The sequence below is a fragment of the Marmota monax genome, unplaced genomic scaffold (assembly GCF_021218885.2).
Source record: "Marmota monax isolate L192 unplaced genomic scaffold, Marmota_monax_Labrador192_F-V1.1 WCK01_AAM20220418_F8-fsc00321, whole genome shotgun sequence".
Lineage (NCBI taxonomy): Eukaryota > Metazoa > Chordata > Mammalia > Rodentia > Sciuridae > Marmota > Marmota monax.
The window spans coordinates 618,595-740,888 of NW_026694856.1; the positions used below are offsets into that span (position 1 = coordinate 618,595).

The 122,294-nt window shown below is 35.9% G+C and overlaps 2 protein-coding genes across 9 annotated transcripts; one reads left to right on the forward strand and one right to left on the reverse strand.

Moving 5' to 3' along the window:
* Positions 1 to 12,365: 12,365 nt before the first annotated feature.
* Positions 12,366 to 25,564, reverse strand: Peg10 (paternally expressed 10). Its single transcript, XM_046426386.2, is given in 3 exon segments — positions 12,366 to 17,246; positions 17,249 to 18,414; positions 25,317 to 25,564. Coding segments are annotated over 3 exon segments (2,346 nt in total). The 5' UTR covers positions 25,322 to 25,564; the 3' UTR covers positions 12,366 to 16,071.
* Positions 25,565 to 25,752: 188 nt separating this feature from the next.
* Positions 25,753 to 95,874, forward strand: Sgce (sarcoglycan epsilon). Of its 8 annotated transcripts, XM_058573236.1 has the most exons (13): positions 25,754 to 25,929; positions 41,755 to 41,862; positions 51,522 to 51,644; positions 53,355 to 53,512; positions 56,815 to 56,887; positions 61,259 to 61,457; positions 78,026 to 78,188; positions 80,712 to 80,923; positions 81,855 to 81,881; positions 82,594 to 82,782; positions 92,743 to 92,786; positions 93,665 to 93,699; positions 95,584 to 95,874. In XM_058573236.1, exons 1-13 carry the CDS (start codon positions 25,821 to 25,823, stop codon positions 95,632 to 95,634), a joined length of 1,491 nt encoding a protein of 496 aa, XP_058429219.1. In that variant the 5' UTR covers positions 25,754 to 25,820; the 3' UTR covers positions 95,635 to 95,874. The 8 variants fall into 8 exon arrangements, with proteins under 8 accessions (XP_058429220.1, XP_046282346.1, XP_058429219.1 ...); XM_058573237.1 differs by lacking the exon at positions 81,855 to 81,881 and having other exon boundaries at positions 25,753 to 25,929; XM_046426387.2 differs by lacking the exon at positions 93,665 to 93,699 and having other exon boundaries at positions 25,755 to 25,929.
* Positions 95,875 to 122,294: the final 26,420 nt, after the last annotated feature.

Consider the following 122,294-nt stretch of genomic DNA (forward strand, 5'->3'; position numbering starts at 1 on the left):
TGCTCAGCAAATGACAGAAAAGTGGATTAACAATGTAAAATAAATATCCCTAATGTGACATATTTTTAAAAGGTTAGATGTCAATATTATTAACATTGCAAAACAAAAAATATATTGAAATGTATTTTTGTTAGTTGACTTTTGACAGAGTTTTTTTTTAAGCTTGCTAAATAGCCAGAGATTATCAAGGAACTGATAAAATGTATTTGACCACATGATTGTCTGGTGAAGAAGAAAAACAAAAGGCCAATAAGAGAAGAAGCTCAACTCTCCAATGATCAAATAAATAAATAAATAACAATTAGATTATATTTTTGTTTATTCAATTGGTAAAAATAAATACCAATACTACCCAGCATTTTTGAAAGTACAGGAATCTGCCACTTTCTCATACTATTGTTGGGACTATAAACTTGTATAATATTTTGACAGTGGGAGGAATTAGGGATAATCATCATAAATTTTAAACGTTGTTGATAGACCTTGATTTTGTTTATTTGTATGTGGTGCTGAGAATCAAACCCAGTGCATCACACATGCCAGGCGAGTGCACTACTGCTGAGCCCCAGCCCCACCAGTATTACTACTTTTGTTCATGAATGGAAATCCACTAAAGTTAAAAGAAGAAGAAAAAAAAAAAAGAAAAGAAAAACAAGGAAAGAAGTAAGAAAGCAGGAGAATGAAAAAAGGAAGACTATTAGTATGCCATGATTCAAATCAGTGTGGTTATAAACTATCAGTCTAAATTTTCTTCAGCAACAAAACACGATCAAATAATTAAAGAGAAAATATTTTCCAATAAGACTGACAGGGCCAAATGGAGACCCAGAGGAAATGAGGGTATAAGATATGCTGGAGAACCAGATAGGTTCAGTTGGCTTTCATGCAATGTTGTAAGAGAAAATTACTAATGAGTGGAGAGCTAGGAGAGAAGCCCACTCTACACCCATTACAGTCCATCCCTTCACTACTCAGATCCATTTCTTTATATACACTTTGGCAGGCAACTCTTCCAGGATTCCAATAGGCCTATCTTCCTGGAGGAAACAGAAAGGAGGGATGTCAGTAGAATGAATTGTAGACCCTGCCACTGGAAATTTTCTCAGTGGATATGAATTTCTTCTGTCATCATGGTAAAGGGAATGTCATTTACAAAAATAATCTCCTGATTTGTGAGCGCTTACCAGTAAAATTTTTTTTTTCCTGACTAACATCTGCTATTTAGGTAAAGTTCTGAAACTAGGGTTGGGGAAGAAGGAAGATGTAAGGAATGACAGGGAATAGAAGTAAAGTTGAATTTGCCTCTTTCTGGCCCTTTTCTGTCTACTTGTGAGGAGAGCAAGTGTTGAGATGTTCTGCCATAGTGGGACACAAAGAAGAAATACATGAATAATCGACATAGAATAGTATGCAGCTATTAAAATAGGTGGAGTGTAGATATATTTATATATTACCAAAATATTGACACAAAAATGCAAGCTGTGAAATTATCCAAACATAAAATAGTATTTGAAACTATGTAAAAATAAATCACATATTAATACATTATCTGTACATGTGTAATAATTCTATAGAAACAGGCATGGAAATGATAAAATATGAAATTAAAAGAGCTGGCATCTATGGACACAAAATCTGAGACTGAATTTAGAGTGCTTGATGCTAATTAGGGAGTCTCTTGGCATCAACACCCATGGAAAGGAGGAGAAACAAGTAGGATTGGGAAAAGGTAGAATTCTAACTCTGATGCAGGCTTGACAGCTTTTGCTGAAGTTGAACTTTTCATGTAAAGTTGCAATCTACCACTTTGTTTCCTGGGTCGCTTACTGACTTTTCTATGGTGAATACTTTCTGGTAAGCACTAATAACTAATTAAAAGACCTTTCCCCCTTGCACTCCATCTCTTCCATGGTTCAATACCATGCCCAGCTGGAGACTTCTCCTTTGTGGTCCAACACATTGCCCTTGCACTTTCTTACTGAGGCCTGATCAAAACACAATATGGTCCATTTCTTCAACTTAGCTCTTGAATTTCAGAAGACAATGTCTGTCAGGGTCATGAGCAAGGCTGCAGAGCTATAGGGGTCTGTAAGGTCTATGGTGAAGCCACTACAGATATTCCACTGTCTTTGATCTAGAACTGTAAGAAGCAGCCACAGGGAAGCTGTTCAGTTACTTACATTGACTTACTGATAATATGTACCAAATAGTATATGTACATATTTATACTTATTACACCTTTATTTATTATATATTATGCTGTGTTATGCTTACATTTATTATTATGTACTATATTTATAATATACAGCATATCAAATGACTATAGAATATTATATATAACACTAATATTTAGTATACTATATTATACACATGTTTATTATACTATTGTATATTATAATAAGTATAAAATTTATAGAATATAACAACAGTGTTGTGTTGGTCTGCAAGGGCTATCATAACAAAATACCTAAGGCTTGATAGGTTTAACAACAGGAATTTATTCCTTCCTGTTTCTGGAGTCTGGAAGTCCCAGATGAAGGTGCTACCATGCTTGGTGTCTAAAGAGGACCCTTTCTTTGGCTTGCAGATATCTACTTCCTTGCTGTGACCTTACACGGCCCTCCTCTGTGTGGTGTTCCTGGTGTCTTCCTTTTCTTAGAAGGATAACTGTCCTATTGGATGAAGACCCCACTCTTCTGGTCTCATTTAACCCAAGTTACCTCCTGATAAATCCACTCTCTAAATAAATGATATCGGGGGGTTAGGGCTTCAACATACAGATTTAGGAAGCATGGGGAACAATATTATCTAAAATAAATATATTAGATACATTAATTAAATAGGTTGACTATGTGGGATATATAAGTACAAAAAAACCTATCTAATCCATATAACCTACATTTTTTTTCTATCAGCAAATATACAATGTGCTACACACATTCTTTGGGGTAGAAGTAGAAGGCTACATTTCAACTTTTAGGTGGGTGTCTATGACAGTCCATCAGTCATCTTATAGGTAGAAATGCTCTCTTCAAAGCAGCTATCTAGGCCATCACAGAATTATTATGAGGGACATTGTTACAGTGAATCCCAGAATCACCGGTTCAGACACATTATCTTCCAGTGTTAGGGAACAAAGGGACAATAGGTACTCTGCAGCAGAGTGACTTTCATCAAGCTCTGAATGACCACGACTTTTATACATAGAGAACCCAAATAGGTTGAGTGAACATGTGTTTTGGCTACCCTTAGACATCTGGTTGTAAATTTTGCATGTATGAAAATAAGTACAATCTAGTATGAATAGAGCCTACTATTCATGATGATAAGTATGAATAGAGCCTACTCTTTTATATTGGTGTTGACAATGTCTTGAGGACAGACTGGAGCTTAAGTTCCATACTCTGCTCATATGCAATCTGCATAGGATTTGTCTTAGAAAGGTCAACTCCTATGCACATCTGTCTTGCTTTTGCCCTGACAGGCATGAAGTAATTCATGTGCCTCTCCCAGGGGGCTATGTAGGTGTAAACTCTGTTCATTTCTCATTTTCAGAACCAAAATTGGTATGGAGAAAAGGAAAAGGAAGGCTAATTTTAACACAAGGCCCAAGTTGCATTCTACAACATAGCCGACTTTAATAAAGATGCATTTTAATTCACACCTAACTTCCTGTGTTCTTCAAAAGAGGTTAAAGGTTATTAGTCAAAATCAAACCTGATTTTGATGAGGTTGAGATGGTTGCAACAAGGTTTTCAGAATTGGGCATTATTTCAATTTTGGACTGACAGGGTACTTTGAGGTGCCAATCATGTGACCCTATAGCTAGTAAAATGTCCCTTACCCTACTCTGATTAACCTTAAGAACGTCAGGCATTGAGAGACTTGGGATGGTACCTACGTGATTCAAAGTTCTGAATAATGCACCATCTTGAAATCAACCTAGGTCTAGAAGGTAAGATGTTGTGCTATTTTATTAGGCTCATTCTAATTCAGGTTGATGTAAATGAGGTTTAAATAATGCTAAACTGCTTAGAAATAGTATTAAAAATATGTTCTTGTTTACAGAAACAATTTTACCTATAATGAATTTATGAGAGGTAGCCTCTGAATATAACTTCCACCTATTTCTTTCTTGGTTTTCTACATGGACAACTTAAGAAAATTAGCCAGTGTTATGAATTTATGTAAATTATAATTAATTTTTATTCAGGGATTTTTCTCATCTGAGGACTATAAGACTATGTATAAAACAGTAATTAATGATCTTCCCTAGGTTCACTTGCTGTCTCTTTAGAAGTGTGTTCTTGAGTCAAAATGTTATTCTATAAATTGTTATGAATTACTAGGGACCTAAGATTCTAAATATACAAGTATCAACTCTTTCTAGGGATTATCTGAGAACAGAACTAAGGAATTTCATGTGTTAAAAGGGTTGCTTGAGAGGATAATTTGGGAGGAAAAAGCCACCCAAACTTTCTAATCCTCAGTTGAAAAGCACTAGTAAAAATGAATAAATGTTTATGAACTTTAGTGTATCCCCCCAAAAATAACTCAAATGTCAAATATTATGCAATACCTGTTAGACTAAATTAAAAAGTGCGTGATCACAAATGATTTGGGTAACTATCTTGCCTAAAAGCAATTATAGTAGTGCTTCTAGGGGTACTAGATAATCTTGGGATGCTTACTCTTAACTGCATTAGGTATCTCTCTCTCTCTCTCTCTCTCTCTCTCTCTCTCTCTCTCTCTTTTTTGTGGTACTGGGGATTGAACCCAGAGCCTGGTGCATGCAGAGTCATAGAGGCACTCTACCAATTGAGCTATATCCCTAGCCCTGCATTAGGTATCTCAGTTCAAGAGCTGTGCCCAGAACTGTTTCCTCCCAAACCTAGCCTAATATCTTGCACATCAAAATAAATCAATACATTATACTGAACACATCCATCCATCCATCCATCCATCCATCCATCCATCCATCCATTCAATTCTTCCCCACATAATATTCAAAGAAGTGAGAAAAGGAGTAAAATATAGGGACTGTTACTTAATCTCTGCAGGAAAATATTAGGTACTGTGGGTGGTAAGTTAGTACTATGTTTGAATGTGTTTTGTTCCCATCAAAACTCATATTGAAGCTTAATTTCTTAATATAACAGTATTAAAGTGGTGGAGCCTTTAAGTGAGCTAACTAGGTCCAAGGCCACCACTCTCAGAGGGGAATAATGTCTATCTTGAGGAAGTGAGTTAGGTCAAAAAGGACTGGATTAGTTACCCAAAGACTGGGTTGTTATAATACATGGCCACCCCAATGTTTGGTCTCTTTTGTACATAACCACTTCCCATTTTGATTCTTTGCCATGTTGGCCATGTTATGATATACCCAGGAGTCTCTCACCAGATGGCAGTGCCATGCCATTTGGACTCTGAAGAGTCAGAATCATGACCAAATAAAATTCTTTTCTTTAGAAAGTATCCAGCCTCATGTATTTTGTGTTAGCAACACAAAACAGACTATGATAGTTCTAAAATATTTTATAGGTACATACTGAGTATTTTTCATTCAGTTGTGTGTTCATTATTTTTATTAATTCAAAACCATTCATCTAAGTTGTTATTGTTATTGTTATTTTGTTTACCTTCTTCATACTGATAAGTTCTTCCTTTTCATAGTTCTTGATTTATCTGAAATTTGTTAGTGTACTTGTTGAGATGTGGATCAAAAGTGATTAATCTCAACAAATTTTTAATTGTTTCTTATGTTTTTTAAAAAGTTATTTTTCCATATTGTGTTGCTTCTACGTTATGCTGTTAATATAATTTATTCAAAAAAGCAACTGAGTGCTCTAATCTGTGAAATAGGCCTCTAACAAGGTTGACAAATGAATGTACATTTATGTGTTTAAATTTAACAGTGTGAATCTCACATAAAAAATTATTTTGATTAATTAGTGGCATTCACTATACTAGATAAGAGGGATTTCTTTCATAAAATGTTTTTTTTTTTTTAATTCCATTGCTGTGTAACATAAGTTTAATGTTAGGAACTAGCCCGTGATCCAGCTACATAGCCTAATTTTATACAATTTTGAGGCTCAGCACCTATTTTGTGGTAGTTGTTTAAGTTTAATTTTGTCAATTATGAAGAGGGGTGGGAGTACAGATGGCAAGTACTATAGGTGTAACAAAACACGAATGAATATGATATCTCAATTTTCTTTCCAAGTGATTTTTAAAAATATTTATTTTTTTAGTTACAGTTGAACATAATACCTTTATTTTATTTATTTATTTTTTAATTTGGTGCTGAGGATTGAACCCAGGGCCTCATAGGTGTTGGGCAAGCACTCTACCGCTGAGCCACAATCTCAGCCCTTTCCAAGTGATTTTTGCTAATCATTTTACACAGAATTATTTCAATTATCAGTAACACATCAAGAAAACATTTGATAGCTAAGTGGTTCTTGGCCAACTCCCAATTTCTCCACCCACCACCGTGCATACCATGGAAATCTGAGGATGCTGGGCTGGATAGACATCTCTTCAGAGCATTCTTCTGAGAGGACACAGCTTTTAGTTGTAAAATTTTTGTCATTAGTCTCAATTTTTCCTTTTAATCACCATCTTCCTGATAAGCCACCATGTTTATGTGACTCCCATGTCATATGAAGCCATCAATACTTTGAAAATGGTAAAATAAGATTTTCTCTTCAGATTAACTCAGACTGATGTCATTATGTTTGAAAATCTAATGAAATGAGTATCTTGTGACTCCGTTTGCCACTTTTTAATTAGATGAAAATCACTCATGCTAATTTTTTTTTTAGTGTTCATTGGTATAAAACTAAATCTGCATGTTACTTTTTAACTCATCTCTACTGCATTTAGTGTATATTATGTTCTCACTAATGTTTTATAACTTTCTATTAATTTGGCACTAAAAATAAAGTTTACTTTATCACTAGAGTTGTTACTAATTGGTGGCTACTCAAGATCTTGAAGTTTTGCTGCTGAAATAGACCAGTTGATTTTTGGGTGTATTCTGGGTATATCATTGATACAGGATTCTGACTGATATGTTCATTATACACTACTCCCACCCCCAAATCACCCTCTCTTCCTTACCTCCCATCCTCTCTATTTTCCCGCATTTCCCAGTCTTCTTTTTTCCTACCCCTGAACTCCTCAATCCTTTAATAAATCTCAAATACTCAAACCACATTGGTATTTAATGGACTTTGTCTTATTTTATCATTGGACTATTAACAGGTGGCTTTATTTTATATGTTGATGTTTTGCAGCTGGAATAAATTAATTGATTTCCTGGATATTCTAGGTTATAATTGACATTGGGTTATATGATTGATATGCTCTTTATACACCACCCATATCCAAACTCATTCCACTGCCAACCTCCTCACTCTTCTTCCCATCCTCACTCTCTGCATCCCACTCCTTTCTACCTTCCACTCTTCTGTGGCCCCTCCTTCCCTAATCCAATTAATAAATCTCAAGTATTCCAAGAAATACTGATATAGAATAAGGTTTATGTCACTGGAATTGCTGTAATTGGTGATTTTTTATATGTTAACCTGTTGTAACAGTTATGTATTAGTTGATTCTGTATATCATTGATTCTGGCCTGTGTGGTTGATAGGTTCTTTATATACCACCCCCACCCCACTCACACCATCCCATTCTTCCCCCTCTTTTCTCCCATTTGTCCTTCTTATGATTCCATTTCCCCTCAACTCTCTCCACACTCCCTCCCTTCCTACTTAAATTAATAATTGTCAACTATTTCAAGTAATATTTATAATAAAATTTATTATGTCACTGGAGTCACAATCACTTGGTTATTTTATTATTATACATATTTTTGATCTTCCAGTGCAGCTGGAATAAGTCAGTTGATTTCTTGGGGTATTCTGGGGATGTAATTGATGCTGGGTTGTGTAATTGATGTGTTCTTTATAAGTCACCTCCATCCCAAACATGCCACCCTCTCTTTCCACCCCCACCCTCTCCATTCTACCCATTCTTCCTACCTGCACTCTCCAACTGTCCCATCAGCCCCATTCAAATTAATAAATCTTAAATATTCCAATAATATTGATAATAAAAATAAAGTTGTTTTATGTCACTGCACTACAGTCCCTAGTAGTTGGTGGCTTTATTTTAGATGTTAATGTTTTACAGCTGGAATATATTAATTTCCTGGAGCATTCTTGGTATATGCCATTGACACTGAGCTGTGTGACTGATGTGTTCTTTGTACTCCACCCCCATCCCAAACTCACTCCTACTCCCATCATTCCTACCACCTCTACCCATTCTTCCAACCTTTCTTGGGATCCGTCCACTATCCCCCAACTCTTTCACCCTCCCAACTCCAACTGACAATTGTCAAGAAGTCTAAGTAATATTGATATTAAATACAAAGTTTGTTTTGTCACTGCAGATTCTATTGATGACTTTGTTATTGTATATGCTAACATTTAACAACTGGAACAAATTTATTTCCTGTGTATTCTAGGTATGTCATTGATACTGGGTTGTGTGATTGATTTGTTCTTTATACACCACGCCAACCCCTTCCACTTACCCATCCTCTTTCCATCACTTGCCCTCCCCACTTTCCCTCAAAATCTCCCCAATGTCCTCCCTCCCCTCTTTTTAATAAATCTAAAGTATTCCAGTAATATTAATATTGAAATGTTATGTCACCAGAGTTGTCATTAAAGTCTTGCTTTACTACTGTATATGTTAATGTTTTATAGCTGGAATAAACTGGTTGATTTCCTGAGGTATTCTGGGTATAAAATTGTCTTGGTTTGGGTGATATGTTCTTTACACACCATCCCCATCCCAAACTCACCTACTCCCACCTTCCTGACCCCTCTGTCCATGCCCACATCCCCTCATCCCCTCTTGTGTCCATTTGCCTTCACTCTCCCCCCATTTCCTGTCCCCAGTCTAATTAAAAAATCTTGATTTTTCTAAGCGATGTTGATATTAATAAAGAAGTTTGTTATCTCACTAGAGTTGTTATTAATTGATGACTTTATTATTATATATGTTAATGTTTTACAACTGGAATAAATTGATTTCCTGGAGTATTCCAAGTCTGTCATTTGATACAACGTTGTGAAATTGGATGTGTGATTTATACACCATGCCCATCCCAAAGTTGCCCCCTCCCACCTTTATGACCCCTCTGCCCATTCTCACATCCCCCTTGTGATCCATCTGCCTCCATTGTCCTCCATTTTACCCTCCCCATTCCAATTAATAAATCTCAGTTATTCTAAGTGATATTGATATTAATAATAAAGTTTGTTATGGTCATTGGAGCTGCTATTGCTTGCTTTACTATTATATGTTAATGAGCTGCTGGTGGAATGAACTAATTGATGCCCTAGAGGTGTCTGGGGTAGATAAGTGATCCTGGGTTGTGTGATGTGTGCTTTATGCACCACCCCCATCCCAACCTCACCCACTCCCACCTTTCTGACCCCTCAGCCCATCCCCATACCCCCTTGTCCCCTCTTGTGTCCATTTACCTCCACTCTCCCCCCATTTACCCTCCCCATTCTGGAGGTATATAAGTATATATATTGATTATATAAGTGACCCTGGGTAGTGTGATGTGTTCTTTATGCACTACCCCCATCTGGAATTCACTCACTCCCACCTTTCTGACCCCTCTGCCCATCCCCACATCCCTTTAACCCTTCTTGTGATCCACTCGACTCCATTCTCCCCCATTTTCCCTCCCCACTCTAATCAATAAATCTTGATTACTTCAGGTAATATTGATATCAATAATGAAGTTTGTTTTGTCACTGGAGTTGCTATTGGTTGCTTTATTATGTTAATGAGCTACTGGTGGAATAAATTAATTGATTCCCTGGAGGTGTTTTGGGTACATAAGTGACCCTGGGTTGTATGATGTGTGCTTTATTCACCACCCTCATCCCAACCTCACCCACTCCCACCTTCCTGACCCCTCAGCCCATCCCCACATCCCCCTACCCTCTCTTGTGATGCATTTGCCTCCACTCTCCCCCTTTCCCCCTACCCACTCTAATTAAGAAATCTTAATTATTCTAAGTAATATTTATATTAATAATGAATTTTGTTATGTCACTGGGGTTTTCCAGATTTGTCATTGATATTGAGTTGGTTGTGTGATAGATGTGTGCCTTATACACCATGCCCATCCCAAAGTCACCCCCTCCCACCTTGCTTACCCCTCTTCCCATCCCCACATTCCCTCTTGTGATCCATTTTCCTCCATTGTCCTCCATTTTACCCTCCCCATTCCAATTAATAAATCTCAGTTATTCTAAGTAATATTGATATTAATAATAGTTTGTTATGGTCATTGGAACTGTTATTGCTTGCTTTACTATTATATGTTAATGAGCTGCTGGTGGAATGAACTAATTGATGCCCTAGAGGTGTTTTGGGTACATAAGTGACCCTGGGTTGTATGATGTGTGCTTTATGCACCACCCCCATCCCAACCTCACCCACTCCCACCTTTCTGACCCCTCAGCCCATCCCCACACCCCCTTGTCCCCTCTAGTGTCCATTTACCTCCACTCTCCTCCCATTTACCCTCCCCATTCTGGAGGTATATAAGTATATATATTGATTATATAAGTGACCCTGGGTAGTGTGATGTGTGCTTTATGCACCACCCTCATCCGGAATTCACCCACTCCCACCTTTCTGACCCCTCTGCCCATCCCCACATCCCTTTAACCCTTCTTGTGATCCGCTTGACTCCATTCTCCCCCATTCTCCCTCCCCACTCTAATCAATAAATCTTGATTACTTCAGGTAATATTGATATTAATAATGAAGTTTGTTTTGTCACTGGAGTTGCTATTGGTTGCTTTATTATGTTAATGAGCTACTGGTGGAATAAATTAATTGATTCCCTGGAGGTGTTTTGGGTACATAAGTGACCCTGGGTTGTGTGAAGTGTGCTTGATACACCACCCCCATCCCAACCTCACCCACTCCCACCTTCCTGACCCCTCTGTCCATCCCCCCACCCCCTTGTCCCCTCTTGTGTCCATTTACCTCCACTCTCCCCCCATTTTACCCTCCCCATTCCAATTAATAAGTCTCAGTTATTCTAAGTGATATTGATATTAATAATAAAGTTTGTTATGGTCACTGGAGCTGCTATTGCTTGCTTTATATTATATGTTAATAAGCTGCTGGTGGAAGGAACTAATTGATGTCCTGGAGGTGTATTGGGTATATAAGTGACCCCCTGGGTAGTGTGATGTATTCTTTATGCACCACCCCCATCCTGAATTCACCCACTCCCACCTTTCTGACCCCTCTGCCCATCCCCACATGCCCTTAACCCTTCTTGTGATCCACTTGATTCCATTCTCCGCCATTTTCCCTCCCCACTCTAATCAATAAGTCTTGATTACTTCAGGTAATATTGATATTAATAATGAAGTTTGTTATGTCACTGGAGTTGCTATTGATGATGTTGTTATTATATATGTTAATGTTTTACAACTGGAATAATATGACTTTCTGGGGTATTCCAGGTTTGTCACTGATATTAGGTTGTGTGATAGATGTGTGCTTTATACACCATGCCCATCCCAAAGTCGCCCCCTCCCACCTTTATGACCCCTCTGCCCATTCCCACATCCCCTCTTGTGATCCATCTGCCTCCCTCCCCCATTTTACCCTCCCCAGTGTAATTAATAAATCTCATTATTCTAAGTAATATTAGTAATAAAGTTTGTCATGTCACTAGAGTTGCTATTAATTGGTTGCTTTTTTATATGTTAATGAAGTGTTGGTGGGATAAATTAATTGATTCCCTGGAGGTGTTTTGGGTATATAAGTGACCCTGGGTTGTTTGATTGATGTGTTCTTTATACACCACCCTGATCCCAAATTCACTATCTCCCACGCCCCCATCCCCTCTTCCCACCCTCCTAGTGCTCCCTTAGTCCTTCCTCCCACTCTCCACCCTCCCCAGTGCCCACCCTCCCTATTATTAATAAATTTCAATTATTCCAAGTCATACTCGGATTAGAAGATAAATGTTGTTATTTTGTCACCAGAGTCACTGTTAATTGGTTGATTTATTTTATATGATGGCTTTTGCAGCTGGAATATATACTTGGTTTCCTGAAGTGTTCTTGATATGTCATTGATATTGAGTGGTGTTATTGACATGTTCTTCATACACCATCTCCCTCCCAAATGCACCCCACTCCCACCCTCTCACTCTCCCCCTGCCCACTGTGACCTTTTTCCCCCTCCCCATCTCCCCACCTCGTGCCCTGAAGGAAGACGCTGAAATGATCAGGACACAGTTTGCACTTAACCACTAAATCTTTATTGAATTTTTATTAGAACATCAATACAATATTAGTCAATACAGAGAAATATAGAGTAAAGAGAATACAATAATAGTTTGAAGGAAGGGTATGGGGTTGGGAGGTGGGGCAGGGTAAGGAGGAGGGGCAGGGTTAGGGTGAAGGGGTGGGGGTAAGGAGGAGGGCTACTGACAGGGGCAAAATCAAGGGTTTATTCATCACTTTCTTTCAAATTTCATGAATATTAACCACATCATCATCATCAATTTCATTTTAGCAACAAACTCTCAAGGGGCACCTATCTTTCCACAAATTGATCCCTTAAGTTAATACCCAGGGCCTTTATGAAATTAATCCAATCACATGTGAACTTTTACTAACATTTAATCCATGTCCAATTCATTCTGAATAGATTGATCTCCCTGCAGTTCCCTCTGAATTTATTTGAAATCATTAGGGGTAAGAGGTATGGGGTAAAGGGTCATAAGTAAGTACACGTGTCCACTTAGCAATATCTAATACATAATCTTATCCTAACTTATCCTAAATAGTCCCACCCACTTAAGATTTCTTAATAGTCCCTCCCATCCTAAAATACTATGATTATATATCCCCTACTACTTAAACTGATTACATAAAGAAATAAAAACAATGCAAAATTCCACAGACCAATTTAACAGCGTTCTACAATCTGAAACAACAAAGAACTTTCAGTCCCATCAGACACGTGATCTCTTAGATGAAAATGTCACATGGTTCTTCTTTTCCTCTGGTGGTCCTTCACTGCTGCTCAGGTCTTTCCAGCAGGATGTTCTCTGCTGCCATCTTGGAACGGGATCTGATGTGAGATGTCTGTGGTGGGTGATGACTGGATCAATTCAGGAGTCCAAGAGGTACCTACAAACTTAAACAAAATTCCAGACTGCACCATTTAGATGTGTCCATCTTATTTTGTGCACCTGCAAGTTCACTGTATGTCTTCCCATGATTGAATCAAATATATCATTGCTCAAACTGAATTGACCCTTTATAAATGTATGTAAACCTTCTCTATTTCAATATCCTAACATGATGACCATACTTACTTATCTTCAGGCTTGACTCGCAATGGGAGCTCTTAGATCTTCTTCCTTGATTTAATTAATGAAGAATGCAAATTCTGATGTTTTATTTATCTATCTCCTTCCTGTTTTTATTTTGCTCCCTTTCTAACTTCTTGTCTCTTCCTTATGAATAAAGGCATTTTTGTTGGAAATGCCAAAAGAAAGTTTTAAAGTATCCAATTAACATAAATTTGATCAACAGAAACAAAATAAATCAATTGAGAAAGGAAACTTATCAAACTGAAAAAGGAAACTTATCAAATTGAAAAAGGAAACTTACCAAATTAAGAAAGGAAACTTACCAAATTGAGAAAGGAAACTTACCAAAATGAGAAAGGAAACTTAACTAAATTTCAATACTATAGAGCAATAAATGTAAGATTACTTATCCTTAACACCTAAAAGATAGTATAGATAGGAGTAGAGCATAGTACACACTGCCAAAAAGTCAATCACAAGCTTTAGTAAACAGTCCGACGTGTCAGGGATTTTGTGAGTGGTGAACCCACGCCAGCATGCTCTCCCTGATCGTTTTGCTGTTGGCCAGGCTTCTGCTTGCAATGGTGGCAAATGTCCGTGTGCACATGCCAGGGCTGCAGAAAATGACCCATTTCTAGGCACTCTGCAGCTTGAAGATCAATTGAAAACTGTAAATTTGACACACAGCAATTTGAATTCAAATGTATGGAAGATGGATTGAGATTTGAGGTAAACGGAAGTAACGCTTCACAATAGTCCAGAAGCACAAATGCACCATTTTAAAAATACTCTAAAACACACAAGTGATTGACAAGCTTTCTGATTCCATTGAAGAAAATACGGAAAAGTTGTTTTAGACTAAATAGCCAATTAGGTTTTTCTTTTGTGCAATTTAAAAAGTCCAATAAATTGAAGATTTGTTATAAATACTCCAGTTCTGAGGAGCCTCTCATTCACAGTATTGTAAGAAGTTCACAGTAAAGAGATATCTTACACTATGTTTTTTAAAATTTGTACTTAATTTAACAATAAGAATTGAATAGTACTTTGTCATTCAATGGAAACTTTTGAAAGCATAGCCAACACTTTAAAACACTGTTAAAGAACACTACTATAGATAGAAGTTTTAAGTATTTAAACATGCAAGGATAAGGGGTGGGGGATAATAATGAATATATGAAAGATGAGGCTGATGAAAAGGAAACTTCACCATTAAGACTCCTCTTCAGGCAATTTGGAATATAAATCCTGTAGCAGGGTTAATGGCAGTAGTAGAGAATTAAACAGAAAGAGAGGTTAGACAAGTGGTTCAAGGTAGTAGCAAGGGACTAGGTTAAAGAAGTCAGGCAGTCCTAGGTTAGCACAAAGAGTCCAGGAGACACCAGAGGTGTCACTGGATTGAAGACAACTCTTGTGTTGTCAGTTGCTTTGTGAGGCCTTTCATCCATTGGCAGCTTGATTCTTTCGAGGTGATTACCCTCAGGTCATCTTCTCATTAAAGAAGTCCATATCCTCAAGACAGTGCCCAGTGCTCTAATTCCTCTTCCCTCCCATACACAGGAGTGTGGGTCTGGGTGCAAAATCATTTCCCCTCTCCAATCATCCTAATGCTACAGTCTAATGAGGGGACTGATGATGGAATGCCCAGATGCAAATGGAGGCAGAGACGTAGACAGATGCTTCCCAAACTTCAACTGGTGTTTTTCCAGCCAATTAACAACATTCGTGAGAATTCTTTCTGAAGTCCCAGCACAAGTTGGTAACAATTAACTCAGAGCCTCTTTTAAGAGTTGGGTACGGGATTTAGGAGTCCTTTGATTTGCTGATCTTTAGCCCTCACACATGATTGAGAGGTGGTCACAACATTTCACAGACACCTAACACTCCTGGAGCCATTACTGGCATGATGATGGTAAGATGTTGTGTCAAAGCCAGAGTTCTTGGGTACACATGATTTGCACCAGGATATGAAGGCACACTCTTAACATGCAAGAGTCTGTCTGAGAGCACTTTCTTTTCAGGCCTGAGGTGTTACATGTCGCAGGGGTGTTTGCCTGCTTCTGGGAGAACCAGTCGACTTGCTGCTCCTTGAGAATTAACGGAACCATGAAAGTGGAGTTTGAAGATGGTGAAGTTTCTAAGGGTGCAGCAAGAGGATCACGGAAGCCTTTCAACACTGCACCAAAAACTGTGGCTTCCTTTATAAGGCTTCGGTCCTCCAGTGAGTCCCGAAGCTGCAAGAAGGGTCATGTCCTCCTCCTCCTTGTCTCCCCCTCCCTTAAGAAATCAGCATTTCCTGTGTTTGCATCAGCTTCTCTGTAAAGAAATTTGGCAGCCATTAATTTAGATGGTGACAGAGGTTTCAGACTTCTTTGGAAAGTAAACTTTTTAATTGGCAGTCAAGGTAAAAAACTGAGATAATTTCTTGGTAAATATTATTTTGAAGGTCTTCTGGTGCTTTAAGATGTGTGCCAGTTCAGGGTGGCCCTGACCTTCTGTAGCCTTTCAGAGAGGATGTGGCTTGAAGATACAGTAGCTCAATTTAGCACACAGTCACTGATTGAGAAGCTACACAGGAATAATCTTTGAGGGAAGAGATCTTGAAGGGACATGACAGGAATTCACATGGTACTGTAAGATGGAGGCGGCGGTGGTGGCGGTGGCGGCGGTGGCGGCTGCGGCGGCGGATACTGCGGCACCGGAGGCTGGCGGTACCAATGTGGATTCCAAGTGATCATAACAGGTACGTAGAGAGATCTTCCTTGACCATCTCGTCCCACTGGGTACCACGCAAATCCTACTGGGTAGGTCGGGTACGTGGTGTATGTGGGGTACGACTGGTATCCAGGTACTTGAGGAATATATTCGGTGTAGGTTGCCAGGTGCGCTTGGTCTTCCAAATTAGGAATAGATAGGCGAGGATACTGATTCTGGATGGTGAAATGGTTTGGAGCTCGGCAATCATAAGAAACTTGCAGTTTCCACCCCCTCTTGACTTGGAGAACTTGGGCTCCGTTTGGTGCAATGGTTGGGGTAATCAGGCCATCCTTCACATTTCTCGCCACGAAATCTCGGAGAGCTGCCATTTCAGGTTCAGACAGGGAGTACACGTGCCCACTGGGAATGCTGTGAGCTCCAGGTATCATCTCTATGTTGGGGTCAACCAGACGGTGATCTGGGTAGACGTGCTCATCAACTGGAGTGTACACATTCTGGACGTAGTAATACCTCACTGGTTGGTAAACTCTGTATCCGTCGACTGGGTAGTAGAGTGACGGGTGTGGTGCTGGTGGTGGGAGCGAGGGAGGTATTGGAGTGTACATCCGGCAGTGGTATCGGCAGTATTCAGAGTCGAAGACGATGGATCGAGTGCTCCAAGTGATGTTGGGGTCATGTGTGCTCAGCCAGCGAACCCCCAGGACGACAGGAAAGAACGGAGACTGAGTCACATCAAATGACAGCACCTCGCGGTGATCTCCCAGGTCAACAATCAGGTTGTGAGTTTCGTGGACAACTGGGCCCGATGCGATGGGGCGCCCATCAATTGCTTCCACGAGTATTGGCCAGTCCTTGACTCTTATAGGAATTCCATTTTGAGCAACGTATTCGTGATCAATGAAGTTTCCAGAAGCACCAGAATCGATCATGGCTCGGACGAACAGGGTGTGTCTGCCCGGAAGATGGATCTGGAGCATCACTTGCAGGTGTGGAGATGAAGCATCATCTGGTGGGGACCTTATTAATTCCGGCCCGGTCGCTGAAGGTCCCTCTACAGCGGGGCCGGGGAGTTTCCCGCCGGTGAAGACTTTGAGGCCTTGGCAGGACAGTTGTCGGCGTAGTGACCTCCGTTTCCACAGTAGAGGCAGAGGTTCAGCTTACGGCGTCTTTCCTTTTCTTCCTGGGTCAGGCGCATGCGGGCACCTCCCACGGGCTCGGTGGGATCTACCTGGTGGTGGCTTGACACGTGAGGCATCACCAGCGCCCGGGGTGGGGAGCGTGGCTTGCGAGCAGCAGCAGCTCTGGCCAGCCTTCTCTCAATGTGAATGCACTGGCCAATCAACGCCGACAGCGACTTGGGGGCCTCGAGGTGGGAGAGCTCTTCCTGAATGTGGTCGCTGAGACCCTCGTGGTACTGGTCAATCAGGGCAGGTTCATTCCAATCCAGGTCCTGGGCAATCATCTGGAAAGCGTTGGAATAGTCGATGACAGAGCCCATGCCCTGGCGCAGACGTCTGATCTTGCGTTTGGCGGCCTCTCGTCTCTGAGGGTCTTCAAAGACATGCTTCATTTCCATCATGAAGGCGGGGTAGTTGTGCATCAGGTAGTGGGATCGCTCCAGTTTGGCAGAGGCCCAACGGGCAGCACGGCCGGTCATCATGCTTGTCACGAAGCAAACACGGACACGATCAATTGAGAAATCTCTGGTGCTTTTTTCCATGAAGACTTGGCACTGGGACATGAAAGGAGCCAGCATGTCGGGGTTGCCATCAAACTTCTCTGGCAGGTCTTCTGGGCACTCTTCCTCAATTGGAGCGGGTGGGGCAGCAGCCGCTGCAGCACCTTGGAGCTCAATGTCGTCTTCATCATCCTCAGGGACTGGTTCCACTTGCTCACGGAGAGTGGTATTCTCCTCTGTGAGCTTCTGCACCTGGTTCTGCAGGTTGTTGTTTTCCTCGGACTGCCTGATGACCTTCTCTCTCAGGTTGTTGATCTCTTCGGAGAGCTCATCCCTCCTGCGTTCCGTCATGTTTGGGACGCAGGGGCTCTTGTGGCCGCTGGGCTTGTTGTTGTTGTTGTTGTTGGGGGGAGGGGGAGGGGGAGGCGGTGGGCAGTCGGGACCCAGGGTGACGGTTGGTGTGGGAGGAGACCTCCCAGGTGTTGCTTCACTTCTGTGGGGGTGGAGGCCTGGATCCTGGCCCCCTCTTGCACCCCTTCTTCTCTTTGTTTTCAAAACCCGCTTATTTCTGTAAATGAAGATAAGAGTATACATTCAACATATATATCTAAAGGGGCATAATGCAAAGAAGGTTTAGTATTTAATGCACCTCTCTGATCTACTTGCTCATATTAATAATTAGCCAACAAAGAAAACACATCCTCAAAAGAAAAGCAAATGAAGTCATCAATCAGGACAACAAATAATGAAAGCACTCTTCTTTCTCTGATGCTCAAATGACCTTTTCTTCCTCAAAAATCACCTTTTCATTTTGATTCATCAATATGCAAACTTTAACATCACTATGCTCACCTTTATAGGCTATAAAGAATGCTAAGACACAGAACATAAGTAATTTTGTATGGAGGGAATGAAGCAAGAAACTTTTAGGCAAAGATAGATACCAAATAAATTATGCAAAACAATTCCAAAATAACTTTTGCAATTAAAGAAATTAGGTGAAAACCAGCTAATATCCCAATTAAACAACAACAACTAAAAACAACCACACAACAAGAGAGATGCCTGCATTTATCAGCTCTGAAAAAGAACACATGCCAATTGTCATGACCTCTGTCCACTTCTACAGAGAACATAATTGATTATCAAATCAAACAACCACCACCACCACAAAAAACACAAGACTGTCTAATTACTTTTCTGACCATAATTTAACTTCCCAAAGAGAATTCTCTTTGGGTCAGAAATGGCACTTAACAGCAACATGTATATGTCAGTTTCCTTCCTCATTACGTAGTCATTCAACAAATATTAATTGATGCCTCCTAACAAGAACTAGGCTAGAAAATGAGACTTTTTTTCAAAGATGACCAATAATAGTTAATTATGACTTAATTATAATAATTAGTTATTTATTAAAATTCAATTTAATTATATCATGCAGATAACCACATAGCAAATGTTCAACAACTGTCTGTTGGCACTAATAAGGTTATTAATTAGAAAACAGAAAGGTAACTTTCTGTTTAAATAGGAGAGGCTGCAACTATAGTGACCTGGGCACCCATTTACATACTAAAGCTATTCTTTTGTTTGTCCCCCCCCCCCCCTTTAAATACTGTGTTGGTCAAACAACTCCAGGACTTTATTGATCCTTCAGGTCATCAGTTTGCAATTCCTGGTTCTTAATCAAGATTTGTCACCATAGCCCCACCCCAAAGGTTTGTAATATTCAGGTGAGACAAAGCTGTACTCAGGGCTGGGGGGTCTGGGGGTTGGGGTTGGTAGGTGGGGGTGTAGGAGTTAGAAGGTGGGGGGTAGGGAGTGGGGGGTAGGGAGTGGAAGGTGGGGGATAGGGGGTAGAAGGTAGGGGGTAGGGAGTGGGGGTTTGGGAGTAGAAGGTGGGGGATGGGGTAGAGAGTGGAAGGTGGGGGATAGAGGGTAGAAGGGGGAGGGGGAGGGGGTGAAAGGTGGGGGTAAGGGTGGAAGGTAGAGTTGGGTGGGTAGGGGGGTAGGGTGAATGGATGTGTCTGGAGGTGGTATAAGAGAATTAAATGTTCTAATTATGAGTGTGATGTTAATAAATCACACAATAAGTCATAATAAAGTGTCTTCCTGAAAAATAGTGTTAAGTGCATTTAGAGTGATTTAATCATTTAAAATTTCAATAATTTCAAATCCCAAATCTGGAAAATTTAAATACACAAGAAGTTTAAAACTTAATATATAGTATATGAAAGTTTAAAAAGTTTTTAAAACTTTAGAAAGTTTAATAAGTTTTTAAAAGTTTAACTTTTTTAACTTGAAAAGTTTACAACTTCGAGAAGTTCTGAAAGTTTTAAAAGTTCAAAACTTTAAAAAAGTTCAATTTTTAAAAAGGTTTTAAACTTTTTAAAGTTTAAGAAAAGTTTTAAACAGTATAAAAGTTTTCAAAAAATATTTAAATTTAGTTTAAAATGTTTAAAACACTTTGTAGTTTAAAAGTTCAAAACTTTTAAGTAAACAAAACTTTTAAACCATAACTTGTTTCTCTCTGACCTATCAAAGCAAAAGTGGTTATTAAATAAATTACATAACATTAAAAAATGTTAATTAAAGAAGTTAAGTGGAAAATAACTAATATTTCAACCTCTAGGGTATAAGATAAAAGGGGATATGGTAATAAATCACTCATGAGCCCCCCCCCCCCTTTCCTAATACCCCTCTTATCCCCTATACCACCTCATTTTCCCCTGCATTCTTTGCTGTTGATATGGCCTCTCCAAGATGTGGCAATAGAGCAAGCAAGGTCCTTAAGGGACAAGTGTTAGTGTGTAATTTTAATAATTTTAACTTAATTACTTTAGTAACTTAGGCTACAAACACAATGAATAATTGACATTCAAGATAATATATTATCAAGCTTACAAAAATTAGAAGACACAAACACATCATAACTTGTAATGTTCAGTCTCATTTCCAGCTCTTTAAAAACAATAGGATAGGTAACAATGGCAATGCAAAGCACAATATAATACAATTTTTATTTATTAAATTAAGAATTTTAATGTCTCATTAAAAAACAACTAATAAACAAAGGTCAGGTGACTAAGGTGTCACTTAGCTTGTGTGCACATTTTAATCAAAACAGACAAGGCTTCCTATAGGGCAGTCACAGCATGGCCTAGTGCAGCTTGACACAGGTCAGGAAGGTTAATCTACATGTCAATAACAGATACTGGGGTAGGCTATATTTAAGCTGAAGTTTGATGATTTTACCATCTATAAAAAAAATGATGGGACAGAAATTACATTGGGAAATCATCAAATAATTTACTGTTCAGGGAAACAAAATCAATAAGAATTAAAAATTCAAATGCCTTCATTATACAGAAAGGTAATTTACAAGTGAGGAGACTGGAGTTAAGATCACAGGGAGAGGCTACAATTATCTATTTGGGGAATGCATGCCCCTTCCTCTGCCCCCCTCCAGACATTACATTTTGTTTGTTTGAATAGCACTAATATATATACATATAAAATTGAGGCCTTATTTGGCTTGCAAAGTCACCAGTTTAAGACCTCTGACCTTTACCAGTGTTAGGACTCAAGCCCCCACTGGGGTTTGCAATTTTGGGGTGGGACTCTTAAGACCAAAGCAAAGTAGTTAACCCATTAAAAGTTAACAGAATAGTGGGCAGGCAGGTTAATACTAAATTTAAGTAAATTACAAAAATGTTTAACAGCACCAGGTACAGTGCAAGTTCACAGGATGCAAGGAGCATTTCAACTTGATTTGACTAATAAAACTCTGGCTCCTTAAAGGTCCCTCTTATAGGGACTGGATTGGAGAGGTGGGGTCAAGAGGTCCCATTCTTGAAAACTGAGAGGTCACACTGCAAAAAGCCAAGCTGCCTGGGACAGAAGTCATAATAAATACTTCAGTTTTAGTCTACTTAGTAATTAAGTACATTTGATTAATTATCAACTTTTCACAATGACTTCTAGAAACTTATTCCCCAAATCCACCAAAGAGCAAGAGTAGCCAAAAAACAACAACAACAACAAAAACCCCATACATATACATCCCATTAGTAAATGAAACACCATTAAGCAACTCTTAATTGTTTTAAATTTTCAAAATGTCCAATTTTTTAAAGTATTATGTGCATCAGTTGTAAAATTCAAGTTCTATTAATATGCACTTTTTTAAAACCAATGTTTTGAACCTCTTTAATATGCAGACACAGAATTCCCAAAGAAGCAACAGACTTAAAGCTGTAATTATATGCACATATTTTCCAGAGATTGTATATTTTTAAGGGGCCAGGGAATTGGGGGGGGGGCGGTGATAGACTTTTGGAAGCCAAAAAACTTCCATTTCTCCCCTTAAAAAAACTCCTGGCTCATAGTTTGTAATATAGAGAACCAGGTTTTTAATTTCTTCATTAATTAGAATATTTTTACATGGTACATTTGACTGGCAATAATACAGATGTTTAATTATGCCAGTTGAAACAGTCTATATTTTGTAACTATTTTATGTTTCATTACACAAATTTTAAATGTCAATGTATACCATTAATAACCTATTTGCCCAAAATTTAAATAATTAGTTTTTTATGAAAAAAACTAATTACTTAGGATAACAAATAATTGGCTTTTTATGAAAAAAGCCAATTACTTGGGATAACAAATAATTAGCTTTTTATGAAAAAAGCCAATTACTTGGGATAACAAATAATTAGCTTTTTATGAAAAAAGCCAATTACTTGGAATATTAAATAATTAGCTTTTTATGAAAAAAGCTAATTATTTGGAATAATTTAAATTAATTTAGTGTCTTTATAATTACAGCTTACATTATTAATGTTCAAAAATGCATTTTTTTTTTAAAGAAACTCTTAGATATGTGAAGGTACAACCCAGGACAACAAAGCACCAAAGCAGAATAAGAAAACAGAAAAGACCTGCAATACTAAGCAAGAAGACAAATAAACCAATTTACTCTGGTCATTTAACACATGTTAATGAATGCCTACCACGTGCCAGGCACAATTTATTGTATGTAGGCAGGTTAGCCAGGGCTAATCCCTTAGTTTCCAATGGGGAAAATAAACCCCAGTTTCATAGACACACACACACTTCATCCTTGCTCAAAGGCCAAACCAGCAGCACCAATGTGCCACTTAAAACTCCTATGAAACAAACACCGCCCAAATTGTTCCTTGTTTTGTATTCACCAAAGCATTCAATTCCAGTAGGTCCACTAGTGTCTTTTAAAAAAAAGGTAATGTGAAAATATTTTTTAATTTTATTTTTTTAATTTATAATAAAAACATTTGGCTAAATTGCCTTTAGAGTGTGCACAGCCAAGTCAGCTTAGACATTCCCATCATAAATATCAGTTTAAATTGTAAGATTGTTATTTAATATATGCAAAACACTTATAAAATTGTTTGCAAATGCCAGGTATAATTGTTGTTAATTGTTCTTATTTATTATTCTTGTACTTATTAGATACTAGTGGACAAAAAGCAAAACCGCGCAGCAGAGAAACCGCAGGGGGGCGGGTCTGTGCAGCCAGGCTCAGGCAATGAAGGCGCGCAGGCTCATAGGACAAGGCCTAATGGGAGGGACGGGGGCTCACACTGCGCAAGCGCAGGAAGGCTCTGCTGAAGGCGGGGCTGTAAGGCCAGCTCAGAGGAGGCAGTCTCAGGGTGGAGCCAAGCTTTGGAGAGGCGGGGTCTGGGCAGGCCACCTCAGAGGAGGGGCCTCAGGGAGAGGCGGGGTCTGGGCAGGCCACCTCAGAGGAGGGGCCTCAGAGAGAGGCGGGGTCTGGGCAGGCCACCTCAGAGGAGGGGCCTCAGGGAGGGGAGGGGTCTGGGCAGGCCACCTCAGAGGAGGGGCCTCAGTGAGGGGAGGGATCTGGGCTGCCACCTCAGAGGAGGGGTTCAGTGAGGGGCGGGGTCTGGGCAGGCCACCTCAGAGGAGGGGGCTCAGGGAGGGGCGGGGTCTGGGTAGGCTGGCTCCAAGAGTCAGCGCTGGAGAGGCGGGGCCTGGGGAGGCGCGCTCTGGGGAGGCGCGCTGCAGGGGAGGCGCGCTCTGAGTAGGCGCTGGGAGGGAGGAAGGGAGGCGCTAAGCGCGTTCTGAGCAGATACTGCAGAGAAGGCGCGTTAGGATGGGCGGGGCAGGCCAGAGACTGGCTGCTACAGGGCTGCAGAGTGTCTGCACGCCACTCCCAAGATCCCGCCCCCCAAACCCCTCCCACCAACCTCCAACAGCCAGATTCATTTCATGCAGCAAGAGCAATCACCCCAGATCCAGCCCCCCCCCCCCCAACTCAGCAAACAGACAGTTTCCACAAACTGTTGCTGGACACCGATTCGCGCCACCACGACAACTACACAGCCACTTCAATCAACATAACTAGGCAGCCTAATCTGCCATCCCCAAAAGTCAGCGCCCTTCCACTCCACTGCCATAGCAGGAATGGTGTGGGTAGAATGTTAAACACTAATTTTTTTGCCCAAGGCTCCATTTTGTCTAACAGAACCATCATGCACAGAGCCATCCTGCAAAGAAATACAGTGGGAGCCATTCGAAAAGGTGAAAGGGTGGGGTCCCCATCTAAGAAGCAGAGTAATTGTACTCTGCAGCCCTTTTCCCTCTATACCTGGTTTATCTGTAGCGCCAAACAGCCTGCAGCTCATGTACCTCTGGCAGCAGTTTCCACTTTGCAAGCCTTTTAGGTGTAAATTGTTCCGCAGTTCATGTGCCTCATAGCGCATTGAAGCGCTATTGTATAGCTAATATCATTTTTGTAGCGCTTTTGAAAAGCTAGTCTTCAGCTCAGAATTTGAAGCGCATTTAAAGCGCAAGCTAATCTTTAGTCTGCAGCTCAGATATCGCTGCAGTTTTTACAGGTCTGTAGCGCATGTAAGCGCCAGTCCGTAGCGCATGTAAGCACCAGTCCGTAGCGCGAGAAGCGCCCATCAGTTTCTAGCGCATGAAGTGCCAGTTTGTAGCGCATGAAGCGCCCATCAGTTTCTAGCGCATGAAGCGCCAGTCCTTAGCGCATGAAGCGCCCATCAGTTTCTAGCGCGTGAAGTGCCCCTCAGTTTGTAGCCCATGAAGCGCCAGTTTGTAGCGCATGAAGCGCAAGTTTGTAGCGCATGGAAGCGTCAATTAGTTTTAGCACATAGCACTTTGTAGCGCATTTGTAGAGCTATCTGCAAATTAGTCTGTAGCTCATGTGCGTCTGCAGCTCATTCCTGTCTGCAGCTCATGTCTGTCTACAGACCGTATCTGGACTTGGGTCCTGGAAACCAGAGCCCTGAAGGCTTGGTTTCCCCCAGTCAGTTTTGGGGTTCTGCCAGTGAAGGCGTGGCAAGGTTTGCGTGGAGACATTCTGGGGCGCTACTCCATCTCCCGCAGCTCCCGATAAAAACGGGGAATGAATGTGATCTTAAAAATAAAAAACATCCTCACCGCATACTCACCACGCGAGGACTCCTCTGCGAAGACAGGAAGGAAGGGGTCCCACACCTGGCCAGGCGTGGGCTCCACTGGGTGCTCCGCAGCCCGGAGTGGCTCCGGACGCGAGCCCGCTCAGCGGACCTCTCGAGAGGCTCAGTGGACCCTCTCCGATGTTCTCCTCAGGTCGCAGTCAGGTTTCTTCGACACACACCAACCGAAGTTGAAGCGCGTGTACCCGGAGCCCAGACCGCCTGCCTTATATAGGCTGAACAGAGGAGGGGGGCGCCAAATCCCAGCGTGCTCTGCGGGCTGGGGGGCGGAGGGGGGTGCGGGGGCGGGAGGGATGGGGGATGGGGGAGGGGGGGGCGATGGCCACGCTTCAGTGGCCCGCCGCTAGAGGGAGTAGGGGATTAGGGAGGGGGTGCTGGATGCTGAGGCTGAACTGGCCAAGCTGGGAGGAAAGAAGAAAGGGAGGGGAGGGGAGAATCGAGGACGGCCGGCCTAGCCAGGCCAAGAATGCTTTTGCCCCGGTGGTGGGAGCTGGGAGACCCCTGTGCTTGGACTGGACAGGGTCGGGGGACACGCAGGATGAGCCCCGCGACCACTGGCACATTCTTGCTGACAGGTTAGTGGCCTGCGCGCGATGTGGAGGTCCTGGGCCAAACAGGCCGCCGCCTCCCCCTCCCCCACTCGGGTTCGGGTACCCGGGCTCGCCCTTTGGGCTTCAGCCCCTCTTGATGCCCCCATTGTATCCCTCTTTCAGAATGCCCTGTACCCTACTTTTGGGGACTGTGGGTCCCTCTCCAGGATTGACCCCTGGCCTTTTCTTTTTCTCTGCACCCCCACTGGCCCCTCCCTGACCAGCGGGCGCAGAAATTTCAGCTCCAGTTTCCATTCCCAGCACCCTCTGACCCCCCACCCCAGCCCCCTAGTTGGACCTCTCTCGATCTTGTATCAAAGACCTGGGGGTCTCTGCCCATTTTGGGGGGATGTTACCCCGTTATTGGGGCCCCTTGGCCTAGATAGGAGCCAAAGGAAATAGGTGTCAAACCGCGTCCCCCTATACAAATAACATCTTTTCTCTTTTTCTTGAATCTGGGTGAGAGAGAACACTAAAACCCGACATTTAAAACACCTAATTCACCCTTCTTCCTAAACGCTTTTCTCAGAGGTGGAAATCCCATTTTTCTTAGGTTTTTACCGAGCAGGGAAGCGAAATCATGCGATACCGGGAGCCAAACAGGGCATTCAGGTCAGGGTTAACCCCGGTTTGGGGGCTAGAGATGCTGCAAACAGCACCGTTTGCCCCACCAAGTGCATTATTTTGAGAAAGCAAAAACAATTGAAAACAGCTGTGGATGCTTCCACTGTGCTTGGCGGGCTTTGGAGGCTCTCAGCTACGGAGGTTTACAGAGAGACCTCGCTTTCCCTACAAACATTACATTTTCTTAAATCTTTTAGGGTGAATGAATGCGTTTGCTTATGGTAACCGCACATCTAATCCTTTGAAGCGGGTTGCCGAGATTCGGCCCCAAATATTTGTGTGAATGTATACCAATAAACATTTTTTTTAAGTGGGGGAAAATTGCTGATGAGAAAGAATGCTAAATAAAAGCCTTAGTGCAGATTCCCATTTAAACCGCCCCAAAGTGTTATGCATTAGGAAAACTGACAATCTGTTGCTAATCTTAGTAAAAGAAGTTTAAGTGAGAAAATAAAATTGTTTACAATTGATATTTCTGAAACACAGATGAAACACATTAGTCTTTCGAGACTAAAATTGAACATACTTTAGTAACATTGATCCAACCTATTTTAGAGGATAAATGAGAATTTTACCCATTGTGCTTGACAAAGTGGTAGGGACTCCGTTTAAAAAGCGAACCTTTCTAGGAATGAAGTAAACTTAGTCCATTTATTGAGATTTTACATCTAATGTTCACCATTAGGAATTGTGAACAATTGAATGAATGAAGTGCAGATTTCCAATAATGAAAGGCATTTTTCTAGAAGTTGGGAGAACACAATACTTTTTAGAAGTGACTTTTAATTTAATCAAACCCTCTTCTGCAATACATAATAATTCTAGGATTTCTTATGTTTAGTAGAGCACTGTTCTGGTGACTGCCCGACTGTCAAATTCTTAGCAGTTTGTTTTTTAACCCAAGTTACTTCACCTAGTTGTTAACTGATAGACTTTGTTCTCCTAAAAAAAATGAATTAAAAAGTAGTGTAGTTGAAAAATGGGGAAAATTCAATTTTAAAAAAACCCATCCGAGACTTTCAAAGTTTAAATCAGTTTGATGTTTTAATTTCAAAATGTTAGCCAGGATTTATTTTTGTAAAATTTTTAAAAACTTAATTAGTATTTTTATCATAATAAAATGATTTCTACTCATCGTCCAAAATTCAGGGGAAGAACCCCAGAAAAGTATAAAGAAGAAAATCAAGATCACCTGTAACCTTTTCACCCTGCAATAATACCAGTAAATATTATAGAATCTGCTTTTTTATACTTTCTCTATGCTTATATAGGTATCTAAAGAATATATATTTTTCATGATTACATATATACTTTCTGGAAATTAAAAAATGGGATCAAGTTAATTTTCCTCAAGGGTTTTCCTTCCAAATAGCCTTTAAATATTAAATAATATTAAATTTTCAGAGTTTTCTTTAAATGAAATAATATTAATTTCTAATTAAATATTTTAATGAACAACCTTGGTATATAAATATTTAAAACCAGAAAACACTAGAATTTCTTCTGTTTTCACTATTCTAACATATACATAATTGTCATTTTGTTGTATTTCCTGTTTTTTTCCCTTCTACATTTGAAAAAAAAATCTTTTTCACTTTGCTTAGAAGTATATTTTTCTAAGGGAAAAGGCAATATCAATAGATAATTAGTTTAGATAAAACTTTCCTGCTATCTAAAACAACACAATATTAAAAATAACAAACATCAGTAGATACTTTAGATATTTTTGTGTTATTAAAAACACATTTAAAAACAAAAAAGCCCAATAAATATTAGTAGATAAGGACTTTAAAGACTTTTGATATTTAATATCTAAATGACTTTTAGATTTTCTCAGATATTTATTCCCGATGTTGATGGTTTCCTACCCATTTTTACAAGGTCAAATGTAGAGTGAACAAGGTGTTAGTTGTCATTATATACTTTACCAAATAATAACTGAACTTTGTATAAGGGCATTTTATCCATTTTTACAAGAATTTGCCCTGAATGTACCAAGCTGTTGATTAACCACCTATATTTAACTTCTAGTATGGTCGGAAAATTGCATTTGAAAACCTAGAGGGATTTTTCACTTGTCAAATAATAATCAGACTTCCTTTTTGGATATTTTACCTCTGTTATAACAATTTGCCATGTATCATGAAGCTGTTGATTTACCTCATGTATTTTAGTTCTAGTGGAGTGGGAAATTGCATTTCAAAAGAAACTAAAATTTTCCTATGTCAAATAATTACTGGACTTTCTATTTGGACATTTTATCCATTTTTAAAAGGGCAGTTTGTATGGATCTAAGAGCCTTGTGATTTGCCACCTGTATTTGTCTTAATTTCTAAGAAGGTAGGGAAAACTTATTTCTAAGCAAAGTAGAATTTTCATTTGGCAAATAGTAACTGGACTTTGTAATACTCATTTTATCAATTTTTATAACAGTTTGCCATAAATCTAACAGCTGTTGATTTATCTCATGTATTTAGCATAACTTCTAGTATGGTAGTCAAATTATATTTTTAAGCAGAGTAGAATTTTCACTTGTCTCACAGACATTGAAAATAGCAAGGAATAGTACCAGAAAAAACTGATTAGAGACAACCCCAAAGAGATAAAGATAACATGTTTCCAGTTTCTAACACTCGGGTTTTCCATTGATGAAAATCATCCTCTAAACAAAATACTGAAGCAATGAAGAATCCTGTCTTGTTAAAAATTCTCAAGTCAAATATCCAGATTGTTTGTGTTTCTGATAAGACCAGTGTTTACAGATCACATTTTCTCAAAAATAATCAGCCTGCCTCTTTCTCTGTGTGGTTGTTTCTTCCTTCTTTCTTCTTACTAATTGTCCACACATACTTACAATCAATTTCCTTTCTTAAAATTTACTTCCAAACTCTATAAACACCTAAATGAATATTCTATTATTTATCTTATTTCCTACTCTTAGTGTAAAAATAACTCTAGGTGAATAGATGATATGGATTTATGTGTCTGTTAGAGAGTCTTGGGCTGGAAAAGGAAATTTTTTCACTTTGCTGCATTTTAGTTCAGAGCTTCACAGAAATATAAACGTGATGACTCTTTTCTTTCCATACTTTCCTAACCTTTCCAAGAGACAGACAAATGGACACACACATCTAACATCCCAGTTTTCTAAATTTAGGATTCAGTTCTTCTGTCTGTCTCCCTAGAAACATTAAGTACTATATTTTTTTTAAATTAAAAAAAATTTTTTTTAAAGCCAGTGTTTCTAAGGATCAACAAGTCATTTCAAATGACTGTTTTCCTGCTCGGAGTTTTCAGGTTGATAGAAACAGATAGAGTCTCAATGCTCTCAAAACTATTTCACATAGATTGCTCCTAAGCTAAATTATCTCTACATAATTACCACATTTTGATTTTTCAAATAATGTAAAGTATTGAAGACAATATTGAATTTTAAAACAACATATAACATCCCCCCCCCCACCCGCAACACACAATCTCCACACCCTGACACTAGAATAAACATTTCCACTTATATTCCTTTTCTTCTGGTCTTTGGTCTGTGTGCATGCATATTTTGATACAACTATAATTTTAATATGTATAGATCTTTTACACTTGGTTTTTAAAGATACGCAATTCTTGCTTTCAGCAAAGTAATTGTCAAGGCTTCTGGCTGCTCTTGTGTGAGGACTAATTAGCAGAATTGCTGGGTGAATGGGAGGCAGGCTGAAAGCAGTACTAGCTAGGTGTGTGGGTTATTGGGTTTTGGTAAGGGAGTAACCCTAGTAGGGTCACAAACCTTTGCCCTGGGTCTTAGTCTTCTTCTTCTTCTTCTTTTTTCTTTTTTTCTTTTTCTTTTTTTTTTTTAGCATTTGCATGAATGATTTTGACAAAGATCTAGCAGGCTTGCTTTAAAATTTATGGATGACTGGAGAAGGGATAGCTGTTACAAACAGATAACAGAATTTAGAGTTAAACACCATTCAAATATGGTGCAATGCTATGCTGAAAGCAAAAAGATATTTTATAGCAGCAAATGCATGGTAATTCATTGGTGTGGAAGAAAGGAGATGACTTAGTATGTGGCAGTTCTTTAGGGGAAAAAAGGCTAATATGAACCAGTGTCATAATATAGTTAAAAAAATACACACACAGATATATATGTGTGTGTGTGTGTGTATATATATATATATATATATATATATATATATATATACACACATATATATGTATATATATATATATGTCAGAGTTAGGCTATGTTAATAGTATAGTGTCCATATGTCACAAAAATTAATAGTAAACCTTGCTCTAATCAACCACATCTGTAGTATTGTGTTCATTTTGGCTGTCACATTTAAAGAGAGACGTTGACAAATTAGACAACTTCCAGAGCAGTCTGTGGGGATGGTGAGGGGTCTGGCAATTCTGTCATAGGAGGTATTCTCAGAGGGTCTGGAAGTGTTTAGCTTGAGCGGAGTAAAAGTAGACATGAACTCCCTTCTGTTTGCTTGGAAAAGCAGAACCAGCATCAGTGGGTGAAAGGTACAGATAGATTTCAACTTGAGACCTTTCTAACAGTTTGTGCTGCTCAACAAGAAAATCAACTTTACTTGTTCTATTCTTTTACAATTGCAGAAGTAGTCACCTTTCTTGCAATGAATATTTTATTTGAAGGCCATGATAACATTTTAGTGTAGCTGACATAGATACTTGTGGTAGAAACATTTTATTTGATTTTTCTCATCAACTGTGTAAAAAGAATGGTCTTATGTGTTGCAAGTTGATCTCTTACAACCTGAAAATAGCGCCGACAGGGTAATTTAACACATTCTGTCCTCTCTCTTCTATTCCATTTTCAAACATGAAAATCTGAGAAGAAAATGAAAGATTCTTTTTCCCCTGCAAAATGCCCTGTTCTTAGCTTGCATCCTGGAGTCACTGCTTTCCTATTATTTCTTGCTGTCTGTTGGAGCAGAGCAGGCTTTTCAGGCAGAGTGGCTGCGGATGTTGGGGACACCCAGGGGTACAGGGGAGCAGGCAAGATGCTGGCTGCTCTCGTTTAGGACAGCTCAACCCTTGGCTGTGTCTTCCCCAGAGGAAAATGTGGGGCAATTCTCCCTTCAGTCATTGCCCCCCTCTCTTATGATATATTTCCTTGCAATACTTATGGCTACAGTTTTTTTGTTTTGTTTTGTTTTATCTTTTCAATAGCAAAATAACTTCACTCCATGTCAGATTAGCTGGTTTCTGATTACCTCAGGGGGCACATTCTTAGTGTTTCCAACATGTCTTGGAACAGATTTTTCTTTCATGTCTGCCCATCTGCCTATTGATTGCTTATTTTGATGATCTGATCTAACTTTGAAAATGTGATTGCTAAAACTTAATCTGCGGAGGATACAAGACTTCCTTCCAGGACCCCCTTTCCGAGTAGCACTGTGACTATAGAAACCATTTTTATGCCCGAGAGTCTTGTAAACTATGGAGGACTCTGATGAGAGATGTGAAGAAAGGAGAGACTAACTATTCTCATCTTTACTAACCAACTTTTATCTGCTGCTTTTACTCCTTCCTTATACCCAGAACTTTCTCCTCCACTTCAGTTGTTAGGTTAGAAATAACATGCTCACTGTCTGTGTGCAGTGTTTTTTTTTTTTTTAATGTTGAACAACTTTCTCCCCTTTTATTCCCTCTGTCTTTTGTGAAAGTGCCATGTACTTTTGTGGGGTTGTAGGGGTTGTAATAATGCAAACGGCAACTAGGGATGGCTTTATTCCCAGTTGTTGAAGATGCCACAGGCGTTCTTGGGCTGAGCTCATATTTCCAAGAAAGAAATGCTCAAAGGTGAGGTTCTGGCTTGTCAACATTCACCTGATCCACAGGCGGCTACTTGCAATTCCTTGAATGCAGGGCTGTTTCCTGCACCAGAGCTTGGGAAGTAATGATCCATAATGTTTAAGTTGTAAAAGTTATCGTGGGAAATAAATAAATAGTTTCAAAATATTCCTTGATGGCATAAATACTGTTAAATTCTCAGAAACATTAATATGTGGGTAAAACCTAAAACACTCTTTTCTTCTTGGATCCCTCTCTGGTAAAATTTTTTTTTAATCTTCATCTAAGAATTTTAATACAATATTTATGCAGTAGTGATTTAAATCCATTTTATTATTTAAAAATCACTCATCTTTAGCACATCTCACTTTCTATCTAATTACCTTAGGCTAATCAGATTTTTAGAATAGATCTTTGGCAGCCTGTGCCACGGGAATCGCCACGGCATCTGTTGTGACATAGAAGGACAGACTTTCTTTTCTGATAAATGAAGCCGCTCATTTCAAAAAATGTTTAGGGGTTAGGCAGCTTCAGTGTAAATTCTTTCCCATTCTTTAGCTTTTCACTCATTCATCTGGTCACCACTTTGATTATTATGGAGATTTGGGGTTCACTGTGAATTTGAAAGAAGAGATCACAGTTAATTTTCCGATAGCAGTTAAAGTGAAATAGTTTAGTTCCCTATTTTTTTAGCAGTAGGTATAGAAATATAGTTGCTCTTTTACCTCAGAATGGAAAAGAAAAGAAAAAAAATTAGCCCCATGTTTTTTTGTTTTTACTTCTTAGCAAATTAGCGTTTCTCCCTCTGTGGTAAGGTGACATCGGCTTTTCTCTCTTATGAAATAGTTAATCAATGTAGCACCTTTAACATCTTTCATTTTCTGTAGGTACATAGTTGATTCTAATCAAAAACCAGTACCGCAGGAGTGAAAACAGAGCAGGTTGCTACATGTTCATATCAGAAATCTGAAATGTACAGTATTTTGTGTTTAGCCATTTTTCTTCTAAAAGTTCAGCTTACAGATATATTGATGAAAGAGTTCAAAGATAGAGATAAGGAAAAACTGGGAAAAAAATCTTGGTTGTATTTTTGAATTAGTAATTCTTTTATTTATTATTTTTTGGAGGAGAGAGTGCTGAGTGTTTTTGAGACCCCGTGTTAGAAGCTGGGAAATACACAATTCCACCCATCACAGAGCTTCTTACACTAGTGGAATTGACAAAGATTAATCAAGTTGCTTTTTCAAATTAATCTTTGTGATGAATCATCAAATTATTACACAGGTAAACATGCTGTTAGAAGTATGATAAGTGCTATAAACATTATTAGAACATCTAAGTAGAAGATTCGGTTGCATTTGGTTGGGGAAGGGGAGAGTTAGGTTTTTCCAAGAAGTAGAGGAGTTGTGAAGGATGAATAAATGCTAGTGAGGTACAGTGGGGAAGGCAAAAAGAAGAGGTCTGCAAGAGGTCCTGGGGCAGGTAGAGCATGTCAAAAAGAAATTGCTGAAGAAAGTTTAGAGATGTTGGAGCAGAAAGAGGGGCGAGTGCCCTCTGAATGAGGCTAGAGCTGGGGTCAACAACAAGTCTTGTGGGACCTAGGAGACCATAAAGGGTTTCATCTTTATACTAAGGCCAACAGGGAAGTCTTCCAGAGGGCTGTAAGCAGGACAAGATCAGATTTGCATTTCAAAAGGAGTACTTCAGCTGCTTTGTGAAGAGGTTGGAGTAGCCCAAATAGATGCACTACCAGCCTAGACTACAGTAACCCAGGATAGAGACCATGACATTGTGGGTTCTAGTGGAAATAAGGAAATGAAGATAAGAGGGACATTTTGAAGTGTAAAAATGGATGAAAGAGGGTATTGGATTGAATTTGAGGAAGAGTGATGAGATGTCAGGGATGATTTCTAGATTTCTGTCATCTGCATAAGTGTAGATGTAATGTCATTCATGGGAAGAAGAATGCTGAGAGAGGGTCAGATTGTAAGGGAACAATCAGGGGTTCTTGTTTGGTCAGGATGAGTTCAAGGTTATGGTAAATAAATTGTGATTGGGACAATAGAAAGCTCTGTAACCTTAAAATGTGGTGTCATGTAAACAGGTTCAAGATATAGTCTAAGTGAAAAAAGTGTGAATCACATTATTTAAAGAAGAGCATGGTGTGTGTGTGTATTTATGTGTACAAATATATGTTGCATATGCATAGAATATGAAAATCTGTAGAGACTATTAAGAGCTTGTATTCTAGGTAGTGGCATTAGTAGGATGGCAATAAGGGTGTGAGAGGGCATTTTTATAGTTTATACCTTCCTGGTTATAACATTGAAATGTATTACAATTAGAATGTATGGCATCTATGATAAAGACAGGCAAGGACATTTAAAGCAAACACCCAAATTAAGAATATCTTTCTTTTAGAGGTATCTTAATCAGAAATATCACATAAGCATTATTGCATTTTTTTATTTTGAACAGGAAAATTTCCCTACAGCTTTACTTCCCTAGCCCAATAGCTCATTTTGCCTTTTAATCCCATTTCCACTAGAATGCACTATTACACTAGATTTCACATAGTAGAGCACATACTGTTTTATTTTCTGCTTTTCACTAATTTTATTACTTTAAAAAGAGTCTTACATTTTGCAAATGAGGGCATTAAATTGGAATGCTATATGTAACTACTGCATACATTATATATCCCTTTTATTGAAGATCCCACTAGTACTCCTTTATTAACTAGTATTTCTGCTATGGATATTACTGTGTCTAGGAAGGAAAACTCAAACTTTTCTCCTTAGGCTATTTGAGCAAAAAACAAAACAAAACAAAACAAAACAAAAAAAACCCACAAAAAAACAAACAAACAAAAAAGCTACCAAGAGAAATGAATAACCTTTTCTTCTCCATTAACTAGTCTATCAAACCAACAGCTCCTATACTGGACATTTAATTTTCCATCCTATTGTGGTATTATGTTTAGTGCAAAGTTGGAATCTTGTGCTTATGGCATTTTTTTCCTTTTCCTTTTTTTTTGCTTTTGTCGCATTATTTTCTCAGAATAAATACCAAAGAGTTTATGCGAGTCAAGGAGTATGGATATCAATATAATTCATTTCTGATTACATCTGGCTATCTTCAAAAGGGTTAAACTGCAGCATTCGACTAGTGTGTCTAAGCAGGGCAGGGAAGGAGGACTTGCTGAGAGGCTGGCTTCTCAGACTTGGGGGAAGCCACATGGTAGAATCTGGTCTGGTTGGAGCTCCTGGGCTGCTGGCCATGTTGCTGGGTAGTCTCTAGCATTTACTCTATTCTGCCTTGGAAATACTATCATTTTTTTTTTATGTACCATAATTTTGGGGAAAAAAAAACAAAGGATGCCATATAATGCTAGCTGTAATGATAATATTTTCTATTTGAAGAATATTTTTTAAAAAATCACATTTATAGAAGTCCACATCTTTCTTCAAATTATTTAAAACACAAATATAATAGTTCAATTTTTTGAGCACATCGTTATGTGCTAAGCATTCTTCTAAAGATTGTTAATGTGTCATCTCAGGTTATGGTCAATACCTGCATGATGCGGGTACTGCTCTATTCTTACCAGATAAGAAAATGAAGGCACAGAGATATGAAGTAGTTGCCTAACAGACAAAAACTGAGATTTGAATCCAGATACTCTACTCTGATAGCAAATGTTGCTTTTCTACACTCCAATTTTATGTCACTCTAAAATCTTTTATATTTTAATCAAGTTTTTAGTACAGGCTAAGAATTACAAAATTTCTAATGATTTTTAATTCTATGAAACAATTGCTTACATTCTCCTATGCCAGGCTTTTCTGTTTTAACAAAATTTGAAAGCCACTTCTTCTAGTATTTTTGGTTTAATGTCTTGCTATTATACTTCTTTTAGGAATATCTTTTCCTGATATCTTTCAGAGGTTATAGTGGACAGTTTTCCTCAGCAAAGCTTTGGCATTCCTCTTTCCTCCATAGGTTCTCATTAACATTTTAGCTTGCCTCTCTCAGTGAATTGTTTTGTGTTTTGTTTTTGTTTTGGTACACATAGTGCTTGGGATTAATTTCCACTGCATAGCAATAGCATTGCCTCCTTGCTAGCTGTTTCTAATCCAGGTTGTTTTTCTAAAGAGAATAATAAGTTGAATATGATAAATATATCAAATTACATAAAAATATATGGTTTACAAATTGCTTTTTTATTTAACTGTTTGGGGGTAGTATTGATGGGTGGATGACATAGACTTTGCAGCCAGCTATGAAAGGAGTTAAAAATCCAACTTTGCCACTTAATAAACATATGAATGGTGGTAAGTTACATAATTTCCTAAGACTTATTATCCTTATTGTAAAATGGTTTTGTTTGTTTGTTTGTGTTTTGTATGATGCTGGGGATCAAACACGGAGACTCACACATGCCAGGCAAGCACTCTATCACTGAGCTACATCTCCAATCCTGTAAGATGGAACTAATACTACCTATTTCATATAATTGATGTAATAATGAAATTAGTTAATATGTATAAAATCCTAAGTGTAGTATCTAACACTTTAGCAATCACAACATAGTATCTAATAAGAAGTAATAGTAAACTAACATTTTTGAAGAGAAAAATATGAACACGTTTTTAAATATAAGGAGCAACTTTAAAGTATTAAGCAGAGTTAGATAAACAAAGGGAAGAGAAAAGTGTAGGTTGTAAAAGCAAAATAGCCACTTGGGTAGGGGGTGGTGAGAGAAGAGAAGAGATGCAGGGTATGTGAGCTATGCAACCAACTTCTGAAAACAAGGACTTTGATTCTCTTAGAGTAGAATATGAAAAGAGATAAATGAAGAGTGGACAGAGAAAGATTTGACGGTTTGCTTCTAAGGTGAGTGTGTTAATCAGATTAATTTTCATTTGGCATGTCCTGCTGTTTACTTGGACAGTGATGTCTGAGTAAGTTATTATTTATTATTTCTGTCCCTTGACATTCTGATTAGCTCATCAGCAATCAGTCACTATTCATAGCTCTTCAATTGCTTTTATTAAATAGCAATCCCCTCCTCCCCCAGCCTGCAAATTATTCAGGTTTGGGAAAGAGTAATATCTCTGGAGAGAGTGCTTGCCCCAGGCCAGATGAAATGTAGTCATGCTGCTACACGACTCAGAATGAATCACAGAATCTTAAGACAAACTTTAAGTATTGTATAGTTTCTAGGGAACTTGAGGACATGGCAGCCACTTTTGGATTACTTCAGACTTTGATTATTTTGGAGGGGGAGCATTGAAGAGTTGGTTGAATTGCATGCAGGAATATCCAGGCTAGTTGTATAAAAGTTTCCTTAGTTTCGGCTGTGAAAAGGCAGAATGCAGGGCATTCTTGGCTGTTGTTTTTATGAATTAGAGCAAAACTCACACCCAGGTATAACTGTAGCAGAGATTATCATGAACCTGGTAAACACAGTGTAGTTCTCTCTTCCTTTTCAGGTTTCTGGGGATGGCCCATGATCTTTGGAGTTAGTCCAAGAACCAGTCTATACAAGTTGACATTTCTTTACACATTAGATTTAAACTTGAAAAGTTGTAAACAAGGTAAATATTTTAAAAACTGAGTCATATTTTCCCATCCTAAGAAAATTTGTTCTCACTGAAAAAAACAAACAACAACAAGAAAAGCAAAACCAAAAAACATTGGTCCTTTTCTAATGAAAATAAAACTACAAAATACCAGCCTTTTTCAGTGAGGACTCTCCACTTGTCAGTGTAGAGATTACAATAATTTCCCATATAAGAAGTTAGTCAGGTGCATCCATGATCTTGAACACACAATTAAAAACAAATAGTTATTTCCATATTATTGAGATTTCTCTAATAAGGAAAGGGACTTGAATGTTTAAGCAGTTCCGTTACCCTCGGCATTATGTTTTGCCTTTAATGACATTGCCTCATGAGTAGAACCACAAAAAATTGTCCTTTTATTTAGATTTATAGGGCTTCAGTCTTTTGTGGTTATAGTTGGACTTTGTTTGGATGGATGTGAAGTTTTAAAAAACGAATATACTCAAAGCAGTGCTGCCCTTAAAACAGAGCAACATCTTGAGACATGTTTAAACCACTATACCCTGCCTTAATTTTGAACAATTAAGACTTGATTTTTTTTTTTTTTGCATCCCATAAACACTAACTGGACTGTCCTTATACAGGACCTGGAAAGCATGAGTGATCATACATTAATTCAACAAGCAGTGATATTAAATCTTATGCTGGTTTAGTTAGGTTTTGAAAGCAAGAGTATAGGACAAAAATCCCAGACTTAGAGTTATCCTAGTAAATCCTTCAGATTGCTCATAAAGTATGGTATTTGTAGTTTCGTGTGTATAACAACATTTCTTATGTGCAGCATAGCCTGAGAATGGCTGTGCTAGAATAAAGGAAAGAATGAAAGAGGAGCTGCCTATACATTAGTCCCCAAAGAGGTGGGGAACATGAGAGTGTCTGCTTGCTTGCAGGCCTTATTCCATTTTGCCTTCCGATTAAGCCTCTACAATCTTCAGACACATTAATAGATTAATTTGGTTTTGTAAAAATTGAATTGGATAATATGTGTGAAAGCACTTTGTTCCAGATCTGGTGATGATTTAAATCTAAAGGTTGCTTTTCAGATCCACATATATGTTGAACTTGGGAAAGAGAGAAGAAGTTGGCCTCCTCCTTGCTCTCTATGAGTTGGGCTTCCTCAGTGTCCAGCAGTGACTTCCATGTTTTTGCAAGTTGGCCATACTGTGGTTGGAGGTAGAAGGGTAGGGTTTTCTAAGTTCTAAGGTCAGCCCTATTTTGGTACATTTAAGGGAATTACATGAATGTCTTATATTCCTTTGGTTCTCTAACTCATGTCTCAGTCTTTTTAGAATTGTATATGAGAAATCACCTGATGAAATTGTACAGCCCATCTACACCTCTCTCTATGGTGGAGTCATAAATATGTGCTTACATTTATTATGAATCTTTTGGGGTATGTGTGAATATGTATTTGGGGGAGCTTCCCAAGTGATTCCTATATAGCCAGCATGTTACTTTTGAGACTTAGTGATTGGAATCTTGGGAGAGGAGTATTGTGCTCCCAGACACTATAAACATTTCTGATCCTGTGTTAGCTTAAATTATTAGGAAATGCCTACTGTATTTTGATCCAGATTTCAAAGCATGTAATTTCAGTTATTATATTAATCCAGAATTTATTAGGCAAGTCATTCATAAGATTGGTTGCTTAATAGATGAAGTTAGTATAGGGAAATTTACATAGTCTAAAAATGAAATACCAGTTAAGTTTCTTATTTGTTGGAGTGCTAGGATCTTTGATTACCAGTCCCCATTATTACTGAAATGATCACCTGAGGTCTTGATTGTTTTTTATAACCTAAGTTTTAAATTGCATTCTTTTTTTCATTTTAGAAAATAATTTGCTATTTCTCATAATTTAGTTCAAGTTAAACATTTTTTACTGAAAATTCAGACTGAAAAGGAAATGTACATTCCTAATTTATTAAGGTGGGAAGCTCTATTTACACTAACTTTGTTGGATTTCACTGGATGTTTCTGTCTTCACTTTTCCTTACTTTCTCATTCCTGATGTATTGTCTTTATGTGTAGAGTAAATGCTTGGTCCTATCTTGTCAACTTTTTTTTTTAGGTCCCATCAATTATGCTCATTTTCTTTATCCTTAGTCTTTTTTATCTCCTCTTATATATTGTCCTCTGTGTGTGTACAAAATCTAACTTTCCTTGTACTAAAATAACCATCCCTCTTTCTACCTTGTTTCTTTTCAACGTTATCATTTGATCTCTTTGCTTCCCTGTTCTGGCTGGCACTCTTGAAAGATTAACTGTATTTCCAGCATCCTCATCTTGACCTTTGTAGTTTGGCTTCTGCTCTCATGACTTTATTGGAACTCCACTTTCAAGGAGTCACCAGTAACTTCTCACTTTTCCAATCTAGAAGTCTCTTCTAAGCTCTCGTTCCCTTTGGCCTTTTTGAAATAAGCAAGGAGGTTGATCACACTCTCCTCCTTGACATCTTTCTTCTTTTGGCACACATGACACTTTAGACTTTCTTGTCTAACCTCTCTAACTACCTCTCCCTTTGCTGAATCATTCCTTGCTTTCTCTATGCAAGTGTGTTTATTAACATGTTCTTCTCTCTGCCTTTCCTGTTCATTTTACTTTCTGTGCATTCTTTCTTACTACGTTTTAGTCTATGTGCTTGGACAAGTCTGTGGGGTAGACCCTATAGGATTGAGGGACTGTGTTGAACCTAGCCTTACCTGTACTGGCTAGAGGAAGGGAGAATAGGCTGAAAAGCTGATGTTATTGTCAGAAAAATGGTGTCCAGATATATCAAATCTGAAAAGTAAAGGTGGAAAATAGGGAGTAAGCCATAAGATTAGCAGTTTGGATGAAGAAAAACAGGATAGCAATGTGAACACATATTTTCTCCTGGTCACTCACACATAAGGCTTCATGTATATTACCTGGAGGCGTGGTATTGTTAAGAATTGTACTGGAAATTTGACTTCCATAGTGATTTCTGTGGAGAAGAACTTCTAATCTATATCAAAAGCCCAGTTGTATTCTCTTATGAACCAAAGCTCTATCCTCATCTTTTTAGATGGTTTCACTTGGATGTCCATCTAGTACCCTATATTTAATAACTCCCAAATTAAGCTAATCATTTTTTTCCTGAAGCTGACCTTTGCTTCCTAATGAATCTTAGTTCTGTGTCATTCTAGATCAAAAATTCAAACCCATCCCTGATTCTCCTTTAGCCCTATATCTATATCTAGCAACTTGAAAAAGTGTTGCCAATGTATCTTTTAAGTTTCTTGTAACTGATGCCACATTTTCTTTCCTTTGCTTCAACCTCACAGCTACCCTACACTCTTGTGATAGACCCCTATTTAGTATTCTTAACCCTAATCATATTTCTTACTACCAGTGTAGTTTCCAAACTCAATTGTGAATCTACTTAATGCAATATTCCTAGCCAGAGATCATTGTTTCTCCTTTAGTGTTCTTTTAGCACTTATGTTTTCCATCATTAGGTGTGTATATCACTTATATTACATAATACATTTAAATTTCTGTATATAAATTATCAATCTTTATAGATTGTAAGCTCCTTAGGGGCAGGAACTGTGTTTTGTTTACTGGCTATCCCCACACATCCCTTGTATTGGAATGCAACATTTGCTGATTGGAACTAAACAACTGCTTGGCTAGAAGTAATCTGGTTCCAGTTAATAGGTGATTTGTGATCCTCATTTTAATTTCATATTTTGTGCATTTGTTTTATTCTGAAAAGCTTTTTTATTAAGCTGGGCTGATGACATAAATGGAACAGTTAACTGGAAGACCAAACAGGCCAACAGTTTTATTATCAGCAGAAAAATGGCTGCTGGGAAGAAAGATGGTGAGTTTAGGTTGTAAATGTGAATCTGTTTGGGGGAGTCAATTAAATGTTTGCTTTCAGTATTCCTTTTGCATTTTTAGTCGTGTGTGTATATGTGTGTGTGTTTTTTTAAATGAGTCAGTTGAAAAAAATAAAATTTTGTTTTCCTACACTTCTAAAATTTATGATCCTCTATGTTCTTAACCAATTATTTCCCTTGCACTAGCTTTATATATTGTCCTCTGTGTAAGTTTTAAAAACTAAATCTAATTTTTAAAAACTAAAAGTCTTGCCCGTTTTTAACCTGTGTTGCCCCTTATTAAGTTACTAGCTCACCACTTTAAAAATTGTCCCAGTGTGGTTAATATAACAACTTATTTATAACATTTAAAAACATTTTAAAAGTATAATTAACATATATTATTTAAAACAGCATTTATATAAACTTAGAAAAATTATAAAATATTTTGTCTAGTTTGGGATTTTTGTTGCAAGACCAAGTTGATGTTTTGCTATTAAATAATTAGTTGATGATTGCTTTCTGTTGGAAAGGTGACTTGACCCTTGAATGATGACCTGATCCTTCTAAATTTTTCTTCTCTAGTCTACAAATATGTCCATTAGCAATATTCCATGACCTTTGAAATAATGCATTTTATTAGGGAGGAAAAGCCTCACTTAATATGAATATTGGTTGTTTTCAAAATACCAATTATCATTATGAACTTTCACTGAATATTTCTTGATTACTCATCCTTATGACCCTGACCTACAACATTGGATATATGTGGTCTTGAACATTACCTTCTAGTAGCCTGGTTTCTATAGCTTTGGGGCAAAGTGTCTATAAAAATAAAGATGACTCTTCTGGATTTCACAATATTTTGTACTCTAATACAGCCATCCTTTCCATTTCCTACTTTCTTTCTCTTTAACTTTGATACCTAGAACTTCTGTCCTCTCTGAGCATCTCACTCCTGTTGCTGTTCGATTTATGAAAAGGGTCCAGCTTAGTCATCTCTTTTGATGTTGTTCTTAGTGAAATCCATTCCAAGACCTTTACTAGCATTTTCTAGAATCTCCAAGAGTAGCAGTCTTTTCTTTCTTCAAACTTCAAGCTCCTATTGGACGTCAAACTAATTTTCTCCTTGGGACTTGAGAGAGAACTATAGTTCTCAAAATACAAATAGACAATCCATCTTTAATCTACTGAAGTAGCCTGTCAGATCATCATGATTTCTTATTTTCTGTTTCTCCTGATCTCATCTTTAGATTCTTTTCCTCCTCCTTTCCTAGTCACCTCCTCCTATTTAAGTCCCATCATTACCATTACAGTTTCTTTCTTTCTTTTTTCACCAGGGCCTCATGCATGCTAAGCTCACACTCTACCACTGAGCTCATCTTTAGTTACCTATCAATACAGATCTGAATTATAAAAATAACTTGTACAGACAGGTGTAAGTTTCATCAACTGTATGAAAAAATTAATCACTTTTAAAATTATATTAACAAATACTTGTAGCTTGTACAATAAAGCCAATTTAAATGTTGTATCAGAAACCCAGGGACTTGTACATGCTAGGCAAGCACTCTACCAAATGAGCTATATTCCCAACCCCTTCTCAATGTTCTTGACCATGAATTCCAATCAATTCCTTTTGGCAATTGCAAGAGAGTACAACATATTGTAAGAGTAAAAAAAAAAAAAAATAGTCAAATAAATTAACAACTTTTTTTGTAACTTACTTTCTAAACAATATTCTGATTCTTAACCAAAGCAGTAAGATAGTACCTCTTTTATAAATAGAAATTTTGAGGAATTTGCCTCAGATCAGCAAATTGAATATCATTCTACCTTGACACATATTAAGTAATAGTAGAAGTCATAAAGAGTACCCTAAGTATGGATTACCTTTTGCCACCTCTGGGATGAGAGTGAAAAACTTAAAATTTTTAAGTTTACTAGTGAAATAATTTAAACAAAAAGGACTAAGCCTTCACATTTATATTCCTTTATTTAAACATCTTTAAATTCTCCTTTTCTACTTAGAAAACTCATATTCTAAGATGGGTCAGTCTTAGAGGTTTACTGATAAACTTTCATTATGTTTTCTTAAGAAACTAAAGCTAAGTAAAATATGATTGTGCCCAGAATTAATAATTATTTTCAATTTAAATGTTATACTTTAACTGAATACTCATGGGAATGAAGCAATATGTACGTTAGATAAACTGACAGACTTCTTTTCCATCATCTTAAACAAAGGAGCCTCCTTCTTGGCTTATTGACCCTCAAAGGACTACTTGGCTTGAGGACAGGAGTCTTTCTCTAGATAATTTAATTTCCTCCATGGTTGGAGAGGATGCAGGAAGTGCCCCTAGGACTGAAAATACTCCTTTGCCTCTGAAGGGTGGCAGAGTCACGGGAAGGATCACAGAGTTCCAGGACTTGGAAAAAATTGTCTATCTACCAGAGATGGGAAGTTCTCCTGAGCTCTGGCCAGGGCTGAAATGTCTCTTCTTCTAACCTTCAGGAGTGTTTCTTTCTTTACAAATGTTTGTTTGAAACTTGATTGTCAACTCACTTTATAAAATAATAAAATAAACTCGGATTATCTTCATAATAACAAGGAGAGAAAATTAAGAAAATTAAGCTTTTAAGCACTATAATAAGCTTTTGTGTGGGAAAGAAATAGTAGAATGTATAACCACCAAATGTATTAGCTTGTGTTTTGAAGTTAATTAACTACATGACTATTCTGATTCAAGTCCTGACTCTTCTTGCTAGTTCTATATGCTTGAACCCTCTGAGTTCAGTATTATCCTCTGTGTAGTAAGGTGAAGGACTGACTCCTCCAGGAGAACAAATGCATGCTACCTCCAATTGGTGGTAACTGTCAGGAATCCTGGGTTGAGTGGGGGCTGAGGCCATATCCAGGTTGGAAGTAATGCTGTGATCTGTCTCTTAGTAGAGATATTTGGCATGCCCAGACAGACAATCTAAAACCCTTTTCAATTTTTTAGCGTTCTGTGAGAATAGTGTTCTATTGATCACCAACTAACAATGCTTTGCAACTCCTTTCCCATTGACATTTTAGAAACAAAAAGAAAAATACATGCAAAATAAAATGATCAAGATGTTTAATTCCAATTTGGAAAAATTAAGTAAGTTTTTTTTTTGGGGGGGCGGGGGTGGGGGGGGCGAATCTCATGAAGAAACTCTTCTGCTTTTTTTTGTAGAAAAAAAGATCCAAGCAATGGTTTCCCTTCTGCCTCATGTAAAGACAAGTGGCCGTATCTTTTAGAGAAATGAAGTTTACAAAGGCAATCTAATCAGGCCCTTGTGATGAATTCCGTAGTCTAGGTATGGACCCTGTGTGACTGAAACAAAAACAATAGCTGCCCACCTTCAGGTGAACTGCGGGCAGCACTTTGATGTTGAGTAAACTCAAAGGTGAATGGCAGGCTGCTGAGAAAAGCTTTTGATTCAAAGCCAAGAGTTAAAAAGTTGAATTGATAAAACACAAGATAAATCCTAGAAAAACAAAAACACAGGTTGTATACTTGGCTGGATATTGAAATCTCTTAAAATACTTTTCTGCAGCAATGTTCTGATATAATAATTACATTTCAATTTGTCTAAAGTAATAAAATATTAAAAAATAAATTAGTAAGGAACCTGTAAGTATTTAAGACTCTGGAAATCTGAAATGAGTTCTCTTAATGCAGTATAGATAGCAAATGGGATTCATCTCTTGTAATCGGTGCCGATGAATTGGTAGCTGCTTGGAGTACTGTGTATGAAGGGCTCTGAGATTTGAGCTCATAAAGAACTTTAACCTGTTAAAACTGTAGTATGAAACTTATTTTTCATATCAGTGCTTAAAATTTTTAATTATCAGGGTAATTGTGCCTAGGTGCTTAGATAACATTTTTATTTTAAAAGCTGTATAAGATAGGGAGCTATTTAATGCTTTTTAAAAATCTTAAAACATATTTGAAAATCATCATCATTCTCATTCAAATTTTTTTCCAGATAATACTTAACATTAAGACAGTGCTGCCAGGAGGAGGGAAAGGGGAAATACTGGAGAATTATATTAGCTAAATTATATTGTTTATTGTATGCATATACACATATAAAACAACAAATTTACCCTAGTACAATTATAATGCACCAATAAAAATATTTAAAAAATTGCAAACTGTAAAACAATGAATAGAAATAAAGGTACAATCTTACAGTTTTAAAAAGGCAATGCTATGAATTATTGAGAAATGTGCAGTATCTTATTTAAGTAATTTGGACTCAAATCACCTTTGTGATGCTTCCCAATGAATAACTTACATCCTGAGACTCTCTGAACATGAGAGGCAAATTAACAAAATTGAAATGCTTTTAGAAACAGACTTTAATTTCATATTAATTATTACAATCTACTACAATATTCTTAGGCTGCTTTAGATATTGCTAAGGATAATATATCATTTAATCCATAGATCTTTGTTTAAATTATCCACATATCAAACATGTACAAAATTATTTTATACAAAATATTACATCCATTTTGATTTGATATCTCATGTCTGTATAATCTATAGATTGAATTAAGTCTTTCAATTGTATACTTTTTTATTTCTCAATGTATTTAATACACATGCTGTTATTGCCTCAAGTAATGGCTGTATCCCAACTATGGTAAGATTATCTATTTAGAAGTATACTGCATTAGATAAGGACCAGAAAATATGCCACAAAAGGGTCTTTGGGCAGCTAAAATAGATACTGCAAATGCAGGCTCCCGTTTTTGTTTTTTCCATCTAGTAGAGCACTGCGTGTGTTCAAACAGCATGTATTTGTTCTTACTTTAACACACAATCCCATCTCATTTAGTAGTCTGGTTTCTAAACCTGCAGCAGATTAATAATAGCAAATTAGAGGGGACAGAGAAGCTGCTACAGGAAACATACTGATAGCAATGAGAAATGACAGCTGACAACTTGTCTACAGAGGAGAAAACAGAAAATCTATAAAACACACAACCTTAAAAAGCTTTAGCGGACTAGGACCCACTAGTGTGATCGGTAAATGACAAGGCAACCAAACAGTCCATAAGGGCATCACTGCATAATAGAGCAGAGTGCAATAATTGATGTGCAAGATGATGATCTTATACACATCGTGAAAAAGGTTCTACCGCTGAGTACATTAAAAAAAAAAAATCAGCTCTCTAAAACAATTCGTTCCGTGGGGTGCCTGGTAAAATGAGATTTTGCTATATCCTTGTAAGCCTTAAAAATTAGAAAATGATGATATAAATTGAACTTTTTAAAGTGATTAATTCATTGGTAAAGCATGTATAAGAGAGACATGAACATAATTGGTACCTAATAAATGCCACTTGGACATGAATATTGACAATAATTTATGACTTTCTTCTCAAAGATTTCAAAAGGGAGACAGCGTTAAGATTTAAGTCTAGTTGGAACTTTCAAGTCTCACACTCGGCAGCTATTTTATCTTTATGGCCACGTATTTGTTCTTGGTGACGTAGAAAAAGGTCTGGTAAGTGTCCTCTGGAGTTTTTGAAGAAAAGGGACTGCATGCATGTCTGCTCCTGTGCAGACGCCATTAATAATGATCACTGTGCTAACTGTGAAGTTATATGTCTTAGATTCATTAGCAGTGCACCACCATAGTACTTTCAAAATTTAATGTTTACCAAGTACACCCAAATTTGCTTTTGTTTTTAGGTAATTGTAAACACACAAATGTACATCCTTATATTTTTATTGTGGAGAGAAAATTTCCAACGGACTCTTAGTATGAGAAAACAGGATGCAATTTGGCTGGCATGAGGTCTCACTTTATTGCTACTGCTATCACAATCTGTTATTTGATTCTTGGCTCTGTGCTGTCACATAATATACAGTTGTTGAAATGGTCTGTAGTTTCTATACCCTATGACTAAAACATATCAAGAATAGTTCTGTGAACAAGATTTTGGTAGCACGGTTAGGAGAGAGATCAGAGCTCAGAGAGGATGAAATAATGATTCTGGCTACTTGCTGACGTACCCTTTTGGCTCTTTTCTACTCAGAGATGTGATTGTTGCCATAAAAACATTTCTATGACTTACATCAACTTGCCATCAGAAGTTTTTAATCTTTGCAAATCTAACCATCTTTGCTATTTGAAGATAATATTTTTGATCCTCTGCGGGTTGGACTTTTGGTTTAATTGTTTTTCCCATTAATGGTGATAGATTTACACGGATTTAGCCACACACTGGTTTCCAGTTTCATTTGTATCCAGTGGCATGTGTTTGCAGAGGTAATGGATTTGCAGCTGTAGAAGATTGCAAAACCATGCGATACACAGAGAAGCCAGACCCTGTGACCTCGGCTTGATTAGCATGGCACCATACACATGTATATTTCAGAGATTATTAGATCTTAGTGTTGAGGATTCTTAGGGTGTTTAAATTTGATTTTCAAGACTTGCTCTTAAGGAAAACAATATGTTTCGAGCTTATGGGTTGTGAGTACTGTCTAGGCATATATGATTGTAACATGTGTTAACTGTTAGTAACAGCCTCTGTGGGTGTTGCTGCAGAACCTATCCGCATTATTGATATGGCTCATATTTAGAACAAGAGCCTGGAGCTTCAAATTGTCTGTGTCATTTGTTGTTTTTGAAAGGAAGGATAGGTGTAAATACTGCCCAAATAGCCTCTGTTGAAGAGCTATTTGTTTTGCAAGTAACAAATGGGAAAGGGAAAAGGAGAAGGCTCTTCTCTAAAATGTTGTGTGGGTGCCCATAATTTAAACTGATGCTGCAGAAAGGAAGTATTATTTTCCCAAACAAAACATAGTGGCTTAGTCATTTTCCATTTCTGGATGATGAATGTGTCATACATCTGTATCATGTTTTTCTCGAAGTGAATGGCATACTATACTTAAAGTGAAGCACGCTTTACTGTGGAGTTGCCAAGGTAACTGACCAGCAAGTATGCAGTTCAGGAGATTGCAGAAAGGCAATTGAGTACACATGAATAAAGAAATGTGCATGTCATCTTAAAACCCAGGAGGGCTGTGGTAGATTGTGGCCTGACTCTGTAGATCGCAGAAATATATATATATATATATATATATATATATATATATATATATATATATATATATATATATATATATAAATGAAGGCAGAATCTGAGATGTTGAATGCTATTCCTTAGAAGTGAGGTGATATGGAGTGCAGGTACCCTTTAATGGTTCCACTTGAGGCCCTGTGGAGGGCTGTATACAAAACAGAATCCTTTTAATATTATTTAATAAGAACAATCTTTCTTTTGCTTTATAAGTTAGCTTTAACCACCGTATAGCAGCAAAAACTAAGAAACTTATTAGTAGTTGGTGATGTAAATGGAGGATAGTAATCTGTAAGATGCAATACCTTAAATTAAAAATTTAATATGCTTAGTCCACTAGCATGAGACCTGTGTTTGCCTCTTCAGTGCTTTGTATTAGAGTGTATTCATCCATTCCGTAGACACATGCTCAACACTCTTATCTGTTGAGAATATGACAAGGTAAACTGTCTCTGTACTTCATGGTGTTTTTAATCTCTAGAAAGAGTGAATTCGGTAAGTTCAGAAGAGATTCATTTCGATTACTCAAATATTCCTGTGCTTTGGATGTATGGTTGTGATCTGAAATTTAAACACCTTTAACATAAAGTGAAATAACTTCCCAGCAGGAGTCCAGAACTCTCCACAATTTGACTCTTCTTTCTTTCCCAGATTTCCTTCCCCTTAAAACAAAAAAACAAAAACAAAACAAAACAACAACAACAAAACCCAACCCAGGATCTAGCATAATTGACTTAATTTGCTTTCTTGAAAGGGCCCCATAGTATCCCACTATTGTGTCTTGAATGTGTGTTTTTTGCTGAATGTCTGAATTGCTCATCTCTAAGATTTGGAAACCAACTAGTGTTGTAAAAGCCATACTGAGTTCCACTTCTTCCAAAGAGATCTTTTTCAGAACTTTCCAACCTCAACTGCTCATCCCATCCTTCTAGGTATTGCCAGAGCAATTTATACCTCTGGAACAATAACGACATAGATATGTGTTGGTCTTCCAAACTGGATGGTGAACTCATGAAAGCAGGGACAGGGTCTCATTATCGAATTCCCTAAAGCACCGAGGATTTAGGTCACACTGCAGTATTGAAAAACAAAGTCAAATTTCCATCCTTACTATATTTTTGTGTTTCATTTATCTTCATTATTTGGGATTGGGATCACTTCTACAGGTGAGTAAACAATCTGTGGGTAGAAGTTGGGCACTCTAAACTTCCCAGGAAGACTGTTTATGAAGACTAGTTGGGAAAGAGAGTTTTCCTACATTCCAGTTAAACCTAATTTGTAGCTTCTTTTCTTCTTTTGCATAGCCCTTGAAGTCATGTTTTTCGTAGTCAAGTTATAGATATGGGAAGTTATAAGCCAAATATTTTAGTTGAGTTTGACTTTTTTGGTAGCCATCAACAGAATGGCAGGGACAATGTTTCAGATAAAGAAACATCTTGCAGGAGTTTCTGTTTTTACACTGAAAAATTTACTGTCAATGATCTTGCTATCCAGGGCTTTTAGTAAGTTGTGAGCTTGGTGTGAGCAGCCTTGGGGTTCTTAAGGTTAATTACCACATTTACAAATCCATCAGTGACTAAGAGAAAGAACTGGCTTGATAGGGTTTATCTGTCTAAAAATTGCAGCCACTAGCCAATCAGGAAGATAGAAAACCAAAAGAGATGGTAGAGGTGACAAGGGTAATGGCAATAATGTGTTGGTAGAAATGATGATATCAGAAGAAAAACAATAGGTGGAAACTACTCAAGCCAATTTGGCCATTTTAATGGATTCACATCTTATGTCTTAAGTAACAGTAAATCATGAAATTGTCCCCATTTTACTTCAAGAAATTATTTGCACTGCATTGTATTGTGTAATTGTTATTGCTTATTTAGGATGTGGAATAGTATGATAGATTATACTGTTTGAGTTATTAAATGTCAAGATGGGGGAAATGGAGTAAATTAATTATTTCTAAAAGAGAGATGAGGAATGTATACTCAGAAAAAGTACCCAATGCATTTTTATAAGTATATTCAAGTTTTTCTTATGTATTCTAATGATATTATATAGTCTGACATGCTTTTTCTAGAAAATAATTAGTATGGTATAGATTCTCATCATTTAAAAATTACTCTAGGTACTTGCTTTTAAAAAAAGTAAAGAGGAAAAAAAACAAACCATGGTTATTATGTAATTGATCAGTTCATGTGATGTATTTGTTGGTAAGAATTTCAAGTAAAAAAGAAATTACCAAAACAATATTATGGATCTCTTCATTTTTAAAATAACAGTTAAAATATTAAATGTATGTAATTTTATTAACAGTGTTTGGCAAGTTCTAAACCTAAGTAAAAGAGTTTGTCCATGTTTTATACTAAAATCATTTCCTTTTAAAAACAAACTGTTATTAACAGTGCTTTTTCATGTTGTTTCAGTTTTCTCAGAAATTTCTATAGAGTGAAACCCTGCTTTTCAGGCTATGTTGAATTATCAAGGGTGTATGTCATTATTTGTCTGTCTCTTATCTTTCCCCTTTATTTTCAGTGTACACTATCTTCTCGAAGGTGCACTCTGATCGGAATGTATACCCATCTGCAGGTGTCCTCTTTGTTCATGTTTTGGAAAGAGAATATTTTAAGGGGGAATTTCCACCTTACCCAAAACCTGGTATGTTCTTTGTGTAATCAAAGGTGGTTAATTACAGAATGTTCCTTTTTGTTTATTGTACATAATCTAAATGATCAAATATCATTAACATTATTTGAAATCATTTAGATATATAATAAATTGCTTGTTGTAGGTTATTTATAATTTTAAGATTATTAATTTAATTTCAGAAGGAAATAATTTATTTTTGAATTTTATTTTTTATTGTTGCATTGTAATTATACAGAATAGTGGGTTTTGTGGCATATTCAAATATGCATATAACATACTTTGATCAATTTTATTCCCCATATTTTTGAACTTTAAAGAAAACATATCTTTCAATTCTTAATTTGAAGTTTTATGCCTCTGACAAATGATCTACCTGTATTCACATAGAAATAATTATAACTGAACAGTTGTGATTTTCCATATTAAGAATTACATTCTTATATTGATTTTTGAAAAACTGTACATGTTATAGAAGAGAATAAAATACGATGTTAAGTAAGCATTCTCAAAAAGCCTTTGTAATATCAGATAATTTTATAAAAATTCATAGTAATATAATGAAGATTAATTTTTCCTTCAAAATAATACCAATTATGGAGTCTTATTTAATTCACTATTAGTTTAAATATGTTATTTTGAATTATCACAAATGCCATCACATTAATGAAGATATAGAGACACTAGCAAGAAAAAAAACACATTAAATTATAACTCTCAAGTAACAAAAATGACTTTTCTGAAAATTGTATTTTGCTAGAACACATTTTACGCATTAGAATTAATATAAATATTTCTTTGGAGGAGCGTATAATGAATAGAGTCTCTGAAAACATTCATAAAATAAAGGTAGACATGTTCTTAATAGTATTTGAGCAAAAAGGTAGTCTTTTCATCAATTATTTAAAAAATGTTTCCTTATGGGGCATCCAGTGTTTGCAAAATTATATGATTAAACCTTTAGAGAAGTAGCTCTAACACTTTGAGATGCAAACATGCAGTTAAGAGCAAAATTTCTGAATTCAGCCAGGATTAAGGTCTAGTTTTACCACTTAATATGACCAACCATGGAGAAGTTACATAATATAGAAAATTACGTATTATATCATATGTATGTTTTAAAAATCAGATGACACAGTGTTTATGAAGCATTTAACAAAGGGCCAGGCACATGCTAATAAATCATGCTGTCATTAATGTTTATTATTAGTAAATGTCATTACTACAGTTGTTTTGGATTTGTAACATCTTTTTCATCCGAATACCCCAAGTTTTAAAATTATGTTATTTTTATGTTGGTGTACCTTTTTAATTTTCTGGACATCTCTTAGCATTAATTTGATGATATTTGGAGTTTGATGAAAGGAATACTTCTCAAAAGAATGAATTTATCAGTATGGTTATGATGATGTAGAGCTATTCTATCATTGCTGTAACAGCCGTACTCTTAATTACTCCCTCCAAAAATTTTCCAAGAAAATTGTATGAATTTGCTTTTCCAGTTGGATCAGATTTCTAGACAAATTAAACAACCAAAATAATTTTTCATTACATGGAGCCCTACTCTAAATTCCCAGATGGATTTTTTTGTTTGTGTATTTAATTTTCTACAAATGTAAAAAAAAAAATTTTTTTTTTAGACAGAATGTTTTGATTGAAACTATCAAAGCAACATGTGTGAAAGTAACTGTCTTATGTCTTAATTTTGTGTTTCTTATCTAGGGGAGATTAGTAATGATCCCATAACGTTCAATACAAATTTAATGGGTTACCCAGATCGACCTGGATGGCTTCGATATATCCAAAGAACTCCATATAGTGATGGAGTCCTATATGGTTCTCCAACAGCTGAAAATGTGGGGAAACCAACTATCATTGAGGTAATTTATTTAAAAAGAATAAAATTGTGTGTGTGGGGGGGGGGAGAGAGAGAGAAAATTTTAAGCATTGAAATTAAAATTACATGGCAATCATTTTAATATTTTGTGCATGAAAACATCAGTTCACATTTCCATTCATCTATAAAGTTTGTTGTTTTAGCTTTTACATGAAAAGATAATTAAATTAATTAAAAATTAAATGAAATGTTTGAAGAAATATATTACTAGAATGTAAATTATTTTTAAGAAACTAAATGCAAACTTAAAATAATTATTTGCTCTGTATTTTATATTCAAATTTCTTGTTCACTGAAGTGTAGTCCTTCAGCTGACATCATATTTGACAAGGATTGTGCAGGTACTTAGGGCTAGAAAGATGAGTAATGGTTAAGTCCCTCCATATTGGTCCAGGGTTTGGGCACTGGGAAAGAAACAGATATTTAGCCAGCACTGTGATGACTGATATAAGAAGAAAGCTATCTTGGGCAGAGGAGACAGCACTTGGTAGAGCACTTGCCTAGCATGTGCAATACTCTGGATTCCATCTGCAGCACAAAAACAACCAACCAATAAAAAACAAAACGTCTTTTGAAAAACTCTTTTTAAGTATGAAAGAATTCTTTCTTGCTTTCCAGTACTGGGGATTGGACCCAGGGCCTTATACAGGTCAGGCAAGAAATCTACCAGTAAGCTATACCCACAGCTCAGGATGTATCCAGTAAGACCTAAATATTTTTAAATTAAGAGGAAGAAGATGGATCAATTTCCTTATATTTGTAAATTTTTTTCCTAAAAAAAATTATTTAAAAATAGCCACAAACTGGAAGAAAACATTTGTAATACATATAACTGATTAAGTGTGAGTATCTGAAATATAAAAACAAGTGCTACTCTTACTAGTAATGAGTAATAGTTAAATTAAAACCACAATGAGAATGTTACCATCATTAAATCCGCTGCATGTGGATGTGGGAATTAGCATAACTACTTTGAAAAACTACTGACTGTTTCACATATTTAAGTATCATTGTATCCTATGATCTAGCAGTCCTAATTCTTGGCTTAACCAGAAGAAATACTTTCAGATATTTACATGGAGGCATGCTCATTAAACAATATTTTTATAGCAAGATACTGGAAACCTACAAAATAATAGAGACCCAAAACTCTATCAGCAAGAGAATAGATTAATAAATCATGATATAGTGGTGCAATGAATGGTAAGCCTAACACTGAACTAATGCTTACCTGGCAAAACGAATAAATGGGTTTTAGATCTTGTTACTGAATATAATGTTATGAATATGTATCATATGATAGGCTGAAAAGATAATGGTGAAAATTTAGCATAGTTTTCAAAGAACACAAATAGCAATTTATCTGTGAATAGCTTATTTTTACATCCATGTGTTGGTATCAGTATGATATTTTAAGAACATCATTCTATTAGTTTAGGCAAAAGTTTTGCATATCTTCACCTATTATTTAATGTTATAAATATATAGATTAATTCATTCAGTAGATACTTATCTATAATATTTAGAATTTAAATATCTAAAATAGATCATGCATTGTATTAGAAGTAGAGGATCAGAAATAAACTGTACACACACCCCTCAGCTTTGAAGGGCTTTACTTCTTTGTAACATAAGTATAATTTGGCTAATGTTATTACAGTACTTAAATATCTTATTAGAAGTAGTAGGACTACATTCTGTTATAAATGTTGAAATTAAACATTAAATATAAATTCAGATAATAAAATTTTCCTCCTAATAAGGACTATTCTTCACTCCTTTCAGTAGCTTGTGATTTAAAAAAAAATACTTATTAGAGTTTATGAAAAAGTAATGAAATTTGTGAGAAATATGGGAAGGTTAGACATGAAAATATGGTTATTATAGCAAGACACTAGAAACCCATAAAATAATAGAGACCCCAAACTGTTGAAAGTACATTTTTTTTAGTTGAACCTATAAGGTATAACAAATAAGAGAAGATTGGTAATTTTTTTCTCACTAAAAATATTTTTTGTAGGGTAAACTCTGTAAGCCATGAAAATTCTCAAATAAAATCTACTATATGTATTTTTTTATTGGCTTTGTTTGAACAATAATTTCTACTTTTCTTTAGTGACTGGTCTTAATTTTAGTGTTCAGTATGAGCCTAGCAGCAAAGAAGTGTTTGATTCAATGGAAATTTCACCAACTGGAGACAGAAATCCTTTTAACTTTGTGGAATAATATGCCTTTCAGAATATAGACCTTTTAAATATTGTGTCCAGGTTTGGAACTATTTATTGCAAAATTCTGATTCTTAACTTTTCTCTCAATAACTCATGATTGCAGTTATTTCTTTTGAAGATCATATGTAATATATAGAAATCTTTGATATCTGTTTTTAAATGCACAAGATTTTTCTTCTTGGTTGGAGCCAGTTTTATCCTACCCTTTTGTCTCACTGTCAACTACAGCTGAAATTACTGCCAGAAGTCTAGTGCTGGGATTCTAAGACTTTGACACAATCATTTGTTTTTTTGAGGTACTACAGTTGTGTCTGAATGATTTAATATCTGCTATAAAATTAATTATTCCTTGATTTTTGAAGTCATATCCCGTTGTTGGTCTTTGCTTTGTTTGTTGTTTGCAGTGGCATTTCTGAGTTGACTTTGATGTAAGTTCATTGGCTCTGCAAATGTTTACTAATATTTGCCTCCATGGAGGAATTGATTTGTGTTTTTGAGCATGTGCCATAAGCTGTATAGACTATGATCCCTACTGTTTTACTCCTATATGTGAGATATGATTTCCAAAGGGTTATTTACAAGGTTTTTTGACTGACTGGTATGCAGTTTAAAACTAAATGCAAATAACACAAAGGTGTGCTTATTTCAAAGTGTACTTTCCTTTAAATCCTTAAACTCCATTTAAAAGTACAAAAAATGCATTGTTTAGATTCTTTGAAATCTTAGAAAGTCACCAGTAAGTAATCCATAATGGTTAATCCATTTGCTAATGATGCATCTGCATTACTACCTGTACTTAATGGCCATTATGTGAAAAGGTCTTTCTGCATTTAACTTTTTGTTTTAGCATGTTAAGTAGATCCTGCTAATTATTTATTTTCCTATAATATTGCTAAAAGCCCTGAGTTTTTATTGCCCAGAAAAGAAATATATTGTAAGTTTATCAACAAATAATGAAAATGGAAAGAACGACAATTTGTTTTCCTTTTTGTCCTTAATGAATTTCATTTTACAAATAACATTTCACTTCTTTAATATGATTTTCCTTTTCTAATAGATAACTGCCTACAATAGGCGCACCTTTGAGACTGCAAGGCATAATTTGATAATTAATATAATGTCAGCAGAAGGTAGGTACGGAAAAATATGTTGATCATTTCCTTATTTACAAGAAGCATTTCATTATCTTTTATAACTGTATAAAATATAGTTAAGAATTTTAAAATACCACAAACCTAATTCAACTGATGAAGTAGTAAATGTAGCAAAGAAAATTGAGACATATCTAAATATGTAAAACAACATGGTATGTTACTCTGAAGAACTAAGGATAGGGGGCTGAACAAGTATGCCACTTCTTAAACCCTTGTTTTCTTCATTTGTAAAATGCTACCAGGAACATATTTTCTCTTATATATCTGTAGTAAGGATTCTTTGAGATAAGTCTTGAAAAGTGTTTGAAAAGATCACAGTGTACACAGTTAGTAGTTATTAGCTACTTTTATTATTTTACTTTAATATTTACAATAGGTAGTAGTTCCTTTGTATATGAAGATAAACTGTAATTTGGGGCAGTTTCCCTGCTGAATTAGCTAATCATATATCAATAATGACAACAGTTTGTATGTAGTTTAGAGACAAATATCCCAAATGGTAAGTGATTTTCTTAGGATTTTGAAGTTAGGGACAACGGAACCTTTCCAAGAATTACACTTTCAAATATTTTGACCCCATGTTGGCAGTTGGGAAGAGTGCACACCATTAAAATCTTTGTAGTTGAAATTATTAAGTCATGGGATGATCCTATCTGTACTATACATCATTTGTGAAGGCCACAGGAGAGGAACTAGCCGGAAAAATTCCCCTCTAAAAATAGTAACCATTATGCATTCTTTATAGGGTAATTCTTGCTTCTGTTTACCAGAACAATTACAAACAAGCATGCAAACACAAAACATTTTACTAGGATGTACTAATTCAGTAAGGGCTGGGTTAAAAACTGCTTTTAAACACTTGCATCAGCAAATATGCAAGTGTTTGAAAAAAAAAATATACTGATAAAAAACAACATCAAAAATAACTCCATGCCCTTATGTTCTAAAAAACAACAACAACAAAAAAAAACTGCCTTTAGACAATATGAAAGAAAGCAATTTCAGTAAAGTTAATAATACATACATGGAGAGACTACTTGAAGACTTGAACCTCCTTAAGTGAAATATTCCCAGGTGTTTTAGCAGTATCAATGTATAAGTTAATGGCCTTCATACATGAAACTAAGGTCCGAGCTTTAGTTGTATGGGCCTAGACAGAGGACTCCCTGTCCATGTTCCCACTTCCCAAGGGCTTTTGATAGGAATTTATGTTTGGATCAGGGAGATTTTTGGTTTTGATTACAATTGTGATTGGATATTTGTATCCAATCTGAGATGTCCCTATTGGTATTGGGATGCCCTTAATGAGCAGAATAATGACACACTTAATTTTCTCCTCAGGAATACATCACAAGAGTTATGCTGTTATATTGCAGTGGTCTTGGGCCATTGGATCTCATCCAATGTGCTTTCAGTGGGACACAAAACTTTTTGTCAAATATGGGAGTTCCTATAAATTGAGACTGACTAGTCTACAGCTTGACCTTCCTCCTTTTCCAGCCTAGTCTCAGTAGGGTAGAAACAGAACACAGGGCTTCTTAATAGGTGTTGTTATTGATATATGGGGACCCAACAAGCATGGAAGACTGCTAGATAACCAAAAGATCTAAAGTTTATGTAGGGGTTTATCTAAATCAGGGGTTCTGAAGCTGTGCACATGAAGGAGAAAAAGTAGAGGGGCTTTTGGAAGCCTCCACTTTGATGTTAGGTAAGCAGAGCTGCTCCACTGCCCTGTATATGTGGTTCCGTGACCCAAAATTGTTTGGAAACCACTGAACTTAAAAGTTGTGCATTTGTCCTTGCTGGTCTAGACAGAATATGTGTGCACACTAGGATGAGCATCTTTGAGCATGGCCTTCACTCATGCTGTTTGTCCCGGATAAGGTTTAGGAAAAGAAGTAACGTTGTAAATCAGGGTAATCATGCTCAGTCCAACTCCCTGCCCAGCTGTCTCCTGGTTTTGAGAGACCTAATGGGAAATTAGTCGTGTAGACTCACTCAGCGTGGAGCTCAAGGAGAGTACATAAAGTGATTCTCTAAATTGGGTTTAGCGCCTCAGAGGCCTGCCACCAATCTGTTGGCCTACTGTTCTCTTGGCCTCTGTGATTTCCGAATATAGCAGGCATGGGATTTCCCCAGAGTTAGAAAGCTGCTATGACTCATCTCTGGGAGGCCTGACAGCAGCTCTTGGCCCAGTAGACAGCAGGCAGCTGTTTAGCCCAAAGTCTCTGAGGGGTGTGGTGGTAGCAACAGGCTTCACAGTGGGGATCAAATAGGGAGTCATGGAGCAGGGATCAAGAGAAGCCAAACAACACTTCTCCAAAAAGTAGCACTAATCATATGAAAGAAATTTTACAAACTTTTAAAAAAACTAAATGTAAAATCACTGAATGAAATGAAGAATGATAGACTTCTGACATTAAAACTATACTTAGTATTATTTATAATATTATTTATCATCAAGAAACTCTTTATTATTCATTTTTACATGAATATTTCTAGGCATGGGGGGAAATGTCCTATCATTAAGATACTGATTATCTCTAGTAGAAAAGAAATGTGTATAAACAGGAGATTTATCTGCATGAAAGAGAATAAATTATATTTTAGAAGACTGCAAGATAGGCTGTGCATTAACAAAATTTTTTGTGTGTGCAAATCTAAAAAAAATCACAAGGAGAATTAATGACAGTATAGGAGATAAGTAAAGAACTTTCTGTGACTAGAGCCTTGAAGGACTAAGTCTTTAGGAAGAGATGACCATGCTCTGGACAACTCTCTTGTAAACTCTGAAGCCAGTTCTCTGACTTCAACTCTGGCATCCAGTGTCCTTTAATGTCAAGGAGGTTCCATAAGAAATGAGATCATCAAGATTTCAGGTGCTAAGTATGTTATTTTTATTTTTCATTTGGTAAATAAGAGTGGAAAAAACTTTATGGATTCAAGAAGTTTGTTGAAATAAATCAGAAGATACCCATAGTATAATTACTATTGGGGACTTTAAATCTTTGTAAAGTCTGGAAATATTTTCCTGTCATTTTAAAGTAAGATTTCAGATAACCAGCCTTTTCATATCATTATAATAAAAGTTCAAGTATTAGTCTTCCATAAGTTCTTACTACATGTTTGGAACTTTGCTGAGTACTTTAGAGACATCCTTTATCCTTTAGCTTAGGAAAAATCACATGGGGTAAGTTCAAATTATTGTAAGCTCTTGGACTTCTCTAAAGATGAGGTTTCCCATCTTAAAAGCCTAAGGAAAAATACAAGAATCTACCCTCATTCCTATAGGGAGAATTATGTTATAATTCATCTAATTTTCTGATTTTGGTCTGCCTTGTGAAATACTTTTTAAAAAATGAAATTTTATTATTACAAAAATAGTATTAAATAAAAAAGAAATCTATTTTATCTTAATAGAACAATCAAAACATAGGATATAAACATGATTAGTAATTCAAGAGTAACACTTGAGAAGCTGAAGTGGTTTTATATTTATTTAGAGGTTTTTACATTGACAATCTGAATTTGACATTGGGTTGATTGAAATATTAATTTTGAAGTGTTTAAAGGAGAATTCTGATGAAACTTTGGGATGAAAAAAGCTAACTAAATCTCTAACAATGTGAGACATGGAATTGCATGAGAACTTTATGATTTTCCTAGAATATTTAATCATAGTGATCAAAATAGTAGAATTGCTCTGGCATTTAGAATTCGTGTTGTATATGTAATCAGTGTTTATTGCATAAAAAGGAATGTTTTAGAATGCTCTAAACAATATTAGTAATATTATAAATTAAAAACACAGATTTAGTTTTTCTTTTTTCTTTTTGGACCAAATTCTACAATCATAAATTGCTTTTAGATGTTATTATATTGTAGATGCAGTTCTGTGTTTAAAGTGTGTTAAACACTTGTCCCTTGGTGTTCACAGGGGTATTATTTCCAGACCCCAGGGGACATCAAAATTTGCAAATGCTCAACCTTCATAGAAAATGGCACAGTGTTTTCACATAACTTATATATCTCCTCTCTTATACTTTAATTCAACTCTAGATTATTTATAATACCTAATACAGTATAAATGCCATGGGAATAGTATATTTTTTTAGGGAAAAACCCTGTACATGTTGAGGACAGATAAAATTTTTAAAGGTATTTTTGATCTGCAGTTGGTTTAATCCAAGGATGTTCAACCAGTGGGAGTGGAGGACTGATTGTTTTAGTATCACTCCTACTGCCAGAGTTGTGACAGAACTTAACAGAAATCAAATTATTTTTGTTTCCCTTTAAAAAGACTACTTTATTAACATCATGTGTGCCCTTTTTTCACAAACAAAATAGACTTCCCGTTGCCGTATCAAGCAGAATTCTTCATTAAAAATATGAATGTGGAAGAAATGTTGGCCAGTGAGGTTCTTGGAGACTTTCTGGGGGCAGTGAAGAATGTGTGGCAGCCTGAGCGCCTGAATGCTATAAACATCACGTCGGCCCTAGACAGGGGCGGCAGGGTGCCGCTTCCCATTAATGACATGAAGGAGGGGTAAGCAGACCTTTATCTCATTGCCTTAACTATGGATTTTTAAACATGGTGCTCTCATCAAACTTACTGTAGATGGAAGATGGCCTATTACATTTTTCTTTTTAATAAAAAACAGATATTGTAAAGATATCAACATACTAGCAATTTTCTATATTGACAAAAGAGGTTATATTAATGGTTCTTTAAATCTGGAGTCTCAGGTCCTGTGAAATCTAATTGTAGATCAGATCAGCATAATAAATTATAGCACCAAGTCTTTTGTACCTTCTTTAGAGAAGCTGATTATTTAGGGCCATGAATTTCAAAGGAAATTGATGCCCCAGTTATCTGCTGTAGAAGGATGCACTGACTGCTGTAACTTTATTCTAGGAAACTATTTCTTCGCCTTTAACATTCTTTCCACCATGTGTTGGTGACTGATAGCTGGAGTGGATTTGAAACCATTCCTGTGACACGAGAGCCTAAAGCCTGGCCTTGTCACTCACAGACTGGGTGACATCAGGCAAACGCCGAAGTCCTCTGGGCCTCAATTTCTTCTTCTGTTCCTTGGGGAAACACTTTCTTGCAGGGTTGTTATAGTGATTAAACTAGACAAAGCATTTAAAAGGGATTTGTCAATTTTCAAGCAGTAGGAATACAAAGTATGACCTGTAGCCTTGGAGGAGTCAAGGACACTGCTGCCTTGGTAAATTGAAAGCATCAGTGTCAATATCGAGCCAAACCTTCCATCTTTAATTTCTAATCTGTATGTTGATACAGAATTGCTTTTCCCCCCAATCCTCTATAAGTACAGTATGTGGAATAAATCACATTTTGCACAACATGTTCTCTTTCTAACTTCTTCATCCATAATCCTGGTCACACTTTCATACAGGTGATATCTGAAATTAACTAGGATACCTGGATTAGTAAGAATTAGATTTCAGGGCAGCTTTGAAGAGAACTTTGTTGGAAATAACAGAAAAGATCACAAATACAAATAAATGAAGTTTGAGGGAGTAGGCAGAAGGGGGATGGAGAAAAGCAGTGATCTGTGAAGTCCAACTTAATTTCAGAATTAAGTTTATCTTCTATGGGATAGCAATGGATTTTGAAGTCACTCAAGCACATGTAAGAAGTGCTTTGAGGAAAATAGTTGGCTTATCTCTTGTCTCTGTGCTGGTTGACTTTCTATATGAAAATATAACTCTAAAGCTCGAATTTTCACTGTAGAGTTAAAATACGAACCTGTTTCCCACTGAATAATTAAAAAAGTAGAACCAGGGAACCAGATGAGCAGGGAAATCCTTCTGAAAAAATTCTTCCAATATGGAGCTTTTTCAATAGTTTTCTTATTGTGTCCCTTGATCATTGTTAAAACAACCACCATGCCAGGCGAGGTGGCACACAACTGTAACCCCAGATACTGGGGAGGCTGAGGCAAGAGAATTGAAAGTTGGAGGCCAGCCTTGGTAACTTAGTGAGACCCAGTCTCAAAATAAAAAAAAAGGAAAAAAAAAAAAGAAAAAGAAAAGGGATGTAGCTCAGTGGTTAAGCACCCCTGGGTCCAATTCTCAGCACTGTACTGAGAAAATGGTGGAGAAAACAGTAGGAAAACCAAGTACTAGTAAAGTCTTTCATAGTTACATTTTCTCTTGGGCTCACTCCTTCTCTAGCCAGTCATACAGACACCACTTTTAGACTCTAAACTAAACTAAATTCAACTAAGCAATCTCTAAACCAAACTGACCTAAAGTGGTGCTTCCCAACCATGTCCAGCTTGAGAATCACCAGTAAAACATGATTAAAAATACAGATAGGTTGCTAGCCTCTGTTACAACTTAGAGATTCTTATTTTTTGAGCTTAGAGCTGGGCCTGAGCATGTGACTCTAAATTAAGAACAGAATTTTCGTCCTCCAAGTACTTGTTGAGAATTCAATCATTAGCTGACTGACCCCCAACACCTGCTAGAGGGTGGCATATGCTGTCAGCTATTTGAGAGAGTCAGTCCTGTGGCATTTATTTAGACTCTTGTCTCAGATCCCTTCCAAACTTGAAATGCTTTCCATGAGTTTTAATTTAATGTTAAGCCTTAACCTTTACAAAGTATTCATATGAGAAGTCTTTAAAAATAGCATTTCTATAAATTGTACCCAATGCCAACTCTATTACTTCAGTGTTCCTATACAAGCCCCAATGAAATAGGATCCTACTTGAAGTGTAATTCCAAAAGAAAAGTTTATCCCTGGGAATGATTTTGCATGTTTTCTTTAGTTGGCATCTAAGGTCATAGTTACAAAAACAATTTTTTTTAGCTCTATTGCCTTAAATTTAGAAATACATTCTGTGCTTAACTCATTGTTGGTGCCTTCCTTCCTTTTTAGTGATGTATATTGTGGTTTTACTTCACTTAATATACCTTTAGCCTTTGTATTTTCTTATGGAAATATCATAGACTATAGATCCTTTTTTTTAAAAAAATGAAATACTATAAAAACTAAGAGTGAGGATCAGAGATAGCCAAAAAATTGATTCCCTTGCTTTTCTAAAATTATTTTAAAATGTATTTATATGCTTCAGAAGTATTAACCAAGCACCTAATAAATGTGTTCTGCTTAATACTTAGAGTATGTCATGGCAGCCACAATCTACTAACTGCATATTTTTCCTTATTTGGTATACATAATCAAATAAACAGCAGATGACTGTGTGTAGCTCTTAGTAGTAGACTCTATCCAAGGGGTCTAATACTATATACAAGTAGTAGGATTTACTTGGATACATTAAGTGTCCTTCTATAGCCTAATGGGTCATTAAATATCAATCATTAAGAACCCATTCTGCAGCATTCCATCTCCTCACCCTTCTTGATGTGTATTTTTTCATCTTTATAGAACTCATTGACAGCTTTCAAACTTCTAAATCAAATAGAAAACAATTATAAAGATTTATTTCAAAGTGAGTAAGCTTCTGCAAAGGAAGGTTGAGCCCTCTGAAAAGATTCATTTTCACTTGCCAGATTCATAACCCCAGTGCAACTGTGCTGTCTCTGGGCATGTTCTTGGTGTTGCTTTTGCTCCTGACACCAAGCCAGAGACTGAGGACTTGTGGATGTATTTAGCCTGGGATAAAGCTGGTGGAAAGAAGAGCAGGTTCATATTTCATTCTAGGCATGTCATAGCTGCCAACCACTGGTGAATGATGTGGTGTAAATGGTGACTATGAAGGGAATGATTGGGTGTGAGGATTAAAGAATATACTCACTTTTCATAAGAGATTGTCAAAGCTACCACTATTTCCTCTAGTTACCAAAGCATCTAGATCTAGCCTCAATCAGCAACAGATAATCCTACTTTGTTTTCTAGACCATCTCAAAAAAAATACTCTAAGTAATCATCTGATTTTTGCCTTATGTCAGAGTCCTCAGTGAAAAGTTGTGCTTGAGGAAAAGGATGTAAGTCAATAGCTGTCACATATTGGTCTAATGGAAAGTCATATCCTGAGCCAGTCTGTAGAATTCTGAAATTATCCTCATGCTTGATAATTTATAGGATTACTTATTATTCTTAAATAATGTCCCTCCTATATTTTTGGTGCAAATATCCTTTATTTTTTGGAAAAGTGGTAACATGAAATAGGAATGTTTGAAGATGCCTTTAAAGTAGAAACCCATTTCAGTCCATTTTTATAGCAAAAATAAATTAGATCTATGCAACTATATGTTTAATATCTATTCTAAGTTCTGCCATTTTTCCCCATAATTTAAAATTAAGTATTTTCTTTTTTTAAGTGGGAGAATATTGTGTTAGTCCGTGGGGCACAGTGACTTTAAAAAATACAACTTATGCTCACAAGCTTATAGGGACTAGGTAAGTAATCAGATAATTGAAGTCAGTGTTGTGAGGTGTTCACAGAAAGGGCTCCTTTCTCATTCTTGTCTGTGGCTGGAAAGGTTCACAGAGGAAGTGAAGCATGATCTGAGTTGGAATATGAGTACCAATTAGCCTGTGGAGAATATGAGGAAGGGGAACTCTGAGGAGAGTGTAATGGAATTGAAAACATACTTAGTTGGGGAAAGGGATTCAGAAGTGATTGTTATGCAGAGGACAAAGACCAGAGACCATGAAGGCCTTGTAAGCTAGGAAAAGTTGTGAATTTTATCCTGAAGCATTAGGGACTGTAGCAGAAAATGGTTGATGTTTAAGTTTTTATTTTAGAAAAGATCACACTTGTGGAGTTAGGGGAAGACTGAATGAAGAAATGCTGTAATGAAATAGGTATTGGGACTTTAGGTGACCTAGTGACGTCCATGTTTTCTGCCAGGGAAACACAAATGAGAGGAATGTGAGCATTCCATCCAATTCTTACAGAATTTAGAGCCTTTAAAACCCTTACTTCTCTAAGGAATAATCACATCCCTTTGTTCTTTGTGCAGAACAAAGAGGTGGGGTGAGGAAAAAGGCAATAAGTCCTGTGCCGCTCAGGTGTTTCCAGGGACCTGGGACATGTATATGGACACATTCTTCCAAGTTGGTCTTGTAACTTTTTTATGCACAAAATAACAGGTAGAATATATTCATGAGTTGGACAATTAGGGAAAAACACACAGTCACTGGATTTATTTATCTGGCTGTTGATGAAAAAAGCAGAGATTGAATTAAATTATTTGCCTTTTACTTGGTCCTTCACATTGGATGTTCAAAGGCCTTAGTAAATACATTCTACATCAAGGGAGGAAAACTGAATTGTTCAAATTGGAAGAAAAAATTCTTCATAAGAAACAATTCTATCTAGTGTACACGATTTCCTACCATTTTGAAGCACCCTGTTTTGTTAATATTCATTGAGGGCCTTGCACTTGCTAATATAACCCCATCTAAGCCAATAACACACATTTGAAATATTGAAAACACATATGTGCTAAGGTCAAAAAGTTAAAGATCATCCTCATTTCATGCATAAAAATTTTAAATTTCTTCATATCAAAAACTTAGCTAAAAGGCAAACAGATTTTGAAAAATATAATTTTAGCATGTATAGTGTAGAGTTGTTCTTATTACATAAGGCCTCATACAATTTATGTATTTATTTTAAAAAGACAACATGTTCAAACTTACTCATTCTACAAAGGAAATAATAAATTTACTTTTTTTTTAACTTGTAAGGCAAATTCAACACCTACTGCTCTTGAACATAATATTTGTGTTCTTTTTTGTGTTTTTAACTCGTAAAATGCTATTCATTCATTCATTCAGCAAAGGGCTCCCTTAGGACAATGGCAAAGACTGGGTTTAAGGAGAAAGGTTACAGTGCTGTTGCTTTATTCCCTGTGTGAGGTTATGGTGACTAGAACCAGAGTTGTAGCAGGGAAATGGAATAGAGTGGACACATGTGCCCGAGAGTTATTTCAGGGTACATGTCAGAGACTGATGATGGATTGAAATTCAGAGAGAAGGAGAAGAGTCAAAGATGATGGTGCTTGAGTTCATGACTTGAGCATCTGGGAATGCCAATCACAGAGGGAGAAGGAGACAGAAGGGGGAACAGGTGGAGGTGGGGTGGGGTGATGATGAGCTCAGTTCGGAACATATTAAGTTAGAGAAGTTTATGGATCATCCAATTGCAGATGAAAGTAATTTGGCAGTACATGTCAACTGTCATAAAAATGTTTCCACATCTAGGCATCTCTTTTAAGATAGTAACATTAAAGAATATGCAGAGAGAGTCTTTACAATATTATTTATAACATCAAAAAATTGGAAGCAACTACATGTCCAACTCTGAAATAATTGCTGAATAAATCATGTGCACTTAAAAAATTATATTGCCATAAAGCTATAATTATGAAGACTACAATATGGAAAATGCTTATGATGCATTAAGCAAAAAAGCAGATACAAAATTATATTTTAGAAATGATTGCAATTATGTTAAAATATAAGCATTTGAAAAATATTCTGCAAGGTACATTGGAAAATGAAAATAGTTAGCTTGGTAATATAAATGAGTTTTGTTTTTATATCCTAAGTTTTCTGTAATATTATTATATTGCTTTTATAATTTAAGAGAAAAAAAACATTGCACAGCACCAAAAACTCTTATGCCCATTTATGTTGTCTTTAAATAAATTAATTAAAAATCTTATTATAAATGCAAATTACTGTCATGTTCAAGCAAGAGGGCTGTTAACAGTTGCAAGAAACATCCATTTGTCTCTGTTTACAAACGTATTTCAGAATTAACAAAGAAAAAAATATGGTGTTGGCCAAGCAGGTAATAAGATAGAAATTGGCTTTATGTGAAGCTTAAAAGTATTAACTTGTTTAAATGGAATGTGTTTATGTTCCGTGATCATCTAAAAACTTTTCCACTAGTTTCTCGCCTCAGTTTTTTTTCTGCATTTTAAATTTGATCTTTAATTTCAGTCCTTTGTTTAATATTTGTTTCCCAAAGGTGCCATAGTTTTAAAAAATGTTCTTTTAAATAAAATTTAAGTCCTAATATAAATTTGACATAAAGAGCAAATGAATTTTTGTTATTGTATCCTGGAACACAGTTGTCATCTCAGGGTCAGCCATGACTTCATAGTTATTTCTTACTAGCTTTTAATTTTTGTGGTACATTTTTATTTCATTTCTTTTTTAAAATAACAGCTTATTAAGATACAATTCACATATTAAGCTCTTCACCTATTTAACACATACAATTTTGTGGTTTTTAGTAAATACACACATTTTTGTAATAATTTCAGAACATTTTTGTCATCTCAAAATCCCTCATCTTCATTTGCATACTCATAAGCAGTAACTTAATGCCCCACCACCCCCACCAGCCCTTGGCTGCTACAAATTTACTTGTTGTTTTATAAACTTGTATATTTTGGACATCCCAGATGAATGGAATCATGCATTATATATGGTCCTTGTAACTGGCTTTTTCTCATTTACTGTTGTTTTCAAGTTTAATTTATGTTGTAGATCAGGATTTTATTTCTCTTTATTGCTGAGTATATTCTCTTGTATGGCTATTCTATGTTTCGTTTATCCATTTAAAAATTGGTGAACTATTGGATTGTTTACACTTTTTGACCATCATTAATAATATTGCTTTGAACATTTATGTGCAAGTTTTTGCATAGACATTATTTTCGTTTCTTTTAGGTATATCCTTAGGAATAGAATTGCTGGGTGATACAGTAGTAACTTGTATTTCGCCTTTGGAGGAATGGCCAGACTGTTTTTCCAAAGCAGTTATATAATTTTACATTCTCAACAGCAGAGTAGGAGGATTCCAATTCCTTCACATCCTCACCAGTGCTGGCTATTATCACTTTGTTGTTGTTATTGTTGTTTGTTTCTTTGTTTTTGTACTTTCAACACTGCTGATTGAACCCAGGGAAACTGTGTTACTTAAATACATTCACAATCCTTTTTATTTTTGTTTTGAGACAGGGTCTCATTATAGCTCTCCTAGTGGGAATGAAGTGGTAGGTATCTCATTGTGTTTCAATTTCTACCTTACTAATAGCCAGTGTTGAGCATCTTTCCATATGTCTTCTTTAGAGATGTGTCTGTTCAGATTCTTTGCCACTTTAATAGGATTATTTGTCTCTTTTAAGTTATGAGAATCCTTTATGTATTCTAGATACAGGTCCCTTATCAGATAAATGATGATTTGCAAGTATTTTCTCCCATTCTGTGAGTTGTAGTTACTTTCTTGATATTTTTTGAAACATAAAATATTTTAATTTTGATAAAGTCTACTTATATATATATTTTTTCAGTTATTTCTGGAGTTTTTGATGTCACATCTAAGAAACTATTGCCTGATCCAACGTCACAAAGATTTATGCCTGTTGTCTTCTCAGAATTTCATAGTTTTCACTTTTAATTTTAGTCTTTGATACCTATTTTTAAGTAGACTATTTTTAGAAGATTTCTAGGTTTACAGAAAAATTTAACAGAGATACAGAAATTTCCCATATAAAACACTGTCCTAACACATGCATAGCCTTCCCCAGTATCAACATCCTCCACTAGAATGGTCTATTTGTTGTAACTGATGAATCTTCAATTGACACATCATCATCCCAAGTGCATAGTTTACATTAGTTTTCACTTTGGGTGGTATACATTGTAGGTTTTGGACACATATAACAGCCTATATACACTTTTATAATATCATACAGAATAATTTCACTGCCCTAAAAATCATCTATGCTTCATCTCTTCATCCCTTTTTTCTCCCCTACCCCCTGACATGTGTGGGAAACATCTTTTCATATGCTTATTTGCCATCATATGTCTTAAGTGAGGGGTCTGTTAATCTTTTTAATGTTTCCATAGTTTGCTTTCTCCATAATGTCATATAGTCAGAATCATACAATATTTAGCTCTTTCAGATTAGCTTCTTTTATATATGCATTTAAGTTTCTTCCATGTCTTTTCATGGCTTGATTGCTCATTCTTTTTTAGCACTGAATAATAGTTCATATTCTGGATATATACCACACTTTATTCACCAACTAAAGGACATCTTGGTTGCCCCTTAGGTTTTTTTTTTTTTTTTTTTGCCCCTTAGTTTTGACAATTATGAATAAAGTTTCGATAGACCCTGGCTGATGTCCCAAGATGGAGAAATACAATTAATCAACAAATATTTGAAAAATGTTCAACATCTCTAACAATTGGAGAAATGCAAATCAAAACTACTCTAAGATTTCATCTCACTCCAGGCAGAATGCAGCCATGTTTGAAAGGATGTGGGGGAAAAGTTACACTCATGCACTGCTGGTGGGACTGAAAATTAGTGCAACCATTATGGAAATTAGTATGGAGATTCCTCAGAAAACTTGGAACAGAACCACCATTTGACCAAGCTATCCTATTCCTTAGTATATACCCAAAGGACTTAAAATCAGCATACTATAGTGATGCAGTCAGATGAATGTTTATAGCAGCTCAATTCGCAGTAGCTAACCTTTGGAAACAACCTAGGTGCCCTTCAGCAAATGAATAGATAAAGAAAATGTGGTATACATACACAATGTAATATTACTCGCTCGGCCTTAAAGAAGAATGAAATTATGGCATTTGCAGGTAAATGAATGGAGCTGGAGGATATCTTGCTAAGAAAAATAAGCCAATACCAAAAAACCAAAGGCCAAATGTTTTCTCTGATATGCAGATGCTAATTCACAGTTAGGGTGTTGGGGGGATAGAGGTATTTTAGAATAGCAGAGGGGAGTGAAGGTAGGGGAGGGAACATGAGGTAGGAAGGATAGTAGAATGAATTGGACATTATTACATAGTTCCCAGACATTACAAGAATGAGAAGTTATACTCCATATATGTATGATGTCAAAATGCATTCTACTGTTATGATGTATAACTAATTAGAACAAATTTTAAAAAGTTGCTGTAGATATCTGTGTTCAGGTTTTTGTATGGACCTAAGTTTCAGCTCCTGTGGGTAAAATACTAAGGAGAGGGATAACTGGATCATAGGGAAGAGTATATTTAGTTTGGTAAGTAGCAACCAAACTATCTTCCAAAGTGGCTGTACCATATTTTATTTCCATCAGCAGTGAAAGAAAGCACCTGTTACTCTGTATCCTCACCAGCATTTGGTGTTGACAATGTTCTGGATTTGAATACATGGTTATATTTCATTGTTATTTTAGTTTGAATTTCCCTGATGACATGTGTGGGAAGCATCTTTTCATATGCTTATTTGCCATCATATGTCTTAAGTGAGGGGTCTGTTAAGATCTTTGGTTCATTTTTTACATCAGGTTTTTCATTTATTGTTTTAGAGTTCTTTGTGTATCTTGAATAACAGGTTTTTCTGAAAACCAGTTACGTGTTTTGCAAATATTTCTCCCAGGCTGTGGCTTGTCTTCTCATTTTCTTGACATGTATTTTGCAGGGCAGAAATTTTAATTTTAATGAAGTCCATCTTATCAGTTCTTTGTTTTTCATGAATCATGCTTTGGCTGTTATATCTAAAAAATTATCACTAAACTCATGGTTATACCGATTTTTTCTGTTATCTTCTAGTAGTTTTATAGTTTTTCATTTTGTACTTAGATTTATAATCCATTTTGAATTAATATGTGTGAAGGGTATAAGGTTTGTGTCTAGTTTTATTTTTTTTTCAGGTATATGTCCAGATGCTTAGAATCATTTATTTAAAAGACTTAATTTCTTCCAGTATGTTTTCTTGACTCCTTTGTCAAAGATCAATTTTATGTGAGTCTGTTTCTGGGGTCTCTGTTCTGTTCCATTAACTATTCTCCTATTATTTTAATTTTATTTATTTATATTTATTTTATTATTTTTTAATTTTGTGTATATATACATATGTGTATATGTATACATATACATTTTGTGCATATATATACACAAAATAATTTATATATATATATGTGTGTGTGTGTGTGTATACATATATATATATATATATATCTCACTCCTATTATTTGTTAGTACAATACCACTCTGATTATTGTAGCTTTCAGGAATTTTTGAGTTGTGGTAGTATAAGTTCTCCAACTTGTTCTTCTGTTTCAGTATCCTGTTGGACATTCTTTGTCTTTTGTCTCTCCATGTGAACTTTAGAATAAGTTTGTCTGTATCCACAAAATGATTTGCTGGGATTTTTATTGGAACTATATCGGCTCTGTAGATTAATTAGGGAAGAATGATATCTTGATAGTGGTGAGTCTTCCTATCCATGGAAGAGAACATGAGAATAAATGTCTCTCCATTTATTTAGTTCTGTGATTTCTTTTATTGGAGTTTTATAATTTTACTCATCTGTATCTTGTACACATTTTGTTTTATTTAAGTATTTACTTTTGTTGAATGCTAATGTAAGTGGAATGGTGTTTTAATTTCAAATTCCACCTATTCATCCTGATATGTAGGGAAATAATTCACTTTTGTATATTAACCTTTGTATTCTACAATCTTACAGACCTATTAGGGGTTTTTAAATCTGTTCTTTTGTATCATATCATTTATTGAACAAAGACTGTTTTATTTCTTCCTTCCAAATCTGTATACTTTTAATTTCCTTTTCTTTGTTTTAATATATACATATATTTTAGTTGTAGATGGACACAATACCTTTATTTTATTTGTTTTTTTCTATGTGGTGGGGGGATTGAACCCAGTGCCTCATGCATGCTAGGCAAGCCCTCTACCACTGAGCTACAACCGTAGCCCCTAATTTCCTTTTTTTATTGCATTAGTTAGGACTTCCATTATGACATTCAAAACTAGTAGTGAGATGTGACATCTTGATTTGTTCTTGATATTAATAGGAAAGATCTCAGTTTCTCACCATTTGGTATAATGTTAGCTGTAAGGCTTTTTGTTCTTCTTCTTGTTTGTTTGTTTGTTGTAAATACTCTGTACTAAATTAAGGAAGTTCCCCCTGTATTCCTAGTTTACTGAGAGTTTTTATCATGTGTGGATATTGGATTTTTTAAAATGTTTTTTCTATTAATAGGATCATGCTTAATAATAGATAATGCTTAATTAATAGATAATTCTTTTTATTTACTAATAAGATCATGTGTTTTTCCTTCTTTATTCCATTAATCTGATAAATCATATCCATCTATTTTCAATTATTGAACTAACCTTGTATAACTCCTTGGTCATTGTTTATAATTTCTTTTATACAAAATTGGACTCAATTGGCTAATATTTTGTTGAAAATTTGGTATCTATTTTCATGAGAGGTATTGGTCTTTTGTTTTCTTAAAATGTCTTTGTCTGATTTTAGTATTAAAATGTAGGCCTTAAAAAATGGTGTAGAACCCTTGTCTCACATTTTCCAGACTCTAGATCTATGAGAAATAAATTTATGTTGTTTAAGCAAAAAAAAAAAAAAATGGTGTAGAAAATATTCTTTTGACTTCAATCTTCTGGGAGATTTTAGAGAATTTGCGCAGTTTCTTCCTTAAACATGTGGAAGAATGCAATAATGAACCCCTCTAGGCCTGGTTCTTTTTTATTTGGAAGCTCATTTTTTAGCTTTATTTATTATTTATTGATTCAATTTGTTTACTTGATAAAACCTGTAAATATTGTCTATTTCTCCTTGTATGAGTTTTTTGACAGGTTGTCTCTACCAAGGAATTTTTCTATTTCATCTGGATTATCAACTTTGTGGATATAGAGTTGTTCGTGATATTCTTTGATTATTATTTTATACCCATAATATCTCTAATGATGTCTGTCCTTTATTTTTGGTATTAGAAATTCTCTCTTTCCAGTTTTCCTGGTTTATCAGTTTTATTGCCCCCCCCCCCAAGAACTAGCTGTTTCAGTTTAATTAATCCCCCCCACCCCATTTTATTTCTCTCCTCTCTCTTTTTGATAGTGAAATTGAACCCAGAGGCAGTTTACCACTGAGCCACATCCCCAGCCTTTTGTATTTTGTATTTTGATACAGTGTTTCACTATATTGCTTAGGACCTTGCTAAATTGCTGAGGCTGGCCTTGAATTTGCAATACTCCTGTCTCAGCCTTCCAAGTCTCTAGGATTATGGGCGTGTGCCACTATGCCCAACTTTCTTCTATAGTTTTATTGTTTCTTCTCTGTACTTTGGATTTAACCTTTTGTTCTTTTCCTAGTTCCCTAAGCTAAAAGCTTAGCTAATTGATTTTAGGTCTTTCTTTTTTCTGATATATACTTTTTATGCCGTAATTCATTGCCAAGTATTGCTTTTGCTGCATTCCACAAATTTTGATATATTTTCATCCAATTCATTTAATTCAAAATATTTAAAAATTTCTCTTAAGATTCTTCTTTGATACATGCGTATTTAGAAGTGTGTTTGCTTAATCTCCAAGTACTTTAGAATTTTCTAGTTTTTTTTTTTTTATCTTAATGTCTAATTAATTCTACCGGGATCTGAGAGCATGATATTGCATGCTATCTATACTTTTCAATTTTTTTAGGTGTGTTTATGGCCCAGAATGTTGGTGAATGTTCCATGTGACCTAGGGAAGAATGTTTGTTGCTGTTGTTATTGGATGGCATACTCTATGGATATCTAGTTAATCTAATAGATGATGTTGAGCTTAACTATGTGTGTACTGATTTTCCATCTGCTGGCTGTGTCCAGCAGTATTCTTTCTGATAGAAGAATATGGAAATCTCTATCATAGTGAATTCATCCATTTCTCCTTGCAGTTTTTATCAGTTTTTGACTCATGTATGTTGACGGTCTATTATTTAACAAAATGCATTAAGGATTGTTTTATGTTATTGGAGAATTGATGCCTTTTTTAGTAGGTAATACCCATTTTTCCCCCCATGACAACTTTCCTTGCTATAGCTATTCCTACTATTGTGTTGGTTTTGTGCTTAGAATTAAACCCAGTGCATAATAAGTGCATGTTCTACTACTAAGTTATATTCCCAGCCTCATTCCCACTTTCTTTTGATTAGTGCTAGCATGCCATATCTTTCTCCACCCGTGTACTTTCATTGGTGTGTTTTTATAGTTAAAATAGATTTCTTATAGACAACATATAATTGTATTTTGTTTTTAAAATCTCTGGCAATCTGTCTCAAATGGTGAATTTGACCATTGCTATTTAAAATAACTATTAATTAAATTACTATCTACTATATTTCTATTAGTTGCCCTTGTTCGTTTTCATATTTTTGTTTTCTACTTTTTTAATTTTAATTGGGATTTTTCTTTTTCTTTTTTGGTACTGGGGATTGAACTCAGGGCCACTCAAGCACTGAGCAACATCCCCAGCCCTATTTTTTTTTTTTTTTTTTTTTTGAGACAGGGTCTCAATGAGTTGCTTAGCATGAGGCTGGCTTTGAACTCACAATCCTCCAGTCTTAGCCTCCTGAGCCATTTTTTCTCCTCCTACATATTATACTTCTTTTTCTCCCTTTTTTAGTGGTTGCCTTAGAACTTGCAATATGTATGTACAACTAATCCAAGTCCACTTTCAGGTAACACTGTAAAACTTCATGATAGTACAAATATTTTACAATAATAAAATAGTCCCTGTTCCTCCCTCACATCTCTTGTAACATAGCTTTCAACCATTTTGCTTATATATAAGCACCCATACACACTTAGCTATATATAAGCGTTATTGTTGCTATTATTATTTTGAACAAGTTATTGTCTATTGTATCAATTAAGAATAATAAAAACAAAAGTTTTCATTTTAGCTTCACTTATTCCTTCTCTGATGCCCCACTTTTCTTTATAAGCATCTGAGTTTCTGACCTATATCATTTTCTGTCGCTCTAACCAACTTCTTTTAACATTTCTTACAAGGCCGGTCCACTTTATTCATTAGAGTTCTTTGCATATTAGTAGTAGTTGTTCTGATTTCATATTGATGACTTCAGCATTCCTGATATCTCCGAGAGTGTGTTTCTGATGCTTATTCAGTCCCGTCAAGCTATGCATTTAGTAAATTTTGTAATTTTTTTCTTGATAACTGGACTAATGTTGGGTAAATAGAAATAAATTACGGCCTTTAGTAATGAGATGTGGTGGCAGGGAACCATTCTATAGTCATGGATTATTTCTTGGTCTTTTAATGAGCTTATGTCTCTGAACTGTGACTATCACCCGTGCCTCTCATGTGAACTACACTTTATGTTGGACACAATGGCTGAAGTAGCCTGGAATTGGGCATTTACCTTTCTCTTTGTGGGAGGATAGAGCTGGTCATAGTTGGTTATTTCCCTTCCCCAGTCAGTTAGGCTCTAATATATCCCTAGCAGGTTAGTCTCTGGTAAGTTTCTCTTAAAGACAAGTCTTGTTAAGAAGAACAGAATGATTTTATGTATTTTAATACATAATACATTTTTTTTCTCTCCTCCTGCTGAAAGCAAAAGCAGACTGTGAATATTAGTATAAGAACCTGGTAGAGCTCCTAGAGATAAAACTCACATAGGTGTGTGTACGTGTCGCTGAGGGAGAGGGGCTTCCAATAACTGGATTCCTCTGGAGTTTTAACTGTCAGACTTTTCTACAATGAGCCTCTATCAATTATAGTTCAGGTTTTCCTACCCCAGCACTGGTTCTCCAGAGGTTTTAACTTGCAAGATTCTTCTACAGTAAAGTGTGATTCTCTGTATTTGCCTATTGGTCTCTCCAAATTTAGGGGCAGCCATTTGGCTTGTGAACTCTCTTCTCCTACAGATCTAAAAATAATTGTTTATTTCTCAATTTGTTCAGTTTTTAAAAACTTGTTGTTAGTATGGTGTAGTACCTTCCAAGCTTTTTATTTACTGGATCAGAAACCAGAGGTCTTCTTTGATCTATTTTGATTTATTTTTTTATATGTGGTGTGAGATAGGGAATCAAACTTCATTCTTTTGTACATGAATATGTAGTTTTTCTAGCACCATTAGTTGTAAAAAAATTTTTCCCCATTGAATTGTTTTGGTATCTGTGATGATAATTGGTTTACTAAATACTAGAGTTTATTTCTAGACTCTGAATTCTAGTCCATTGATCATGTCTGTCTCTATGTCAGTGCCATACTGTCTTGATTATTGTAGCTTTGTGTAAATTTTAAAATTATCAATTATGAGTCCTCTAAATTTATTTTTCTTAGTCACATTTTTGTTTTTTTTTTTTTTGCCTACTCTGGGTTTCTTGAAATTTTCATGTGAATTTTAGGGTAAGTTTGTAAATTTCTGCAAAAAGGATAGCTGCAATTTTAATAGTTTTATTTCATTTTATAATTAGCTATAAACATTAAGAAAATAAATAATATTTATTTAGAGTAATTTCTTGTTTTTTTTTTCTTTCCTTTGAATGGCAAGTGAGATTCCATATTCTCAAACTGTTCCAAGATTATTTGAATGCTACTGCTAACTACGTTCTGTTTTATTATGAAATCATGTCATTTAAGTAGAGTTCTTTGGTCATCATTTCTAAGATACACACCAAAAATATAAACTTTGTTTTTCTTGTTTGTAATTACCAAACAACAGTTCTTAAGTTTTTAGATAAATGATTTAGAGAATGTCTCATAACAAGAGACCAAGTGTTAGGGGTTTGTGTACTGTAAAAGTGGACAGGATGGTTGAGTAGAATAACAAAGCATGATTGGAGCCTAATATCTCCAGGGATGCCATTTCACAATCTTACTATATATAGTGAAATCAAGTAAAAATGTTTTACTTATAATTATTTATTATTTTAGTGATAGTTAATTTTCTAAACAATTCAGTTTAAGAATATTTTTTAATGTAAGTAGTCTATGAAATATAGTAGTCAGAATATGACCATGACTATTTTGAATGAAATAAAAAGGATGAAATACAATTTCTGGAAATTAATGTAGAATGCAGAGAGTATCTGGTACACCAAGGCATTCAGTAAATATTGGTTGAATGGAGGAATGACTGAAAGGAAGCCCCTACATGAATCACTGCTTTTAAAGCCTAGGCTCTTACCTTAGGGATGATTCTAGTTAATCCCTCAATTCAAAAGGATAAATCCTGCTTTCAGGGGAGATTGTTTTTCAGTGTTTTCAATTTTCTTAAAGGATAACTTGAGAGTTTCACATTTTTACAGTGTTTATGTCATGGTTGGTGCCGATGTCCCATTTTCTTCTTGTTTACGAGAAGTTGAAAATCCACAGAATCAATTGAGATGCAGTCAAGAAATGGAGCCTGTAATAACATGTGATAAAAAATTTCGTACTCAATTTTACATTGACTGGTGCAAAATTTCATTGGTGAGTTTTTGCTTACTTTTATTTTTGCAAATTTAGTTAGGAGGGATGTGGCTGGACGTAATGTTTGACTAAAACCTGAATAGCTTTTAGAAACAAATCCTGTGTTTACTTTGTTAACTGCAATGGACTTGCTTGACTTTAAGGATTTGGTAAATTCGTTGACACTGCCTCCATTTAGGAAAGAGTATCTCCACTATTGTTCTCACTTTACCTTTGAATAGTTGCTGAGGTTGGATTAGCTTGACAGGTGGTCCAAATGAACCTGTTGGACTTGCAGGTTGCTGTTAATCAGCACAGCTTATGGAGTCAGCATGGTTTGTGTAAAAGTCTCTTCTGAAATTTGCTCCCACTATCTTACTTTGGAGGGAGAGAATGGAGTACTATAATAAATCTGAAAATAAGCCAATATTATGCTATCAATGTCCTGGAAACACAAATTGTGTGAAAAGTTTAAGGTTCAAGAAACAATTCCAAGTGAGGAAAGTTAGTATCTTACTTACATTCTTAAGAATAAATTCATAAACATCAAATATTTTTATATTTTATACCACTTTTTAATTTGCATGCTGTAAGATTTAGAAAAATGTTAAGTTTTATATATATAAATATATATCTATATATATTATTATATATATAAAATACTTTTATATGTGTATACTAGTTGTATTTTTTGTATATCTCTATATAATATTGTGATCCTGCTGAGAGGTACCAAAGTTGTCTTAATTTGTTTGTGACCTTTAGATTTAACTTTTGTCAGCTCTTTATGATTGGCAGCGAATGAATTAGATCTAAGTTTAAAGTTGACATTTGAACAAAGTTATTGACACATAAACACAACTGTCACTTCATGTCTTAGAGAGCCCACTGCAGGCAGCTTGCCAGGCTCCAGTACTGGAGAACATGTTACTCACGTTGCAATACTTAGCACTCCCTGTGGCCTATTGCCCTGAACTACTCTTCTCATGTCTTTGGCATCTTAGAGAAATAATGCCCTTTACCTTCTTAAATCAAATTAAATTGTTCTCTTGCTATGGTTTATGTGCATTAGAGGCAAATATTGAGTTTGAAAAACTCAGTCATGGTACTAAACATACAAGGGTGTGAAGGACTGAGCAGCTGCTATCATAACTTAAATAGATTCCTCTCAACAGAGTCAGAGGCAGACCCTAGCAATGCTATTTTACTTGGGGTTGTAACATGAGCCTTTGTGTAGGAATATTATCTGATTTCTGAAAGCTTAAAAATGACTTATGCTGAAGATTTTAGTTTTTACGATAATGGAAAGGTTGGGAATTTTCATTTTTTAATTTTACATGTAGTTGTTTATATGCCACAAAAGATTTCAGAAGGCTTAAATAAAAGTCATATAATAAATATAATAGAGAATTTAAAAAATGATAATATTGGGACCTAAACTTTATAATAGATAGTAAAGTCATGTTTGAAAACAAGTATACTAATGTCCAGGATAAAAAAAGGAAATTCAGGGCTGGGGTTGTGGCTCAGTGGCAGAGCACTTGCCTCTTACATGTGAGGCACTGGGTTCGATCCTAAGCACCACATAAAAATAAATTTAAAAAAAATAAAGATACTGTGTCCATGTATAACTAAAAATATTTTTTTAAAAAGGAAATTCATCAGTTATTTAGTTCCCATTCTTAAGAAGGACACAGAACATCAATTCCTTGGCAGAAATAAAGCATTGCATTATTAACAAAATTCTTCAAGTGGAGTCTTTTGGGAGAGGATATTAAGTAATGCCATAAATAATTCTCCCCAACATTTTTTTTTCTGGTAGCAAATGCTGCAACAGATTTTACACAGGTACCTTTTTAGCATCCTTTACTAAAAACCATACTATCATTAAATACAACTCTGTTGTGAAAGCAGTTTCATTAACATGGAGGTAAATTAACATAATGCAAGTCTGCATTTCTTGGATCCTGGGATAGAATTTAGTAAAACTATAGCATTGGAAGGGTCTCATATTCCATAACTATCTTTTCTAAAAATGTGTCAGCTGGGTTGCAGAAAGATCAAGAACAGTTTGGGAAACTATCCTTTTTGTTTTTCTTTTCCTCTCTTTCACTGATTGACCTTAGAAACTAAACCTCCATACCAGTTCATCAGCCATTTTGTGGTTTGTTAACATCTGCACTGAGGTTTGTCACTAGAAAACAAGAAATTTACACAGTACTGTAAAGAACTTCTGCTTTGGAGGAAACAGAAAATCACACACACATGTACATACACTTATTATGTATGTCTGCACGTGAGGCAAATGTATATATGTTGAGAGAATTATGCAGAAAATAGGCCAAGATAAAGCCTTTATTACTTTCATTCATTATCTCTTCCTGACTCCAATAAATAATTGGAAATTCAAGGTGATAACATAATTGGAAAAGATGGCTTTTTAAGGTAATTTGTCAAAGAATGTTTTGGTGTGTCTAGATCTTTAAAATCTCATTAATGTTTGCAGCTATTAATTTGGTGTATAATTGTCTTCTTTTGTATCAGGTTGATAAAACAAAGCAAGTGTCCACTTATCAGGAAGTGATTCGTGGAGAGGGGATTTTGCCTGATGGTGGAGAGTACAAACCCCCTTCTGATTCTTTGAAAAGCAGAGACTATTACACGGATTTCCTAATTACACTGGCTGTGCCCTCGGCAGTAGCACTGGTCCTTTTTCTAATACTTGCTTATATCATGTGCTGCCGACGGGAAGGCGTGTGAGTACTTTAAAACACTAATAAAAAAATTAGAGAGCCTGCTAAGATAGCAACCTAGATGATTCCATTAAGAGCAAAGTTTCATTTAATTCATATGATACTTTATAAATGAATTGAAATTGTGTTCAAGTCAAACTGTAGTACTTTATTCCTTTAAAATGAATTAAAATAGTTTTGAGTCTAGTAAACCAAATTAGGGCCCATAATTACTTTATTCAAAAATTATTAAGGCTAGATATAAATTCATGCTGGCAAAACAGTCCCAAGAATAATTGAGACTAGATACTTTGGTTACACAAGCCATCTTTTGTGAGCAGAGACTGTGGAATCTATTGACATGGTAATTGCACTTTAAATAAACGAATTGTCTTAGTTTGAACAGAGTGATGGTCAGCATTCTTGAAATCATTCTGCTGTCAAACAGGGTGTCACAATCTAAATGTTTAAAATATCTTTTAAAAAAACAGTTTAGGAGTTAATTAAGAAAAATAAGCTAAAATTTGAGTAATGAGTCTTCATGAATAGTTAGTACTTTCAGGACATCTATGTCAATTAAGGTAACCTCCTGAGATTATCTGGAAGTCAGGGTAACAAAGCAAAGGATAAAAAATTAATAAAGCAGCAAGTAACAAGTTCTTCCATTTTTTACATATAGCCTGATTTCATTATGTCATAGAATTTATTTCAATCAAGAGCTTGATTCTTAATCTCCATTTTTTTTTCATTTTCTGTGTGTTTCTCATCAGTATTCCATCGCTGTGTGTGTATTCATCCAAGTAATATCATAAACCTGGTGGCAAATGCTGCCTGGTTGCATTTAAAAGTAACACTGTCAGCATTTCCACATCATGCAAGATTCCATGAGCATATAGTCTTAATGTTCCAAATATCAATGCTATTATTTAATTCATAAATTTTGTTTTGTTTCTAGGGAAAAGAGAAACATGCAAACACCAGAGTAAGTGTCTTCTTTCCTGTTCTTTATCATTTTTCCACTTCTCCATTGCTCATCATGCTCCATACATGTGTGTCATGCTTTTTTTTTCATTCATCATCTTTTATAGTTTATTTTATGAATGTGAAAGCTGCTTTCTAAATAGAGATATTTAGGAGGGGTAGAAACTAAACATAAAAAGGGTTTGAAAACTAAGCTTACCTAGATAAAAAGTTAAACCTAAAATACTTCAGATTCAGAATATTAACTTGCCATTTATATTATGTGATTTCCCAATCTGCATTTCTATAAACCAGAGAACAGACGAAAAGACCTTTCATACAAGTTTTCCTGAATCTACAATAATAACCTACTATAAAATGAAACTCCTGTGAGTATTTATAAATGCCCCACCAGAAGCCACAAAATAAAAGTTATTGTAGTTGTATCTTAATCGTAGAAACTAAATAGAAAACTAGTTTGTTACTAAGGGCTGTAATATGAACACAGTGCTTCATAGATTAGTTTAATTTGAGATTACTTCAGAATCAGTTTGTAATTTTCAGTTCTGCTCTGTTAAAAGTTTGTGAGATGTATAAAATGCCCAAAGTACAATAATGTCTTATTATTTTAGAAGAAAAATCATTTTTATAACTTTTTAAAATTGATGAAGTAGCAGGCTAATATGTGATTTTAAATATATGTTGTTGTTTGTTTTTCTTTTCTTTTGACATAGCATCCAATTGGTCCATCATAGTGCTATTCAGAAATCTACAAAGGAGCTACGAGATATGTCCAAGAACAGAGAGATAGCATGGCCCCTGTCGACACTTCCTGTGTTTCACCCCGTAACTGGGGAGATCATTCCTCCTCTACACACAGACAGCTACGATAGCACGAATATGCCCCTGATGCAAACACAGCAGTAAGTATTGCCTCAGACCAGAGCCACTAAAGTGCCCATATATACTTACTAATGTCTATAAAGACCAGAGCTTTCCTTGATTTTGCTTTTGTTTATAATTGGAAGAGACAATACAAAAAGTTCATTGATAATGTAGCTAGCATTCTTACTAGCCTGAAACAAACAGAGTAGAAATACTTCAAGGAAATTCTTTTTCTTCTTCAGTAATCCAAACAAGACTACATTCACCTTAATGTTTAAGACATTAATACTGATAATAAACCATTATATATGTTTGCTTAAAAATGAGTTAATTATGAAAAGAGAACCATGTATGAAAGCATTGCAAACTGATGGATTTTTAGAATGTTGGAACTATTTGGTTTTGTTAATCTTTTTTATTCTTTTTATTATCATAGCCCTATGTCATCTAATTTTTTTTTTCAGGATACAGGGATTTTAGGGTTTTTTTTTCTTTTTTCTTTTTTTTGTGTGTGGTCTGCTTGTATATCAAAATGAGCAGTTTCAGTATGAACTATAAACATATTTTAGTATCTTAAACCTTTTCTTCTTTTGGAAGATCTGGTCAGAGAACCTGCCGGAGGACTGTGAAAAGGACTGTATATGGGAAGGGAGGCTGAGGAATTTTCTGTGTCTCAGAGCTGGAGTTTGATACATAAAATAGTGGGTAAAGCTATCATATTTTAAAAGTTTTTATTTTTTAGTTGTTGTTGGATACAATACCTTTATTTTAGTTATTTATTTTTATGTGGTGCTGAGGATTGAACCCAGTGCCTCTCACATGCTAGGTGAGCGCTCTACTGCTGAGCCACAACCCTAGCACAAGCTATCATTTATTTTTAAGAATATTTTTTTTAAATCATATGTTAAATTACTTGAATTCAATTGCCCAAAGTGCTGAAAGTCACAAAGGTGACTTATGAGGTCCTCCTTATTTTTCAAGGTAAATGGAATGTATATGCAAAAAAAGATCTCCCTTTCTCTCTTTCTCCCCACTACCCACACACCTTAGATTATAATATGAAAATAAACATGGTTTAAAAATGTGTCTGGAAACCAGGCTGGGTACCTTTTCCATCAAGAGTGCTTATTTTGTAATCAGGTAAAATGCACGTAATATTTAAAGATTAAACAATGATGGAGATGGATAGTGTAAACCGTCAGTCTAGATGAACTTGTTCAAAATACTTTGGAAATTCAAATATGTTATAAATACCTTCCTAAAGTTCTCTAACATCATTTACTCGGGGTCATATAAGCAAAGGATAGATTGTGTGTGTGTGTGTGTGTGTGTGTGTGTGTGACAGAGAGAGAGAGAGAGAGAGAGAGAGAGAGAGAGAATAATTACTTCAAGTCTTTTTTTTTTCAACGATGCAGGAAAATTAGACATAGAAAATCTGGGATTTTTGGAAACATTATGCCAGGTTGAACTAAGTATTTCAGTTCCACAGAATTTAGGTGTGGTGAATGAATGAGAGAGATTTCTATGCTCTCTAAAGATCAGTCACGGATTATCATTAGTAAAATTTCAAGAACATTGTAATAATGCACAACTTAGCCATATCTTATGCCTTTTTGAAATGAAAATTGGGAATGACTTTATCATTAATTTTTAAAATGAAAGGAATATGTTCTTTTTTTTTTTTTTTTTTTGATACCAGGGATCCAACCCACTAAGCCACATCCCCAGCCATTTTCATTTTTTATTTTGAGATAGGGTCTTGCTAAGTTTCTTAGGACCTCACTGAGTTGCTGAGACTAGCTTTCCTTATTTTTTTTTGACTAATATTTCTTACATTGTTTAGAGTGTCAGTGAAATATTAATAGGTAGTCTTTAAAATTGAAATGGCCAGTTGGACATGGTGGCACACACCTGTAATTCCAGTCTGTAATAAATTTTAAAAAGGGTGGGGTGGCTGGGGATGTGGCTCAGTGGTTGAATGCCCCTGGGTTCAAACCCCAGTACCAGAAAAAAAAAAGGAAATGAAACAGTCAAATATACTTGGAAACCAGGTTTTGTGTGTGCTTTGTGAACCCATGAAACAAGGTTGGTATTAAGCTAACATTGCTCTAAAATTATAGAATACAAAACTACTATAATGAGCAGGGGAATTGAAAATGTTTGTAAGTAATTAAAACTCTACTGCTAATTAAGTTCTAAGGGAGGAGAAAAAAGACTTTTGTCATTTTTTTAAGACTTATATCATTTAAGACTTTTATCATTTTATCCTTTTTAACCATATATATGAGAATAAGAATAGTTCCATCAAAATTATCTTGATTCCTGTGACTAGAATTTTGCAATGTTTTACTGTAATATACAAGCAAAATTTTCTGTCTGGTTTAAGACCAAATGCATCTTCCTGGTCCTTCCATAACCCCATCAATACTGTCATTATGTCGATCAGATCTATTTGCAAATGCGATAGGTTATTATATTGAATTTGCAACAATTTCAACCTACATGTGTTTTTAAGTTCTGAAAACCTTTGTATTATTCAAATTTCTGCTAATGGAAAAGCTCCATTAACTAGCACTTCTATATAAATAGGGTACATAGATAATTGATGATGTTCACAATGATTATTCTGAGGTACTGCAGGATCATCAAGTGTGTCTGACTCATCAGAGGAAAATTAAATTACATTCGGTGTCGTTTCAGTTTTGAGTGTATATTATCTTTCTTTTATTCTTGGAAATGGATAATATGTGCATGGTCTCTATGGTAACTCCCTATAAGCCAGAATATGTGATTAACCTCATTTTCCAACCATGCCAGATAATAGGGGACTCGTTGTATCAGGTTCATCATAGCTGTCCTTTACACAAATTCAACTTTTACTCTTCAACTGAAAAACATAGCTGTTTTTCTAAAAGTTTTATTTCAGCATCAAATAGACATATAAATATTTTGGTCATTTGGATGGAACTGAATTCTCAGAACTAAAATGAGATATTGTATTTGATGAGGCATTACAGTACCTGATAACTAGGTATGTGCTTGGATAATGCTACCTTGTATTTACTAATTAACCCTTTCTCAAAAGGGCATGAGTTTCATCTTTACATATTCACATAGTCATACTAAGTGTTCTGAATTTATCATTATTAAATAACTTGGCCAGCTACTGGATGTTGTGTGTTTATTCTTCAGACTTGACACCAGAAACATTCTGGTGTAAGGATATGGCTAAATATTTATGTGGGTGTCTAAGCAAGACTCAAGAACATTCAAAGTTGAGTATAGCTTGACAAGTTGGTACATGCCTGTTAATCCCACTTCTCAGGAGGCTGAGGCAGAAGGATCACAAGTTCAAGGTCAGCCTGAGCAACACAATAAGATGCTGTCTCAGAAAATGAAAAAATAAAAAGAGTTAGGAATATATCTCAGTGGCCTCTGAGTTCAATTCCCACCACTGCAAAAAAGAAAGGAAAAATAAAATATACATAGATGTTAGCTTGGTATTTTGAACAAGTTGATTCACATCAGAGGTATAGAGAATTCATGACAGCTGTGTAATGAGGGGCTGCCACTGTTGTCAATTACATAATAATATTTTCCTTTTTGATAAAATGCTTTACAGGGCTCCAGATTGGCACTGTGAATTATCCAGCAAAAAAAAAAGTGTTTAATCATTTGTAGATGATTTATTTGAGACAGCGATAAGAGACAAAACTAAATTAGGTCAGTGCTGAGATTAGATTATTTACCTATCCTGATCTCTACTCAGGGATAGATAGTATGGTCATTGACTTCAGGGATCTCGGATCTAGCTTAGAGTAAAGAGGTGGTAGAAAGGGAAGCTAGGGTAGAATTGGAAAATGTAGCACATAGAAAGGAGAGCTTTCATTTTGTAGTGTTCCTTTTGCTTCTCAAATCACAGAAGAATTATGAACAGGCTATAAATTATCACATAGTCTTAGAAATATAAGGTCAATTTACTTTGCTAATGTACTTATTCTTTAATATATATTTTTAATTTTAGAGGTACAAGAAAGCTGCAAAGACAATACAAACATTTCTCAAATACTATCAGCTAGTTTCTCCCATTGTGAACACCTTGTAGATCATGGCACATAGATAATCACCACGAAGAACTTGTTATTAGTACTTTACTCTTACCTAGATTCAGACTTTTCTTTTGAGATTTCACTAGTTTTTCCACTACTGTTATTTTTCTTTTCCAAGATACTCTCTAGGACACAGCAGTCATCATATCTCCCTACTTTTCTCTGGTCTGGGCAGTTTGTTAGACCTTCCTTGTATCCAGTGGCCTCGATTGTGGTTAGAGGCTCCAGCCGGCTGTTCTGTAGAATGTCCGCATCCTCTTATCCGGTCAGACTTTCTGCATCACCTGTACTAAGTTGTCTTTGCAGCTATCTTTGTAGTAAATAAATGTTACTATGGATAGTAGAAAAATTTTTTTATCCCCACTGGCAGTCTCCTTATTTACAATTCATTTCTGGAAATCACATTGTAAAGTAATTCTTAAGTGTACTTTGCCTTTGCCCAAAGAATCATTGTTGTGGATACGGATTATGTTTGTGACCAAAGGCTTAACATCAAAAATCTATTACAGATTTGCTTGATATCCCTCAAGATAAACTTTTGTAAATATTTAAATGAAAAAATATTTCAACTCATAGAAATTTATATCTTTAAGTTGAGAGTCTAATGTAGTTGTTCCCAAACCACCATTGCAAGTCAGTTGCTGTAAAACTTCTATAGTGCAGATCTCAGGGGCCTGAGTCTGGAGATTTGGAATCTAGTGGAGGTATATGTTATGGAAGAACAGGAAAAAGGTAGAGAATCCCTGATTTAAAGGACTTAAGTTTAGGATTTGGAAATCCAGAGCCTCCGGTGTTTCTGGTGGGGGTATAGGGAGAGTGGGAAGAAGTGTTTGTTTTCTCACAGACCTCCACCTGGAGTTTTAAAGGAGGAACTTTTTTTTTTTTTTTTCTAAATGCCCCTGAGGACTATGTGTGGAAGGATGAACAAGAAGCAGGGCAGTAGGTTTTGTCTAGAAAGTTTAGGCTGTTTGTAGATTTAAGCATATCAGTCTCTAGACTTTTCCACACCTCCTTAAATTGCTTGAACTAAACATCGTGAGCAAGTGAGAGATTAGCCCTGATTAGAAAACAGTGTCTGAATGGGACAGAAAAAAATGCTATCCCCTGAAAACCTAAAAACTACTCTGGAAGTATAGTCAGTTGGCAATTTTATGCTTTTGGAAAAAGACATTAGTGGAGAATCCCAAATATTCAGTATTCTAAAAAATAAGATATTGTTAAATATGTGAGGAATTATGTTGCCTTTTAGGGGGGAAATCTGCCTCCTTATTATTATTTTCTTTTAACCACTTCATTACCAACAGATTTTTCCTGAGTGGGAGGTGTCTTCATAGAGCACACTTATGTAGTGAGTGAATATTATGGGAAAGTGCCCCACATTTTCCAGGAAGATTTTAATTGACTGTACAAAAATCATCCTTATTCATTAAATACCTAATCCAGGATAATTGGGTGTCCCTCGAAAACAGGAGGTAGATTGTGCCTAATCTTTTGCAAATTAACAAGTATAAAGGTAGAATTATGCCTTTTAATTACAGGTAGTAACTAATCATTTTAGTTTTTACTGAAGTATTGTATCATTATGTCTTCCCTTGGTGGTAATGAGAACCAACATTTTATTCATGGTAAAATTCCATAAATAAAAAATTAAGTTTAACTAAAAGTTGAGATCAGTTGAAGAGACTGTTTCAGGGGAGCAAGATAATGATTTCCTGTTGACAAAAATTATCAAGCAATCAGGGATGTTTCAGAGGCATTGATTTTAAATTTTTTTTTTAATTCAGTGAGTAAACCCTAAAAGGGATAGATGCAATGTTCTTTGATGGATTTTGAGTCTATAGGTTTGTACTGCTTCAATTTAAAGCTGTGATAGGTTTATGCTTGTCTTTATACAAGCAGGAGGAAAGTTAAAAGAAACAGATGAATGTCTCTTTCTCCTTTATATGTCATATAGAATACTACATTAATTTTAACTAAAATCAAGGAAATTAAGAATTATGTTTACAGTTTCTTTGTGATCTTCCTCCCTCCCTTCCATCTTCCAGGTAATAACCTGATTCCTTAACAAAAGTAGTTGTAGACCTAAGTCACCTTTTTATCACCTTTTTTACAGATTTTTTTTTTTGGTGTGTGTGTGTGTGGCAAAATCAAGGTTTGAGGAATATAAGTTTTCCTTAAATAGTGGGAAATTCTTAAAATATATTACTATTTTCATTTTTAAATGTCTTCATAAGATTTCAAACGAGAAATGTTTTGTATTCTACATAACTAATGTCGTTTTCTTTCAAGTCTGGCATAGATTCTATGGCTTTATGCAAATTACTTTGCTTTTGAGTCTTTGAGCAAGTAGCAATGTAATTGGTTGATAATCATCCACCTTACTCATAGAATTACTCTACAGGGTATCCAAGAATGTCAAATTACCTTGAAACAATTGTACAAATAACAAATAATTGTGTACTCCCTCCAAATCACTTATTTCTTAATTTGCAAGTTATTACCTTTGCTTTCTTAAAGAATGAACTTTTTGCAATGACTAATTTACACAATTTTCTGTTTAAATGCATGTAATTATGGCAATAAAATTAGAAAATAATTAATGCTAATAATTCCGAGAATTAGTTTTCTTAACTTTCTGCGTAATGCTGCGGTTTACACATTATAACCTTTCAGTGTGTCCATTAATAACTTAATTATTCTAAGTAGTTTTATGACTGTATAAAGGTCTTTTCTTCGAAGGATTATAGGGCCTCTATTTGAAGTCAACCCCCACTCTCCAGTATAATTGACTGTAGCAGCCTGCTTTCAGCAAGGATGGAAACACTCCCACTCTCTTCCTGCATTCTCTGCGTCTTAACTCCAGTAGAGTTAGTCGTAGGCATTTTTCCAGTATGCCTGAAGCAGTGCTCTTTGGAGGTACCTCCCTTCAGTTCTTTAGTGGAATACACCACTTTGAATATGTCCATCATAGATACATTAACACTCTGACACTCAGACTCACAGGCAGTCACAAGTTTGGGCAGCCACAAAAATAGCTAGATGTACACACCTTAGACCGGGGAAGTTGAATCTCAACATTTTTTTGGTTGAGCACCTTTTTGCACACATAAGCACTTTTGCTATATAACTCATCTATCGTTTCAGTTGCAATTTCAGAGTGCATGTGCATCATGCAAACATAGCCAACTGTGACACACACTGCAGATATTTTTAAATCCCCAAACCAAGGTAGTACACACAATCACTTTCTCAGGTATCTTTTCTGAATTTCTTGCTAGTTTGTGTATGACACTTTCTTAACCAACCATTTATTGTCACCTAGCTAAGCCCATTGTGATTTAGAAAGTTTAGCAGTTTTGTGGAAGAGGAAAATGTGGAAGCTAGAGAAGAAATGACAGGGCGTGGATTGACTGATGAGTGATTTCCAAGCAGAATTCCACAGAAGAGGACTTTGGGAGGGCCAACAAGAGGGGATCCAACCAGTCATTCCAACACTGATTTTGAGTTTGGAGTGTGCTTAATCTAGGCTTTCAAGAAACCTGTGTCTTTGTTTACCAACCACAGCTGTGTTCGATAGCTGTGTTCTATGCTTTCCTGGTCCTCTTTGTCAAAAATGTGTTGGTTTAATTCTTTAATGGACAAGGTAGAATTAAAGATGATAGTGAAGAAGTGCTTATGTGTGGTGTGTGTAGGTGTGCAGAGGGAGCACTCTATCAGTTTAGAATGTAGAATAAGCCCAGTCAATTACGAATCTCTTCCCCAACCCCCAATGCTCATGTAATTGCACTGTGACTTTGGTAGTAAAGGTGGTTGCTTTTCCGTCTTTAAATCTGAACTTAGTTCCTTTTTGTGGCTTCTAACTTCATCTTTTTTACTTTTGTGACCCAAACCGATATACATTGTGTGGTATATTGAAGAACAAAGCAAAAGAAATACTCCCATAGACCACATGGACATAAGTGTGGTTAATACACAACAGCAAAAAAGAATGTCATCATTAGAATAGATTATTAAATAATTTCCTTAAATTAGAATTGATTTTGTTTTTTCCTTAAACAATATATTTAAAATGAAACCAATTTTTTTTTAAAAATCACTCAAAGGCATTAACTTAGATTAAGAATTTAAACACTATTTAATTGGCATGCACCGTTTTTCACTTTAGAGCATTATATTTGGAACATAATATTTGCCTGGCTGAAATGCTTCAGGTCAATGATTTGCAAACTTTGTTTCTTGGAGGTTTCTTAGACAGGCTTTAGGGGCCAACATATAGGGCAAAGGAAACAAAGCAGGCAGGAATTCTGGCTCCCTTGTTTCAGCCCAGAGAAACCTCACATTTATCTCCTTTGTACATCAGAGTTCTGCTTAGGATTTTAATTAAAAGGAATTCCACTGCTGAAGAGAAACAAAAACCTGAAATTCTCTGGCTTAGATCAAACCTTACTCTGCAGCAAGAGCAGGCTCCTGGAGTTTCTTCCACATAGAACTCAAATTGCACATTTTCCTAAACTAGTAGAAATAACCGAATTTGAAACATCAAGTGGATATATCTGCATGCTCACAAATACGTGTATTGTGTGAGTCTTTGTAAGCATCTTCACTAAAACTTTGCGTATTCCTATTGGAGATATTACATAGAATGATCCTTATTTATTAGGCACTTTGGGGCGATGAAATATGTAGAGAAATACCATGAAAACCTGTGTATGAATGCTTACTAAATGGTAACCTAATTAGGGGTGGGGTTCTTAGAGAAGAGGAGGCATGTTATTTTTTAATTGAAATAAATATGATAAATATTTGGATAACATTCCTTATGGAAATTTTTCACTCATAAGAGTAATACATGTCTGCTGTTACCAATTTTGAGTTGACTTTGCAAAGACAAATCAGTGCACTTAGTTGGATGTAGGGCATGGTAGTGGCTGTGGTGGTTAGTTGTTCTGTTTCAAGCTGATGAAGTATTTTTCATAGAGACCAGAATATTGCTGGCTGCACTAAGAAACCTGAAACTCAATTTGCAGGTAGATATAAGGAATATGAGATGTGTGTTATTTGAATGACAAAATCAGATTTGTGTTTTAGAAGATCATTCTGACAGCAATACACAGAGTGGATTATAGGGAGCAGGAATGTGAACAATGAAATAAGTCAGACAGATTGTGAGAATTTACATGAGCAATGGTGATGATTTCAACCAACTTGGTAGTGGCCATAGGGAAGCAGGGGAGAGATTCAGCTGAGATCAGGAGAAAGGTATTAAGATCCCAAGTGATTGAATGTAGGAACTGAATGAGAGGGGAGGGTTGAGGATGACTTCTGCATTTCGAATAACATGTTTGGGTGTGTGGCCATTCCCTGGCATGAGGATAAAAAAGCACAGTTTTGGGAAAAGTGATTGAAGGTGGTAATATGCTTTTAAAAAGCTGTTGTGACATGACCAGGGATGATGTATGAATGTATGAATGTATGAATGTGTGTGTGTGTGTTTCTAGATCTAGATCTGAAAGAATGAAAGTTAAGAACACAATTTCTGGAATCACTGTGTTCACATCTTTATCCACTGCTTTCTAGCCACGTGGCCTTGAGCCGCTGAGCCTATTTCTTCATTTGTAAAATGGAAAAAATAACAATACCTACCTCTTAGGGTTGTTAGGAGATAAATTAGAGCATGTAGTAAAAATTCCATGAATATTATCAAACATTGCTATCATTTATCCATCTTAGGCCTGTTTCCTCATCCATAAACTCTTGAAGTGGGAGAGGAGTTATGTTGGATTACAGGACATGGGAATTTATCTCCTGCAGATTTTTGTCCTAATATGTCTGCTCTCTATTTACATGTGTGCAAACACTGTTTTACTCAATAATGTTAATCATTTCTAGGAACTTGCCACACCAGACTCAGATTCCCCAGCAGCAGACTACAGGTGAGTACTAAAAATACTAAGTAGATGTTTGTGGATGAAGCTAATAGATTAAAAGATAATTGTAGCACTATATAATTTATGAAGTTTTTGCTTCACCAAGTAAGGCAAAACACTTGTATCATTTCTTAATCAGACTTAGAACCTCAGAATAATAGCTTAGATTATTGCATAGATTGGCATCAGAATGATAAACACAGAGTAAATGATCTTACAGCAAAAGCATCCATGGAGGTCCTGTCTAATTAAGGAAGACTGAATAAAATCCCCTTCCTTCAGCCAAGCACCCTATTCTTCCCCTTGGTATGAAAGATTTTTAGCTTGGATGCATCCAGGATTTGTCTCAGTAAGTGAGCAGCTTGAAACTGATTCTTACAAAAGGAAACCTTTGTGACTAATCACTGAGGCTTCAGGGGGATAAGTGAAAAATGGTTGTCCTGGTTTTAAAGCTGCTTTAGAAAGCTGTTATAACATGACCAGTGACGACAAGATGGCGGACAATTCTCCCTAAACTATTCTATTTCCCTAAGACTTGCTTTCTTTAAGTTTATGTCTTTCAAGTGTCCCTAAAAATTTTCTACAGCCAATTATTTCATTCATTTCAGTACCAAGTAGATAACTTATTCATGATTGTCTTCTAATTAGTGGTTGATTCCTAGTTCTAATTGCCAGGCAACCAGTAATGCCTTTGTAGCTCTTTTGGAAAAGCAAGAAGAGTTTTAAAAATGTAAGTTGGGTGTGGAATTCTAAGTATGAATAGTGGCTTTGTGGTAGGGAAACTATTAAGTTAGTCTCAAAAACTTCAGGCACATGTAGAAATGTATTGGATGTTTTCATTCAGAAATTATCTTCTCTATTATTACTGCTTTCGGGAATTTAAGGAGATTTTCGTTTGACAACTTTTCAAAGATTTGAGGCAAGTATAATAAAAATTTTCATCAGATTTTAATTATGATATTATGTTTATCAGAATTTTTCCCCACAATTTTGATACTTGTTTTAATTAAATGCTAATATGTTCCAACAAGACTGTTCAATATATTGATGTGGTGGTGCTTACTTTGTAAGCATTCAGGAGATTGATGAAGAAACAAACTTGGTTATAAATGTATGTCACCTAAATAGAGAAAAAAATGAATCCTTACTACCATTAATTTCATGGCTATTTTTTAAAAGCAGAAAAAAATTAAAGGAATATTTCTATAATAGGAATAAGAGAACCTCTTCCTCATTAATCTCATAGACTTTTATGACTCCTGAAATATTTGTCTTCTGATTCTTGATTATTTCAGAGACAGGTGAGGAAAAGGGAGATAATTACTAGAAAAAAAAGTATATAAAAATATCTTAAAGATCCATATTTTACTTACTCATGAGGAGAAGTAGAAAGCTTACGTAGATAATATTAGGGATGATTTTCACAGACGTTACCAGTTTGATAATCACAATAGATTTTTAGCAAGTAGACTTGTTAGCTTTTTAGTAATAGGGAACTTTTCCAAATACAAGGAGAATTTATGCCAGAGCCAATGTGGTAAGAGCCAAAGCCTTTGCCCTAGGGGAGTTCAGGATGTTCAAGTTAATTTTCAAAATTATTTTTCTAAAGCAGGTTTTGGGGAGCAGGCATTTTGCTTGAGTGAAGAAAGCATGGATCTCATTTTTAGTTAGCACCATGACCAATTACCTTCTTGTTTCCTTATGTTTTTCTGCGATTTGGATCATGTTATTGACTGAAATGCACTGTCTCCTCTTGGTTGTTTTCTTGTTTTATCAATGAGGCTCCAGTGTCTAAGTGCTTCAGAAGAGAGGCCACCTTAGCATTTTGCATAATTATGAAAAATTGTTGTGTTTCTACCTCTGACACATTGGTAACTAAGTGGAGTCAGGCCTCCTGGAGAGGGGAGCTAAGTGGGCACAGTTACATTCCTTGTTCCCATTCTGTTCATTATAAAAATGAAAAAAAAAATTGTTTTTCTATTTCTAAATTATTCTGTTCTGTCTGCAAATGCATGGATGCGGTGCTGTTTATGTACTTTCATGAGTACGGTGGTTGAGTCTTTCTGTTCTTTCATCCTGGTTATCCTACCATAATGAGGCAGCTACATTTGTACATGATTATCATGAAACAATAACTGTCTTTTTCCAAGTACCTCTAAGCACTATGCCATGAAGGTAATTTAGGCACAAATTTGTCTCTTGGATAGCAAGTAATTTTATTTGTAGCTACCAAATGGAAGTTATCAGGGGAGAGTAGATTTTGAAGCTTGTTTCATGTAATTTGTTGTTTTCTTTCAAATTCTCATCTAAAGTTTAAGAAGTGAAGTAGCTGCTGGCGTTGTATTCCTAGACTTGAGCACTAACTGGGATAATAGAGCAGTTAGAAGCTGACAATAGCACTGCCTTCTGGCCCAGGCCCAGGCCATTAGGTTTGATGTCCCTTCAGGTTTTCTCATTTTCTCTTGCCCTTCCAACCCACATGGTATTTTTTAAAAGCCACGATTAAAAGGTACAGTCATACATCCCGCAGGCAACCTCTTTCTGTTTGTTTATTGTGGGAGGAATTTTCAGGCCATACCTTTTGAGAAATACAGAACATTTCAGCTTTGGTCCAAGAAGGGGAGGGGACGGCTAATTTAGAAATTGTTCTTTAATGAAATGCAAAGAAATAATGCAATGTAATTACTTTAAATTATGTTAAGAAGATAGAAAATTTCTTCTTGCCATAATTCACACTGCCCCGAATCTAAAAGTGTCTGTATCTTGCCTAACTCATGCTCATATTCATTCTTGCACCTTGCAGGTAAATGGTATCCCTGAAGAAAGAAAACTGACTGAAGCAATGAATTTATAATCACACAGTTATAGCAGTTGCATCTTATTTCTCTTTTCTTCCAATAATGCATGAGCTTTTCTGGCATATGGTGTGCATGTTGACAGTATTAATTATGTACCAAATAATACAATATAACTTTGGTTTTACTAATGTATTTTTTTTGTACTTAAATCATTTTTGACAATTTGTAAGACATTGATGACTTTATATTTGTTACAATAAAAAGTGATCTTTAAAATAAACATTAATAGAGCCTAATGTCTGGTCAAATTTACTTCAGAAGAGGTTCATGTATTCATCTTCACTGAACAAGATTTTATTAAGTAATTCTTATGACTATATAAGGCTATGCTTCTGTACTCCAACTGAGCAACCTATTTAAATAGTGCTTTAACTCTTGTAGACTGAAAAGCTTGTTTTGTTTTTTTGTGTGTGTGTGTGTATCTGTGTTTTCCTGGTACTGGGAATTGAACCCAGGGTCTCATGATGGTAACCAAGCACTCTAACACTGAACTCTATCCTCCACTCTTTTATTTAAAAAATTCACATTGAGACAGAGTCTGACAACTACGTTGCCCAGATTGGCCTTGAACTTGCTTTGCCTTTACCTGCAAAGTAGCTGGGATTATAGGTGTGGATATAATCTCACCTATATTCTTGTTCTTGCTCTTGTTGTTTTATATCATACTTCTTAGAGTGTTCTAAAGGAAACCCAGTGTTAATGTAGATTATGGAACTGATAACATCTGCTTCAAGCAGGATAGCCCAGGGTACATACTTACCTGAGTTCATAATCAGATATTTGGTTTTAGAAACAGCCCAGGAGGTATTTGCACAGAAAGAAGAGTTACTGATAGTGATATGGTTAAGTGCCACAGGGTCTCCCCTGGTAACTTTGATGTTCATAGTTTTACAGAGCTTCCTCATACCATGTTGGTCTCTTGCATGCATCTTGGACACTGTTTGTTTGACATGGCCATCAGGCCAGCTAGCAGGGAAGCTTTTATTGCAAACTTGACCATCAGGAAAACCTCCTTTTTTTCTGCTCTGGGCACATTTCTGTGTTACCTGTTAATTGGTCAGAAGTCACACAAATGTGATCTCAACCTGATTCCAAAATCCAAAAAGATTCGCTGTTTTTATTTTGTGCAGCAGCTTGCCTTCTGTTGAGAAGAATACTTTGTCATGTCATTGGTAGTGGAACCCCCACTTCTTTCTGGGACTTACCAGAGAATGTTGGTTCTTTTGTTTCTTAAAGAGGGATCTCTAACTCATTTCTTTCTAAGATAACTAGGGCATTGTCACTCACTGTTCTCCAGGAGCAATCAGCTGTAGGTTGTAAATGTATTGTGTCAGGGTCACATTCTAGGTCATCAAGGCTCCAGAGGACTCCACTGTGACACAGAGACAGCTTTAACAAACTGTTGCCCCTGCCAGGTGAAATCAGTGTTCTGGTTGCCCAAGTGAGCAGGAATAAGGTAATGCACCATCAACAAACAAGGAGCTGTGGATCGAGAATCAAGAACTTTACTCACCTAGTCTAGTAAAGTGCTGTGCTGAGGATTAGAAAATGCAATTGGAGTTATCATTGGTTTTTAATGGCCATATTGAGGAATTGGGGATGAAACCATTGGCTTGCATCTTACAAATCACTGATAATAACTTTAGTCTCTATAAATCCCCCTAAAAAGTGATCTTTCCTCTGACTTAATATTTTGATGAAGAGGAAAATTTCAAATAATGTCCCCTTGATTGTTGCTTAGCCTGATAATCCTTAACTTATTGGTTAAAAAAATTGTAGAGATTCTGTCACATATATTTTGCATTTTTATGTGAGTAATCCAACAGTAGTGTAGAGAATAGATGAACTAGGTGAGCGACGGGGTATGGATAGACCAAGGTTATCATAGATATAAGTGGAGAAATGATAGTGGTAGGAGATTTGAGAACTATTTAAGAGGTAAAATAGTGGTTGCTTATACATTGATACTTTGGAAATGGTGTCAAGGAACAAAAAGGGATCAATTCTGATGCGTAGGTTTTCTTGGTCAAACAGTGGTGCTATAGTTGTGATAGACACTGCTGAGTTAGAACCAGGACTGAAGAAAACTATATGAGTTCAATTTTATGCAAGGTGAACTTTAGGTACCTTTGAAAAAAAATAAGAGAAGTAGGAAAGTCAAGATATGAATTTGAAGTTTGGAATAGAGGTGTGGGCTGGTGCCGTGACTGATGAGTCACCTGAGCATAGGTAGTCATTGAAGCCATGGGAGTTGATGAGTCCCCCGAGTATCCCCAGGTAGCTGAAATGTGTTGCAGTGAGTCCTATGATAGGACAAGTCATGTGAGGCTACATAATTGCCAGAATCTAATGGTCAGAGAAAGTCAGGAATGGTATTTGAATTAACATTTCACAAATTAAAATGTAATATTGCTTATTATTTTGTAGAAACTTTATTCCTTTGTTAATAAATCTTACATGTTTAAAGTTTGTTCATATGCTACAACAATTTCTGTGGTGAGATTGTCTCACTTTCCATTCATCTCACAGTTCCTCTTAGTGTATCATGTAGTTTTTATGTTTGATTTTAGGTGATTAAGATTCTCCTGGTTACCTTAATTGGGGGTCCCCAAGTGTTTCTGAAATAAGTGGTGAGATGATGAGGAAAGATTGAGATACACTGGTTTGGCAGAATAATAGATTCCTATTTCTATTTTAAATATTTCAAAATCTTACTGAATCAATTTAACTATCAGGGCCATTTCATTCATTCATTCATTGAGTGAATATTTGTTTATGCTCTAGGCATTGAATCATGCAGTGGTTAATAAAACAGAGTGTTATGAAAGACCATAAACAAAGTCTAGTACACTATCTGGCACTAGTTGGTGCTAAATAAATATTTGTTGAGGGAATTAATCTGATGTCTGATCTCAAGGTTATGAAGATTTAAAAAGAGGATTGTAATAAAGAATGAGGAAAGGGAACTACTTAGATTGAATGATCAGAATAGGTCTATCTGAAGAGAAAACATGAGCATGTGCCAGTTGTGCTTAGCACCCTCATCAGAGGAAATAGCTTGAGTCCAAACCCAAAGGTAATGTAGTGGAAGCAGGAGGTGGCAGTTTCTGCCCAGGATTGATTCACCCTTCTTTGGCAACCATATGTGCATGTCTTTCTCTTGGCCATCATTCCCTGCTGTACTTGCAATATGGTGCTTCCATTTGCCTTGGCAAGAGACCTGGCACGGGTGCTCAGGTCTGGCTAATCAGAACCCTGCATCCTCATGGACAGGATTTAGACCTCTCAGAGCAGAGAGCCTTTGAGATAAAATTCAGTTTTCCTATGATGACTGACAGGGGAGTGGGCTCTTCTCTGATGTAGTTGAATCTTGGGTGAAAATAAGGCCAACTGGGGGGTGGGGGAGGACTAGCAAAATGGCCAGAAGCCAATTCTCTATGTATGATAGGCCATTGGGTTGGGGGACACTTCAGTCCTAAGAACATGAAGGAGCTCTATAAAGTTGAAGTATATTGAAAGAGGGGAAGTGGACTAGGGATAATTCTGGAAATGCAAACAGAATTCTATTAGTTTTATACTCATGGATCAAGGAGTTTGGATTTTATTCTAAGAGCATTGGAAACCATTTGAAGTTGAAAAGTAACATGATCCAGTTTATATTTAAAAATTGCACTGGGTCCACCAAGATGGTAAAGATTGCTGAAAATTCTCTCCTCAGCAAAGGAGAAAACTGGCCAGAATTGTGAGAGTTAAAATTTTCAAAACTCTGGAAATTAATCAAATCCTTGCAGCAACCTAGGGAGGGTTTATTTAAGAGAGCTTGTTAAGAACAGCAAGATTCATGTCACTTTACTGCACTCCCATTCTTCCCTCTGTAGCTCCACACAGTAGCTTTGCAAACTACACAGCAGGCAATCACGGTGGAAGCTAGCAAGGAGCTAGCCACCAAACAGGACAAAATGAGGCCAGAGTGCCTTCAGAACTTCTGCTGAGGACATGTGTTTTATTTTACCCATCTGGTGGATCCCTGAATGAACTACTTACAAGCTGCCTTTGACACTGACTCAAGAGTTCTCTCAGTAGGAAAACTTTTTCCTTGGGACATGTGGCAAAAAATTTCCAGGTACCAGAGGTAGTTGAGGAAAACAATAGAGTAACCAAAGAGCTTAAAAGGAAAACCTGGGGGAAATACAATGTCCATAGAGGGTTTGGAAAGTTTTAATATGGTCCTGGAATCTATATGGCCACAGGCATGCAGAGGGCTATATGCATGCTCATGACTTGGAGGCTCTGTGCAATCAGGTGGTGAACACTAAGCAGAGTTACCACCGGCTTATTTGAGTCTTTAAAGGATTTGCAAGCATGCACACAAAGCCCCTTGGCAAAAGCAGTTAAGGAAATCTAAATATTAGCTGACCAGTAAAATAACTAAGCAAAGACTAAGTAGCCACACACGACAGAACACAGACTTTATGGGATTACTTTGGAAAATTCACAAAACAAGCAATAAACTCTGTGGAGGACAGAAGCAAGGAGGAGAATCTGATTTCCAGGGTTGCCGTGTTATATTATTTAAAATATCCAGTTTTCACACACACACACACACACACACAAAACAGAACAAAAACAACAAAAACAAAACAAAACAAAAACAAAAACAAAGAAATAAAGTCTGGCCAATACACAGTAAATAAAGCAGTCAACAGGAACTGTCAAGAAACCAGTGGAAAAGCACTTGCCCAGCATGCTCAAGGCCCTATATTTAAGCCCCAGAATCACTAAAAAGAAAAAGGAAAAGAAACTGTTCCAGAAAGCACAGAGGTTGCACCTACTAGACCAAGGCTTTTAACACAGTTATTTTAAATACATCCAAAGGAAAAGAATGAGAACAATCTCTCACCCAAATAAAGAGAGACAAATGATAAGAAACAAATAAATTCTGAAGTAAACAGGAAAATAACTGCAATGAAAACTTCAATGATTCACTAGAAGAACTCACAGTACTCAGAAACTACATATTTATAGTTTATTCCAAAAAATGGACAAATGACATGAACAAATTATTAAAGCTCTATAAATGGTCAAACGTGGAAATGTTCAAATCCACTCATAATTAGGAAAATTCAATTTAAAGTTGCATTCGGATGCTATTTCCTACTTTTCAGATCAGTAAAAACTCAAAAAGGATGACAAAACTTTCTATCACTTACGTTGTAAGGAAACAAATATTTTCAGATATTGGTAGTGAAAAAGGAAATTGATGCAACAGCTTCAGAGAATTTGGAAATAGCTAAGAAAACTACATGTGTGTGTGTGTGTGTCTTGACCCAGAAGTCCCACTTGCAGTAATACACATTTCCAACAGTATTGAAATAGGTTTGCACAATTGTTCATTGTAGCAATTGTATTTTGGAAACAACTTAAAGGCCCATATCTAGAAATCTATATAATGAATATCTATATAATAAATTAAAAAAGAAGACTATCTCTAGTAATTGCTTTACAAAGTGATTTCCAAGCTACATTGTTAAATACATGCAAAGTAGAAAAGTTCCTATAGTATTTTATACAAAAAAAAAAAAAAAAAAGAAAAGAAAGAAAGAAGAAAAACAATGGGAAATAAGAAAAATATTCATGATGACTCTGCTTGTTGGCGGGGGTGAGGGGAGGGGGCAGAGGGCATCCCCACAGGAAGGATTAAACCCCAAACCAAGATTGGCTGCCTAAGGAGGGTGGGGATGGAAATGGAGAAGAAAGGGTGAAAGGTGAAGGATAAATCCTCTTTGAGTGTTTGTTTTATATTTTGGTGTTTGTCTTATATTTAGACTCATATTAATGTTTCACATACTCAAATAAAATAAGTAAATAAATGTCCCAAGGATATGAACATCCACAATAAGAAACAATCACCAATGAATTCAACACACTTAAAATGAATAACTTAACCATACTCAAGTGATGGGGTTAGAACTAACTTTATTTAACTGGAATACAGTGTTTTGACTATCAACACAAAAATGAAAAGAACTGTAAACATATAACACTCTAGTAGTGTTATATGCATTTATGTAGTTTTACTTTTTAATGGCAGTGTGGGTTCATGATTCTGAAAGCTATTTTTCTTTCAGGATTGTGTACACAAGGAAGGATTTTATGGAGAGTCAGAGTTACCTTTCTTGTCTTTGGTAAAGGGAGTTACAATAAGGAAAGGGGAAATGTTAAACTCTGCAGTATTGGACTGGTATTGGAAGTCATCGTCATGAATCCCATAGCTTTTAATAAACTCATAGAAGTTGTGTGTGTGTGTTGGCACACATGTGTGCATACATACATCTATCTAGTTGCTGGGATTCATCCCTAGTCCATAGCACTTTATTGTATTTATTTCATTAATCAAGTTGGCTTGTATTTGGCCATGGTGAATGTCTTGCTGACATCTGAATTCTTTTGACAAATCTTCATTATTCTTTAAGCATCTTCTCCTTCTCTAGAACAAGTAGATATTTTGGGCTCATCTAGTACTTTCCTACTACAGTCCTGAAATTATTCATTTCTTCCAAGAGTCCTGGATCTAGAAACCAAGATTTGGATGTGAAGTGTTGTAGGATATTATTGCTTTCAAGCCATCCTACTGGACAGAGCTAGAAAACAAATACATGTACACACACACACACACACACACACACACCTTCAATCACTATACATGTGGAAATTACACATGTGGAAAACAGATTCATCTCCTAGCCTAAAATGATCTCCCATTAATTTTCTAGGGCAGCTGTACCAAAATACCAAAGACTTGGTTTAAAATAACATAAATGCATTGTCTTGCAGTTATGGAGGCTGGAAAACTGGAATGGAATCAAGGTGCCAGAGGAGTCTTGTTCCCTCTGGAATCTGTCAGGGAGAATCTTTCCTTGCCTCTTCCTAACTTCTGCTGATCTGTGGCAATCTTTACTGTACCTTAGCTTGAGGCTGCAGTGCTTGCGTCTCTGTCTCTGTCAGAAAAAGACATTCTCTTGTTTCTGTTTCTTTTCTCCTTTTTTTTTTTTTTTTAGTTTTTAGATAAACACTTTATACTTTATTTTTTTTGTGTGTGTAGTGCTGAGGATCGAAATCAGTGCCTCTCACATGCTAGGCAAGTGCTCTACCACTGAGCTACAACCCCAATCCATTCTCTTCTTTTTATTGATATACCAGTCAAATTGGGTTGAGAGCCAACCATGCTCCAGAATGACCACATCTTTAATTACATCTATGATCCTATTTCCAAAGAAATTCATATTTTTAGGTAGTGGGGGTTAGGACTTCATATTTTTTCACATTTAATAAATTAATTGCCAAGTGCTTTTTAAAAGCTAAAGCCATTTTACACCCTTACTTGTACAAAGATGGGTTGGCAAAAATGACAAAATTAATAACATCTATTGATGGTATTGGTTTCAATCAATATTTCTTTGATTACCACTTAGAATGAGCACTTTTGTCTTAGCATTCTGACCTTTTTCTTTTTTCATAATGGTTAAAAAAAAAACGCATAACATTATTTAACACACTTACTGTGTTAAACATTCTGACATACAGTTCAATAGTTGCGGCCCCACTTTAGTAGTGTTAAGTACGTTCACATCATTGTGCAACAGATAAAACCTTTTCATCTTGAAAATCTGAAATTCATACCATTAAGCACTAATTGTCCCCCATCTGGTAACCACCTCTCTACTTTATCACTTCAGTCTTCATATAAGTGGAATAATAAAGTATTTGTTCTTTCATGTTTGCCTTATTTCACTAGGCTCATCCATATTATAGCATGTATAGAATTTCTGCATAATACTCCATTGTATGTATCTCGTGTATTTTCTTTATCTATTCATTTGTCTATAGACACATGGTTGCTTTCACCCTTTGGCTATTGTGAATAGTGCTGAAGTGAACACAGGTGTGCAAATATCTGCGTGAGATCTTACTTTGATCTACATCTTTTGGGTGAACACAATTCAACTCAAGCAATTACAAAGGATAAAACAGTCAATTTACTGTGAAGAAACTTGAATAAACACTATTTTAACCAAGTGTTCAAAGTTAGCATGACCAACAATGGGACACATTGGTACCATGTGTCTCTTGATATGATGCAATGAAGGCAACACAACACCATTTCTGCGGTAGTCCTGTCAATAATGCCTAACATAAATCCAAATAAGAAGAAATCCCACAGTACCAAATTTAAGGATGTTCTATAAAATAATGAGTCTTACTCTTCAAAACTATCCAGCTCATGGAGACCAAAATTGATCTCCATCTGATAATCCAGATTAAAGGAGACTAACATTTGGTTATGTTAGTTACTTACAATGTGTGAGCTCAAAGTGAATCCTGAATCAGAAAAGGTACCTTATTGGGACAATTTTTAAAATGTGAATAAGGTATGTGGATTAGATAATAGGATTATATGAATGTTAGATTCCTAACATTCCTGGTTTTGATGATTAAACTGAGATCACATAATGGAATTCTAATTTTAAGACCAAAGGTAAAAGGGGGAATCATGTCTGCAACTTATTGTCAGCTATTATAGAAAACTGTGAGCATGCATGGATGAATTATAGACAGAAAGGAATAAAGCAAGTACAGTAAAATATTCATATTTAGTAAATATTAATGTTTGGGAATAGCTATACTACACTTAGAACTTTTTGCAAATCTGAAATTATCTCACAATGAAAATTCTTAAAACCACAAGAATGAAACAGCAAGAAATTAATGCAAAAGGAAAAGAGAAACTGTTCTTGTGCTTAAGATGGAAGAAGAAGTGAATAGAAGTGCTTCTCATTGAGAAATAATTTGAATGTAGAATTGATAGAATTTTCTGATGTCAGGATTAAAGAAATGTCGGGAAAGGATGAATCAAGATGACTTCTGGAATTATGACCTTACTTCTCAGGTATATATACATTTTTAAATTAATTAACTGAGTTTGTAAAGGCTGGGAAAAGAATGGATATTGAAGGATAAAATCAGGAGTTCAGTTTTGAACATTTTTTCCTAGCTATAAAGGCCATCTCTTATTAAGGCAAAGAGCAGGTTTGATGTGCCATCTCAGAAGTTTTCAATGTCATCTATCTGCCAAATTTTTGTGTATATAAGTTTGTAGTAATCCTCTGAAACAAATTTTATGGGATACAACAGATAGTGAAACATTAACAAGCCATGTATGCTAATACTTGGTAATGTCTATGTCAGTGGGAAGTGTTCAAAGGTTCTGTGTGAGATCCATGGATGAAGATAATGAAGTCCAGGGGTCTTGTTCCAGGTGAATGTGTAACACAAGGCTATCTTAGACAAACCTGAAGAGGAGCAAAAACATTTCAAAAGCAAATAGAGTTATGACCTGATTTATCTCTGGTGATCTCTTGTGTCTGAAAATTATTGGAACATTGAAATGAATAATTAAAATTGCTCATGCTTATGTTCAGATATCTGAATATTGAGACCATGAGCTTCCAGGCCAAGAAAAGCAGGGTCATTGAGATGGAAGAGTTCTTTATTGAATATCCATGCAATTCCTAACAAGACATAATGTGTCCACCAACTCTGCAATGGAATGACTCACATTCCTACAAAGCCTATATTGTGAGAAATTCCAAGTACGATAAAAATTGAAAAATGGGATAGGGAGGTATCCTTCAAACAGAATATGCCATATACCTTATTTCTTAATGTGTCAGTTATCCACTGCTACAATTCTGATACGTAACAAACTACCCCAAAACTTCATGGCTTCAAGCATCACTGTTTTCTCGGCTCTTTGAGTGGGGTAGGTGAGGGGAGCTGTTGTTTTGGTGGAGACAGCACTGATGTGTTATTGCTGGAAGTATAAATTCCTAGGGTCCCTAAGGAAAGCAATCTAACTTTATAGTATATAAAAATTAAAAATGCATGTACCCTATGATCCAGTAGTTCCACAGCTGGAAACTTCTATGAGTGGAAAATAATATGTAAATAAGGATATTCAATGCAGTATTATATTTAATAGTACTTGGTTGGAACGAGCCATCAGTAGGGAACTTGGACTGATGAATATAACACCCATACCATCCACACCATGCATCAGGAACAGAGAATGGGCAAATTATGCATTGATGGGAAAAGATTCAAAGGAATATTGTTAAATGAAAAGAACGTATAGAATCTGGTACAGTTTATGCTAAAGAGAGGAAAAATAGGGAGTATATGTTCCTATTTCCTTGTAGTATATAAAGGAACTTTATAAGAATACAGAAGAAGCCACTCGGTGTGGCTATATGGAGTTGATAAGCAGTAGTCATGAGAATTAGGCAGAATTAGCTTTCCACTTTTTGCCCTTAATATTTTTGCCTTTTGAACCATCTAAATACATTACCTGTTCAAAAATAAACGTGTCAAAAGAAGTAATGGAGGACTTGCCCTTGGAAGAAGCCCTAGAGGGCAAGGCTGGTGGCAGTATACATTCCTATTTCTGCTCTCTCCACATAGCTCCCCTGGTATTTTAATGACCAGAATGCTAAGAGAGAGGAGCCTGGCAATCCTCTGGTGTCTTCTTTCAGATCTCCTCTTATAACTCCATTGGTATTTTCAAAGCTAGCACCTTGCCAAAAATGAAGTCACACATGCTTCATGTGGAAAATGATGTACTTGCTACAATTTTAATTTCTATTCCCATAATATATTTGTTCCTTATATGTGACTCCACTCAAATACTATTAGAACTCGAAGGCAAGAATGAACAATAACCACTGGTATGGTAGAAGCAGCGCCAAAGGTTCAAATCTATAGAAAAGAAATAAAAACCAGACTGTTACAACATTAGAAAAGAAAAATAAGTCACAGCACTAAAGAGCAATAAACAAATAAAAAAATCATAAATAAGATGCAAGTAGTAAGACTAAAAAATATATTTATCAGAATAAATTTAAAAGTGTAAAACCCCTGACAAATATCTGGGGCATAGTTTTTATGTTAAGTTGGCTGAGAGTGTAAATTCAGGAATTATCTACTTAGGGAGATAGGGTTAGGAGGAAGGTTTCCTTTGCATATTGAAATCCTAACCAGAGTAGTTACACAGCTACACTATGATAAGCTGAGGCGATGGGTAAGATCTGGCCAAGATTTTCCTCAGGAAAAGAAAAAACTTTGAATTTTTTTCTATTCAGAGACAGATGGGGCATTGAAGGTCCAAATTTCTGCTCCATATAGCACAGACTCAATAATTTTTTTCCATAAAATGTTTAAGGAAGTTGTAACCAAAAGTCCACTGCAGAACATTTCAAAAAGAGACAGAACTCCATAAAGCTTCCATAGAAGAACTAGCTTTGAGTGGTGCTGCTTCCTGATATACCCTCCAAGTTAAACTATGTATGTAATGGAGACCGAAGCCCTGGAATGAAGCAAGGTACTATGTGGGATCATAAACTACAGACCGGCCATAAGCTGGAGAAAACCTTCTTTAAAAAAATTGTAAGGGTCCTTTATGTAAGGATGGGAAAAGTATGTCTATTCTTTTTTTAACATTTTCTTCAATTTTGATTTTAAATTTTGTTTATGGCATTTTTTTTCAAGTAAGAGAAACATTTCTCTTATAAACTAGTATTATCGTATACATTTTGCTTTCTGTTGTTTCTATGCTTAAGATATACTTTCTCTGTCAGACATAAGACACATACTATATTTTCTTTCTTGCTTATTAAAAATTCTATGTCCACTGTACTATGATATTGAGATATATGTATATATACACATATATGAATGACTCTATTCCCAGTTTTTCTTAGAGGTGGCATATGAATTTAATTGTGAATTTTGGGGTTCTTAACAACAAATCTTTCCCTCATTATTCTTTGTGACTGCCATGGAAACACACTGCTCAGATTTTCCTTTAAACATGACACTAGGAGGAGGGTAGTAGGTGGACCTCCAACTGCTGGACTTTGTGAGAAGTGCTGACTTTCCCTGGGCTGCTGATCCTAAGCCTGACTGGACATGGCAGGGGGGTACCAGAGCCAGTACATTGCTGCTCAACCTTTGACACCTCAGATAGACAATGTTAGATCTGGGGTTCCATCATTCTAGTCAACTTTCCTAAAGCTGCCCGGCACTGTGAGGGACATCTTACCTCACTTTTCTTTAAGTGTCAGGCCTGCATTGGCATCCAAATGCAAAGGTCAGATCTGAATTGTGAGCTAATGACTTTCTCTGATGAGGCCTGGTACTTCTCCTTTACTCTCCACAGGTATTTCCCTTGGCAAAACTATTGCACGTCTAATTCTATCTGCTTCCAGGGGACCTAAATCAACATCACTGGTGCCTGGATGTAGCTGGTGTGAGATGTAGATGGTAAAATGAAACTTGGTAACTGGCTCACTCATGCTCAGCTGGCAATGAGGATCCCTTAGTAAGCAGAATGTAGACTGTGGAGTCCTTCGCATAAAATGATGGCTTAATTGCTGAAGTTTTCACTGGTGATGGTTTGGTGCAATGTCCTCGTGGAGGACAGAACTCTCATCAATGTGACCACTGAGGAACTTGAAGCTTTGGGGAAGAACAATGACTACAAGAACAGTGGAAATAGTAGGTTTTTAAATCAGTTGAATGTATGTTCTGCAGATGAATAATGAGGAAACTGAGGACAGTTAACAGACATAGGCTAAGTTTTCTAGCCACAGAGTTACCAAAAATTAACTCACAAAGAGAGATTTCTATTTGGCAGTGAGAAAACAGACAAGCTGAGGATGAAGTTCAGGATTAATAACTTGAGTGATGGAGCCCCAGAGAGCTTTAAATGCTCAGCCAAGGCAGGTCTGTGATGCTAGGTGAGTATCCCATATGTGAAACCTGGGACTCTACAACACAGATGGGGCCATATGAAGACCTAGGCTTATTATTCATGATAAAGTTCATTGGCCTTCAAACAATATAGATGGTGGCACATATTGTCAGAACAACTGTGACCATTGAAGTCTTAGGAAAAGTCAAAGGAGTATTGGTGACAAGTAGTAGTATAGATAGATAATATGATATACCAGGGGGAAATATATGGGCAGGTACTGCTATGCTACTTAACATCTACAACCAGAAGGTAAGAATGGAGAAGAAGAAGGTTGAGAGAAGCAGCCTGGTAAAATGTCACCATTGAAATCTCTTGTTTAGTTTCCAAACTTAAGACTTTGTTCAGATCTGGAACCCAGTAACTAAAGAGTTGTCCAAGAGAAAGGGCCCCCTGAAGCTGTAAAACTATATACCATAGAGTATATATGGACATTTACTCATGTGATCTTTGCTGTGAAAAGTGGGATAACCAGACATTTGAGGCCTATTTGACATGGACATGCTGAGACCCAGGGCAGTAGGGAGGACCCACGGGTTAAGTGGTAAATAGGGTCCTGGCTAAAGTGAGTTCATAGACCCATGGATCCACCCAGTGCTTATTTCTCTGAGTGCATAACTGGAATTTACATACTTGGAAGCAGGAGTTAGTCCCAGTTGGGTCCTTTGCCTAGAAGGTGAGAGCTATCACAGAGGATAAGGCCCAGTGGAAGATTTTGATACCACTCCTCCACTGGAAATGATGGTAAATTTCAAAAAATTTCCTATCTCAGGGGTGGTGGTAGTTTTTAGCACAACCATTAAAGTTCCAAAAGGTGCAGAGCTGACCTTTCAGAACTCTAGTTAATTCACCAGTCTGGTCCTGCAGAAACCAGATGGATCATGTGGATTAACAGTATACTACAACCAAGTGGGAACCCAATCACATTTGTGAAATTAGTGAAACCCAGACATGGTTTCACTGCTAGAGCAGACATGTGAGGCTTCGGGTACATGTCACCTGGTTTAATAAATGTGCTCCTTCTATTTCAACCAGAAAAAGTTTGCACTCACATAAAAGAAACAATATTCATTTGCATCTGGGCTATAGTAACTCTCATCACTGTCATAAGGTATTCTGAAGAAATTCTGGACTCTTCAGACATCTCACAAAATATTGCACTGATGTGTTGAAAACATCATGCTGGTACCATACTGGAGGTCTTGGTAAAACATATGCACTCTAGAGTGAGGAAAATATGCCATTAAACTATTAATAACCTGGCTCTTAAATAAACTCTGTTATGTTTTCTGATACTGGGGATTGAGCTCAGGGGTGATTTATCACTCTGCTACATCCCCAGCCATATTAGTATTTTATTCTGAAACAAGTTTTGCTAAATAACCCTGGCTGGACTTGAACTTTCAAGCCTCCTGCCTCAGCCACCCTAGTTGCTGGCATTACAGGCCTGTGCCAAGGCACCCAGCTCTAAGTAAACATTTTAGGAATTCAGCAGTCAGGAGTGTGCACAGACATGTGCACAAAAAACAATAATAACAACAAGCAAACCCCAACCAACCCCACATTGCTGCAACTTGTATCATCTACTACAAAGAAGGAAGCGCCTAGAGCATGGGAATCTGCTTCAAATTCTGGAAGCAACACCATCCACACCTAAGGAAACTTCTCTGGCTATACACCAAGGGCTAAAAAAAGAAGCCAGCTTTTAGAAGGGCCTTAAGTAGGAAAGGGCTGTGCAAAAACAGAAAACATGTATGGATTTTATTTTTAAAAATTAAAATTTATGTAAGAAGTTAAAATTATTCATGATAAGAGATAAGAAACAGCAACTGGGAAATGAAATGTTATGTGCAAAATCAGACTAAAGGTTGTCATACTTATTATACAAAGAATGGTCACCAAGATAAGCCTTTATAGTACAAAAAGATAAAGGAAACGAACAGGCATTGTACTAAGAAAAACAATTAAAAAACTGCAAATAACTTAAGTTTGATTCTCCCATTGGCACCAAAACTAAAATTGTTTTTCTTCAAAAAATTGCTTTCCAATATATGAATGTCCCTGAGCTTCAATATTATATTCAGTACTGTATTCTTTCTTGACCTATGCATAGAAGAGGCCTCTTTAATATTGCTTCTTTTTAGTGTACTTGGAAAAGGGGATAAGGAGAGAAATAGTCTACCCTTTTGAGTGGTCTACTCAACACCTTTGAGTTCCACGTTACTTCTTACTCTTCCCTTCGCTGCCATTGGTAGCTGCCCATTTTGCCACAGATCATAGATTGGAAATTTATAAATTTGAGCTCCCCTATAAGTAATATTGCCATTTCTCCAAAGGTTGCCATGTATAGGGTAAGGCTTAAGTGAGAGGAAGACCTTCCTCCTTCTAAGTACCATCACACCATCACATCAGGTTGTTACAGTGTCTCCTATTTTTCTGAAGGGCCTGGAAAACTAAGCCACAAGAAACAGCATTTTCCCTCAATCCTCTGGCATCCTCTGGCATACAAGAAATACAGGCAGCTGAGAAGACATTCCAGTGGAGAGAGCGCATCTGACTCATGGTCTAAAGTGAGCCACTTCCCGGGCAGTAGCATGACAAAGTGGCAGTAAGAAGCAAATATCCTCAGAGGAGGTTACAGCTTTGTACTGAGGGCAAGTGTGTACCACCATCTTGAGGCTGTAGCCTGGCACTGGGTCCTCAGAGCAGCAACCTTAAAAAAGTGAAACAGAATTGGCAATTTGGGGAGAAATAGGAATAGATACTACTAGAATTTTTTATAATCTTAAGAAAAAAAAGGAAAATAATATTGGCTGAGAAGGAAGGAATACATGAAATGAACAGCCTTATTTTTATAAAGAGAATTGCAGAAAGCTGAATATCTGCTATGGAGACATTTTAGGAGCCAGCAGGAAGAATAATGGGGAGATAAGTTACTAAGTGTCTAAGCATGAGCACTAAGGTGAAATTAGTACTATTTGTATAATATGACTCTATTACTCATCCTGGCTGGTGTGGTCTGAAGACATTTAATTTCAAGAAAGGATGTAAAGCAGTTTATAGGTCAAGGCAAACTATAATCAGACAACATCATCTGAAGTAGGAAAGGAAAAAAAAAACTGAGAACAATGCTAATATAAATAATGAATACCAAAGTGTCCTGGATTTGGGGATAAAGCACAAATTTATCTTAAGTTTTTATCAGCAAAAATAAAAAGCCAAGTCACAGTGTCCAGAACATGGTAGCAAACTCAGAAGAAGCACAAATACTCCAATATGGCCAGAATGAAATAATGGGAAGTCCACAAAAAGAGCTCATTGTGTAACATAACCAACAATATTCTTACAGTTGACACAATGACTAATTTCATAGAACTCTTGTAGAATGTCCTCCAATTCTGATCAATGACTTCAAATTCAAGAGAATTCAGGGGTAAGGAGGGAAATTATTGTCCAGGTGATCTTTGCTAGGTGTTTAATTCTGGGGTATATTTTAAAGAATCTGAGGAAGTAATAGAAAGCAAATTTTTAACAGTCCATTATAAAGTTTTTGACACAATTAATCTCATTGATGATAAATATTAGCTAGCTGTGGTTCAGTAATGGATGTCTTATAGCTAGAGTTCAAGTATCTTGGGGTTCTAAAAAAAGAGTGGTCTCAGCGGGACACTGGATGGTGTAGGAGTGACATCTTTTGGGGAAACTTAAGAATATAACTCTCTACAGTTAGGCCAAAATTCTCTTTAGAGGAAAAAAAATTGAATTCATGCTCTTACACAGACAGATGGGCCATTTAGTTTCCAAATTCCTACTCAGTAAAACCCACTCTTAATTGATTTTAGACTGGAAAATGTTTAGGAAGGCATAACATAGTGGCCATTAAGAAAATTTGTCCCCTTTTTCCTGATTCCCAAAAATTATCCTTAGAAAGCCTAGCTTTAGTACTCTGGTTTCTTGACGTTCTTCCAAGTTAAATTATTTGCGAAATATACATCAAGGTATCTGAATGAAGTGACCTTTTTGTATAAAATTAGTAACCAACTGAAATTTGGAAAACATCCTGGTATTTCTGAATCATAAGATCTCTCTATATACTCAGGATATTAATTTTTTGTTAAATATCCATATGATAAAATTTTCCAGGTTGTATTTTTTTTTCTATTTATGTCTCCTGGCATGCTCAAGTTTTAAATTTTCATGTAATGGAATGTAGCAATTCTGTTTTTACCTTTTGATTTGTTCTTAATGGACTATTTCTCATCTAGAAATGAGATATTCACTTACATTTTCTATGTCTTATTTTACATATCTTCAAACCCATTAATCATTTTCATTTCTTTTGATATAAAGAATAACAATGGGAATCTAATCTTCTGACCCCCATAATTAAGCAATTGTCCCGGGACTATTTAAAGAATATTTCTTTCCCCTATAATGTAAAACAAAGCTGTTACCTTATTTTAATATCTTTTATAATAAAATCCATTCCCAGGCTTCCTTTCTTTCTCTGAGTGTGTGTGTGTATTCTTGTATCCATTTCATCTTGATATGACTGTAACTTAATAATGTGTATAAATATCCAATTGTATGTCTACCATTCCCATTACTCCATTAAACCTCTCCCAGAATATTCTTACCCATATATCACCTCTTCAGAGTTTCCACTTTAAATTTTACAGTCTCTGAGAAAAAGCTTCTCTTCCATTTCCTTTGCACATGCATGCACTTTGGAAGTGATGAATCCCTCAAACTTCAACAAAATGCTTCTTGTATCACTTTTTCTAATGCCAGCGTCTTAAGGTGGGCACAAGATGCAAGGAGGCAAGAAAATCAATGGCAAATTCTTAGTTCTAATTTAGTTCCTGTTTTCTCTCTATACTAGAAATAACCCACTATTTTCTCCTGAGTTACCCACCCCCTGAAAGACAAAACAACCCCACCCCCCAAATCTCTTGCTACTCAGAATATTAATTATCTTCTAGTCTTATCTCACAAAAAGGACACATTCCTTCTTTGGATGGCTTATTAAACAAAATAAAACAAGTACCGGCTTGTTTTACTTGATTTTATGAAAAAAAAATTGAGTAAAAAATCAAGAACTTATGGAGGCAGAAAGAAAATAAAATGAAGAAAATAATTAAAACCCAATCCCAAACAAACAAAAAACCCAACAGCCTCATTTCTGGCCTGTGATTGGATGCTGGAATTGAGGGTGAGTGCCCCTGTGCCTGCACCCTGCCCCTGTTGCTGGGTGCTACTGGTCTGTACATCAGCAATGGAATTGGGAGCATGCATCTAAAATCCCTGTTTCTGCCATCATCAGCTACAGCTGAAGAAACTACAGGGAGACCATATCATGGTGTCTAACTGGAAGCAAAAGTAAAAAGTAAAGTGGCCTGCCCAATTGACATCCAAAGACGCATATTCAGAAGAAAAGGCTTTTACTACAATAGCTACCCCTTAAAAGTGATAGAAACAACTAACCCACCAATGCACAAGTATCAACGTGGGGATACAAGAGGTATGAAAATCAAGATAACATGATGGCTCCAAGGAACATAATAACTTTTTAGCAAAAGACCCCAAAGAAAAGGGGATTGAGGAAATGCTTGTTTAGAAATTGACAAGAATGATAAGAAAATTCAATGAGAGATAAGAGACAGTTCAATGAAGTAGGAGAAAAATTTATGATATGAATGAGAAATTTAGCACAGAGATTGTGAACAAGAACCAAACAGAAATCATGGAAATGAACTCAATAAGTGATATTAAAAAAATACAGCTAAAAGCTTCAATGACAGACTAAATTGAGCAGAAAAAAAAACTATCAGAAGTTGGAAACAAGTCTTTTGAAATATCCCAGTCAGACAAAAAAAAAAAAAAATTAAATAAAAAAGTGAAGGCAGCCTCTGAGACTCAGTTATGGGATGCCATTAAACAAATGGTCAAATTTGGGGAGTTCCAGAATCTGATGAGAAAAGAGTTAGAAAATCTTTCAATAAATTAATATCTGAAAACTTTCCCAACTTGGGAAAGATATGGTCCAGGTCCAGACCCAAGAGGTCCATATGGTACTTGACCAGAAAACATTCTCACAGCAGAACACTGTAGAATTGAAGTAAAACTGAGAGGATTCATAACCACCAGACAGCCCTACAAAAGATGCTTCAGGGAGTCCTACATTCAAAAATGAAAGAAAGATAACTACCATCATGAAAACAAAAGTATAAAATGCACAAGAAGAGCAGACACATTAAAGAGAGAGAGAGAAAAAAAAAGAATCAAATCTTATCAATACAGTAAAACCAAACCAGAAAAAAATGAGCAAGAGGAAAAAACAACACAAGATATTTAAAAAAAAAAAAACTAGAGAAAATTAATAAAATAATAAGAGTCTTTTAATCAATAATAAACTGGAATGTAAATGGACTAAGTTCCCCAACTGAAAAAATACAGGCTGGCTGAATGGATTAGAAAACTAAGACCCAGAGAAATGTTCCTTGTAAGAAACTCACTTCACACACAGACTGTAAGCGCAAAATTGGAAAAAAAAAAAAAAAAAAACAGCACACACGCAAATAGAAAACAAAAGTGAGCAGGATAGATACTCTTCTATCAAAATAAATTTTAAGACAAAAACTATAAAAAGAGACAGAGAAGATCACTATATAATGATCAAAGGATTCGTTTAATAAGAAGATATTATTAATGTGTATGTACCTAATGATGAAGCACCAAATTTTATAAAGGAAACATTAGATCAAATGGGAGAGAAAGGCTTCAATACGACAATAATGGGACTTCAAAACCCACTTTCATCAATGAACAGTTCATTCAGACAAAAATAAATCAATACAGAAATTCAGGGTTAAACAATACTATACACCAAATGGACCTAAACATTTACAAAACATTTGATTCAACAGCTGTAAAATACACATCCTTCTCATTAACACAAAGAACAGTCTTAGAATAGACTGTGTATTTAGGCCACAAAACAGTCTCAACAAATTTGAATACTTGAGTCATAGCATGTATCTTTCTAGAATACAATGAAATAAAACTAGAAACCAACAACTAAAGAAACTTAAGAAATTACACAAATACATGAAGACTAAACAACAAGTTGTAGAACAATCAATGAGTCATCAAGGAAATTAAAAGAAAAATTAGAAAATTTCTTAAAACAAATGAAAATGGAAACACAACATACCAAAACTTATGGAATACAGCAAAAGCAGTACTAAGAGGGCAGTTCTTGGTAATAAGCTCTTATATTGAATAAATAAATAAATAAACAGCTTAATGATGCAAATCAAGGAACAAGAAAAATGCAAACCAACCCCTAAATTAGTGAAAGCAATAAAAAAGATCAGAGCAGAAATGAAGAAAGTCAAGATACAAATAAACAAATGAGTTAGGTTTTTAAAAGATAAACAAAAATTGACAACCCAAAACTTAGACAAACCAGGAAAAAACAGAGAAGACCTAAACAAATAAAATCAGAGATGAAAACAGATATCACACTTGATAACACAAGAATACAAAGGATCATTGGGCCTTTATGGACAACCATATGTTCACAAGTTGGAAAATGTAAAATAAATGGGCAAATTTCTAGACACTATAAAGTTGGGTTTCTTTCCACTAAATGTAGAATTTTTTAGTTTATATATGTTCTCAAGAACCATCCAGTTATATCATTCCTAGGAACTGTATCTACTTTTTATTACCAGTACCATGCAGTTTTGATCACTGTAGATCTGTAGAATGTCTTGAAATCTAGAATTGCCAGCCTCCAGTTTAGTTCTTTTTGCTTAAGATTATTTGGGCTATTTGGGGGGGTCTTTTTTGCTTTCATACGAACCTTGGGATTGTTTTTGCTACTTCTATGAAGAATATCATTGGTATTTTGAGAATTGCATTGAATCTGTAAATCACTTTGAGTTATGTAGACATTTGGTATTCTTCTAATAAATGAATGTGAGATGTCTTTTCTTTATAAGTGTATGTGCAATTTCTTTCATCAGTGTTTTGTAATTTTTATTGTAAGAATCATTTCCTTGGTTAAGTTTATTCTTAGGTATTTATTTATTTAATAGCTATTGTGTTCAGGTTGGATTTAATAATTTCTTTCTCAGCCAATTCATTATTATATAAAAATGATACTAATTATAGCTTGATTTTACATCCTGCAAGTTTACTAAATTTGTTTACCAGTTTTTTTGGTGGAGTGAGTCCTTAATTTTTCAATTATATAATCATATATGCAAACAGTGATAATTTTACTTCTCCCCTATTCTGCTTGTATGCCTTTTTTTCTTTCTCTTGCCTAATTGTAGCTAATATTTTGAAGTATTTCATATATATATAATTTGGTCAGGGTTTTATCATGAAGAAGTGTTGAATTTTATCAAATGCTTTTTCTGCATCTTTTGAAATATGACTTTTATCCATCATTCTGTTGATATTATTTATTACCTTTACTGATATGTATATATTGACCAATCCTTGCATCCCTTGGATAAATACCATGGTGAATGATCTTTTTGATATGCTGTTGGATTTGATTTACTAGTAGTTTTTTGAGAATTTTTGTGTCTGTGTTCATCAGGAATATTGGTCATAGTTTTCCTTTTTTGTTGTCATCTGGTTTTGGTGTCATGGTAATGCTTGCCTCCTAGAATGAGTATGGTAGTTCCCTACCTTTCAGTTTTTTGGAATTATTTGAGAAGAATTGGTGTTCTTTAAAACTTAGGTAGAACACAGTGGAGAAACCATCCAGCCCTGGGCCTTCCTTTGTCAGGAGAATTTTTTTTTAATTGTAAGAATCATGTTTTATTTATATTGTGATCTTGCCCAGAAGGAAAACACACTTTATTCATTCATTCAACAAATATTCTGAGTACCTACTATTTATGTATAGGCACTTTGCTAAGAGACACAATGATGTCCTGTCAAAGAATTGGTTGCATAGAGCAATAACTTTTTACTTACCCCCCCCCCCCACACACACACACAAATGTAGTCTCTCTTTTAAATTCATGGCTTTCTTTTTAATTTTTAAACATTTATGTATGTATGTATGTATGTATGTGGTGCTGAGGATCGAACCCAGGGCCTCACGTGCTAGGTGAGCCACAACCCTACCTCTCATGGCTTTCTTGATTTACTTTTTCATCTTCTTACTTTAACAGATAATTGAGTCAAAGAAATAATTCACTACTACAAGAAAAAAATTAGTGAAGTACAATAACAAATGACACCTCACATTTGACCCCAATAGAAAGTGAGAAAAAAGGAAATGTCAGGAACCATAGTGAGGGCGAGTTATGCTCTACCTGGTATGGCTGGTGCTTTGCTATGACAGGCATTTGCCATTGAGTAGAAAGACCCCACTTTATTGGGGTTATATTATATATTAAATTATATTTTTATGACAGCCAAATAGAATATATCTTTAGCCTTTTGTCCATATCCCAAAAGAATTTTTTTTTTCTAAATGTCTCATCAAATGCAGGGCTGTCTAGCAGCTTCAAAAACTGGGGTTAGTAAGTGGAATGGTTTTACAGCATTCATCAATTCACTAATTCAGGAAATGGTAACTGAGAGAAGCATTGTTAAAGCAGCCAGGGATACTATAGTAGAATGAAACAGAAAGATTCTTGTCCTTAGAAATACACATTGTAAAGGAGGGAGATGGAAAATTAAAAATCAAACCAACTGTTAGGTATGTCAGCTATGGACATTAATCCAAGAAAAAACAGTTGATACTGTTTTGGAACAAAATGATCACATTGGAGGTAATGAAATGTTGCTAAATATGGATACACTGTGAAAAGGAAGCTGGAAAGACTATTTAGCCCAAGGCATGGGGGTGTGCGAAAAAAGGCATAAAAATGACCCTTCAATCTTTTGTCTAAACTATGTAGTTGCTATTTGCTAAGATGGGAAAGACTGTGGGAGCTTTTATTTGTCTGTTTTTGTGGGGACAGTAATAGGAATATTAGGGGTTTGTATTCAGGCTTCTTACACATGAGATGTCCTTTAGCTATTCAGATGGGATAAAGTAAGCAGGTGGAGGTGAGGCTGAATTTGGGGGAAAAGATTCAGGTTATATAGAATTTGTAGTCATAAGCACAGAGATGATATTTAAAGTCACCTGATTAGTTGACATCACTTAAGGAATGGGTATGGGTAGAAATCTGAGGACTGAGCCTTGGGAATTCCAGTTTGGAGATAGGGGGTATGAAGAGACTGAAGGAATGGCTATCTCCTATCAGGTCAGAAATAAATAAAAATGGGGTTGTCATGGAAGCATGGCAAAGAAATGCTTGGAAGAGGAGGCAATACATCAACTGTTAAATACTGCTCATGGGTCAAGTAGCATAACAACCAGAAATGATTGTTGGATTTAGCAATGTACGTTCTCAATGTTGATCTTGAAAACAGCATTCCTTTGGGAACACAAGGGGCAAAGAGGAATTTTGTTTTTAAGATGGGAAAAATGAATTCAGAACTTCTTAGTTCATTGTCAAAGCTTTCTTTCTATATTTACTTTGTGGACAGCACCTTACTGTGTCCATACTATCTTTACCCTGGAGTTGCAACCTTACTTAAGGAATGGAAGATAGGACAAAATAAGGGACCAGATGATTAATGTTAGAATAGTTTAAAAGATGACTCAGTACTTGGTTTCACAGAGATGAAGTTTGTTATTGTTTGGATGTGAGGTGTCTCCTAAAAGCTCACGTAAGACAATGCAAGAAGGTTCAGAGAATAAATGACTGGGATATGAGAGAGCCTTAACCCAATCAGTGAATCAATTATCTGATGGGATTAACTGAATGGTAACTGGAGGCAGGTGGGATTTAGCTGGAGGTGGGGCATTAGGTATGTGGCTTTGGGGGTTCATATTTGTATCTGGCAAGTGGAGATCCTTCTCTCTGCTTTCTGATCGCCATGTGAGCCATTTCCCTCCACCACACTCTTCCTCCATATGTTCCACCTCACCTGGAGTCCCAAGGAATGGAGCTGGCTGTCTTCTAAGATCTCTGTAACTGTGAGCCCCCAAATAAACTTCCTCTTCTACAATAGTGTTGGTTGGGTCTTTTAGACACAGCAGCAAAAAAGCTGATTATGTAAACAAAGTTTAAATTCAACTTTTAAAAATAAGTTGGATTTGGGCTGGGGTTGTAGCTCAGTGGTAGAGTACTTGCCTTGCATGCATGAGGCACTGGGTTGATCCTCAGCACTACATAAAAATAAATATTTAAATAAATAGATATTGTGCTCATCTACAACTAAAAAATATTTTTAAAAATCTGATTTAGGCAGATAAAAAGAGTAAAAACTAAGAAGGGGAAAAGCAGTATTGTCTACGGTGAGCTGATATTCTTATTAAGAAGAGATAGGTGATAATATGGAGAGTGTTGGCCATTAGCTAAGAACTGGCTTTATTATTGTCATTGGAGATTACAAGTTACCAACCTGTGATAGTTCTAGAATTAGAAAAAAAAAAGAGAAAAAACCCAATATTTTTATGAGAACAATATTTTTTAGCAATTTTCATTAGAAAATTCTTTTAAATGTGTTTTAATAGTTACTACTAGATATCAATGATATAAAAGCTAATACAAAAAGCTGAAAATTAACAAAATTATAATTATCTTTACGTATGGAGATTATGAATTACAAAAGATAAAAACAACTTCTGGGTAACCAATACCTTTTAAAATGTTGCTCTATTTCATTTTTATTCTCCAGAATATTTTAAAATTATATTATAAATAGGATTTAGATAAATTCTTTCTTTTTTTTTTTAGGCTGATGCAAGAGCATCAAGAATTCAAGGCCAGCCTCAGCAAGTAGTGAGACCCCCCCAGCAATTTACTTATTTATTTATTTTTTAAAAAATATTTATTTATTAGTGTGCGGCAGACACAACATCTTTGTTTGTATGTGGTGCTGAGGATCGAACCCGGGCTGCACGCATGCCAGGCAAGCTCGCTACTGCTTAAGTCACATCCCCAGCCCCTAGATAAATTATTTCTAATCTGTTTTATAGCTTATAATGCTCTCAACTTTTGAAAAAAATTGCCTTTCATACTACTACTTTATTAATGTACCTTTTAAGAAAATTTTCTATTTCTATTTCTATAAGATACTAGAAGGAATTTTGTTAAAAGAAAAATATTTAAAAGTGCTTTTCAAAAATGAATGTCATAAGTTTTTGTCAATCTTTGAAACTATCCTAAATATAACCAAAGTTAAGATTTACAATATTTGAAATAGTTGCTAATACCAACTCTTCAGGTAATGAATCAAGTTTCTTTTCTTCTTTTTTTTTTTAAGCAAGAGAAGCTATTAGGTTGGAACATATGAAACTGTCTGTTATGGTTTAGATATAAGGTGTCCCCCAAAACCTCCTCTGTGAGACAATGTATGAAAGTTTAGAGGTGAAATGATTGGGTTATGAGAGCCTTGACCTAACTGGTGCATTAATCCTCTGATAGGGATCAACTGGATGTTCGTGTGTCCCTGGAGGAGGGTCAGTAGGGGCATGCTCATAGGGTTTATATTTTGTCAGTGGTGAGGGGAGTTTTTACTCTGCTCCCTGGTGTGATGTCCTGAGCCAGTTTTATCTGCCACTCTCTTTCACCATGATGTTCTGCCTCACCTTGGGCCCAGAACGGTGAGGTCAACCATCTATGGACTGACACCCCTGAAACCATAAGCCCCAAAATACACTTTTCCTCCTCTTGTTCTTGTCATGTCTTTTGGTGATGGCAGCAAAAAGCTGACTAAAACATCAATTTTGTAGGTAAAAAAATAAGAGCAAATAGCAATTTAATATTGTTCAGCAGAAAAATCTTTAACTTGGTTGTCCCAAGATTTGCTAGATTGATAAAAGTACAAATTTAAAGAAAGAAGGGCATTCTCCTAGAAACTGCAAACATTCTTTGAGACACTGACTTTCATTTAGTGTCTATGCCATGAAGGCCCTGCCCTCTGTCCTATGGATATCCATCTAGTCATCCTTATGGTTTACAATTTAGTTTTAAAAAAAATTTTAAAATCTACAGACACACCTAAGCTTAAGAGCTTCCTATGCTGATACCTGAAATATAACATTTGTGGGGAAAAAAAATTCACCCATTTAAAGATTTTTAACAGTTAATTTATATTACAACTGACCAGTAAGATGTTAATGATATTTTACTACCAGCACCTAAAGCAACTAATATGATCTTTCTCAGAGGTACAATAAGTGATTTTAGGTGTAGGCTGACTTTTTAATACTCCTGCTGGCTATCCACAAAATGGAAAGGTATGGCACAAGGAAGAAGGAAAGATCCAGGTAGAATTGAGTCAGGCAAGTTCCTTTTGGAGCCAGATGGCTGATTTCTGAATGTAATTTTTATTACAGAAAGCCTAAGTGAAGAAACTTTTGTGGTTTTTACCTCAATTTTAGCATATCCAAATATTTTTTAAACATCTTATTTGAAGAATCTCATGACTGAGTAAAGAAACTGGTCAGTACATAAATCAATGCAGAAAAAAATTTAAGATGTTTACCATACACAGATGCTTATCATTGTGCCCACTTCCACAATAACCTCTTACTTATAAAGACATATTAAATAATTTTAAGTATAAATATACTATATTTTAATTATTAAATATAGTTATACCTAAAAAATAATTTTGTATATTAAATAAGAACATGTGATGAAGAAATAGGGCTTACCAGTTAAGTTTTAGGCCTGAGTTCAAATAAGAGAGAAAAGC

Bases quoted from the DNA above. Each gene is read 5' to 3' on its own strand.
- Sgce (XM_058573236.1), top strand. From the start codon at position 25,821: ATGCTTTTGCCCCGGTGGTGGGAGCTGGGAGACCCCTGTGCTTGGACT. The intron at 51,645-53,354 runs GTATGTTCTTTG...TTTCTTATCTAG, and splicing joins TCCACCTTACCCAAAACCTG to GGGAGATTAGTAATGATCCC. The intron at 61,458-78,025 runs GTAAGCAGACCT...ACATTTTTACAG, and splicing joins ATTAATGACATGAAGGAGGG to TGTTTATGTCATGGTTGGTG.